The sequence below is a fragment of the Haemaphysalis longicornis genome, unplaced genomic scaffold, assembly GCF_048455015.1.
Source record: "Haemaphysalis longicornis isolate Haplotype H1 unplaced genomic scaffold, Haemaphysalis longicornis Haplotype H1 scaffold_10, whole genome shotgun sequence".
NCBI lineage: Eukaryota > Metazoa > Arthropoda > Arachnida > Ixodida > Ixodidae > Haemaphysalis > Haemaphysalis longicornis.
The window spans coordinates 49,194,829-49,339,007 of NW_027526204.1; the positions used below are offsets into that span (position 1 = coordinate 49,194,829).

The 144,179-nt window shown below is 46.4% G+C and overlaps 2 protein-coding genes and 1 pseudogene across 5 annotated transcripts; 2 read left to right on the forward strand and 1 right to left on the reverse strand.

The window, feature by feature from the left end:
- Positions 1-4,644: 4,644 nt before the first annotated feature.
- Positions 4,645-35,540, reverse strand: LOC144158479 (uncharacterized). Its single transcript, XM_077689378.1, has 5 exons — positions 35,330-35,540; positions 30,518-30,659; positions 30,395-30,457; positions 21,351-21,477; positions 4,645-7,925 (listed from the first exon to the last, which is right to left on the reverse strand). The coding sequence occupies exons 1-5, from the start codon at positions 35,417-35,419 to the stop codon at positions 6,719-6,721; spliced, it is 1,629 nt and encodes a 542-aa protein (XP_077545504.1). The 5' UTR covers positions 35,420-35,540; the 3' UTR covers positions 4,645-6,718.
- A 686-nt stretch (positions 35,541-36,226) lies between these two features.
- Positions 36,227-78,647, forward strand: LOC144158485 (uncharacterized). Of its 4 annotated transcripts, XM_077689390.1 has the most exons (6): positions 36,229-36,522; positions 41,517-41,666; positions 41,728-41,790; positions 46,402-46,537; positions 50,181-50,380; positions 53,020-53,733. In XM_077689390.1, exons 2-6 carry the CDS (start codon positions 41,543-41,545, stop codon positions 53,283-53,285), a joined length of 789 nt encoding a protein of 262 aa, XP_077545516.1. In that variant the 5' UTR covers positions 36,229-36,522; positions 41,517-41,542; the 3' UTR covers positions 53,286-53,733. The 4 variants fall into 4 exon arrangements, with proteins under 4 accessions (XP_077545515.1, XP_077545516.1, XP_077545517.1 ...); XM_077689389.1 differs by lacking the exons at positions 50,181-50,380; positions 53,020-53,733 and adding an exon at positions 74,064-78,647 and having other exon boundaries at positions 36,227-36,522; XM_077689391.1 differs by lacking the exon at positions 50,181-50,380 and having other exon boundaries at positions 36,233-36,522; positions 53,020-53,723.
- A 62,896-nt stretch (positions 78,648-141,543) lies between these two features.
- Positions 141,544-143,222, forward strand: LOC144158034 (uncharacterized; annotated as a pseudogene).
- Positions 143,223-144,179: the final 957 nt, after the last annotated feature.

Genomic DNA, 144,179 nt, shown 5'->3' on the forward strand with positions numbered 1-144,179 from the left:
TGTCGTTGCTGAGCATGTCTTCCACTTGCAACCAGATGGCTTGCCGCTCATGTGAAGACGTGGTATGGTGACTGTCGGTTAGGTCGGGCTCCATCTTCAGTTATAATTTGGTGCTTCGCTAGTTTCTGGTGTAATTTTGAGTTCGACGAAAAACACTCACTGTAGCGATTGAGCATAGCCAATAATTTGTACCATTCTTGCGGTAGCCCCGGATTCACGTCGAAGGGATGCAGAAGCGTGAAGGTATCTTCGGGTGCATGTTCAAAGTTGGCAACTGCGATCACGACACTTGCTTCTAGCGGTTCTTCGAAGAACGCAATAGCAGTGCCCTTGTTTAAATACTCGTGCTCCTCTGTGAAATGAGTGACCAAAATGTGAGACCAACAATTACAATGCGGGAGCATTAGACAAAATGACAAACATGGCAGAGTACGTGGTGCCGTCAATGGTGACGCATGATGTGTGCGTTCCACTTGGGGTTACGAGATGACCTCCTGCTATGTTCGGACCGTCCCATCCGGTCAATTTTCTTCACTTTAGACGCAAATGATCTGCTCACTACTGTGTAATTGGCTCCTATGTCTATGAGGGCGACTACATCAAAACCATTGATGGACAACTTGACGCCATTTGCCGCCTTCCTCGAGTTCCTGGTGCGTCAGGGCGTCGCATCTCTCATATCTCGGCTTGTTCGTGTTGTTTGGGAACCATGCATCATCATTCCACCAGCAGGCCTGGTCATGTCGGGTATGCGTCACACTGTGTGGTTATCGTCGTGTTCGGTAATCACGTCAGGGTTAGATCTTGTCGTCGGGTTGAGGGCATGTCGTCAATCAAGGTGTTCGGTGCGTCCTTGCATCGTTGAAGGGTTTCCGTTTTCCTGCCATTGCGCAACTTCCCCTGCACAAGTTACTGCTTTTAGTTTCCCCCGTGTGGGCTGGGGGACTTTCCACATGCGAAGTCAGCATTGCTATGGCGGTTCGGCAACTGGTGTCGGTAGGGCAACGGCGAAAGGTTGAAATGTGCTGCTTAATGCTGGCTGTTGGACAGGTATTCTTCGATCTCAGTAGAGCACAGGCGGGGTCGGGGGCGTGGTGTGTCAACGGAGAACCCTCGCAAACCGAGCTTTTTTTAGGGGCAGCGAAGGTAGATGCGGTCGGCCTCTCGGCAGTGGTAGAACAGTGGACAATTATTGGACATCCGCGACACGTCGGTATTTGTTGGGGCGGGGGTTGCACCGCAATGGTCGGGCTGGCGACGGGATGATGGTACAGAGCCTCATGACAACAGGGCGCAGGTGGGCGATGTCGACTGACAGCAGCCGTGTAGGCAATGGGATGTGGCTTGCAGGTTGCTTGTGGTATTGTAGAAGTTCCCAGCGCTTGCTGCATTTTTTCCCTAATCATGTCGCTAAGAGAAGTGCCTACATAGGGTTGCGGCAGTGTTGGGAGAAGTTTCCGCAGCTCCTACCTCAGTACTGCGTGGATTGTCTCGCGCGGGCTACCTGCAGGAATCGGCGTGCTGTCGACGCAGTTTTCATTGGCCATGCCAACAAAGTTGTGGTCATACTGCTTAGCATGCATTTCGAGGATATTTTCACTGGTGCTGGCTTCGGTCACAGATTCGCCGATAGTTTTGGGGGAATGTAGATAAGTCCAGCAAACAGTTCCTCCTTCACACTGACAATTCAGAAGCGTAGCTTCCTTCCGCCATGCAAGGGTCAGCACGCCTGAAAGGCCTCTTCATGTCTTTGACGAACAGAACGCTTTCGTTACGGTGTAGTGTGCACATCTGCAGCAAGACTTCGCCCCGCTCTTTTTGCACAGCCGTGGCAAACGTCGTTAAAAATTGCATTTTGAATTCGTTCCAAGACTCCAGGGAGCTGTCATGGTTTTTGAAGCAGATCTATGCTCAGTCTTCAAGGTAGAACACTTGCCTTAATGTCTCCGCATCATCCCATCGGTTAAACAGCCTGACCAATTCGACTTGCTCTAACCAGTCTTTGGTATCTCTAGAAGGTGACCCATGGAGTGATGGGGTCTCCCTGGGTTGCTGAAGCACGAGGGCAGAACTGGTAGTGATCATCACGGTGCCTGCGTTAATCATGGTGGTTTTCATGACGTCTTCTTTCTTCACTTTATTCGGGAGCAGTCAAAACTCTGGCTGAAGAACTTTCTTTTGGCGGCTGACACGAGTTGGGCTTGCTTGTCGGCTTGACGACGGCTTCGGGTGCATGTACCCCGCACCTTCACCAGATGTCATGTAGCCAAAGACGACGCAGCTGTTACGAAGTACAAACAAGTTTATAGCAGAGAACTTTTGCTCCCCTAACAGCTCAAAGAATACACAGGCGGGCACGCAGCAGTCAGCAAAAACATGCGCAGGTGAGTGTCAGGAATTAAAGGGACACTGAAGTGATTTGTAAACAATGCGGGATTATGAGGGCAAATTGTAGTCCGGAGTCCCTAGGCCTCGTTTCGACCACTCTGAGCGCGTTTACGCGAATATATTTAGTAGAAAAATCAATTCGAAAATGCTGTCCTCCTCTCTGCACTCTCGCCCATTTTCTGTGGCGTTTTCGTGTGACGCCAGCAGGAGAGGAGCTGGCAATTGGCTGCGCTACTGCACGGCTCGCCGACCTTCCGCGACCGAGTCAGTCCGTCAGTCAGCCCAATGTTTAGTCCGCCGACCGCCGACGGGTCGTCGCAATTCGCTCGATCAGCTAAGCCACAACACGTTTGTGAATGGAAGAGCGTGCCTTTCTTTACTTCGTTGTTTGTACACTGTATCTAGCTCCAAGTCAAGGTCGCTTCACACAAGCGCACATGTGACGCTTCGCAGTCTGTACGCCAGTAGGAAAATATAAGGCCTCTTGAAGGGGAAGAGTCAGCGAAGTCAATATATGTACTAAGGAAATAAAATCAACTGATATTTTTACTGTACAGCGTAAAACTAGGGTGCGGGAAGCACTTTTTTGTGCTGAGCGAACAAGCACAGCGGTCAGCAGCACGACTACGCATCTGCGAACGCTTTTCCGTCTAAGAAATGCAATTGCTAGACGTGAGCTATTGTGGAAACTCGGGGGACGCTTACTGCACGAGCGCAATACAACAAAAAGGCACCTAAGCTGCTTGAAATACTAAAACTAAATAAAAGTGTAAACTGGCTATACATTATACACCTTATATTTGCTAGGATAGTACGGCTCGCTTCGTGGCCGAGTGGTCTGGAGCGGCATGTATGCCATGCCACCGCAAATGTTTTGCCAGTCACAAGTTCGAATCCCCGCGGGTGCATGCTTTTTTTTTAGAAGTTAACTTTCTTGTTTTTCGCGATGTTTTTCATACTGAGTTCATCTTTTTTTTTTTGGCCCGCAACGTTCATTGCTGCACAAACTAGCCCACAGAACTCGCGCAGGCTGGCACTGGCACGCTAGCGAGTTCTCGTTGGTGTGCTGTTGCCATAAGCACCGACAGCTTGCGGGCAGTGGGCACAGGCCAGAATCAACAGATCCTTGGCCTGGTGCGAACACGCTTTTTACGATACAGGCATGAGTGAGGCAAGCTCCAAATATGGGGGAAAAGCGCATGTATTTGAGCGTCTGCGGGGACGTGGAGGGTGTTCATGCACATCGTAGGGCTCGGCTAGTGAATGCTACGATTCCAAGCCGTCCTGGGAGGCTTATGTTCGCAGTTTACAGCCGACAACATGGCAGAAGCGCGGTACTACTATTACTGGGATATTGAGAATGCCCATCCAACGACGCCATCGGATGGCTAACACATTGTTTTACAGAACCGAAATCGAAACTTGTTTGATTGCTAACCTTGGGCATCGTCCAATCACGGTGCCCCCTCCTCCCAATGACACAGCTTAGTTGATGCGGCCACTGCAAACCGCGCATGGTAGTTTTTCTTCTTTCGCGCTTTGTAAAATTACAGATTTGTCAACCGGATAAACGATGAAAAGTGTGCTAATTTGAGCCAGTCTATGCAGTGCAAGCAAAAACGGGACCTTGACAAATTCACTTCAGTGTCCCTTTAACTAATGCGGCGTCTGCTCTGGAGGTATTTATCTCTCGGCACGAGTGTTCATTCAACCTTGAAATTGCATCTAGAACTCTGTAGATCAAAGAACATTATTCTAGGCTGGTGACATTGTCCAAAACACTCTCCCTATCAAAGAGACAACTCGTGACGCATAGAAAATAAAGGATGATGAAACACAGGCTTCACTTGGCCCATGAATAACACAGGTAAGACAGTCCGGCGCAGCCGGTTGGCAAACAATACGTAAATAAATAAACCCAATGCATGGTTCGTGGCAATATTTCGGAGGCACTATCTAGTACCTTCTAGCATGGTTACAGTGTTTTGCACCTAATTTTGTCTTACCTCTGTCTGGCGCCAGCACACTTGCAGTTCAAATTTCAGCCTCGAGAGTGCCAAAGTAACTTGGAGCGTGATAAACAGCACAGCACCGGCATATGCAGGAGTGCTTTTACATCCTAATAAGTTACTGATGGGCATCCGCATAGCATGCACACCATTAGACACCTTTTACATGAATTTGTCTCATTGAAAGAAATGATGTGTTCATAACGCAGTAAGAAAAAATTCGAAATTTATAAACCAGTATAAATGTATTTATTAGGCGACCATGTGTGAATACACTTGTAGGCAAACAAATACTGTACAAGACAACATTGAGGTTGGGAATCCAGATTCAGCATACTTGGAACAAAAATAAATGGTGCGTGGAGGTGGCGGTAGGCCAAAATGTAGAGGATTATTTTACTGCACAAAACATAGGTGATTTTGAGAGCCACAGTGTTGCCTCTTATGATCAACCAGTTTATATTCTAGGTCGAGCTCTTCGGTACTAAACACATAAGAACACTCACCATTCTCCACCTCATAAACGGCCAAGCTATGATTTAAGTAAAGCTGTTACGACATGTACAGAAGTCTTTACGACAGCACAAAAGTGTCAAAAAACAACACAAAAGTTGCTTGAGTAGTCTGCATGCCAGTATGCAAACCCCCTACAACCTTCTTTAATAAGTGTACACATATCTAGTGTCTTTCTAGGCAATGCTTTTCTAACACACTCTGAACTGATCCTTTTGCCACAATGCAGTTTTGTTGTAAACTTACCATATCTAAGCAAACGTCTGTTGACGTTACTAGCAAATGGGCTTTTGTGACTGCAACCTGTTAACATTAACAATAGTCCTTTCAAAGGATGGGAATTCTGACCAATGTGATATGAAATTTTGCATCAGGACATTTTATATATATATATATATATATATGTGTACAGTTGAACCCTTTTATAAGAGACATGTACCGGGGAGCAGTTTCTGTCTCTTTTATGACATGTCTCTTATAAGCAGGGAACCATGTTTGCACTCACTAATCAGACCTAGTTCAATGTGGGCACCATATGACTAAAATAGGCTCAAAAGAACGCTACAGCTTGTTGCAAAAGATGTAAAGATTCATTCTAATTTATGTTTGGCTCCCCGAATTCATGAAACAGTTCTGAATCTTTGTTTGCTTCATGATTGTACTTACTGTTTTTACAACCGATTCTACAAGCTTTTTTTCCTTTACTGTTTGTGGAAGATGAATTATAGATGTTGAGTTCACAAGCATTAGTAATAGCCAGAGCGGGCAGCTTCTTGCGCTGTGTGCTCAGGCTATTTATTACACTTGCAGGACTCAACATCTGTGATGCTTCTTGATTGGGAGCTAGGTGAGTGGGAGAGCCTGCATGTGCGGTTGCTCGCGCACCAATGAATGGCAGTAAGCTTGAACCACTTCCGTAAGTTGCATTTTCATTGGCAGGGCTTCTCATCGTCATTTCATAGCTGACTGAACCACCATGTCTTTGCTGAAGTTATAATAGTGACTGCAGGCGCCTGTTGTCCACCTGTGTTTCCACACTGGAAGCAACTGCAATGAGTGACTGGTGGCACTGCATCTGAAGTTAAAATGTCTGTTACAAGCGAGATTATTGATTCAAGTTCAAGGATGACTTGTTCCTTATAACCAACTGTCTTCTACATCCGATGTCTGTTATAAAAGAGGTCAATTTAATGGAAAAGATATGGCAGCCAACCATGTGGGTCAATAGTGTCTCTTATACCCATTTGTCTTTTACATCCATGTCTCTTATAACGAGGTTCAACTGTATATACCAATGGGACTTTCCAGTAAAATTTTTGCTGCCATATGAGACTAAAGTAATCTTTCATAACATGTGCCATAGTTCATGAATATTCAAGTGACATTTTACCACAAAATTATTTCAGAAATGTTGCTAATATAGTTTTAATCAAAGTTATACAATGCTTGTATAGGTAGATGGTGTCATTTATGAAAACTACTGGCTTGCGAAACACTAGAGCTTGTTGCCGAAGTGCAATCTTTTATTCTTAACCGGGCATGCTCTTTCAGTAAAGCTCTTGTGACGGATGCTACACGAATAGATCCTCTCGCCATAGTGCAAACTTTCATGAATAACCAAGTGGCTTCTCTTTGTGAAGCACTGGTGACAAGTGCTACACACATAGGGCCTCTCACCAGAGTGACATCTTGTATGACAACCAAGTCACACCTTTTTCTGAAGCTCTTCTGACAGGTGCTACACAAGTAGGGCATCTAACCAGAGTGCCGTCTTTCATGTGCAGTAAGGTGGGCTTTTTGGATAAAGCTCAGCTGACATGTGCTACACTTGTAGGGCCAGAGTGCAATCTTTCATGCCCAACCATGTGGGCTTTTCGAGTAAAGCTTTGCTGACAAATGCTACACACATATGGCCTCTCCCCAGAGTGCGATCTTTCATGAACAACCAGGTGACACCTTTTAGTAAAACTCTTTAGACAGACACTACACTTATAACGCCTCACACCAGAGTGAACCCTTTTATGAGTAACAAGGTCGCATCTTTTAGTGAAGCTCTTGTGACAGATAAAACACAAGTAGGGCCTCTCCCCAGAGTGCAATCTTTCATGCCTAACCAGGTGGGCTTTTCGAGTAAAGCTTTGCTGACAAATGCTACAAACATATGGCCTCTCGCCAGAGTGTGATCTTTCATGAATAACCAGGTGACATCTTCTAGTAAAACTCTTCTGACAGACGCTACACGTATAAGGCCTCACACCAGAGTGAACCGTTTTATGAGTAACAAGGTCGCATCTTTTAGTAAAGCTCTTCTGACAGATAAAACACACGTAGGGCCTCCCGCCAGAGTGCAATTTTTCATGCCTAACCAGGTGGGCTTTTTGTGTAAAGCTTTGCTGACAAATGCTACACACATATGGCCTCTCGCCAGAGTGTGATCTTTCATGAATAACCAGGTGACATCTTCTAGTAAAACTCTTCTGACAGACGCTACACGTATAAGGCCTCACACCAGAGTGAACCCTTTTATGAATAACAAGGTCGCATCTTCTAGTAAAGCTCTCCTGACAGGTAAAACACAAGTATGGTCTCTCACCAGAGCGATCTCTTTCATGCCTAACTAGGTGGGCTTTTTGGGAAAAGCTTTGCTGGCAAATGCTACACACATATGGCCTCTCGCCAGAGTGCGATCTTTCATGAATAACCAGGTGACATCTACTAGTAAAACTCTTCTGACAGACAAAGCACAAGTAGGGCCTCTTGACAGAGTGCAATCTTTCATGGGTCACAAGGCTAACTCTTTCAGTGAAACTCTTCTGACAAGTTTTGCAAATGTGAGGCCCCTCCACAGTGTGCACTCTGATGTGGATGTCCAGGTGATGTTTATCACAAAAAGATTTCTTGCAAACAGTACAAACCCAGAGCATCTTACTGGAGCGAACTTCTGTATGAGTTCCCTGCTTGTTCCCCTGACATAACAGGCATGACTGCAGCTTCCCTCCAAACTGGATTGCTGGACTGCAATGAAAAAGGCCAAGCGGATAAAAATGAAACAAGGTTAAGCAAAACAGCCTGACAATACTGCAATAAATAAACAAAATGTGAAGTGCTTGGCCTGCCAAACCAGTTTTGCTGCCAATACATGTGTAGCAATTGTGAAACACTCCAAGCTTCACACAGCAGAGAAGGCCTGGAAATTACCCAAATTGCAGTTTTACAAGGTTCTTAGGCATTACCGTAACTTTATGACAAACTTATACTTGTAAATACAGCAGTAATTCGTACATGTGCTGTGCATGTAGGCCATATTTAAACCACGTCATCGCAAGACCAGTGTCACTTTTACCATCAAAAGGGTACTCTAATTGGGCCATCAGAAACCATAACTTAAAATTATGCATGTCTTATCTCAAGTGAATAACATTATACATATACATGGCTTGCAGATGACGTCACCGCCATTCGTTCTAGTGCACTGGTTTCATCTTTTTCAGCGCTGTTTTTGATAACAGCTACAGTACGTTCACAGCCTTCCACCCCACATGCAGAGCACCAACATGGCATTTAGTGACGTCAGTGCAAGCTCTCTATATGGTCAAATACAAATACATTATCACGATCGTAGTAGTGCCATCCAAGATTTCAGATATTTACCATTAAGTAAAAACTATTTAACTCGCATAACAATCGCAAAAACATCCAAGCTGTCGGTAACAATGACACATCAGCATCCGCATATTCTCAAATCTTTTGTGACACACAATGTATAAATATACATATACATTAAGATAAAAGTAACTCGCAGTGTATAGGCGCTTTTGCTGCAATGCATTTTTGCTATGCTTATATGCAAGAGAAGTCTGGTGTGCTCAACTTGAAGGCTAAAATGGAGCTGTTTGAGTACTCCTCTTAAGTCAGAGTGTTCATAAGAGAATTGTAGTCATGAAAAAAATTAAATGCGAACACGAAAATATGAAGCAGACACGCAAAATTGAAAACACTATTCATTGAGATCAATTGTGGTACGCTATTGGTATATTTGGAAAGACACTATTCCCAACTTTGTTTTTGTAACTAAGACACCTATCATTTTGATTTGTGTGGAAAGGAATTGCACTATGTGTGTGTTCCACTTCATGTTTTTGTGTTCACATTTCGTTTGTCTGTGACTGCACTTTTTAAAAGCAGTATGTTCACAATTCACAATGATACAAACCTGCGATAAGTGAAAGTGAAAATGTAGAACATTACTGCCCACCTAGACCATCAGGACGTCACTAAGAGGAACATCATTTCACTATGATCTGCAAGCCTGCTGATTGAAATTCAGATGTAATAGTACAAAGAACAAAGCTATAGAGGACTCGATTGGCAGTGACATCCAACAACCACTGAAAGTCTTCAGCCTGCACATGTTGTGGTCATAAAAATAAGCACAGCCCATTGAGTTCTGTTTTGGCTACCAACGACTGAAAGAGATGAGCACCCACCGTTGCCAATCACCAATTTCCTCTAGCACCCCTGCAGTGGGAATTTTCTTTATAGCACCAGAAAACTGAATAGTCTAACCCCGTGATAATGAATTCCTATGACTACAGAATTCCCATGGAAACAAAATATTTTCGTACCCCGAGCAAATGTCCATAGAAGCTCATGCAGTTCACATCTCTCGGCAATGAAATGTTGTTTAACAGTGATGCCGCATTAACGAAATTCGGTGCATGTCCAGTCAGCATGCTATCTACCCACCTAAAGCTAAGAGTTTCCAAAAAGTGTTCAAATGCAATTTTTGCAGACTGAAATTGCATAAACTTCTGCAACAGCCAACTTGCATGGCTGTCTCCTTATTTGTTTAGAAAAAGAGCGCGCAGAACATGGGCTTGGAAGCTGCCTCGTAGGGAACCCACCAGGGGCCACACAATTTATCACCTATGCCTCTGATTCGTTTGGTCATGGGTGGTGAGGATGGTGACTCATGACATGGCTTGGGCTAGACTAGCTGGCTACCACTAAACCAAAGCCAGTGCATTGGCTAAACAGCATGTGTGCGTTCATTGTGCATGTGACGATCGGCACATTGGCCATTGATAAGATGCCTCTGCCAGCCCCAAAGCTGAATTTTTTACTGAAACAAGATAAGGTAGCCGTCATTTGCCAATTCAGTGGCCCAAGTGGAGGGAGGGAGGATAGCACTGACAGACCACATGTTTGGAACTGCATGCAGCTCACTTTCCACCCTTTTTAGAAGCAAGGCAACAACTCTTTATTGGCGCACGTGTGCAAAACAAGACCGATGGCTACTGTCGTGTCGGACTTTGATAAAGCGGTGTTCACTGTTTCGTGAACAGCATTGGAACAACGAGACGCCACTGCCTGACAAAGTCCGTCAACAGAAGCAGGACATTGCTGACCATGTTCGGTGCAGAGGACCACAAAAAAAAAATGCGCAGAGGAAGCAAACACGCAGGGTGTTTTGGATGAGTTTGATACGATTCGGTCATTCTTAGGTGTATATGTCGATGACAAGCAATGAACCACTTTTTGTAGTGTGATAGCAGAGATTTGAAGCTGCTCCAAGGTAAGATTTGCAGAGAAATATAACCGACTTTAGCAAAAAAATATCCGGTTTGGAGGCGATTTTCCTGTCATTTCTGTTTCATTCTTCTGGCTTCAAATTTCTGGCTACACGATTTTTTTCTGGGGCAATTCCATTATTGTGGGGTTCCATTGATTTCAGGGCACAACACAGGTGATGAGGCGTGCAATATTGGAAAGCTCCGAAATAATTTTGACCACCTGGGGATGTTAAAGGGAGACGCGGGTCGAAAAATCGCGACTTTTTGAGAAAAAAGACTTGTTTTGTGTTGCATCTTCATTTTTGCTCAAAAAACTTTTATTTCTGAAAAAAGCAGGTCGAAATTCGCACGAGAAATTAGGTAAAAATGTGCGCAAGTGGACAGCAGCGGCGCGAGAAATAGCCAAAAGTCACGAAAAGTGCGCCCTGCTCACGGCAATCCTACGCGAAAGCACGGCGCCGCCCACCATGTGCGATCGGCCATGCGAGCGGTAGCGGCCATCTTCTCCATTTCCCACCAGCCCTAGTCTCATATTTCCACACAAAATAAAAGAAAAACAAGAAAAAGAACGCGTATGTCGCGCGTTTTGAGTCATGCGCCACGGAACGCACGGCCGCCATTGGACGGCACCTGACAGCGGTCCGATCCAATGGCCGCGCGTGTCCGCGAGTAGTACTGTTCGATGATTTTCTATTTCTCAGCATGTTTGCATGATGGCCAGCCTGAAAGCGCGATTTCAAGACCCGCAAGTATCGAACTATATGCAAGTACTGAGGAAGGCGGCAAAATGCGCTCCAGAAAGCGGTCGGCACGGCCGCCGACCTTGACGCTCGCCCGGCCGCTAAGCCTAATGCCGCCGCCGATCACCGCGACCGTGGTTGTGATATCAACTTTGATGTAAAATTCGTGCAGTGAACAGCCAAATTACAGTGATGGAAAGTTCTAACGACTTGCTATGCTTTGTACAAAAGGTTCTCTTCACTGTGACGTAGTTTTGTGCGGTGACAATCACATTTCCGTCAATACAAATGTCTCAAACTTTCAAACTCAATTTTCTCATTTTCGAATTTTTGGTCCCTCCTGTTTTGTGGAAAGTTTCTTGGAAACTGATAATTGATCTAGAATATGCAATTTGCACACGCATAGCTGAAGATATGTAGAGTGCAGTTATCTATTTGACATAAAGATATTTCACAAAATAAAATACGAAAGTGCCAGGTTATTTTCCAGTGTACGGCGAAAAAAAATTGGCTGCACTTTCGTAATTTTTTTGCGTTTCCAGTTCTTTCACGCAGTTCTTACCTAGATAACTGCACTCTGTGGTATCCAAAGGATTAAATGAGCTACAGGAAAATGCCTTTCGGGAATATTTGCTATATCTAAAAGTTTCCACAAAAATTAGCATAATTTGCTTGTCAATTATATAACTAAAAAACTATTACAGCTATACAAAAAACTAATGGCATATTTGAAATCTGCGTCAAAACATCTATTGCAGTCTGATTCTCAAACTTGTAGGGCCAATAAAAAAAAAGTTGTTTCGAGGTGCATCTCCCCTTAATGTGTGCTGAAATCTCGTACACACAGGCATTGCTGCTTTTCTCCTCCATCAGAAAAGCGACTGCCACGTGATGAATCGAAGCCGCGAGCTCGTGCTCAGCAGCACGCCTTAGCCACTGAGCCACCGCGGGGGGTATTCTGGGATGCCACTGTACTCGCAATGTAAAAAGGATGAGAGAGACGATGAGAAGAATGTTTACAAAAAAACACAGACTACAGCTTCAAAATGATGACCTCTGGGCTATGCACAGCACCAGCAAGGTTCCAAAAGGTCATGAATGCTTAGATAGTGGTTCTTAAGTCGCATTGTCCGCATTGATGACATCACTTGCTTGCTTGGAGCTTCTAAAACTCCTTGGAAGGGTGCTGCGAGTAGTCAAGACAAGTTAAAGATTGGGCTTTATGGTTAAAAGGCTCAAACCTGCTTCTTTGCATTTAAGTACTTTTTCAATAAGATCAGCAATCGTGAAGGAGCCAAGCCCAGCAAAGGGAGGACGTCAGCTGGAGCAAACTGGAAGCTGAAGACAAGTGCAGGCACAGATATCACTGTTTACCATTGCTATCAGTACTTTGTTATTAACATAGCAACTTGTTGTGATTGCTTGCACTCATGGTCTTGTGGCTAGTGCAAGCATTGTAACTGCGAGGTACGGTTGCCTTTCCCTCAATGATGTGCGATTGGAAGACTGCCTGATGCAACCTTTTCTAATCGCAACCTTTCAACAACAAGGGCTCAGGAATAAAAACCGGAATGTCCGGACTTGTGATGTACCCTTCCTGGCGTTGTTCAGTTCGAAATACACTGGTACCGTATTTTCCGGTCTATAAGTCACACCTTTGTATAAGTCGCACCCCCCTCAAAATGAGTTTTTCAAAAAAAAAACCGTATATAAGTCGCACCGTTGTATAAGACGCACCGGTATATAAGACGCACTTGTTAATTATTTAAACTCATAGTGAATCAGATCGTTAGAAAGTGCGGTGAAAGTACATGGTTGTGGCGGCCGCCGCCTAGTAATGCATCCCTCTGTAAGCAGGGCTAGACACGGGCATATAACATCCAAAGTCTGGACATAACTACTCCTCAAAAGTGGTTTATGGATACACACAGATGACATGTACTTACGGACTGCGTTTAGGCAAAAACATCGAAATCTTTTTCCTCAGACTCGCTAACAAATAATTCAGTATCTTCAGTGGGAGTTCCACCGGTGCATCACTGTTGTCCTCCGACTCTCTGATGTCATCTTCGCCAACATCGTTACCACTCGCGGACCGGATTACTCCATCCTTTGTCAACCCGGCTACAACTGTTTTTGCAGAAATGGAGTCCCAAGAGACCCATTTGGCCACCTCTCCAAACGTCGCGCGCCTCTTGTGTGCTGTCGTAAATCAGCACAATAAAGGTGTCATGGAGGACGGAAGTGACGCGACGGGAAGTGGCACGAAAATCAAAACTTATCTCCAAGCTGTCATTTTAAAAATTAGCAGCACGTTTACCTCCTTCAGAGTAACTGTCTGTAATAATTCATGAGCTGCATTTTGTTTTTGCAACCCAGTTTGATGTTACTTTGAATTTATTCTGAACTGTAGTTACTGCGCATGGCCTAAAGTGGCGCGTGGTTGTCGCAGGCCATTATCATTCTTTTGACTAGAAAAAGCTGAAAATTCTTTGGTGCAATGTCCCGAAGCGACATAGGGGCTATGAGAAATGCCGTACCGGTCAACTTGGGATTGATTTACACTGTAGAGCTGTGTCTCAACGTGCGCTGACCACGTGCGGCCGCCGCGAATCAGATTTATTCCATACATAAGTTGCACCGGTGGATAAGACGCACCAACGAAAATTTCAGAAAAAAACTGCGACTTACACACCGGAAAATACGGTACTTATATTCGAACCAGTTTCCAAAAGTACCACATAAGAGGTCTCGGACAGGAATATAAAGGAGGAAATTAAAGGAAAATAAGTGGCAGTGACTGCAGTGGTTTCCTTTACCGGTAAACTTTGGATGATGGCCACATTTCCGTAAGCCTTGATTTGCTTGATATTGAAAGGACTTCGTCCCTTGCTATCATGTGAAGTATACGTTTGATAGACATGCATGATCAGTTAGCATCACCCTTGCCCACTTTATGTGGCTATTTAAGGCAAAAGCTCTACTACCCTAAATCTTTCAAGGTCATTCATCACATCACAATGATGTTTAGCCACCGGCGTGCAAGTGGCGTCTTCTTTTTTACGCAAGCTGAATCTTTCATTGGCTTTGTTTCCTCGGACCAGCACAGCTTCGCTATTACACCACTAGGCGATGATGAAAACGCTACATCGCATGTGCCTTATCCACCAGCTGCGGCTGGCCTGACTGTGTGAGGTTCAGTGCAGGCGAACTACGTTACTCAGCGAGGGTTTGCTCACTGATATATGAAAACTTTGGGCTGACTGAGTTTAGAAGAAGCAAGACAAGTGGGCACAGAATGCACAGACATGAAAGCTCTGGTTTGCAAGCTCTTTTTCCAGCACTTGGTTGCCCAGTGTCACTACTGATGGTGTGCTGGTGGGTCTGTGGGTGCATGCCCTTTAGTACAAGCAAAAGGATAAACCCAGTCAACCAGCAGATTGAGCTAGACAGCAGGCTCTAAAATATCAAGCAAAGGCAAACTCATGAAGCGCTGCATCCATAGTCTGCTTTCACTTTTGATAAGTACATTTAGAAGTGTTAAACCTGAGCAAATTTTTTTCGCTAGTACTCTGCTGTTTTAGCTTAACGCCTTGTACCTCAAAAACGTCCGGAAGACTGATGGTATTCTATTGCTTGCAGTAGCCTGCAGGCATGCAACCAAGCAGTCGTGGCATGTAAAAAACAGCCAGAGATGTCACCGCTGGCAAGCACAATTATTTTACAATATACAGCAATTTTTAGTGTATTGTATGAAACACAGCCCGATTTATTATTGCATGGAAAGGGCTGTATTTTGCAGTAAGAAAAATTGCTTTCCACTTCTGTTTACTGCGAATATTATGTGCAAGGCCACCCTTTGGGCTATGTTTCCCAGGTAATAAGAAAGTATGACAACCATGTTAAAAACTGTTAAGTAGGTGCTACACATAACAGGATCTTGAGTATGTCACTCCAGTAATAAGCATAATAATGGCGTCCTTCAGATACTTTTGCAGTCTCGGCTAGACATTTCGATACAAAAAACTCAATGGGACCAACAATTGTGTGGTTAGCTGGGGCTTCACATAGCCACCAATGTGGGTGAAATTCCCCGAGCAGGATCTTGCGGCCAAAACTGCTAACAAAAACCATTAGCAACAGGTTTGCCATTTTTTGACTAAATATTATATCTGCTGTTTTATTAGGACTACATAGAAGCTCGAATGCACTCTAGCACACAGCGGAAAAAAGTAAAAACTAGTACAGCCCAATAAAATAGTGCCACCCTTTCCTCTTTCACCAGCATTATATTTCGTGCAGTTTGTATTCTCAGTGAGTTCTCATCCTTTTGACAGCAACAAAGTGCCATTTCAGCCTCTTTGTATTCCTAGTAGGCTCACAAACCACACAAACAACAACGTGATGGCCTCCCTCAAACGCTCTTTTTTACATGATGCTTACTGAAAAAAAAATCTCAATCAAAAAACCCAATGACCCCTCAGGAGCCCGCACATCTGCTCCTGCAAGACGAAGATATTGGCATAGTCATTGGTGTGGTCTTTGACACCATTTCGGATGATTGAGACTTTCACCAAGGTAGAATTATGTACAGCAATACTGCACTGTGCATCAGTATAGAATTTAACTTAAAATATTTATTTTGTGGGTTTAATGCCAAAGCTGTACAGTAGTCGATAGCTACGCAATTATTTTGATCAGCTCATAACAAATCACAGGCTGTCTCACTTTTTGCCACCATCTGGAAAGTGGCCACAACAGCTGCCATCAAACCCTTGTCCTTGGTCTTATCAACATAACGGCTTAAAGGGACGCTGAAGTGATTTGTAAGCTTTGCGGGATAACTAGTAAAAACTGTAGTCCGGATTTTTTAGGCCATGCTTCGACCACTCTGGGTGCGTTTACCGTATTTTCCGGTGTATAGGTCGCGGTTTTTTTCTGAAATTTTCGTTGGTGCGTCTTATCCACCGGTGCGACTTATGTATGGAAAAATTCCAGTTCGCGGCGGCCACGCGTGGGCAGCGCACGTTAGGAAACACAGCTCTATGGTCAAAATGAATCCGAATCCCACCGCTACTGTGTTTCTCATAGCCCATATGTCGCTTCAGGACATTAAATCAAAGAATTAGCAGTTTATTCCAGTCGAAAACAATGATAACGGCCTGCGACAACCGCGCGCCACTTTCTCCATGCGCAGTAACTACAGTTCAGAATAAATTCAAAGTAATATCAAACTGGGTAGCAAAAATAAAATGCAGCTTATAAATTATCACAGAGAGTTACTCTGAAGGAGGTAAACGTGCTGCTAATTTTCAAAATGACAGCTTGCTGATAAGTTTCGATTTTCAGGCCGCTTCCGGTCGCGTCACTTCCGTCTGCCATGACACCTTTATTGCGCTGATTTACGACAGCACGCAAGAGACGCGCGATGTTTTGAGAGGTGGCCAAATGGGTCTCCGTCTCTTGGGACTCCATTTCTACAAAAGTAGTTGTAGCCGGGTTCATAAAGGCCGGAATGATCCATTCCGCGAGTGGTGGCGATGTTGGCGAAGAAGATATCAGTGAGTCGGAGGGCGATAGCGATTTGCTGGTGGAACTCCCTCTTGAAGTTGCTGAATTGTTTGTAAGCAAGTCGGAGGAAGAAGACTACAATGGTTTTGCCTAACGCCGTTTGTAAGTACATGTCATCTGTGTGTATCAATAAACCATTTTTGAGAAGTTTGTTCTGTCAATACTTTGGACGGGAGATGCATGAGTCTAGTCCTCCTCACCGGGCGATGCGTTGATAGGCGGCGGCCGCCGCAACCATGTACTTTCGCCACTCTTTCTAACGATCTGATTCACTGTGAGTTTACCTAATTAACAAGTGCCTCTTGTACACCGGTGCGTCTTATACACCGGCGCGACTTATATACGTTTTTTTTGGAAAAACTCATTTTGAGGGGGGTGCGACTTATACAAAGGTGCGACTTATAGACCGGAAAATACGGTACGCAAATTCGTTTATTAGAAAAATCAATTAAAAAACGCTGTCCTCCTCTCTGCATCCTCATCTATTTTCTGAGGCATTTTCGTGTGGCGTCAGGAAAAAATGACTTGGCTTGACTGCGCTACTGCACGGCTCAGCGACCTTCGAACAGAGTCAGTTGGCCCAGCGTTTAGTCCACAGGCCGCCGACGGGTCGTCACAATTCGTTCACTCAGTTGATACTAAGCCCCGACATGTTTGTGAATGGAATAATGTGCCTTTCTTTATTTTGTATACTGTATCAAGCTCCAAGTCCAAGTCGCTCCCCAAGCGCACATGTGACACTTCGCTGACTGGTACGCGAGTAGGAAAATGTGAGGCCAGTTTAAGGTAGGAGAAGAGTAAGCGAAGTTAATATAGGTACTAAGAAAATAAAATCAACTGAAACTTTCACCTTACAGCATAAAACTAGCGTGCAGGACGCACACTTTTTGCACTGGGTGAACCACAGCGGTCAGCAGCACGACCACACAACTGGGAACGCTTTTCTGTCTAAGAAATGCAACTGCTAGATGTGAGATATTGTGAAAATTTGGGGGACGCTTACTGCACGAGTGCTATACAAGAAATAGTCATCTAAGCTGCTTGAAATGGTAAAAATAAATAAAAGTCTAAAGTGGTTAAACATTAAATACCTTATATTTTCACCACCAGCAGCACTGGCTTGTGGCCGAGGGGTCTGGAGGACTAGGTAAAGTATTTTGCAATCCGAAAGATTGAATCCCCGAGGGTGCATTCTTTTATTTTTTGTAGGTTGATTTCTTCGTTTTTGGCCAATGTTTTCTATACTGAATTCACCATTTTTGGGGCGTAACGTTCATTGCTCCATGAGCGAGTTCACAGAATGCGCGCAGGCTGACACTGACGCACTAGCGAGTTCTTGTTGGCGTGCTGTGGCCATAAGCACGGCACTGCTTGTGGGCAGTGGGCCCAGGCCAGCCTGGTGCGAACATGCTTTTTATGATACAGGCATGAGTGAGGCAAGCTCGAAAGGTCGGGGAAAAGGGCATGACATGGCTGTTCTCCGAGCAGTGCCAGCGAACAGGCCGCAGCCGCGAATCGAAGCTAAGCAGCTCAGGTGCACAGGGGCTTCCAGGCAGGGCTTCGTGTCGTCTGCTACAGTGTGGGAGCGCGCCGTGCTTGCTTCGCAGTGAAGAACACCTAACTCTCGACATGCTTGTAGCGTCCTAGCGTGCCGCGACACCATAGCGGGAAAGTGAACTTTACTCACTGCAGCGCATTGTTTAGTTCATGCGTACTACAAGTGAGCGCTTCCTCTTTTCAGCACCACGATCCCAGTTAAATGCGTGTATTGTTGCAACATTTCCGGACTGGTTTGATTCATGTTGTGGGACTAAATGCCAGAAAATGACTGGCTATGAAGACGCTGTAGAGGAGGGCTCTGGATAACCACTCGAGGCACTTTGACGTGCACTGATATCGTGCAGCAAAACGCATATCCTTGCATTTTGCCTCTATTAAAATGCGCCACCTGCTACCGTGATCAAACATGGCTCCCCCGGCTCAGTATAGCCAAGACCCCTAACCACTGAGCCAACATGCCGTGGTATTCTCATGACTTAACTGCACTCTCGAGTAAAGACCGTTGTGGAGTAAAGCTGTATTTTCTGCATCTGCTCCCTTAAGCAGATGGTCATATGCCCGGATATGGGGTCTGGCCCACCTTTTTTTATTTCGTCATGTTAACATGCTCAGCCTAGTTCAAAGGTGTTTGTGGATTGCTCGATGCGACTTCGAATTTGATCAATGAAATTATGTGAACAAAGAACGAAAGAAGAATACGTAGCAGGTGCCAACAAATGGTAGTGCCGCCGTCTCCCAATACTTAGCCAGGTAGGCAGCGCAACCAATAATATTTGCATTATAATGCAGCAGACCAGATTAGGGCCAGTCCAGGACTCTGATGGAGAATAGGACGATTGGGCAGGATGTGTGAGACTCGCTTGCCGGGTGACTGCTTGAACCGTCTCGACTACAATAATCATATTCAAGAAAAAAAGCCAACAAACCGACCAAAGTCGCGGGATCGAAACCTACCCTCTGTGGCCGAAATTCAGTGGAGATGAAATGCACCGACACTCATGTTCTGCATAATGCGGAATAAATCCTGGAGATCGAAATTGTATAGAGGTGTCCTCTACAGCGTCTCTCATTAAACAAAATCAAACCAGCCCTAAAATGTTTGCAACATACATTTAGCAGGGATCGTGGCACTGAAAAGAAGCACTCAGTTGTGGTATGCACAAACTGCACAATGCGCCGTAGTGAATGAAGTGCGCTTTCTCGCAGCAGTGTCGCGATGTGCTAAGATGCTACAATCATGCCGAGAGTTAGCAAAGGAAGCACAGCACTCTCCCGCACTGTAGCAGACTACACTAAGCTCTGCCTCCAAGCCCCCCGTGTGGCTGTGCTGCTTAGCTTAGATGCGCGGCTGCGGCTTGGCGCTGGCACTGAGCGAAGCACGGCCATGCTGCGCCGTATTCCCACCAAGAGTGGATGACACTGTACATCGACGTTGAACATAAGACGTGGAATGAAGTACTTCCATATGTCCCGTTTCCATACAACACAGCTACCAGAAAACCACGCAGATGAATCTGAACTTGTCCACAAAGGCTGTCAACTACCATGCTCTATGCCATGCTGCCAGATGTAGACGACGACCTCAACAATGACGTACAAGGGTACCATAAGCGTGCAGAGGAGGCAGGAGGCCTGCCAGCTTGTGAAGGGCATGTAACGGATCTGCAGTTCTAATGCCAGATGCTACAAAGATACTACAACCTTTAATGCGGAGACACCTAGTATCACCCAGAAGATTGTATGGGGGTTGGGAGTCTACTCGCCTCCCTTATGTTAATTTACTTAAGTTTGGGACACATGCGCTTCTCACACCTATCGCACGCATCTGATCCCACACTGCTGCTACGGCAGTATGCGGGGAACAAACCTTTTGTCAATTGCTAAAAAGGCTTTTTAACCTGTGCCTTCAACTTAGCCCCGCTTTGTGTAAATACATTGATTTGGATTTAGACATTTATTTCCTATGTGAGTGATTATCTTCAGCACTTGCGTGGCATTGTCTTTCACTTGTATGGCTTGAGAACTTGTATTCGGTGTTTTTACCTTTCTCTCGGCTTCTCTCCTTCCTTAGAGAGCATGTGGAATGAACTCAGTTTTGGGTCAGCACAGTTGGTTCTTGTTTCGTTACCACTTTCAAATTTTCACAAATGTGAACAAGCTGAAATCATCACCCTTGTCTCCACTTTGTTAAAGGGAGAGACAGCCGATTTTTGTCTAGTACATTTTCTCTGAAGCAAATAAAAAGGGCATCCTTTAAAACACCTTAACCCAAAACGGCTTTGTTGACAGTGCCATAGAACGTTTGAGAAATGGGAATTTTTAGATATACTGGCCATACGTATACGTGCCTTGCCAAAAGGAATGCTGCCAACCATGACAGTGCACCATGCAGAAACACATTTAACTACTACACCTGACAAAAAAGAGGTATATAAAAACTTGTCCCCAGCTAAAACAACAATAATGTGACCCCTATCTTATTCTGTTATGCAGTTTTTTTAATCCTGCGTTGAAAAAGACTGAATTGTTTGGCCACGTAATGGAGTAAAACGAGTACATTTAATGGTGCCATTTTTCAGACTCCAAAGAATTTAGTGCAAATTCAAAATTATTTCCGCCTGTTTACTTTTAAATTCCTTGTGGTTACCCTAGTGTATAAAACGTTGGTTGTTATGTGAGCTAGAAGACAAGCACTGCACAAAAATCAGTTGTACGTCCCTTTAAGAGACCGTTGAACCGTATGTGCAGATACAACCTCGTGTGAATTTTTACGTGTAAAACCCTGACTGTGATAATATCGCCATCCAGATTACTGTAGGTTTCATTATTGCATCGAAAGTTTCACAAGCTATTCCTATCTTAATTTGCAGAAGAAAACACCCTTAAAGATTTGCTGCAACACCTGTATCATTTTAAACTAAATTCCCATTCTAAATGTGACGTCCACACGGTGCTTATGTTCTACAAGCAGCAACACTGCATGCATTGCAACCTACTTTGGGTTGCCAGAATCTGGGGGGCAGGAGCAGCTGTGAGGACCAGCTTCTGCCACAATGTCAGCATCATCTCCCAAAGCAGGGAAGTTCTGCGAGGCACCATCTTCAGTTTTGTCCACATCGCGAACTGAAAAAATCAATGGTCCGTGCAGCTAAAGGCAATGACCATTGTACAATCATCACACATACAATTTATCGCAATGCTTGAAGGTAGGGTTACAGGAATCATCAAAGTGAGCAAATACAGTAACGTGTTAAAGGGCCCCTGAGATAAGGTTTTTGGAGGTTGATGGTATCAGAGCACGAGTATTTCTTAATCTAATCAGCGACGTGCCAGTCCAACGTAAATTTAAGCAAATTTTTGTGACATGGAAACTCTACAAAGCTACAAAAAACACCGTTCCCGTCCATTTGCGTTTATACAGTGCCAGATATTTGTGCTATATCGAAGTGTAAGGCAATTACACACCCGGCTCGACGCCCACCTCTTCTTGCTGTAAGGATACAATGAGCGCAGGAGCGACGACGTGCGCGGTTGAAGCACTCAGTTTCTAGTATAAGAGTTTCATCAATTTCAATTGTTTTTGTGGCTGCTGTGGCCGAAAAGATTCTTTGTACCCTCCTCTGTGTTTTGAGCGTAACCTCAACGTTGTTTCAGTCATGAGGTTGTAGCGAACTGCATGCCAAGGGCCAGCCACGCTGAGACGATGAAGGTGGGAGCTCCTCACATAGCGCTGGACGACGCCGGGCACTGCTCGTGATCACGAGGCGCACGCTCACATTCAAGTCCAGTTCAAGCCCAAACGCTGTTGTGGCTGATTGTCTCTGCGCTGCTCGCGACAAGGTGAAGAGCATGCGCATCCCCTAACGACAATTTCTTCCAAAAAGTTTAATTTCCAAACTGGACCAAACCGCATTTTCCAGCGATCATGACTTGATAGGAACATGAAGTCATGATCGCAGAAAATGCGGTTTGGTGTGCTCGGCTTTCCGAGTGAACCCTGTTGCCGAGTGTCCTTAGTGCGCTTACCGTTTACCGTGTTAACAGAAACAACAGTGGCTGTTTGCCGCTGAATGCGAAAGGATGGCACTCAGCGGTTTCTGCATTCTGGCTGCCAGCTGCCAAGTAGCGCCATTGCCAAATTTGTCTTAAAGCAAATGACACAAATGTTTGTCCCCAGAACTGTTCACTTACACTTGAAAGCTTGAATCTTGGATGTTTTGGATTAAACTCTCGCAATACAATAATTTTCTTTTAACAAAGTCGTGGAATTCTGCTATAAAGAGTTAAAAAAAACGAAACTATACTACCGATGCCACCATACAGTGGGAACAATTAACATCAAGTAATGCATTAACCAAAATTCCCCCTCTTGATAAATATTTCAACATAAAATGTAGATATACAGTTAAACCTCGTTATAACGAAATTGAAGGGGCGCCGAGATTTGCTCGTTATAGTCAATATTTCGTTATAGCCGTAGCCGACATTTACTGCAAATATTATGCATTGTAGTTACCCAAAACAAAAAGCGGGCGAAATAGCATCTTGCTGCACGGCGGTAGTCAGTAAAATAAACACATTCCGGAGGTAAAAAGGAAAAGTCACGAACCTACTTTATTGCAGTTCAAAACTCGTATTTAAAACAGACTTGGCTACGAAGAAGTCCGTAATTGGACATTAATGATCCTGATGCGAGCGATGGCTCCGTCAGCTGCGGCCGCTACGTTCACGCCATCTTCGCCGCCCTCGTGCGCGCCGAAGTAGCGACGCAGCACGTCCACCGCATCTAGTCCCTCCGACGCCGTCCTTAGCGCCTCTTTTCAAGCCATGTGCAACAGCGCTGACCATGGACTCTCGGTTGCTCTCGATGGTGGACAGCGTACTCGTCCACACGTCAGTCTCTTGCCACCTTACCACCTTCCTTCGCACCCGATGCGACGGCTTTTATCATAGCCGTCTTCTGTTCAAGCGTGATAGTCTTTCGCTTTCGCTTCTCGCCTGTCGCACTCACGTTGTTGGAATCACGCCGGCAGTACGATAAAAGATAAGGCTGAAGACTGCCAAAACCCACGCACACACAACTACGCAGCGACGTTGGCGATACGAACAGGGGAGGAGGGGGGGGGGAGAGGAAGGCGATGCAACCTGACGCAACCGCGAGCGCCGTGTACATTGGGGTTCTTCTCAGGCTAACCGCGGATAGTCCGCGGATTCCCCGAAGCCATAGGGATATGGACTGCTTCTCGGGGAGCCCGCTGCGAGTCCGACACTGTAAATCGAAGGCTCCCATTGTCTGCATCCCGTGTGCAGCGAGAGGAGGGTGGGGGCTTCGCGGGCGCAGCACCCGCATGGCGGGAGTTTTGAACTGCTAATACAGTTGCTGCGTCACGCACTGTCTCAAATCCGCGTTGCGCACTGTTGTAAAATTATCTCAAAATTTGATTTCTCAACGAAATTTGTTCGTTATATACCGTAACAGGGAAATTTTACCTCGTTAAAACGAGGTTTTAATTACATTGGTTCCTATGGGGACTTTCAAGGGGAATTACGATTTGCTCGTTATATCCATTATTTCGTTATAGCCCGTCTCGTTATAATGAGGTTTAACTGTACTGTAATAATTCCAGAGTTACCCATATTACCTCGCCAAAAATGATTTTAAAAGCGTAAAAGAGCATTGCGAGTTCATAAACGCAGCTGACCCATTTAATGTGGGAGGCTAGAGTAGGGGCGGAGATTTTGCTCGCCCATATGAAAAAAAATTGTAATTTGTCGTACTCCTGAGCATGATTTAGTATAAAGTAATAAACAATATCAACTAAGATTACTACATAACTTGTATGAAGCACCGAGAGCAGTGCATTTGCTGTAATCTAATCACAGGGGTGGAACAGGGTCCATGGGTTTGGGAGCAGTCCTGGGAGCAGGCAAAAGTGCCTTTTGTAGCAGGCTTGGAGCAGCCAGAAAGGCATTTTTTGAGCAGGTTTATAGCAGCCAGAATTGCCAGTTGGAGGAGATGTAACACAATTTCACAGCATTATGGTGCCTCCCTAATCTCTGTGCAGGCCACTGTGCAAGTCCCCTGCCAAGTACCTAATCTCTCTACTATTCTCAGGTACCCGCCGCGGTGGCTCAGTGGCTAAGGCGTTGCGCTGCTGAGCACGAGGTCGCGGGTTCGATTCCCGGCCGCGGCGGCCGCTTTTCTGATGGAGGCGAAAAGCAAAAACGCCCGTGTGTACGAGATTTCGGCGCACGATAAAGATCCCCAGGTGGTCAAAACTAATCCGGAGCCCTCCACTACGGCGCGCCTCATCGCCTGCGTTGCGTCGGCGCGTTAAACCCCACAATCAATCAATACTATTCTCAGGTGTTCTACCATTACCTAGAACCTACTCTAAACCAGGAATGCAGCCCTTGTACTATATCTAGAGGTTTACAAAATGCGGAGTCATCTACCTTCGATCGCCCCAGCGAGTGTGTTGCATTATTACCGTTCGAAGGCTAAGCCTCACGCGGAGAGTCAAAAGAGAACAGATAACACGCCTTGCTTCGTGTCCATCAAACGGCAGTGTTTATGCGACCCCACGGCGGCATTCCATAAAACAAGGTGTTTGCTAGCATTTTTTATATCGAACAGCGGTATCAGTGCGTGCAAAACTGAACCTAGCTATTTCTTCATCCGTCACAGGGATGCAAGACTCTACGAACTTTTGCTACAGACAACGACCTAATTAGAGGATGTCAAAAGGCACTATATTATTAGACCATCCTCCACTAAGCAATGCTAACCCCGAAGTTCGAGTGAATTGAATTTAATTGAAGTTTATTTGTTCTTTTCTGAATACAGAAAAAAGGGGGGGAGGCAATAGCCACCAGCATTCCTCCGTTTAGCAGGAAGTTCACAGCAAGTTTGAAATTAATTGCCGTTTCAAGTTCACGGGTGAAAATGAGAAGATATCTCAAAGCAAAAGTGCACTGAATTAACAAGCGAGGGCAAACGTCCAAGACCCTGTTAGTTCAATACATGCAGCAACACAAAGTTACGGGAAGCAGAGCTAGGATCGCCAAAAATGGGTGACTAAATTGATGTTAACCTCTAATGAACTATAACCTTTCATGCGGATATTATTCTATTTGTGATGAGACACAAAAACATTTTACTTTTGGCCATTTTTCATTGATTGTGGCTCAACAGCCGACACCGGCCAACACAACCATGCAAATGCAACACACAAAATTTCAAACAGGTGGCGCGTAGTGTCTGCTGCCTTATGGCTAAGCAAAAGCCAGGTTTGATAGCTGCTCATAGTCTTAATGAAACCGAAACAATAAACACATTATGAAACCAAAAACACAATGTTTCAGCCAAGTTTTCGAGCACTGGGTATCATGGCAGCCGTATCACGCAGAGGTGGGTCTCTAGACACTTTTTTTTTAATTTTCACTACTAGATAGATGCAAATTAGCAGCCTTGATGAGCTTCTACACCGATTTTAAATTTGTAATTGGATTTAATATAGGTTTATTTGTTCATGAAATATAATGTTTTCAAATTTATTTACTGAGCCATCCTTACGGGGGTTTAGAGCAATTTTGATAGATCAAACTCAATAATGATTTCTATGAATACAATGCCAAGGGTCCGCGGTGCCAGACTATGCCATTTTTGCTCGTTTTGATGACCTTTGAAATGCATGAAGGAGGTGAACATTTAGGATCAACGATTCGTATAAAATTGTCTAATCTTTACTCCTTTTTGCAAATAAGTGCGCAGAGACAGGGTAATAAAAATAGCATCACCTGCTAGATCAATTCAGTACAAATCCAATGGTACCAGTCTTATCATCCTAGCCCAAGAGCAACATTACAAAACCCCCATAATGCAGAACATGGTCTTGCAAAAAAAAAGAAACAGAAAAATGCATTTGAAGTCTCAGATCATGGTAACTTTTGCTACGGCATAGCTCCAACAATATAATTAGCATCATTTTGTAGCACTGTTCTTCACGAAAAAAAGCACACTAAGTATGTGACTAACACTAGGAAAAATCTGGAAAGGCTGACGTAAATTTACACGAATACTGTACAAAATTGTGAAGGTAAACTAAATTTTCTACGGTTAAACTTCAGAAACAGTATATCATCTTTCACTTTTTCTGTCAGTGTCTTTTCAGAATACACAAAGGGTGAAATACTATGTGTCGTTATTTTTGTGCTATCAATGAGACTAAAGCACAGCAGCCACCCAGAACTAGAGATTGTCCTGCAATGCATCTCAAACTTACAGCAAGGCTGTAGGTGATATGCACTTTGGTGAGCAACGCTTGTGATACAAATAGCATCACCTGCTAGATCAATTAAATACAAATAATATTATACCAATCTTGTTATCCTAGCTCAAGAGTAAGATAAGAAAACATCTCGTAAGGAAGAACGTGATCTCACAAAATAAGAAACTGCAGAGCTGCAGGTGGACTTTAATTTGGCGATCAACGCCAGAGTGATATAAACAGCCTCACCTGCTAGATCTATTTATTGCAAATGAAATGATACCTGTACCGTCATCCTAGGCCAAAAGCCAGATAATGAAACACTCCATAAGGCAGAGCATGATGTCGGAAAATAAGATAGAGAAAAATATATCTGTAGATTTCTAACTCTTGCTACAGCATAGCCACAATATAAAAATCCCCGTTCCTCAAGGAAGGAAAAAACAATATGACTGTACCCCAAAAATGTCCGGAAAAGCTTTATGCAAGTACTGAAAATCTTGGCAACCAGGTGGAAAACAACACTTTTTTCTGAACTTCACAAACGGTACTTGTTACTTTGCACTTCCTTCAATGCTATGCAAACTAAACAAAACACGAACATATTGTTCTGCCAACTTTTTCACAAATACATCCAAAGCGCAACAGCTAACTAAATCTGGACGTTTCCACACAGCTAGGGTGGCTAAAATGGGCATTTTACCCACCCTAACACGGCACTTCTTGAACCATATTCGTACGTAACAGGCGGTCCCAGCACCGCCGTTTAGGCGTTTTGTCGTTTTTTTCGTGGGCTTGCAGCGAGCCATTCGTTAAGGTAAAAGTCTTCAAACCTTGCGGCACGAGACAAAAAGACGTTGCGACAGAACCGCATTCACTAACGGCAGAGAAAACGCGCCCTAATTAAAAATACTGCGGCGGCGAACGCGCGTCTACAAAAACAAAACTCAGAGACGTGGAACGGGGGCTTGTCTTGAGCGCGCGCGCTCCTGCCTATCAGCGGCTCATAAAAAATCTTCGCGAAATCGGCGCCAACGCTCGTTCTCCCGATGGTTCTCCTGAAGTGACGCCATTTCGAGATAGCACAAAATACCCACAAAGAAAGCAGCTACAAGGCTAGCTCAAGATGGCCGCCGCCGGCAGTCTGGTTCTAGTGTGGCGGCCGCGCGAAGTTCGAGCTTTTTTAGCCTGAATCTCGGCGTTTTGCAGCTCCCGGTGCGTTTACAAAGTCGATTTTAAGATTTTTTCCGACCGAATTCAGCGGCGAAACTTTTAGAGAAAATGGTTGAAGGTACGAAGACTTCAAAAATATGTTTTGCTTAAAATGCATTTTTTGCGATTTTCGACCATTCTAAGACCCGCATCCCCCTTAATTCAGGCGGGTTTGGCGCAACATGGGCGGTTCGGCGCAGGTAAACACGTTTGGCGCTGAATGGCGCAAAAGGCGCAGCTGTTCCACCCCTGTATCAACATGAGCGTACACTTCGCTGGCGCAGGGAGCTATGTAGCGACAATAAAAGTAAAGAGTTACCGTTCACAGTAACTCTCCCGCACGCAAATTCGACTCCTGCAATCACGGTATGTGCAGTACGCCCTGCTCAAAATCTGTAAGGACTGAGAAGCTAGCTCAAAAAAAAAAAAAGCGCTGTCATCTCAAATGCGACCCACTTACTGAAGTAACCCTGGCCATGGTAACGACAATGCTGCAAAGAAACGCGGGTAGAACCGCCGCCATCAAAACTAGCGAACATAGAAGTGAATTCCGGCAGCCAACCATAAAATGAGTGCTTTGCTTTGGACGAGGTCGGACTTCGACGTCACCGGAAGCCGCCGAGCCAACAAATAGTTCCGTCTCGCCGGGGTAAAAGCTTCCGTTAGCGTGAGTGAATATGCTTACTATTTTTGGACAAGAATTAGAGAGTAGAACAAAACCACTTGTAAATCCATCTCAGGGCCCCTTTAAGCAGCCATGAATGGAACGTGAAGGCTAGTGCATGTCTTTCACGTGACTCTTTTTGGGTTTGCCAGATGCCTAGAATCCAGTGCTGGCATTGTAGAATTTTGCAGGTGAATATACTGCGCTCCTGTCTTGTGCACACTGTTTCCGACTACATGCGATCTGCAAGATAGCTTTCAGTGATTAGGTGCTGAATGTCTTGGCTTCACAATGTTCAGTCATGTGCCTATTGATCCAACATTCACACGCAGCATTGGCCAGTTGTGGTGCATTGTGTGATTACCAATTACTTCACAATTGTTTAAACACGGTTTTTGTGTGCGTGTTTGTGCGTATAATGCACCGAAAGGGTGCCCTGTGTTGAGATTTCCCGATTTTGGTTTCATTAAAACTCTATTAACAAGCACTCATCATGTGCAGTTCCTTTCTTTGTCCTGTGTTTTTCTGTGCTTTTAGTCACTATGTCGCCATACCAACTTGCCCACTTGTCGGTGCTCCTAAGATGCTATCAACAGCTTGCTTGGTGCAATGTGCACTCGGCGCACGAAAAAATCATGGCTCAAAGGAGCCATGAGGACAAATAAAAATCATGGCTTAAAGGAGCCATGAGGACAAATACAAGTTTGTTTTATTCGACAGATATCGTGTTTTATAGTGCCCCCAGCGCTTGTTCAGAAACAAACGATGCTTTATTCACTGAGAAATTATTCAATTTAAGTTAAATTTTCATTTTCCCGCCAAATCGTGTGTTTTCGTGTCTGCAATGACATCACAGGAACCGACCGCTCTGTAGCCTGGGGTACCTTTATTCACGCGTGTGCTGTACGGGGTGGAGACACGTAAACGCTGGCGCCACCATTTTGGATCACTCGATCACTGCCAAAGCAAGCCTTTTGTATCAAAACCGCGCTAAAATTATCGCTGCAAAGCAGTTTACTAGCGAAGTTTGAATCATCTAATCTGTTTCGCGTTGGTGGGTCCCGCTGGAAACGAAAAGTACAACGCGTTGAGCTCGTTGACCCAACTGCAGCGGCACGTGACCATTCGAAGGATGTCTCCACCCTGTAGAGCGGTGCTGGCATGGAGGGGCCCTACGGAGGCGTTACTGAACCTAGATGGCGCTACCATACTGTGGCAAGCCGTATTTATACCTGGCTTGTTTTTGTTCTGGGAGAAAATAATCGTCTCAAAAAACATAGTGCTCGCTCGACAAATGTGGTCACGTAAGATGCCGTTAAATGCTTGCATCAATCGGCCAATGTCGCCCGAGACCCCAAAGCCCCGCAGTGCTGTGCAGCTAAACCAAGCATAGCGCGTGCAGTACCAATAGCAGTACACATCAGTACTTCTATGTTTACTGTGCTTTCGTAACTTCCAATGTTTGTCCCACCATTATTATTACTCTATAAAGAATGTGCCCTAAATTTAAGCAAAAATAGGTCGTTCTGCATGCTTATAAGCTCAGCGTAATTTGCGTTTTCTCTTGCCGGCCTCCGCCAATCGCAGAGCAGGCTGGTATGACATCATAGGTTCTGTTGCAGGAAATGAGCGAGTGGGTCGCATGGCCATTCTCTTTTTTTTTCTATTATACAGCTTATGTGAGCGAAGTTTACGTTAAAACTTGTGTCGATATGATAGTAACGAGGCCGTCTTTTGAATGAACCAAACTGGTGTTTTGTCTTCATGGCTCCTTTGAGGATATCACGATGCAGACAGCCAAAAAAAAGGGTGAAAAAAATAAGACAGAACTTTGTTTTTTCAACATGGTTGACCACTACATACTTACTCACAGCACACAAAACCTGAACTCTACCTGGAAACTCCTCTTCTGTTTGGGAGCTCGTGCTGACGAGGAATGTAAGGGTGCACTGCGTACCTGCGAAAAAATAGTTTGCCGTTCATACACACTAGCAGTCACAGCAAATAACCCACGTACCTATTGCACTGGTAGTGAGGGCAGCTTGCGTGTTTTGGCTGCAGGATACATCCTGGCTGAAGGCTGCATCCGCGAACATTGCTACTGCACAACCCTCAGCACTGCTGTTGCACGTGGTATGTTTGCTGTCAGTGGGTGTATTCTGGAAGTGGAAAACACAGCCACCAGTAAACATTTAGACACACAAGCACCGAGACATCTGGCTACTACTAATCATCTGACTACTACGTCTGACCGACTATTAGGCTCACTTCTGGAAAATGGCTGGCACATTTTACATTCTCTGTAAAGGAGTACTGACACGAAACTTCAAAGCTTAGATACCTATGTAAAAAGTCTTCCTTTGTGTATGCAGATATTTCGAAGCAAGTTTCAGCAGTATAACGTTTTCAATACATTTTAAAGGGGCACTGACACAAAAATTTAGCATCTTGTTTTTTTCGTTGCGATAAGTAGCTAGTGACCTACTTATAACCTGTAGAAACCTCATTTGCTTCAGCGTGCGACGGTTGTTTAATTAGAGGGATTTTAAATGCGGCCAGTCGCAGTTTCGGTTTCAGCGAGTGCCGCGAAACGATGGATTTTGTGGATTTTGTGTGAACAAAGCTGACCACGTGACCGTCGGAGGGATATCACAGAGCAGAGCCGCCGTAGCACTGTCGAATCCGCATCGACGGCAGTTTCTGCGAATGCCCCCACGTACTGATCTCGTGAGGCGCTTAATTAAAAAGCGACCGTGGATGTGACGCAGGCGCTGCGAGTGCAAATGCTACCGCGGCTAAAGAACGACGCGCGACGCTCGAGACGGTGGGTGGCAAGACGCGCGCTGGGAGCAGCCGGCCGGTCTGCCTACAGGTCCGCCTACAGATGTGTTCGGCTCAGCACTGCGGCGGATATTCGAGTGCCGCTCTCGTAAGCGGTGCAGATGACAATTTTTAATGCAACCCGCCACCGCATCATTAACTCCTTTCTCATTTAAGCCACTATGGTCGGGACTTGGGGACAATTTCGTGCAGCGGTAACAAGCTATCACTCGAGCTACCTGCGCCGGCCTGGGCCACTTCGCGGCCGTGGCCGCCGCCTGCACAGCGACCGTGCGGCTAGCTCAGTGGGCTTTTCGTGCCTCCGGCGCGTTTTCGCATCCAATGGTAATAAACAGTAATAGAAACAGAGTGCCTGGAATCGCTGTAGAACTTTGGTCGCGGCCAGCTGCCCGATTAGCTGACGAAATCACGGCGCCTCCGCCGCCAACGATCGGGTCGTTCGTTCTCGAGAGCAGAAGCTCCGCCCTCCGGCCCTCCGATTGGAGCGGCGAGCCGGGCGAGCCCGCGTAAAACGCCGGTAGTGCGGAAGCGGCAAATACAAACTCGTGACGTGTTTGGATGTTGTTTATTTACAATTGCGCGTAGTCTTCTGTTGGCTGCTCGGTTGCGTTTTGCACACTTCAAAATTGATTTTAAATATGTTCTAGGCTGTATTCGCCGCTGATATTTTGCAGATGATGTATATGTGTTCCCACCAATCTATCTCCGACATTATCTCGCCTTCAAAATTTTGTGTCAGTGCCCCTTTAAATTTTGCACGCATGAGAAACCTGAGAATGCATACCCTTTTACAATCGGTATGAGCATGACGGACATGCATCTGTCCCTCCGGGGCCCCTAACTACAATGTAAGGCCCCCATAAGATGGGCAACATTGCTTACTGCAGTTGGCACATGCTGCTCTGGCAGGTGTATCACAACACAGTTCTGGGACTGACGTCATGCTGCCCGAGCACATGGAAATGGTGGAGATGCATGCGCTCGTGTGCGCTTCCAGACTGGCAGAGGTACAGCAAGAACGGTGACGTCACGAGCAATGCCCTGTCATGGTGGCTGCTTCGGTGTTTGTTTTTCAGGGGCCACAGTTGACACAAATAAACTAGGCTGTAATTACTTACACCACAACTGACCGTCTATGTGCCAATTTATGATTAGTGGGCCGGTAGGCACCCATAGCAGCAAAAAAAACACAAGAAAATTTCGTGTCAGTACTTTCTTTAAAGGAGCCATGAGGACAAAACACAAGTTTGGTTCATTCAAAAGATGGCCTCGTGAGAATCATACTGACCAGTTTTAATGAAAACTTCACTCAAATAAGCTACATAATTAGGAAAAAAAGGAATGGCCATGCGCCCCACTCGCTCATTTACCGCAACAGAACCTATGATGGCATACCAGACTCCTTTGCGATTGGCAGAGACTAGCAAAAGCAAACGCAAATAAGGCTGATCTAATAAGCTTGCAGAACAAACTATTTTTTGCTTAAATTTAGGGCACTTTCTTTATAGAGCAATACGAATGGTAGTAAAAACAGTGGAAGTTACGAAAGCACATGTAAACATTGAAGTACTGATGCGAACTGCTGTTGGTACTGCGCGCACTACGCTTGGTTTAGCTGCACAGCACTGCGGGGCTTTGGGGTTGTCTCAGACGACACGGGCCAACTGACGCAGGCAACACGGCACTATGTTTCACGAAACGATTATTTTCTCCCAGGACAAAAACAACCCAGGAAATACGGTCAAAAACAAACCAAAGGCAGGAAACAACTTGCCACGGTATGGTGGCGTCATATAGGTTCGGCAACATGAACACACCTTCGAACGGCCGTGCGCAATCGGCTGCAGTAGAGTACCTTGATACCAGCACCGCTGCAGAGGGTGGAGACACACTTTGAACGATCCTGTTCCACCATAATTGGGTCAACATGCTCAACGCATTGCTCTTTTCGTTTTCTATGAGACCCAGCAACGTGAAACAGGTGATTCAAACTTTGCCAGTAAACCACGTTGCGGATAAAATTTTACCGAGGTTTTGATACAATGACTTGCTTCAGCGGCAAGCAAGAGACCCTGAAGGGTGGCGTCAGCGTATTCATGTCACTATCCTGCACGGCGGACGCGTGAATCAAGGTACCTGAGGCTGCACAGCAGTCGGTTCCTGTAATGTCATTGCAGACCACGAAAAGACGCAATTTAGCGGGAAAATAAATATTTTAACTTAAATTGATTAATTTCTCAGTGAATAAAGCATCGTTTGTATCACAGCAAGTGCTGGGAGCACTATAAAACACGAAATCTTTCGAATAAAACAAACTTCTATTTTGTCTTCAAGGCTCCTTTAAACATCTCTGGTCAATGCAGTGATGCTTCACCCCAACATCCTCTGTCGTGGCTGGTTGTTGCAAGCATTACTGCCAAGGATGGCTCTAGACCGTGGAAACCTAGGGTTTGTTGTCGTAGGGAAGACTTAAGGCAGTGCTCATTTCAACTAAGCATGCATGAACAAGATTCTAGGATCCTTCACAGGCCCCTGAACAAGTACACCTTCATTTCTCGGCCAGTGTCAGAGCTAAAGGGGCCAGGAAACAAAATACAAGCTTGGTTTATTAGAAAGGCTGCGTTCTCCCGATAACAAGGCTAAAATGGTATCGCGAACTTGACACAACTAATGGAAATACTAAGGAAAACATGTTAGCCAGGGGTGACTCCCCAGCTGCTTTCTGGCGACTTGTCTACGACGTCGCATGGTCTTGTTCGTGCAATCAGAGAAAATGGGCCCAAGCCAACACCATGAAAGTTGAGTGGGCGACTGCAGTGGATACTCCAAGTCCTTCTGATTGCCTCACTCAAACGCTAACATGCAGTCAACTGTGTTTTAGTGCTCGCCCATATTGCATAGCTTGTTCAAATAAAACGTCACTGCAGCATGAAACTCGAAACTGTTTCACAATGCTTCCGTTTTTTAGTAGAATCGAGCTGAGCAAATTCCCAAGGCCTAGTCCATTGAAACTGAGCAAAGCTGTACGTTTGTCTTCATGGCACATTCAAAGGGCAACTGCTCGATGACCCTGCATCGTCCACAGCACTCCAAGCACAACATGACCCAGTGGAGAAGAGGCCTCCGACGCATGCTGCGCCATCTGGCAGGAAAGTCAGTAAACTGCGCGCATGCGCACTTCTTCGAGAGCGTTTGAGACTGTGGCCTACATTTACGGGGAATGCTTGACAAGAAGCGACGCCGGTCGTTCATTTTGAGTGGCCTTTTCACGCTGCGTCGCCACTGAGCAGGATGACCGTTGAAAAGCATGATGCTAGTTGCAAGCTGCCTGGTGCGGCCTTGGTTCCCGAATGTTGTAGATAACAGGATGCTCAGTGGCGACAGAGCGTAGGAAGACGCCTCAAAATAAATGACTGGCGTCGCTTCTTTATCAAGCATTTCCTCTAGCAGTAGGCCACACTCCCAAATGCTCTGAAAGAACTACGCATGCACGCACTTTCCTGACAGTGCAGCCAGACGGTGCGGCATGCGTCGGAGGCTGTGTGCTCCGTTCGTATTTCTTTTAAACCCCCCTGTACGGTAGACTTTTCGTGGCCACTGCTGTTGAACAGGCAGGCGTCGCCACATGATGACGACTTCATATTAGGTCGTTCTATTTGCAGCGTATTTCGGGTACGTTGGTCTGCACGAGTAAGCACATTGCTACGGTTATGGTTTTATTCTAGCGGAGCTTAATTTTGGGGTGGTATTTCCCACACGTCGATGAGTGGTTAGGGATACTTGAGAATCGGGAGTCCACTTGCAATAACTGCATTCATGAGCACTGCGCGCATAAAATTGCTTCCTGCGTCTGTTGCATGCTGCTGATACATGCCACTCCGCTCTACTCCAAAGACGCCTGAAGAAGCAGTGCACACCAGACGCCCGATACAGGAACACAGCGCGAGGTAGGAAGCATGACAAACGCGATGAACAAAGACAGACAGACCTTCTCAGAGGCGAGGCCCGCACAGATGTTTTGGCTGTAGCTCGGGAGCTCCTTCGCGTCGCGGCAAACACGCACACAACGGTAGCACATGCGCTGTCAGGAATGTTTGTAAGTGCACGTTCAACGCAGACGACTTTCACTCAAACACGGCACGCGGAGCAGCGCAACGGAACCTGCGCCCCTGCGCTTTTAGTCGAACGAAAAGGAGCCACTGGTTTAGTAAACACCATAGTGTGGAGTGTCGCCGTACCAGCCGTACTGCTTGCGGTGGACGGCTGGAGGTTTCGGCGGCGCTGCAAGCGTATCTTATACTGACGTCTTTTGAGTATTTGAGTACAGTATGTATATATACTAACGCCTTTCGGAGTTTTGAGTTCTTGCCGCTCTGCACATGTTCTGGATCTGCTGCAGCTGTATCTATGTCGCCTGCTCATGTTGTGGCTAACGTGCGAAGTTGATATGGTTAAAAAAACAGTTCCACACAGTTTAGCGCAGGTACTTGCAGTGTTGCCTGGTTGCGTTGTTTCTCCACTGTACCTATGCGCGAGGTAAGAAGCTCGGCGCTTCTTCCGGCCGGTTCACACCATGGTTCATCCAGTTCAACCCCTTTACCACTTGTGCGGCACACCGCACACCGTGTTCTGTAGCACGGGCGTATCAACGCTTTCCGCTGCATACGTTCCCGCGCAAGTATCTGAAATCAGTGCCCCTTTGTTAGCTGCTGTACTTGCAAACATATAGTTTGTCAGTAAGTATTGAGTAACAAATGCCGTGCGTCGAAAGCGCCTGGGCGTCGCTCTCACGGGTCAAATGACCGTCGGAGTGGCGGCACTGTAGCATACGCTTGCAGCGCCGCCGATCCCGACGGCCGTCCAAGGCAGGTAGAATTGATAACGGGACAGTTCACTATGTTAGGGCACAACTGCAAGGATCGGTGCTACCCTATGCTGGGTTTGAAAAGATCGTACTTCTATTGTGCATCGCGCACAACTTTAATGCTGGCGATCAGCCGTGTGTAAAAGTAGTCTTCGCGGGAAGGCGCAGATGAGAAAAGTAGCTCACGCCTTACGCACGGCGGTCTTTGTAGCAGGTCGCTGCCTGACCGCGCGCGGACAAAGCGTCGTGTGTTCCTTTCAAGACGGTCGGGGATCTGCGGAAGCATCTCTCTGGGCACCACAGCTGCTCCTGAAAAGGTCTGTCTGCCTTCGCTCGTGGCGTTTGTCGCTTCTGCAGACCCGCAACCTGTCCCGAACCTCTGTTGCCGTATCGGCTGGCCCGTGTTGCTCTGCTTGGAGCCGCGCGGGCGTGTGTGGCCTCTTGAGCTTTCCATTGTACGCCACTCGTGGTCACGAAACCTGCTACACTCATTTGGAGGTTATTTTCCAAGCTGAAATATCATTCAGCGTTCATGAAACCGGCAGCGTATACCGCTGCTAAAGCTGCGGTGTAATGAAGCAAGAACAGGTGTATTCATACTAATTAATGTGTGGCACAATGCGCGAAGTACGCGGGAAACATTATATACTGCATGACCCTTCCAGTTTTCAAAATGTGGAGATGGTTTCAGTCTGTCATAAAGCAGCAAGGGTGCAAAGTTTGCTCTTTTCCCAACAGTTCAACCCACATCTCCACAAATCAACTTTTCTAAATCGGAGAAAGTGTAGCACTATTCTGTTCCTCATAAAGGGGTTAACAGCGCTCAAAGACGACGACACACACGGTAGAGATGACAAGACAAGCGCTTAACTACGGCTGATTTTTTATTTCGTCATGAAAGACATGTTACCCAAGACAACGTTACTAGAATAAGCTAACAGCATCCTCGATTAACCGCACCGGGGCACACCGGTGCGCCTTTTCATCCTCGATAAACCACACCGGTGTGCACCGTCCGTCCTCGATAAACCGGGGCGCACCGTCCCGGGGCAATTTTTGGTTGCACTGCCGCGCACCGAGAGAGTCGACGGTGCGCCGGGGTGCAGTCCCGAGATGCATCGCGGACGACGCCGGCGAAGGGGCTTCCTCCGCCGTCTGCTGCAGCGACGGCGCATCGCCGCACTCGTGTCAAGGCGGAAGGAGCTGTGTATTGTTGCTGAAAAGGATGGCGTGCTTGGGAATTCATCGGGCAACGATGCGACAGGCTCCTAACGGGCGGTAACAACGGCCAGAGATTGTAAATGAACTTCGTGTACTTCAAAGACGGCTGCATGCATTGCCAGTAACAGTAATTGCCAGACAGTTGGGGATCGACATTTGTTTCGTTCGATCGAATTATCATGAACTGTCACCGGAGTGCCTAGACGATGAAGACCTACTTATTTTGCTGTAACGGAAAGGCGGAACAAAACAGACACTCGCATTATGGCTCAAACGAAGATGAGAAGCAGCTGCTTGTATGTAGCTGTTTAGTGGAAGCGGTGGCGGTACGTTGTTCCGCATGTGTGACGGATTTAAGTTGTGCGTACATCATGGCCCTTCAATAAATACCACTTTCTAATAGCGCTGGATCTCATTACAGTGCTGTATTGCTACTTGTGAACGTTTTTATGAGTTAATTTCTTAGATTAAGAGATGGCGCCTGGGTAGAACCGCCCCGTTTGTCCTCGATCAACGCTCCGTGCCAGTACGCACCGTCGTGGGGCACTGTGCACCGCGCCGGTTTTGGGGGCAACACCGGTGCGTGTTTATCGAGGACGCTATAAGTTTCGGAGCTCCGCATCCCCGCCAGCGGAGGAGGGCGGGCCAAACGGCGGTCGCGAGAACTAGCGGCGCTGCAGTCAAGTCTTGCACTACTCCCGGCGCGTCGTCTGCTTCGGTGGTGGGCGGTCGCTGCAGCCGACCGCGGCGGGCCGCCGCGCAGACGTACCGCGGCAGCTTTCTAGTACTGCTATTGCTAAACTTAAACATCTATCGTCTTTACAGTCGACCACCTTAAATGCCTTCGTCCTTCTAGTCGACGTTACCGCATCACATTTGGGCGCTGTTTAAGTTAAAATGCGTTGGGTCGCCTGTATGCACTGACCTGCAAGCACAGCTCATTGGCTAGCTAAGAATCGACGGTCGGCCTATATTTTAACTGTCTACATTGCGTTTCACTTGATTGATTGTGGGGTTTAACGCGCCGACGCAACGCAGGCGATGAGGCGCGCCGTAGTGGAGGGCTCCGGATTAATTTTGACCACCTGGGGACCTTTAATGTGCACCGAAATGTCGTACACACGGGCGTTTTTGCTTTTCGCCTCCATCAGAAAAGCGGCCGTCGCGGCCTGCGTTTTACTTCATGTACGGTAGCTTCCAAGCCAATTGCCCTTCTCAGCGTAGTTTTCATAACTACTGCGCCGTGTTACCTCGACCAAAAACGACCCAACGAGTTTGTGAAAGCAGTGCCTTTATAAGTGCTTTTATCTCCACGCGGCAATAGGACAGTTTTTCTGAATCTCGTCGGTGTAAGGTCCCGTTAACCAGCTTCCGATGTAGAGTTCCTATGCTCAACTTTTATATTCTGCCGGGCTGGTCGCACCTCATCTCGCCTTGGTGCACTCCGTAGTGCATACGAGCATTAGATCACCAAAGATGAAAGTTCGGTTTACAGTTCTTATGCTGAGTTCATCTGTGACAAACGCACTCGAATTTTGTGAGTTGACATTAAAGCTTGAATCCGCAATTTAAAGGTGCTCATGGTACGCCTGAATTCACAAGGATTTTTGACCGCCATTTTGATGTCTGGAACTCAAGAAATCCATCCAGCTGGTCATACAAGACACCTCTCCGAAAGGCGAATCAGGCTTCAATGAAGAATTTTTTTTGAAAAGGCTGAATTGTGCATAACATGACGCAAGGATGCACAAAAAAATCACTGTTTGAGGGCCTCAAGAACACTGTATTTGCAGGGCTCCTTATAAACTGCCTGATTTATCACAACGTAGGCTATGAGGCGACGAATACAAAACGCAAGCACTTAAAACCCGCCAAAAATACGAAGGCATACTAGGTAGCCAGCTTCCTTCAATTCTGGTTCTTACCTGTCATTTGCAGATTTTACGAAATAATAGACTGTCTGCTGTGTTCATACACCGTTGTGCGTGCAAGTTTTTCCGGTTGATTTCAGTCGGAATGGGCTGGACCTGATTCTTGAATACACGTTGGTAACCTTCTTCGACAAAACTTAAATGAAATTGTCGAATGCATCACAGTTCAACAGATGAGGCTCCAACTCAGCAATTAATATTTGTTCAAACAATACTGTCAACACCTCCACTATTGGCGCTCACTCTCTGCATATAACGGCTGCATTAAACGTGTAGAACATTAGCCCTTGCAATAAACCTGTAAACACTAAAACCTTTTTCCACGTCGAGGCGCAATTTCAAGAAGTATTTCGATGGTGCCACGAGTCCACCATTTGTTTTCGCAGAAACGACTTCTGGAAGCTCAGTGGACATCAGTGTAGTGCAGTATTCATTGGGGGATGTGCCTCCTTATACTTTCCGTGCCCCAAATACTGCTGTATATTGCACTACTGCACAGAGAACAAGCGAAAGGCTTGTGTGGAAGTCGACCCGCTGGGTGTTATAGTTATCATCATTAAGTACCTGCAACAGCGATGATCTTCTTAACGAGGCGAAAGCTCTTGGCGTTTCAAAGAGGTTTTCATCACCTGAGTGGCAGAGATCAGTCACAATATCGCGAGAGGAGTTTCCAGTATCTGATGATGCAACTTCTGTTCTAATAAAAAGACGCTTGTAGGCAGCTGTAAATTGACAGGCAGTGGGGCTATTGTTTTAGCCACCCTTTCCTTTTTACGCAACCAAAAAATGTTTCGATGTGGTATTGAGACGTCTTGAGCGTGAGCGAATTCGGCAGCTTCCTGTCGCCACAAACCCATCAAAAGGTGCTGACACCGTGCATACATATAAGGAATCCTGCAAATACAGTGTTCTTGAGGCCCTCAAACAGTGATTTTTTTGTGCATCCTTGCGTCATGTTATGCACAATTCAGACTTTTCAAAAAAATTCTTCATTGAAGCCTGATTCGTCTTTCGGAGAGGTGTCTTGTATTACCAGCTGAATGGATTTCTTGGGTTCAAGTCATCAAAATGGCGGTCAAAGATCCTTGTTAATTCAGGCGTACCATGAGCACCTTTAAATTGCGGATTCAAGCTTTAATGTCAACTCACAAAATTCGAGTGCGTTTGTCACAGATGAACTGAGCATAACAACTGTAAATCGAACTTTCATCTTTGGTGATCTAATGCTCGTATGCACTACGGAGTGCACCAAGGCGAGATGAGGTGGGACCAGCCCGGCAGAATATAAAAGTTGAGCATAGGAACTCTACATTGGAAGCTGGTTAACGGGACCTCACACCGACGAGATTCAGAAAAACTGTCCTATTGCCGCGTGGAGATAAAAGCACTTATAAAGGCACTGCTTTCACAAACTCGGGTCGTTTTTGGTCGAGGTACGACAGCGCAGTAGTTATGAAAAATACGCTGAGAAGGGTAATTGGCTTACCTGAGGAGGGTAATTGGCCTTCGTTCTGCGGTCAACCATTTTGGGTGTTTTAAATTGGCCTTTAACGTGGTGCCTGGGACAGGTACACTGGGTTTTCATCCTATGAAGTTATCGTGCTCTCACATAGACTCTATGAGTAATTTAATTGGGATATCAAGTGCACCGGCATCCCTTTGCCACAATATGAAAACTCATTTTAGTGTGTAAATTTTTCTCCTCTGACAAACACGAAAAGTATTTGCTTTTACAATCATTGCTTCCAAGTAATGAGTCATACACGGACCACTCTACTCAGATAGATTCAATTGTCTCATTCATTATGACTAATCGAGTGTATAAAAAAATTCAATTATGAGGGACTGTATTTCTTAATACAGGAGCAACTATAGGCAGCTAAGTAGCACTTCTGGGTGGCACTCCTGCATTATTACCCTGTAAACAACAGTTTGGCTGAAGGATAAGAAAAATGCATAATTAGTTGGTAAATTTGGCATAGCAGGCAAGCTGATCTGTTTGCTATTTGTCTGTTTGAAAAGGCCTATCTAGTGGGCTCAACTGTGTGCATGTTGTTTTCTTTAGCAATGGGAAACTAGCTATTGGGCTGTTGCTGGTTCTCTTGCAGTGTAGTTGGATTATGGGAATTTTCTTTTGTGGTTGTGTTTTTTGCTTCCAGGAGACACTGCAAGAACAACTGCAAGCATGCCGCATACAACATCGTTGATGCCAATAAGCTGTGTTGCGGCACTGTCTCTCAATGCAGCCTGCAGCCAGGGTGTCTCCTGCAGCCATTACACCCAGACGGCCATTACCACAAGTACAATAGGTACTGAGCCTATTCTCTGCAACTGCTAGGTGGTATGCATTACTAATATTTTTCTTTTCAGGTACGCAGTGTTCTCTGACATCACTCATCAGTGCTGGCTCCCAAACAAAGGCAGGATTTGCAGGTCTGATTTTTCGTTATTGTTTCTATTCTGAGTATCTCACAGAGTAGGCAAGGCAGTTAAGGAAACTTAATCGTACAAAGTCAAGGGAAGCTTGCACTCGCGCTCGACTAGAGTGGCGAAGCTGTTGTAGGTGAGCACTGCTGGGCACATAGTAAAGTTTTGAAATCATTGCTTATTTTCATAGTTGCTGTGCTAGTAATCGTCATCATATGCATCGGAGAGGTCGTCATCTTCTTTGCAGCGATTGGTGTATGTGAAGTCATCCTTAGCATGGTAGACTTCCACCAGCTCTTTCTCATTGACTTGAGGCTGGGATGTGGCAGGATGTGAAAGTCATGTCGGGAAGGATCGGCACACTCGTAGCCATGTCTCCAATTATACATACTGGCTTCTAAAAAAGTGCAAAGCAGTGATTCGCCATAATAGGCTGTACCGCCGTTATCCACTTACTGCTACCACCCAATGCAATTTAGATTTCCCGCGTTCGCAGTACTCGCGCGCCCCCCCTGCCCGAAACTGCGCGAGCGGGAGTTTTGTTCTCTTTGTGCTTTTCTTTTTGCACGTGCCAGCGTTGCAGTGCCTCATTTTGCGTTTAATCGTAAAAACCAACTCATGGGCATCCTTAACTAAAGGAATGCGGGCGGTGCGGGTAATTACGTATATTTTTTCTAAAATGTACCAATAGTTTTCTTGGCGCTTAGGAACTGGAAGATGTATGACAAGCACCAGCGTTTCACGAGCTTTTGAACATTTATGACTATATAAACTGCTTGGCTTTCGAAGCCTCTAGGGTACCCTGCGAAGAACAGGGTTACTCAGGACGCCGTCTTGGTGCTCTATATAACTGGGCTGAGCGAGCGAGCTAAGACGACAAGGCGACTGCTAAAGTGCTCTGCACCTAAAATGCGGCGGCTGCGGTGACGTCTCCCAAGCCGGGTGTCCTTTCATGTTGAAGATTTGCCCTGGAGTTTTTTTTACATGTGCGGTAGCCGAAGTTTTGCTGCAGGAGATTGTCGAAATTCTCCACCCATTATGCGCTTTCAGTCGGGCTTGAACTGTGGAGAGGTCTGGTGCACGTTTTTCCCATGCTCTCGGTGCCATCGGATCACCTCGATTTTCTTTGCAACTGTGTAGGAATGCATGACCTACCACCGCCAAAACAAATAAACAAATAGCGCGTAGCGTTCGGTTGAAGCAGGATTGGATTGGATTAGATTCTTTAACTGGCTCCGGCAAGCCAGTGTTGCCTACACGCAGTGCATGATAACTGCGCGGAAGCAGCGCGCCACAAGGACCTGCTGCCGCGACGGCTTCTTAAAGTTGCCTTTTGAGATCATTTCGCCATCGCAGGAAGTTTGCGGAAGTCCGGAAGGCGCTTAATGCCTCCGCAGATTTCTCGGGCGTCCTCTGGCTCTCGTTCATGGCGTGGCACATTGCAACGCCGAACCGCTGCTTCCAAACCTGCTTATGTAGTGGATGGAACCTACAAAGTTACCTAACTGCATGCTGTTTGCTATTTTCACAGCCTCTTCAGACAGCAGCCGGTTGCTAACGAAACGGCGCGTGCCGCGCTCCTTTCGCGCTCTAAAAACTCGAACAGCGTATCGTACACGTTCTCGCTGAACACTGGGGCGCCGTTGCTTAGCTTCCGTCGAAGTTTTGCTTTTCCGAAGTTTTGCTGCAGGAGATTGTCAAAATTCTTCACCTATTCACGTATGCGCCTTCGGTCGAGCTTGAACTGTGGAGAGGTCTGGTGCACGTTTTTCCCATGCTCTCGGTGCCATCGGATCACCTCGATTTTCTTTGCAACTGTGTAGGAATGCATGACCTACCACTGCCAAAACAAATAAACAAATGGCGCGTAGCGTTCGGTTGAAGCAGGATTGGATTGGATTAGATTCTTTAACTGGCTCCGGCAAGCCAGTGTTGCCTACACGCAGTGCATGATAACTGCGCGGAGGGAGGGGGGGGGTGCTTTCCCGGAACGGCGCCGAAATTTGAAATTAGCGCTCAAGTGGTGGGGGGGGGGGGGGTGCGCTGGCATGGGTGGGGGCGCTTGCTCGGAATTTTACGGTAGTTGAAACTGAACTCACTGTTATGGGAAAGCATTTTCCGTCCTGTACCTTGGAAAAACTTTGTTAGGATGTTTTCCTCCAAAGGATGTTTCTATGATGTGTGTACTGCAAAAAGTGTAATGTTCCCCCACTTATTAAAAATTAATTTTTTAGGCTCCTAGGACAACATGAAATGTGGTTAAATGCTACATATTGAGGTCCTTCTGCTCCAAAATTTAGATGTTGCTGCTCCAGAAACTGCCCCCAGATATGTTTCAGCTGTCTCACCCCTGCATACGTTACTCTGCCTTTTGCATGCAAGGCTTGTGGGTTGCATTCTATTTAATTAAAGCAAAGTTGGGTAATGTAAATTAAAATGTTCTTTTATATTGTTACGTGACACTCCAAATACACCGGCAAACATTTAAGACGTAGCAGCGTCGAGACACTGGTCGGTGCTTAGTTCAAAGAAGAAGGGAAGGTTGATCGGCCAACTTGTGAACCGTTTGCCTATGCGCTGCTGCATTAGCAACCATTGTGAATAATGTAAATATCGTAAATATGCCTTATTCTTCATCCTGAAATTGTGGTTGAGGTGCAACTTCATCCCCGTCCAGGCCATTGCACTTCGCCACCTCCTCCGTTGGTTGAGTGGGTGACTGTGGCCCCTCACTATCACCCCAGCTTAGCTCTGTGGGGGCTCACTTTATGCGCCATGAAGCTTCGAAGTGGACGTCACTTTTACTACAGCGAGATGACTGACCATGCCAGAAACACATCTATACCCACCAATTGTCGTTATGTTGCAGCTCATGAACCCGGCCTCTTTTCGTGGCACGCATGATGTCCATGTAGAAGATTGAATCAAGACTTACGGGCAGGTGAGCGCACATAAACAATGGGATCCCACAGTCACGTTTGCAAATGTCGAATATTGCCTCGATGGAACAGCTAAGAAATAATTCCTCACAAACGAACACGACTTCACTAGCTGGAATGCCTGCAAACCCATTGGTAGCAAGCTCGCTTGTCAAAACAAACTGGCATCTCACGCACAGACGTCCACTGAAGCACAAGCATGTCACCACAGGGAAGATCCGAACATGGCTTAAACAGAAGGTTTCTCACGTTATGAAAGGCATTGCTGACTACAGCTTCCACCTGCTCATTTGTAAAGATTGCGTCACCGTCGACTGTTTTGAAAGAGTGCCAGCACTTCGAACAGGCGAAAGCCTGTCGAATTGCTCAGTAGTTCACCAGGCTTCCAAAGATGGCTGCCACCTCATCGTGCAAGGATATTCTGCAATGGCCACTTCTGTCCACAACGCCAGAAAAGCTCACCAAGAGATCAAGTCAATGACTCCAATTTCACCACCCCTCTACGCACCCGAAACCAGCCTACCTACCATATTGCTTTTACAAGCTGTTGTTCGTTAGGAAAGTCGTGCGCCATCATTTCCCATTCCGCTGCCAATTGCCCCCCCGCCCCCCCGGAACGAATTTATGCCTCCTATTTACCAACCTCGCCATCCCTCAGAATAGAGAACCCCCAATGACCGCCTGATCTGCTTCAACTGCTGCCATCCGGGCAACATTGCTCGATACTGTCGGAGTCGCTGGATGCTGTCTCCCCGCCCTGCCTCGCTGAACCACCGTTCCACCGACATTTCCACACCTGACAATGACCACCGCCCTCGCTTTGCCCCTCGCCTTTAGATGGATGAGCGCGATGCCCGTACGCCCCGATTTTCTGCCCCCTCGTCGTCGCTGCAAAGACTCCAATCCCGCTCACCCCACCCAACCCTATCACCCCTTCCTTCCGACCCACCCTCAGAAAACTAACAAATGCAGCTCCCGGAGGTGACACTGTATGAACGACCACACCCGAAAATCCTCTCTTGACCTCGGCTACCCGGAACAATTTATTGGATTTTGAAGTTAACAGCATTCCCACCAGTGCCCTCATCGATACAGGAGCGCATTGATCTGTTATGAGTGCTCATCTTCGCCACCGTTTAAGCAGTTATTACGCCACCAACATCACACGTCAGGGTCGCTGATGGAGGGACGACTGTTGTGATTGGAATGTGCTCTCCTCATGTGACTGCAGCTGGTCATCTAACGACTGTTTTGTTCACTGTGCTTGAACGTTGGTCGCATGACCTTATCCTTGGCCTTGACTTTTTATCTGAGCACGCAACCCTCATTGACTGTTCTACCAATGTCCTTCGCCTCGAGATGCTGATTTTGCTTGCTCCCGACGACGCGCCCGACGAGAGGCTTTCCTCCAAACAGCACATTCGCTTGGCACCGAGAGCAATGACATGTTCCCCTATCCTGTAGCTCCCAAGTTCTCAATGGTGATTACGTAGTGTCACCAATCGTTGACAAGCTGCTTATGCACAGCTTGACTCAAGCTTACCTCATACCATAGCGATTGTTACCAACAACAAAGTCACCTTGCCCTGTGCTGTGCTGTGCATTCCAGTATATAGGCTGCTTGAGGATTTGTGTAACACTTATTGACTTCAGCTGCTCAAACCTTTGACTTTTGCAGCTCTGGAAGTGAACAACACCCAAGTTGGCGATTCGGGTGCATCGGACAACAGCACAACTTCACAAGATGGTGCAGACATTTTGGCAGAACTCAGTCCTCACACCTCCTCGTCCAGCCGACACTCTGGCAAAACAGGGTAGGTTATGGCGCTTGCAGCGCCGTTTGCAGAAGACATCGTGTGGGAAGTGCACGCTTAAAGCAGTGGTTCATTTGTTTCAGTATCTGGTGGCGCAAATATAATGGATGGTGCACTGTTAAGAATAGCAATAATAGGAGTACCAGTAGCTCGCAGAGCATTACTGGGTGTAATGTATACACCCATATGTAGTATGAACAGGATTGTAATCTGCGCTGCGTTGTAAACAGTAAAATTAAATATTGTTTCTGCAATAGTTTTATATAATTTGGAATATTTAAGGACACAATAAGGCTTCGAGAATTTTAAAAAGTGCGTTTTTTTTGTATTTGTTTCATACTTATTATGAAACACAGTGGAACTATGGAAGTTGTCTGCAGCAAGAAACACGCAAATTGTTTTGCTCCACTTCAGGGCATGCCCAGTGGCTGCAACCTATGTGCCGGGGAACAGAACACACTCAAAAGTTCCAGTTTCGAAAAACAGTGTGTGGCATCATTGGAAGTAATTTTGAAAACAGTGATGAGAAGAACAAAATATGCATACAAATTATTCTTGCCTACATGGCTTAAGAGAAATGTAAAATTGGTAAAACTGCATTCATCGGCTGCTTAAAGGAGTACTGACACGAAATTTTCCTGTTATGTTTTTTTGCTGGTATTGGTACCTACAAGCCCACTAATCATTGAATTTCACATTGGGCGGTCGATTGCTGCATAAATAATTCCAGCCTGGTTTATTTGTGTTGGTTTCGGTTTCGACTAAACGAGCACCGAGGCGGCCGCCAGGACAGGAGAGTGCTCATGACGTCACCGTTTTTGTCACACCACTGCTTATTGGACGCGTGCACGAGCTCGTGCACATCTTCACCGTCTTATCATGCCTCGGGTAGCATGATGTCAGTCCCGAAGCCGTGACGTGATACATTTGCCAAAGCAGCGTGCGCCAACTGCAGTAAGTGCGCTGGCCACATTACGGGTACCTAACGTCGACAGTTGGGGCTGGGAGGAGTAGGTGGCATCATGCTGATGCCAATTGTGAGAGGGCATTTGGTTTGAGCTTTCTCTTGTGTGCAAAGAATAAAACGGATTTTAAATATGTTATAATAAACGGTTACTGTGGAAACTTGCTGGGAGATATCTCAACTCGCCAAAGGAACCTTTTACATAGTTATCTCAGGTTTGAAATTTTGCATCAGTACTCCTTGAAAGATTTGGCGTGGTTGCCTCTACACTCCATTTGGACATACGGTGCCATCTCCAGGTTTATCTTGTAACAAATAATGCAAGCGAAGTAATATAGAATATTGTAGCAGTAAATAGCAGTAAATCCTGTTGAGATACACCAATGAAGTAATAGTTATAATAATTGAGTTAACCATATTCGCAATATAATTGCTTTGGGCAGCCTTGCATCGTACTTTTCTCGTCAAGGAACTCTTTTATGATATCCAGCATCGGCAGCATGGCATGCTACCCCTGGGGGCACCTTATGTACTCAAGGTGTTTTGGTAACGCCATTATGTCCCGAGCTGCGCAGGGGTGCTTACTACCGTAGGCACCTGGTGTCTTGCAACACCACGGACCCGAGCACATGTGGGTTGGACCCACCCACGTCACGGCTGTGCGTGGCTTTGCCGTGTCCGGGGAAAAGGGGAACCTGGTGGCTGAGCCAAAGTTGGGGTTGTTTTGGACCTTTACGGCCCCCGAGCAGCGGCAACACGCCATTTCAGCCTCCGCTTCTCGCAGACAGTACCCCCGGTCTGGCCCGCCCGGGGGGAATCAGCCAGTCGCCTTTTCCTCTCTTCCCCTCCATTCTTTCACCTTCCTATCTCCTCTCCTACCCCTGTCGTGTCATCTCTTTCCTTCCTCATTTCTACATTTTTCCTGGCGGCAAGAGTTAACCCTGTGCAACGATATCAACCTTGGTACTAAGTATAGGGTTATAGTGGTAGGGTAACGGTTAGCGTTTACTTTAAAGGAGCCATGAAGAGAAAATACAACTTCGTTTAATTTGAAAGAACTAGGATTCAGTATCTCACTCAGCTCCATTACAGCCACAAAAGATGTTTTTTTAACGAAAAAAAGCAAGAAGTATTTAAAAACTTCTAAATTTTGTACCACAGTGACGTGTTATGAGCAAGAATGACGTCATACGTGCCAATAATAAAACAATTTTCAGTGCGGTAACTGCACGGTAGCATTCAAGTGATGCAGTTGAATGGAACTAGAGGCCCCATTACAGACGTCTAGTCGTGTGTTCACGACAGGTTAGTTAGGCAGCCGCAATCGCACAATGTTCCGGGATGTTATAGAAAAATTGCGGGGCTAGGGGGTCGCGACTGCTTCACACGTTATCTTTAATATCTCCGTCAGTTGTTCGAAGATGGTGATGATATTGGTATCATTGTTATCTGGACTAAGCAGTCTTTCTAATAAACCCAACTTGTATTTTGTCTTTATGGCTCCTTTAACATCACGTTCCCTTGTTGGGCTCAGTGGTGGGCGACCGGCTCTGCCGCCGAATTGTTCCATATTCATATGGCTTTTTCCATCCCCCCCAAAAAAACTGATCAGCCTTCTAAAAGGGGCTGCATGCACTGAGGTACCTCAACTGAAACCAGTCTCCCAAGCGGAAACTTTCACACAATACCTTGTAAACCACTCCGAAGAAGAAAATGCACTGCCTGCTGAAAAATCTGTCCTCCTCATTGCAAAGTGCCTTGAAAGCATTGCGGGCGAAATTACCAAGCAAAGAAAGTAGCCTCTGGTGATCTGCTGGTAGAAGTGCAAAGGTTGAACCAAAGTCAGAAGCTACTAAAACAGGACACCCTGGCTGAACTCAAAGTAACGGTCACACCGCATCGTAGCCTGAATACAACACAAGGCATGATCTCTGAGAGGGAACTGCTTCACGAGGCAGATGAGAATTTGCTTGAAGGACTGAGGTACCAGGGTGTCACGGCTGTGTGGCGGATCACCGTGCGTCGCGCAGGGGAGGAAATTCGAACTAAGCATATTGTTCTGACCTTCAACCGTCCAACGCTTCCTGAATCCATCCATGTTGCCTTCATATCCTGTCCAGTACGGCCTTACATACCTGGTCCTCGAAGGTGCTTCAAGTGCCAGAAGTATGGCCATGGAACTCAGTCTTGTCGTGGCCAACCCACCTGTGCTCACTGCGCACGTCCTGACCACACCAGTGATGACTGCAAAAAAGAACAAGTGAAATGTCCAAACTGTGGTGAACCACACTCTGCGTACTCACGTGCATGTCCCGCATTCAAAAAGGAAAAAGAAATAATTCAACTCAAAGTCATTGAAAACCTAACCTTTGCGCAAGCACGCCTTAAGCATGCCCTGTTTTCAGGCAGAAGTTATGCAGATGCTGCTTGCTGGGGGGTGGAGTGTCATCTGGTGGATACGGGCACCCAGTGGGACCTGGTCCCGCCACAGCCCCCCTCTCAGCAGCAGAAAGTTGCTCCCGTGGCTTCTGCTGCTTCACCCTCTTCCAGTTCTGTGCCTAAGGCCTTCATCGCGAGCTCCGGCACTGCGCTTAAGGCCTTCGGCACGAGCTCTGGTGCTGTGCCTAAGGTATCAAGCACGAGCTCAGTCCAGATAAGTCATGATTTCGTTCCATCCAGGGCATCTGCAAAACAGAAGAAGGCTGCTCCTGCGGTCACCGCTGTTGCAGCAATGTCCAGTGCTGTGGCTGCGGCCTCTAGCACAAACAGTGTCTCCACTGACACTTCTCCTTCAGAAGCCTTGGATGTGGCCATGGATGTCTCTCCGAGTACATCTGCTCCTGAAACACAACAGGAGCGCCGCAGTTCCGCTGGCCGTGGTAAATCAAACAAATCGAAGTCACCCAAGATCACTAGAGCGGGAAATAACTCGGGGAACAAGTTTAACTATTCGAAGGGCCCCAGAAACACTTCTTCACTAATGACTCATTTAATGGAAAAAGAACATCTCATGATGTGTGCATATTTCTTTTCTCTTGGTATATATGGCTGCTGAAAGTATTATCCAGTGGAATTGTAGGGGGCTGTTAAACAACCTTGACGATATATATGATATACTTTCAAATCACAAACCAAAAATACTGTGCGTCCAACAAACACACCTACGCCCATCTCGGGCAAAGTTTTAACACAATATACTACATTCTGTAAAGACAGACTCAACTAGTGAGCCATCTGGTGGCGTGGCAGTAATAGTACCAAAATCTTTTGCTTGTAAACACCTGCAGCTACAAACCTCACTTGAAGTAGTCACTGTTCGAGGGATAATTTTTGATAGACTAATAACAGTGTGTTCTCTTTACATTCCACCGGACTATCGCCTATCCCACGTCAAATTCAAAGGCTACATCCATGAGCTACCTGAACCCTACCTAATAACTCGAGATTTCAATGCCCACAACCCTATCTGGAGATCTGCGCAAGCTGACGTGTGCGGGTGGCTTATTGAAAAGTTTATCACATCATCCGGAAGTTGCATCTTTAATAAGAAACATCCAACATACTGCAACACGCCCCACAAAACATTCTGCAATAGACCTGGCAATTGGCTCCGCAGTTTTACTGCCAATCTGTGAGTGGAAAGTAATTCACAAAGTAATTAACAACCCCTATGGCAGCGACCATTTCCCCGTGAAACTACTAGCTCTAAGCAATAACTCCCAAGACACAGGCTCACTTCAAAATTTTAAACAACATGTGGTTGACTGGAAAACATTCAGAGAACTTTCCAGACTAACCCTTTGCTAAAAAGTCATCTAGATGTAGAAGATGCAAGTTCACTTATTACGGCCCATATTCTTGACTGCTCAAAAAAGCATTCCAGAGACTACTTCTAAAGCCTTCCCCAAACCTAGACCATGGTGGAATGAGGAGTGCAAGTGTGCACGTTCCAAACAGAATAAAGTATGGGCACTCTGACGCCGCTATCCTACGGCAGACAACCTGCTTAAGTTTAAAGGGGCAAAAGCCAAAGGAAAGCGGACACGGCGCTTAGCAAAAAACAAAAGTTGGACAAGGTTTATGTCGTCTATCAACTCTTATACAGACTCTCGCAAAGTATGGACTAAGATAGAGAAACTAGAAGGCTACAAGACCAACCCTACCCCCTTTTAAGTAGTGTGGGGAACACAACAAAAGACAAAGCAGAAGCTCTCGGCAAACATTTTGAGCAGGTATTCTATTCCACCCATTACTCAAACATTTTTACAGCACCAGAAACCAGCTGAGCGCCAGCCCCTTTGTGTGAACCAATGCTCAAATGAGGGATACAATGCCCCATTTACTATGCTCGAACTTGTTGCTGCACTGTCCACATGTGGTAGGTCAGCCATGAGACGATCAGTCACTTACACAATGACACACTTTACACAATACTTTCTCTCTTTAACAAAATATGGCAGAAAGGCCGCTTGCCGAGAGCATGGAAAGAGGGAATCGTTGTACCTCTTCTAAAAGAAGGGAAAGAACCCTGTTTTGCTGCTAGTTACAGGCCTATTGCCCTGACCAGTTGTTTATGTAAGCGCTTTGAAAAAATGATAAACCGGAGACTTTTTCACTTTCTGGAGTTTTATGGTGTTCTAGACAAAAATGAGACAGGGTTTAGGTCTGGGAGACCAACTACTGATAATCTGGTTGCGTTTGAATTGTGTGCTAAAGATGGTTTTGTCCATAAACAGCACTGCTTCTCTGTGTTTTTTGATATGGAGAAAGCCTACGATAGAAGAAAGCCTACGATAGAACTTGGCGATGTGGTATTCTATTGGACTTGCAGTCGTTTGGCCTTAGTGGCAATATCCTCTGTTATTAAAGACTATTTGTCTCATCGCACATTTTGTGTCCGTGAGGGAACTGCCTTGTCTAAAACCAGGAGTGAGACAGCTGCGCTTATTGTGCAGTTTTGATACAAATTGGTTTTCCTGCGCCGGGCTGCTCCAAAAGCTTGAAAATTGCAAAATTGCGCCAAACTCCTCCAAAACAGTCCGAGAGCCGAGGCTTTTAACTCTTCTTCAGTTTTAGTGGAGAAAAATGCCTACTGACGACATAATTTTCCTGAAATGGTGCTGTTTGTAAAGGTTTATTGATTGATCATTCAATAAAAAAACCCACATTGCCCCCAAGATAGGTCTTTTGAAAGTCACAATGTCGGTTTGCACATGTTATATTCTGTGAGTTTTCAAAGTTTTCCCATCGAAAAACACTGCAAAGTCCTGTAGAAAAAACATGTACTGAGGCGACAAACTACTTGTGCAAATTGATGAAAAAACGGCAATTTTTGGAGCTCCGTATCTCCGGAACGACGTTAGTGGGCGCCGCCATCTTTGTGTGGTGAAGATTCGAAAATATGGCCGCCTGGCGAAGCAGTTGCTCGTGATTGAGGCAGAGTGCTGTTTGTTGATTTCTACCGTGGTTGTGGTATGGGGGTGGGTGGGTCTACATTCAATCGTCTGATCTGTTGCAGAAAGTTGCGTGACTCGAAAGACGGAGTTCGTCCAAAACAACGTGGTGCCCACGAATTCACGGTGTTTCGGCCGTGAGTGTGAGGGGCAATGCGTGTTTGAAGTGAAATTTCGGACTCATTGGGGTATTATAAAACGCTCAGTTATTGCTGCCTTGCGAGCGGCGGGAATGGGACAATCAACAATGCAGAAGTGGCGGGGCAGGCTACATCGCCACAAAATGTTCAAGCAGTGTCCGATTGCGGGACGGGCTATTATTGCAAGCTAGTAATATTGCAATGGTTCATCTATCTGAAATAAAATTTAGTGCCGAAAGGGAGGTAGCTATACATAGCAACATTACTCAAATTACGATTGTAGTGAATGTGCACTGTGGGAATTGAAATGGGAGGGCTTTGGATGTGGTGGGGGGGGTGCGCGGACTGTCACGTCGCTTTGCGCACGCTTTGCCTTGGCTCTATACTTGGGCTTAAAGCCGAGTCTGGGATTACAAAAATAATAATTTTGGCATTCACATGATAATAAAAATGGCCTTAGGATTGCTTAGTTTTTCAATTCGATATTTTCAATGAAGCTCCACACTATCTATGCATAGAGCCTAAGATTTTAAAAATGGTTTGTTAAAAGGTATTGCAGTTTGTACCTTGTGATACTCTGGTAGAAAAAACTTTATTGAAGGGCTGTTTCAGTGTTACGTACATTCAAAGCTTATTAAAACGTGCCCCCCCCCCACCCCGAGTTGCCAAAAATTTGATTTTTGAGGCTTCTAAGGTCACAAAATAAATGTCGTTCTTCTGCTCCAAATCAAGGTTCTTCTGCTCCAAAATCGAGATTTCGCTGCTCCAAAAGCTGCTCCCAAATCTGATTCAGCTGTCGCACCCCTGTAAAACACTTGTTCAAGAAAATGGCATACCCCAGGGAGGAGTGCTATTCATGCTATTCATTGTTATATTTATTCATTGTTTATTTTATTCATTGTTAAAATGAGTTCTCTTAAAACTTTGGTGCCTCGAACTGTTTCATACTCTGCCTACGTTGACGATATCCAAGCTAGCTTTAAATCCTGTAACCTATCGATATGTGAACGTCAAATCCAATTAAGTGTCAACAGGCTAGCTACATTTGCTGAACAAAATGGGTTTCAGTTTAATGCTGATAAAAGTGCTGTTGTTGTCTTCTCTAGGATACGCGGTGTTCAACCTCTTCCTTGTATCACATCAGAAGCTCAGCCCATACCAGTAAAAAAGAAACACAGGTTTTTTGGTATTTTGCTCGATCACAGGCTCACATTCATACCTCATATTAACTCTTTCAGTACGGCGCCATAGGCCATCGGACGCCGGTGTCCGATGATTTCAAACGTCCCGTGAAAGCTAAAAACGGCACCTGGTGGACAACTAACGCCATCTGGCGTATTTATTGATGACTCATTTTTTTATTTTGTTATGTTTTGTTGATATTTTGCGTGCAGAGACCGCACCAAGAGTGAAATTTGAACACGCGATAGTGGCAAGTTGTGTGAAAATAGCGTCCATCGGACACGGCGTTCCGATGATTTTAAACATCCCGCAAAAGCTAAAAACGGTGCCTGATGGACAACTAACGCCATCTGGTGTTTTTAGTGACAACTCATTTTTCGATTTTATTATGTTTTGTTGATATTTTGCGTGTAGAGACCTCCCCAAAAGTGAAATTTGAACCCGCGTTAATGGCGAGTTGTGTGAAAACGGCGTCCGCTGTATTTGGGCTGTATTTATAAACAAGACGGGCTTCCTATCTGACTGCGGCTTTACACATTGAGTTGTAGGGTCTGGACTACATACGGCAGGGATATTTTGCCAAATGCGCCGTGTCATATCGCGTTATCACCTTCATGATAGCCTGGCACTCGTGTTAGATTACCGCTACGGAGCGATGCGCGACACTTCTCAAGAGCGCTGGATTTTTTTCTGGTTTTTTACCACTAAAGTGGAAAGAATTTTTTGTCAGAACACAAAAATGTCTGCTTGGATACATGACCGACTCACACTCGAGTGGCTTCGAGGAGTGGCACAGCCGTCAGTTCCGCTAGATTGATGGGCCCACAAAAATACAAAACTTGCTGTACAGTGTTGATATATATATATATTGAATCATAACCAAGAAGTCTAGGAACAATTTGTATATCTTAGAATTCCTAAAATAATTTTTAGGATCATTACAATTGCCTATATATGTTGCGTGTATACTTTTTTGGCATTTTTTTCTGATTATTTCACTAGTAAAATGTAAGTAATGGTACCTTTCACAAAACTTCTGGTATACGTTTGTAAGAGCAATCTATAAGCTACAATTACATGCATAGCAATGCTAAATGTGTCCACTAGCTCAAGAGAAAAAAATAGTTTTGTGGAAGCACTCAAAATCGGTTGTTTTTCGGCTGTAATCAAAGAGTTAAATCACTAAAAGTAAAATGCCTGAAAACAATGAGCGTTTTGAAGGTACTATCTCATCAGTCCTGGGGAACGAAGACAAAATTTCTGATGGCACTTAATAGTGTTGTTAGGTAAAGAATAATCTACGCCTGCATTTTACACCAGTCTGCAACCAAAACAGCACTCAAAATGTTCGACCCACTATACAACTTGGGGCTTTGCTTGGCCACAGGTGCATATCAAACAAGTCCTATTCCATCCCTTCGAGCGAGCCTACACTGCTCTGATGTATGCCGCAAAGATCACTTCTCTGAAGGAACACCCTCTGAATACCATAATGAAAAATAACACAACTGATTATCTCTGAAAACCGACCATCCATAGCTCCACCTTTTCCACTGGCAGTGTCACACCTCGTCAGCGAGTTCCAAGTTCCTCTTACTGATGTCTACTGTACCTCAATTTATGATTTGGTCGCTCCGTGGGACACTTTCCCAATTCACTGTGACATCCTTCAGAGAAATACAAAATAAAAATGTACCAAACTTTGTCATCGCTCGGCATTTTCTGTTCCTGCGTGACAAATACAAGGCGGCTGAATTTTACACAGACGCTTCAAAAACAACCGCAGCTGTATCCTGTGCTGCAAATGGCCCCTTACTTAATATGTCCAAAACAATGAACAGGAATGCACGTATATTCACTGCAGAGGTGTACAGTATTTACTGGCTTTGAAACGCATTCTTCAGAACAAAATTAAGAACTCCGTTATATACACGGACTCTCTGAGTGTCGTCTCAAATCTTTTATCTCGGATGGTCTGTAGAAACCCTACTTTTAATTGAGTTTTAAGAGCTCTCTACTCGTCTTATGGCCTGAAACTCGTCACAGTCAACTGGGTTCCTGGCCACTGCGGCATTGCTGGAACTGATGCTGCTGACTAGTGCTGCAGCTGCTGCCCTTCGAAGCAGCATAGACATAAACGAGGTCCCATATCAAGATATGAAACCTTTCGTAAAAAGGAAGCTGCGGGACCACTGGCAGCAACAATGGGACAGAGAAGTAGACAAACTACATATCGTTAAACCCAAAATAGTAAAGCCTCCTGCTGAAAAACATGACAGATTTGTAGAGGTAGCATTATGCAGATTAAGAATTGGCCACACACACATCACACACTTATGCCTTTTAACAGACAAACAAGCCACAATGCCATCGGTGTGGGAGTCAGCTTTCTGTCCTTCATATGCTTATTGAGTGACATGTGCAACATTAAAAGGAAATGTCATTTTAACAGGGGTGAGACAGCTGCGCATATTGCGCACTTTTTATACAAATCTGCTTTCCTGCGCCAGGCTGCTCCAAAAGCTTGAAAATTGCTAAAATTGCGCCAAACTGCCCCAAAACAGTCTGAGAGCCAAGGATTTTAACGCTCCCGCCAGTTTCAGTGGGGAAAAATGCTTACTGACGGCATAATTTTCCAGCACCCCCAAGGTGATCCTGTTTGTAAAGATAAAAAACCCGCATAAAATTGTCCCCAAGATAGTTTTTTCGAAGGTCACCATGTCGGGTTGCACATGTTATATTCTGTGTTTTTTTTAAGTTTTCCCATGGAAAACAATTGTAAAGTTCTGTAGAAAAAATACGTATGTGTACTCAGGCAACAAACTACTGGTGAAAATTGATGAAAAGATGGCAATTTTCGGAGCGCCGTATCTCCAAAACGGCAATACTGGGCGCTGCCATCTTGATGTGGTGAATATTGGAAAACATGGCCGTCGGGCGAAGCAGTTGCTCGTGGTTCAGGCAGAGTGCTCTTCACCGATTTCTACCGTGGTTTTGGTAATGGGGGTGGCGGGGTTTTCATTTAGTCGTTTGATCTGGTGAGGAAAGTTGCGTGACTCGCAGGACGGGAGTTCATCAAAAACAACGTGGGGCCCGTGATTTCACCGTGTTTCGGCATCGAGTGAGAGGCGCGGTGCGTGAAGTGAAATTTCAGACTCATTGCGGTGTTATAATAAAACGCTAAGTTATTGCTGCCCTGGACGGCAAGCTTGCGAGTGGCGGAAATGAGACGATCGACACTGCAGAATTGGCGGCGCAGGCTACATAGCCGCAAAATGTTTAAGCAGTGGCCGATAGCGGGACGGGCTATTATTGCACGCTAGGAATAATTGTTTATCTATCTGAAGTGAAATTTAATGCCAAGAGGGAGGTGGCTAAACATACCAACGTTATTCAAATTGTGATCGTAGTCAATGCGCACCTTGGGGATTCAAATGGGAGGGCTGGTGGGGTGCGAAGATTGTCACCTCGCTTTGCACAACTTTTGCCATTCCTCTACAATTGTGTGTAAAGCCGAGTCTGGGATAACAAAAATAATAATTTCAGCATTCACATGATCATAAAAATGCCTTACGATTGCTTAGTTTTTCGATTCAATGTTCTCAACGGCACTCCATGCTATCTATGCATAGAGCCTAAGAATTTATAAATGGCTTGTAAAAAGGTAGCGCAGTTCGTGCCTTGTGATACTGTAGTAGAAAATACTTCATTGAAAGGCTGTTTCAGTGTTATGGACGTTCAAAACCCCATTAAAAAGTGCACCAACCCCCTTCCCCCACCCCCTGAGTTGCCAAAAATTTGATTTTAAGGCTCCTAAGGTGACGTAATAATGCTCCAAATCAAGGTTCTTCTGCTCCAAAATCGAGATTTCGCTGCTCCAAAAACTGCTCCCAAATCTGAATCAGCTGTCTCACCCCTGTTTTAATGAAGCTTACACATAACACCTTACACCTCTGAAACCGAACTTACACCTCTGAAACCGAACTACCCTTGCTTCATCGTGATGTAATCAGTTGACCAATCGAAACCTCTTGCTTCACAGTCGCTATTTCTTGTTTCAAAGTTTCTTGAGGGTATTGTTAGAGGGTCGTAAAAGGCCAAAAAACATCAAACTAGTGAAATTCGTGTTGAGGTCAGTACCCAGGATCAGGCCGTTAAACTTCTTGCTCAAATCCGCATCGCTGATCTGGCCATCTGAGTCACGCCCCACTGGAGCTAAACAGCTCCCAGGGCATGGTCTCTGAACATGACTGTCTAAATGAAACTGAAGCTGACCTGCTGGAGGGCCTTTGTGGTCAGGGCGTAACAGCAGTCAGGCGAATAACCATACGAAGAGACGACAAACAAATACCCACAAAGCACCTCATTTTAACCGTCGACAGGTGAGCCTTCTAGAATACATCAATGCAGGTTTCGTGCTATGTCCAGTCCAGCCTTACATCCCTAACCTGCGGCGCTGTTTAAAGTGCCAACGGTTTGGGCACGGTACAAACACCTGTCGCGGCCAACTTACCTATGCAAAATGCGCCCAGCACGACCACCCATACGAAAACTGTAACGTGCAACAGTTTCTTTGTGTAAACTGCCAGGGTCCACATGCGGCCTATTCCAGGAAATGTGAAAAGTTTCAGCTAGAAAAGAAAATCATCAACATCAAAGTCACAGAAAATATCGCCTTCCCAGAGGCGTAAAAGCGGTTCGCCTCTTTTCTTCTGGGCAGGTACGCCGACGCCAGTTCGCCAGGGTCCGGAGCGGTGTCGGGCTTCGGCGAAGACACAGTACAACCACTCAGACTTTGTCCCGCCCCCACCCCGCCTGGGCTGCCTCTGGCGGCCCATCCCGTCTCCACACCGCTCGCTGAGTCAGAAGCGGTTGTGCAGACAACCACGTCTGGTGGGCATGATGCTGCATCCTCCACTTCCTCTACACCGTCCCAAACCACGTGCGAGGGCACGGAGAAGATGGAGACGGGGAAACCAGCGGCCGCTCCCACCCCCACCGCACTGCCTGTGCCATCCGAGGCGCTCCTGAAGCCCTCTGCGGCTGCGGGCAAGGAAAAGCGTGCCCAAAAGGGTCCGCAGTTTAAAGTGCGTCATCACACAGGCATTTCGAGGACATCCGAGGATGAAATGGACGTCGAGCCGTTCTTGTCTGCGTTGCACCGCCAGGAACGCGTTCAGACGCCAAAGCCTCCGGACAAGCCAAAAAAGACAAGAGTTACAGCCCTGAAAGACAACAGAAAAACATACATACCGTAATTACCCAATTCTAACGCGCACTTTTTTTCCGGAAAAATAGGTGGAAAAATCACATGCGCGTTAGAATCGGATACGAAACCGAAACTGCCGAAACAACAGAAATTTCGTATGGCCCATCGCCATCTCAACGCGGCGCCAAAGCTTTTAGCAACAATTTTTTGGACGCAGGAAGCATAGGCGTGGCTTTTCTATCGGCGTTCACACAAATCGTCAAATTGTTCCACTTGCACACTTGATAACAGCAATTGCAGCAGCGGCTCTCGCGCGTTCAAAACAAGTGGTCGGCTGAAGCGTGCGCCTCCGGAGAAGTTCGCAGGATGGGCATGCGAGGCGTGGGCCACGATCCCATCGGTCATGGTTGAACGTTCGTTATGAAGTGTGGCATCGCGAACGCGCTTGACGGCACCAAGGACGAGATGTGGTCAGCGGAGAGCTACGAGGAGGGAGATGGGTGAGATTACTTCGAGAAATAAATCGCCCGTTTATCTCGCATTCGTTTTTCTTGCTCACAAAGTTCCGTGCCCGTTACAATCGGAAGTGAAAGTTTTTTCAGTCTTTTTGCCAGGAAAATAGTGTGCGCGTTAGAATCGGGGGCGCGTTAGAATTGGGTAATTGCGGTACTCCACTAGCTCTCACACTAAATAATGGGAAGAGAAAACAATTCAATGGAACTGCAGAGGCCTTCTTAAAAACCTTGACGATGTTTCGAGATACTGCACTCCAATCAGCCACGTGTATGTGTCTTCAAGAAACACATTTAAACTCAGAACACACAAATTTCTTGAATAGGTACATGGTATTTAGGAAGGACAGGGATGGTGGTGGTACATCTTCAGGTGGTGTGGCCATCTTTGCCAGAAAATCGTTAACTTGTCACACCATCCAGTTGCAGACTGTCCTTGAGGGTGTCGCCGTTACAACCATAATCTTCGATAGGCTTGTAACAGTATGCTCTATCTACATCCCTCCTGATTTCCAGCTTTCAAGCTCTGATTTCAAGGGCCTTGTAGATCAGCTACCCGAACCTTTTATGCTTATTGGCGACCTGAATGTACACAACTCTCTGTGGTGCTTCTCCCGCACGGATCAAGGTCACCTAATCGAGAAATTCGTTACATCTTCAGGAGCATGCTGGTTGAACAAAAGCAAGCCCACATTCTACAATATAAGACACAACACATTCCTTGACTTGCCTATTGGTTCTGCAGTTTTCTTTCCTCTTGAGTGGGGTGCCCATATGGCAGTGACCACTTCCCCAACTCACTAACATATATAGGTAAAGGCCCATGCAGTCCATCTTCCCAGAACAGGTTCAATAAAACAAGAGGTAACTGCAATACATTTACAGAGACACCCAAACTACACTGCACAACCATAACATACCTAATGCAGATGAATCCGCTCAACTGCTCACGGCGCACATTCTCGATGCCGCCAAAAAGTCCATTCCCCATGCCTCTGGTGCCCCGCGCAACCAGAGGAGGCCGTGGTGGACTGAGGACTGTAGGCGGGCGTGAGAGGCCCAGAACAAGGCGTGGGTATCCTTCGTCAGTACCCCATGTCGGGTAACCTCCTGTTGTTCAAACAGGCGAAGGCGTTTGGAAAACGTGTGCACCGTGAGGCAAAAAGAGATAGTTGGTGCTCATTCATAACATCTATAAACTCATACACAGACACACGCAAGGTATAGACAAACTCAAAGGACAACCGACATACATCCTGCCCTTGGTCAGTACAACAGGGGATACACTAGAAGACCAGGCTAACACTCGCACAACACTTTTAACACGTGTCCAGTTCAGCACACTACACGAACACTTTCCTGAAGCATAAAGCCTCTTGTGAAAAGAAGTACCTACGTGACAGTAACTAATCACAGACTTCTTACAACTCCTTGTTTATACTACATGAGCTGAAGTCTGCTCTGAGCACATGTAAACCCTCCGCTCCAGGCCCAGACAACATTACATACACAATGATACAACACCTACACACAGACACACTTGAAACACATCTGCATCTATATAATAACGTATGGCTTTCGGGGCACATTCCACACCCTCACAGGACCCGCCGCGGTGGCTCAGTGGCTAAGGCGTTGCGCTGCTGAGCACAAGGTCGCGGGTTTGATTCCCGGCCGCGGCGGCCGCTTTTCTGATGGAGGCGAAAAGCGAAAACGGCCGTGTGTACGAGATTTCGACGCACGTTAAAGATCCCCAGGTGGTCAAAATTAATCCGGAGCCCTCAACTACGGCGCGCCTCATCGCCTGCGTTGCGTCGGCGCGTTAAACCCCCACAATCAATCAAATCACACCCTCAGAGGGAGGCCATAGTAGTTGCTTTCTTGAAGGAGGGAAAGGACCCGTCTTCTCCCTGAAGTTACCGTCCCATAGCCCTAACGAGCTGCCTGTGCAAGCTTCTCGAGAAAATGATAAATCGCAGGCTCGTGTACTTCCTTGAGTACAATGGTCTTCTCGAGAGCTGCCAGGCAGGCTTCAGGGCAGGGAGCTCCACCAAAGATCAACTTGTTGCGTTGGAATCCTACATACAAGATGCCTTCATCCACAATCAGTTCTGCATTACAATCTTCTTTGATATGGAAAAGGCCTACGACACGATGTGGTGGTACGGCATCTTGAGTGACAAAGTCATTTGGTGTTTCGGGCAACATGTTTAACACTCTTTCTAGTTACATGTATGAACGAACTTGCTGTGTAAGAATTGGTAGTGCACTTTCTAATCTACATGTTCAGGAAGATGGCCTGCCTCAAGGCGGTGTTTTGAGCTGCACACTCTTCATAGTGAAGATTAACTCGCTTCGTAAGGCATTGTCACCAACCATTTCTTGTTCTGTTTATGTAGATGATGTCCAAATATTTTTTAAATCATGTAATATGCCAATATGTAAACATCAAGTCCAGCTGGGCGTGAACAAACTTGCTGGCTGGTCTGACAAAAACGGTTTTAAACTGAACCCCCAAAAAAGTACTTGCATTGTGTTCACCCGTGCCTGCGGGATCTATGTGGACCTTGACATTACTATAAATGGTGAGTCTGTTCCTGTTAAAAAGCAGCACAAGTTTTTAGGCCTAATATTCGACAACAAACTAACGTTTTTTTGCATCTGAAAATGCTTAAGCAAAAATGCCTGAAAACTGTGTATATCGTTAAAGTCGTCTCTCACCAATCGTTTGGTGCAGACAAGCAGCTTCTCATCTTTATACTGCACTGGTAGGATCTTGCTTGGACTACGGCAAGGTCGTGTATGGGTCGGCAATGAAAACGGCACTTAAAATGCTTGACCCAGTTCTGCATTTGGGGCTTCGCCTTGCTTATGGCGCCTTTTGCACCAGCCCTGTCGAAAGCCTCGATGCAGAGTGCCACAAATGGTCCCTGTATCACCAGATGATATACAATGACTTGTTGTATGCCTCTAAAGTAATGTCTGACAAATCATCCTTTTAACTCGACCATTCATGATGCATGCTCACAGCAGCTCTTTTTAAACCGTCCATCTAGTCCCAAGCTGTTCCCTCTCAGAGTGAGAGCAGAAGCTTCTGCAGTGTCATTTTCATACATCCACAAGACACCCATCATTGATTTTATTGCACCATAGCAACTCAGGGCTGTTTCTTGTGACCTGTCCTTTGTGCAATTCGACAAAAACAGGTCACCATGGGCAGCTAATAGAGAGTTTTAGCTGACCGTTTCTGGCGCTCCACTACGCTCCCAACGTCGTTCTGCTCAGCACAACCCTTTTAGTTACCCTACTTACCCGATTCTAACGCGCCCCCAATTCTAATGCGCACCCGATTTTTCTGGCAAAAAAGCCTAAAAAACTTGTACCTCTTATTGTAATGCGCACGGAACTTTGTGACCCAGACAAACGAATGCAGGAGAAATGGACGATTTATTTCCCGAAGTAATCTCACTCATTTCACTCCTCGTTGCTTTCCGCTGACCACAACATTTCATCCTCGGTGCCGTTAAGAGCGTTTGCGATGCCACACTTCTGAACGAACGTTCAACCATGGTCGATGGGATCGTGGCCCACGCGTCGCAGGTCCATCCCGCGAGCTTCTCCAGAGGCACACGCTTCAGCCGACCGCACGTTTTGAACGCGTGAGAGCCGCTGCTGCCATTGCTGTTACCAAGTGCGCAAGTGGAACGATTTGATGATTTGTGTGAACACCGATAGAAAAGCCTAGGCGCCTATGCTTCCTGCATTCGAAAAATTGTTGCTAAAGGCTTTGGCGCCTTCTTGAGATTGCGATGGCGATTGGTGGTACAAAATTTCCGTGTTTTTGGCAGTTTCGGTTTCGTATCCGATTCTAACGCGCATGCGATTTTTCAGCCTATTTTTCCGGAAAGAAGGTGCGCGTTAGAATCGGGTAATTACGGTAAGCGATAACCGTATCTCCCTCTTTGGGAAATGATTCGCGTGACTGGTCGTTTCGCGTGCGCATGTAAACCAAAACTTCATCCTGAAGGAAACATAAGAGTTTGTATTTGGGTGCCCAAACAAAGCAAAATACCGTGTTTCTTGGCCTCATTTAACTTTCTTTTGTATTAGTAGTCGCTGACGTGGTATAATTTTTCTAGATAACAATAGAGAAGCCGATAAACTTTAGAATAGCCAAGCCAAGGCTGTCTTTCTCGTCGCTGCATAGAAGCAGCCCCGCGCTTCGGTCGACGTTTTTCGCTTCTGTTCTAAAGATCTTTCAGGTGTGTGGCACCATTGCCTATTCGGGAGCGCTTTCGCGACTTCGTCGCTCGTGTTTCAACTGAAGAAATGGAGTTTACCATAGCGCGCTCGCATCGCGGGGGCAGCCATGTTAAAATTCCACACGGTAGCATAAGCTGCCGCGGCGGTCCGCTAAGAGGCCCCGGTTAGCGGAGCGGGGCCCCGCTCTGGTATCGCCGGTAGCGCGCCACGCATGCGCAATGGCGCTTCCGCTTGCTATCGGGGCAGAGCGGACCGTCAGAAACGGTAAGCTAAAACTCACTATTATGTAGCATTTCCTCTTCCTGCAGGATAAGCACCAGTGTGCAGTTTTATTGCGACGCATCCAAGACAGCTGATGCTGTGGCTTGTGCTGCGCACGGACCGAACTTTAACGCGGCAAAAAGAATGAACTCCCACAACAGCATTTTTACGGCTGAAGCACACGGCATTTTACTTGTTTTACATCACATTGTCCAACATCAAATTTTAAAGTTCATAGTTTACATGGATTCTCTTAGCATTGTACGTGCACTTTTGTTTAGAAAATGCTCAAAAATTATGTAATCATCTTGTTTTAAAGCCCTTATGTCGGCATACGCCTCAAGTCTTGAAATAACAATATGTTGGTTTCCTGGCCGCTGTGGAATAGCTGGGAATGAAACCGCACATTAAATTGCCACGGCTGCTACAGTCTTGAATACAGTGGACATAGCAACAGCGCCGTACGCAGACATGAAGCCACACATTAGACACCAACTCCGCAACACATGGCAAAGACACTGGAGGGAACAGACAGATAACAAGTTACACGTAGTAAAACCACACTTAGGACCATACACTACTGATTCACGCAATAGACACATTGAAGTTACCTTAGCTAAGTTGCGGATAGGCCATACACATGTAACACACTCACACCTTCTCACTAGCTCTTCAAGACCCGTGTGTAGCAGGTGTGGGCAGGGCCTCTCCCTAGTTCACATCCTAGTCACATGCAAGGCACTCGATAAGAGACAGACATTTCAAGGGACTATACAGACAACACACTCCGCTACACCCTTCCTTGTTTTTTGGTGATAATGCCATCGTTTCTGTGCAACACATTTTAAATATTTGTCTGATGTCAACTTTTTAAACCTCATTTCCTATCATGCGTAATCAAAACTGGCCCTATACAGCAGCCATCACCATTGCTTCTGATTGATTTTACTGTTATTCTGTGTTACACATTTTAGTAGCCATTGTTTTCTGCATTATACTTTTGTTTGGCACTCTTTGCCCAAGCTGGCCTTGCGCCTAAAAATGCAACCATCAGCATCATCAACAACTCTAATGTAAACTTATGGCAAGCCAATGAAAGATGGCTTGCTGATAGAGTCATCTTAGCCACCAATGCGAGTGGGAGTTTTTTGCATCATAGAGTTAGATGAAGAGCTGTAGTGGATTTGCAAAAAAGAACTTTGCCGGAAGGTGTACTTTTATTTTTGTAGAATGACACCGGTCACGATTCAGGCATTTGTGAGCATTGCTATAGATCACAGCTGTAGCATGTTGACAGCAGTAGTGCATCGAGATAACTGCGGTGAAAATCGGCTAGGGCCCCATCTAACTGACTGGAATCAGCCTTTACTGCGTGATCAGCCCAAACCTAGGATGCCAAAAAATGCAGGCCATATAAACATGATGAAACCCTCATTAAAGGGACACTGAAGTGAATTTGTCGGTAGCATTTCGGCTGGAGTACCCGCAAATTTTCCCGCCATTTTTTCGCGGGGCTACCAAGGTTGCTAGACCAGGACTGCCCTCTGTTGATTAGCTCGCATCATCCGTAAAGGCCGGGGATCTGTCAGCCCGCTCTGGCTATACAAACCCCTGCGCGCTCGCGCCGCGGGCTGGGGCTCTGGCCCGGGTTTTTTTTTTTCGCTTCGTCCCCATGGTGGCCAGACCAGGACTGCCCTCCCCTTTACGGACTGCCTTTATGGGCCCCATACGTTTGTAGTACCTCCCGTGGGGACGAAACGAAAAAAAAAACGGGCTAGAGCCCGAGCCCGCGGCGCAAGCGCACAGGGGTTTGTATACCCAGAGCGGGCTGACAGATCCGCGACCTTTACGGATGATGCGAGCTAATCAACAGAGGGCAGTCCTGGTCTGGCAACCTTGGTAGCCCCGCGGGAAAATTTGCGGGTACGCCAGCCGAAATGCTACCAATTTGTCAAGCTCCCAGCTTTGCTTGCACTGTGTAGACTGGCTCAAACTGCCACACTTTTCCTCGTTTATCCGGTTGATAAGTCAGTAATTATTTTATAAAGTGGGAAAGAAGAAAAAGTACCATGCACGTTCTGTGGCGGCCGCACCAACTAAAGGCTGTTACGTCTTGAGGAGGGGGCGCCGTGATTGGACGATGTCCAAGGTTAGCATTCGAACAAATTTCGGTTTCGGTTCTGTAAGGTAACATGCTTGACATCCGGCGGCATCGTTGGATGGGCATTCTCGATATCTCAGTAATCGTCGTGCCGTGCTTATGCCATGTTGTCGGCTGTAATATGTCTAAGATAAGCCTCGCAGGACTGCTTCGCATTGTGGAAATCACTAGCCGAGGCCTACGCAGTGCATGAACGCCCTCCGCATCACCGCAGACGCTGAAATGCCATGCGCTTTTCCCGCATATTCGGAGCTTGCCTCACTCATGCCCGTATCGTAAAAAGCGTGTTCGCACCAGGCCAAGGGTCTGCCGATAATTGCCTGCGCCCACTGCCCGCAAGCCGACGGTGCTTGTAGCAACAGCAAGCCAACGAGAACTGGCTAGCGCGCCATTGTCAGTCTGCACGCGTTCTGCGAACTCGCTCGCGGAGCAGTGAACGTTACGGCAAAAAAATGGTGAACTCACGTTAGAAAACATCGGCCGCAAACGAAAAAATCAACTTACAAAAAAAAGCATGCACCCTCGGGGATTCGAACTTGCGACTTGCAAAACAAAAATTCTAGCGCTTTAGACCACTCGGGCACGAGCCAGCCTTGCCGAAGTGGGATATATAAGGTATATAATGTACAACCAGTTTACACTTTTATTTAGTTTTAGCATTTCAAGTACTTTAGGTGAATATTTGTTGTATAGCACTCCTGCAGTAAGCGTCCCCCAAACTTCCACAATATCTCACGTCTAGCAATTGCATTTCTCTGACGGAAAAGCGTTCGCAGTTGTGCAATCATGCTGGTGACCGCTGTGCTTGTTCACCCAGCGCAAAAAAGTGCTTCCTGCACCCTAGTTTTGTGCTGTACGGTAAAAGTTTCAGTTGATTTGATTTCCTTAGTACCTATATTGACTTCGCTGACTCTTCTCCCTCCTTGAAGTGGCATTAGATTTTTCAGTGCTGCCACTCCTGCACCAAATGCGCCAATGTGCGCCAAATGAGGTATCCTGCGCCATCCTGATAAAAAACCACGATTTTGCAAGCAAGTGCGCCAAAATTTGTGTCGCGCAAATCGCGTGCAGCCTGTTACAAGCACTACTTCACAGTGGTGTCTAGACATGTGTAACTAATTCGGCTTGATAACTTGAACTCCCTAGCACCCGTCATCGTGTTTGCCGCGGTGAGTTTGGTTGGCTCCGTCACTGTACCACCGATACAGTGTTTTCGTCTAGCAACTGCAGCGCTGGCGTACCGCGGTTCAAACTTTCCTTCTTGCTGTAGTTTCCAATGGTTCCTGCTATGAACAATAGGTAGCTTTAGGTGGCGTTTATTGCCGGCTCTCTCCGCCCCGAGAGCCTGCGGGAGCGCCGTTTCGCGGCATGCATGACGCGCTCGGCTGCAAGCTCCTGGTTCGATTGTTGGGCTCGCGGAGTGGACCATCGCAAGTGAAGCGGGCCGTGAGAAATGGCCAGTCTCTCTAAAGCATGAACCTCGTGGAGCGTTTTCTGCTTGCGAAAACGCGCCGCGCACGCCACAGGCGCGCTGCCGCTGCCGCGTAACCATCCGCACGCTGCGAGCGGTGCGGCAACATGGCGGCGGCTTCGGCCGCGAAGTGGTGTGGGGAGCTCGAACGACCACTTTTAAGCGCTCTCTAAAATACCGCTCAATGCACACACGAAGTTTCTTGTGTGGTAAATGAGCATATAATGTGGGCGAAATCGTCATTTTAAAACATTATCCGCGTCGCCAGTGAAAGCGTCCATGCAATACCTGCCAGGGTGGTGAGCCTAAACCCCTCGGACGGAGCCAACCGGCCGTGACCAGGCTGTCTCGAGCGCTTCAAAACCGCCGCCATGAGGCGCGCGCCTCCCCATTGGCGCAAGTCGCCAGGCTCCTCCCCCTTCCGCGCGCGACGCGCGTCATTTTCTGAGCGAGGCAGAAACTGTAGCGTGCGTGGAATCGTCGACGCGGGCGTGAAAAAATCGGACGCGCAACGCCGACGCGCACGAATCGCATGCAAAAATGCTCCATGCGCATTTCTCGTGCCCATTTCCAGCTTGCCTTTTTGCCTTTTATTCGCACCAGAAAGGAGCAAAATACCTTGAAAATTATTTTTTGAGGCATTTTTTGGTATTGCGTGGATACTTAGGGGATTTAATTGCATCTAACTTCTGGCGACTTCTAGCTACTGTTTCGAAATAAGTGGGAAAAAAATCCCATTCTTTTTTTAGAAAATAAGTTTTTATTAAACAAACATGATATGGGTACACAGTATATACAGGAGGAGGCCCCAGGGATGCCAGGTTGGGGCTATAAATAGCCAAAAATGGCTACTTTTTTGTGGTTGGTGGAATTTTTATTGGCTATTTGGCTATTCTTGGGCTATTGGGTGAGCTGACTGTGAAAGCTATTTTTAATGCATGTTCGAGCCTGCGAGCTATGGAGCGTTTTCAGTGACTACTTGAAAAAGTCTTCCCTAGTAAGGAGAAGGCCATTATTCTTCAGCTGTGTGCCGTCCATTTTTGATCGCACGTGTGAAAAGCATCTTGAAGCCCATTCCATGGCGACCTCTACATCCATTACTGGACGGTACTGGTAAATGTTTAGTGTTGAGAGTTGCTTTGGACATATCTAGCAGTTGATGTTTAGTTGCTCCAAGGTGCTCCAAAACTGGCATTTAGGTGCTCCAAATTGATCCAAAATTAATAATTTGGTGATACGAAAATTGCTCCAAATCACCGTTCATCAGTGGCACCACTGGATTTTCCTACTATAGCGTAAAGTCAGCGAAGCGTCGCATGTGCACTTGTGCAGCGCTTGTGTAGAGCGGCCCAGACTCGGAGCTCGATACAGCGTACAAACTAACAAAGTAAAGAAAGGTGCATTCTTCCATTCACAAATGTGTTGTGGCTTATTTTTAACTGATTGAGCGAATTGCGACGACCCGTCTGTGGCCTGTGGACTAAACGTTGGGCCGACTGACTCGGTCGCGGAAGGTCGGTGAGCCGTGCAGTAGCGCAGCCAATTGTCAGCTCATCTCCTGCTGACGTCACACGAAAAAAAATGGGCGAGAGTGCAGAGAGGACAGCATTTCCGAATTGATTTTTCTACTAAATAAATTCGCGTAAACGCACTCAGACTGGTCGAAACATGGCCTATGGACTCCGGACTACAATTTGCGCTAGTAATCCCGCAATGTTTACAAATCACTTCAGTGTCCCTTTAATGAATGAAGCTTTTTTCAAAAAATGGTAATGAGTTTTGTACAGGGAACCACGAATTAGTGTCATTCGAAAGGCGGTTGTTTCTGGAGGCTTACGCGTATGCTTCATCCTAATTTTCACGAAGCATACTTCCTCCATGCACTTCCAAGCTGAGTTATTGCCACAAAACCGCTTAGTGTAGCCAGCAGTAACTTACAACTGTGGGCAATCTGAGAGATATGCATCAGCACCTCTTCAACCTGCACTCAAAGCACTCTTCAGGACACAATTTGGGAACACCACAAGCAACTTTACCTCCAGTGATACATTTCCAAAATTACTTCATATTGGGCTCAGACCCACGCATTCAAATCACTGCCATATGTCAACAGTGATCACAATGGCCCTTGTTGATGCCCTCCCTTCAGTTGAGCACGTTCCTGGAAACCGGATTTGTGAAGCTTCCAAGCAGCAGTTATATAGCACATGAAAATGAGGAACTTCTGTACCGTTCAGAGACCATCTCGATGTTTTGTTTGTAGGCACTAAGGTGAGCTTGAAGCTTCCGGTATAAGAAAAGGAGGAGTCAGAAACAGCCACTGGCAGCTGCATTAAGAAATGAGTGCAGTATTAGCCAGAGCTGTGCATGATGAGGTATACGGAAACTTTCCTGCAGGACGATATGGGAGTGATGCCTACGGCTATGGTAGTGACCCAACTATCCACTTGTGACATTTGAGGGTGGCCAAATACTTCTCAGCGATTATGTGATCTTGATGAATGACCTCAAAAACGTTTTCCCAGGAAGAAAAGTGAGAAAACATGATTATCTTACTGTGGAGCCCCATTCTTGGTCTCGTGAAGAACAGTGGAATTCTTCGGAGCAACCTGACAACAAGTTCGAAAGGCAATGAAAATCTAGGCTGCCAATGGCACTCTAGGCACCCAGGAACGAAAATGTGGTCGCCCAGTTAGTGGTCGCCCAGTTTTGCCCAGTAAGGCAAAAGAGACAATTGGGTAAAAATGTTATGTTTGCTGTAAAAGGTATCCTGCCGTGATGTCTGTGGGCCAGGTTAAGTGTGGTGCAGAGGGGAAAACGAGTCTGTGATTCTTCTTCCTCCACATCAGACAGTCAGATCAGGCTCGCTGCTAACTGCTGCTGCAAAATGCTCACTTCTCTTAAAGGAGCCATGAAGAGAAAACAAAAGTTTGTTTTATTCGAAAGATTAGGTGTTTCGTAGTAGCCTAAGTGCTTTCCCGGAAGCAAATGATGCTTTATTCACTGAGAAATAAGGCAATTTAAGCCAAAATTTTACATCTCCCGCTAAATTGCACATTTTCTGACGTGAACAATGGCGTCATACGAGCCGGTCCATGAAACAGATACTCAGTATGTCGACTCCATATAACACCCACACGTGGGAATCAAACAGGAACCGGAACTCGTGCCGAAACCGAGACGGCGGCCATTCTAAAAATACTAGTAAAACCTAGTGCAGCCGCAGCTCTAGTCATGGAATCGCCTGATCCGGAGAACAAAACTCTCGCCGAGATGATTGGGCTTGCATTTAACAACCTCACACCACTTGAACGCTCAATGCTTCTAAGTGCACGAGCGGTAGGAGTTGTGGGATACGCGTCCATTCCGCGATAGCCACAACAGACGAACGCCCAGCCATCGGCACCGCTGCCTCGTCAGCCCCGTCGCGACGGACGAATACAGACTGGTACGTATGTGCCGTATTTTTATTATGGTTAATAATAGTTCAACTTTAGTAGCAGTATCACTTATGCCAGTTGGCCGGTGTCGTGTATGGAAAGCCGTTAGCGCGAGCTCTCTGCTTCGACCCGAAAGATACGAGGGTGAATGCGCGGTGTGTACGGCATTTTTTTCCCCTAAGGTCAGAGCGCTTTGGCGGCGATTTGACGAAGTCGGCGACGAGCGCCAGCATATCCCAGGAGTGAGCTAACGTAAGGGTCCCTGCTGTAATCACTTCCTCGGAAATGAAGCGAGCACACTCGTACTTCCTTTAGCTCTCTTTCTGTTCCGTTTGCAAAGTTCACAAAACGTAGCCACTTGCCTCGCTGAGGTTCATCGTTGGGCAGCACATGAAAGGAGATCTCCTCACCGGCGGGGATGTCGCACTCCCTCGACGATTTGCCCGTACTACATGGGCATTTCAAACCGTAGCAATGAAATTTCATTGTAAAGTACTCGAACAAACTGAAGTTTTCAGTGGTTGTAAACTGGAAACGAGCTCCTAACAATAGCAGCAAGCCAACACCATTCCGAAACTGCGACGACTGTCACTATCTCGTCGCTGCTTGCTGTTCCTTACTCCCCTCGTTTCTATTTTTACCTTTGCTGGTTGGCGATATGACGGCCAACTTCCTGTGAAGGGATTACGATACCAAGCAAGGTCGCGGCTGTGCGTGCTGGGACGGTTCGTTGGCCCTGAAGAGCCTCGAACCCGAAAATTCGTCTGCGCGACGGTGGCGACGTCGAGATGTCGAGTTCGGCTGGCGGTAGTTTCGTACGCATTGGCGTACACGCTTGCGTGTTTATTCGGAACTTCAACTGTTTACTCCACCGTTCTTAGTGTCATAAAAGGAATGTGGAGTATGCTTAACGGGCATATAGCTCACTATGCAAAGTGGTAAGCCCTGCCTAACTTGCATTTGCTTTTGCCGGCCTGCGCCAATCGCAGAGCGTTCTCGTGTCACATCGTAGGTTCTGTTGCGGGAAATGAGCTGATGGGTCGCACTGTCATTCCCTTTTTTCCTAATTATGTAGCTTACTTGAGCGAAGTTTGCGTTAAAAGTGGTGTCAGTATGGTTCAACGAGGCAATCTTTCGGATGAACCAAACTTGTGTTTTCTCTTCATGGCTCCTTTAATTGACTGTGCGTAGACCCATTAATAAAAAAGTGGGAAATTTGCCGAATTATGCTGTTTATGGTGTATTTTTTGTGGTGTCAAGTGACACAATTAATGATCATTTAGCAGCGAGCCAGATGTGCTCATTCCTGCCGCATAAAAGTTCGTAGGCACGTAGGCGTCCCGAGTTGGGGACACAGTTCTATAGTGGACATAAGTACGGCTAATTGCAAACTTAAAAAAAATTTCGCCTCCAACGAAATTTATTCGACTGCAATTTTCTAAACGAAAAGCTAGAGTGGGTACGTATAGTGAGCTCTCTCAAGTAATTTACCTCTTATGATTTGGTGCTTTATGTAAGTCTTAACTTTAGCTAAAACCTATTTTTTGACATTTTTGTAAGCAGTTAACCTAAAAAGTAGTCTGTAATCAACCTAAATTATATTTAGTACGCACTCAAGGAATAAATCAATGCATGATGAATATATTAGGTCTGAAGCTTTATGACGCCTTTGCAAAAAATTGTGAAAATGCATCATTTCTTGCGTTTTTACTTAAAAAATACAACACTAAAAATTCTTGGTTTCACTCATGGTGCGACATCAAACAGCAAGACAAGTGGAAGGTTCTACAATATTTGCATTCTACATAGTTTCTTTATTTAAAATTTTTTATGTTTAACCACATTTTTTATGTTTGCAGAAACTTCAAGGAGTTCTCACATGACCGAAATTTTTTGATGAAAATTGGCAATGGTCGATTTCGGGGCTGGGACATTTCGTGTGGATTGACCCTGCTATATTTTCTGTATAACTAAGCCGCACAGTTTTGGAGGTTTTAATTAACTTTTATACTGCACCAGAAAATGAACTAATCAAACTTAAAAGGACCTGTATCAAGCCCTTTTTTTAATGTATTTGTGTACATAAAATGAATAAAGTTAACATATAATTTCCACTACCAGAAAAGAATTAGTATGGTCTAATTAAAGTTTATTCAGAGAAAATTTAAAGCACTAGACTTGCAATGTGATTTGTTGATATATAACCTGCTGCTACACCTTCGGTTAAACAATGCTTGACAGAAGTTGTTGACAAGTGTGAAGAAAATTTGCAGAAACCTTGAATTTTCTGTTTTTTACATTGTGAATAGTTTGTATAAATGCATTTATTGGGTTGACACTTATTGCGGTTGGTCTCAAAGATTGCATTAACTTGATTCTTGCAATATCCTCATTCCATATTTACTTTTCTTGTATCTTATTCTGCCAACTTAGAAATCTTTGAAGTGACTGTGAAAAAACTTCATTTCAGAGGGAAATTTGGTTCCTGTCAGCCCTGTCAGCAATGCAACCATCCCCCTCATCAGGTGAAGTTGCGCACCACAAAAAGGGGCTCCACCTACACGGTTTGCAAAAAAATGTTTGTCGAAAAATGCAACCTGGGCAGCCATCAGAGAGTGCAATATGAGTGCACCACCTGTGAAAAGAGTTTTACTCGAAGACGCTACCTGCTTGATCATGAGAAATCGCACTCTGGCGAGAGGCCGTATGTGTGCAGCACCTGTCAGAAGAGCTTCACTTGGAGAAGCCACCTGGTTAGGCATGAGAAATTGCACTCTGGCGAGAGGCCGTATGTGTGCAGCACCTGTCAGAAGAGCTTTACTCAAAGAAGCCACCTGGTTGTTCATGAGAAATTGCACTCTGGAGAGAGGCCGTATGTGTGCAGCACCTGTCAGAAGAGCTTTACTCAAAGAGGCCACCTGGTTGTTCATGAGAAATTGCACTCTGGCGAGAGGCCGTATGTGTGCAGCACCTGTCAGAAGAGCTTTACTCAAAGAAGGTGCCTGGTTGTTCATGAGAAATTGCACTCTGGCGATAGGCCGTATGTGTGCAGCACCTGTCAGAAGATCTTTACTCAAAGAGGCCACCTGGTTGTTCATGAGAGATTGCACTCTGGCGAGAGGCCGTATGTGTGCAGCACCTGTCAGAAGAGCTTCACTCGCAGAAGCCAACTGGTTGTTCATGAGAAATTGCACTCTGGCGAGAAGCCGTATGTGTGCAGCACCTGTCAGAAAAGCTTTACTCAAAGAGGCCACCTGGTTGTTCATGAAAAATTGCACTCTGGCGAGAGGCCGTATGTGTGCAGCACCTGTCAGAAGAGCTTTACTCAAAGAAGGCACCTGGTTGTTCATGAGAGATTGCACTCTTGTTAGAAGGTATGTTGGTAGCACCTGTCAGAAGAGCTGTACACACAGTTCCAGTTTGGTGGATCATAAAAGATTTCACTCTGGCGAGAGGCTGTATGTGCATAGCACCTGTTAGAAGTGCTTTGCTCAAAGACCCAACCTGATTAACCATAAAAAATTTCACAGTTGAGAGGCCTTTGGTATACAGCAGCTGTCAGAAGAGCTTTACTCCAAAAACCCACTTGGTCACCCATGAAACACTGCATTCTCATCAAGGGCTCTGTGTGTCATCTCTCAGAAAAGCTTTACTCACAAAGTTCACCTGGTGTCATGAAAGACGGCACTCTCTTGAAAAACAGTCCGTAGAACCCGTCAAGAGACTTTTTTCATGGTCCAGTTTGGTCACTCATGAAGGAGTGCACTCAAAAAAGGCCACAATTTTGCATCTCCTATCAGATTTACACATAAAAAGGGGAGTTGATTGCTCATAAAGAATTACACTTCAGTGGGAACCCATACGTGTGTATTGATTGAGAGAATCAGCTTACTAAAAGACACTTCTTTGTCTTACATAAACTACTGCACTTGCCAGGCATTCTGTCGATAGTAACCGTCCGACTAGTTTCACTCGTGGAAATCACTTGCATAATTGCGTTAATAATTTCATCCTTTGCAGGGCGTGGTCGCCACATTGGGAGCGCTTTTTCTCAAAGCTTTTTATTAGTCGTAAATGATTGCACTTTAGTGACACCTAGCATTTGGCAACAACTGTTCTGCACAAGGAATTGCACTCTCGTGAAAAACTGTTTGCTATTTATGTCAAAACGGATGTTTATATATCATGCAAGATTCCGTCATGGAGAAAAATCTAATGCCTGTACCATTTGTCAAAAACTGATTGTTGTAAATGTAAATTTATTGAAGGATGAAATATTGTATACACACTATAATCGATGGGTGTCAGAAAAGTATTGTCCAGAAAGAGTCAAAAGGGGTTCTGAAACACCGGCGACCGATACATGGATGCACATATGTTAAATACAGCAATTTCCTGGTAATCACCTCCTTGAACTTGGTTGAACAGATTGTATTACTGGAGTTATTGTCAATGGAAACAGCAATTTATTTCAGAGGTGCATTTCCTCCTCGGTTCATTTGTCTTCAACAGCTGGAGCGTTCCCCTCCATATTGCTCATGATGCTTAGCTGCTCGGTGATGCCTCCCACCAATTTGAGCTATGCTACACCAGTGTGTCTGCTAGTGTATTGTATGCATCGGTTTTGGGCAGAGTCCTCGACTTTCAGAATTTTGTACGCCTAAGAGAGTATGCATTTTGCTCACTACTGGAAGAACATAAAAAAGTGGTAGGTTTTTTATTCTTCCACACTCCGACGAAAAGTTGCAGTAAACGGGATGACCGTCAATCATCAGCCACCAGAACAAAGTGACGACAACAAGAATTAGTGCATATCAAAAAATTGAATTGTCGTTCTAAGCCTGCCTAAGCTCACTGCAGGGCCTTCATCTCTCCTATATACCTCCAATTATCCGACTCCGCTAACTGCGACCAATTTATCCCCGCGAACTTCCTAATCTCATCTGCCCATCTCAATTTCTGCCACCCATTACCACGCTTGCCTTGTATGGGATCCGCAGTGTCACTTTTAATGACCAACGGTTATCTTGCCTTCACATTACATGCCCTGCCCACGTCCATTTCTCAATTTCTACTAATACGTCCTTAACACACATTTGTCCCCTGACCCACTCTGCTCTCTTCTCTACCAAGTTACACCCATCATCTGTTCCATTGCTCGCTGAGTCATCCTCAATTTAAGTTGAACCATTTTTGTGAGCCTCCAAGTTTTTGACCCGGAGCCTCAGATATGGGAAAGCAAAACAGGCGATCCTCAATCGTCAGCCACCAGGGGAAAGTGGCAAGGACATGAATTAATATGTATAGGATCCTCAAACTTAAGAGAATTGATAATGACTTGGGTCTGAATTTGTTAGAGCGAGCATGTACATGTGTTCCCAAAGTGAAGTCAATTTATTGTTCGTTGGGTGCCAATGTTGAGCTTGTTAGTGTTGTGGTTGTAGCTATGCTGTGCACCGGTTTCCACTTTCATTATTCCATTCGGTCTTCCGTACATTTCTATGAAATATATGCATTTATTACCCCAACAAGAGTGACTGGTTTACACTTTACCTAGTTATCACCAGTGAAAGCAGACTATGCGCACATGTAGTGTGTTGTGAAAATTTGCCTTTGCTTGAGAATTGTCAGTCTGCAGTCCGGCTGTTTGTACTGACGATTCATCCTGTAAGCAAAATAGCCTGGGACTCAAATTCACGATTGAAACATTGAAACAGAATGGCATTCTATCTGGATCTGTATCTTCGTTTTGATAAGGAGCAGGTCTTCTGGATGTATGCGCCACGATCGGTCAAGCTTTTGATGAACTACTCATTGGGCCTACCAAGCTTGTTAAAAATGCTATTGCCTTGTCATGTTTTCATTCAGCAATTTCGAAATTATACCAACACTTGATGACAGACAGTTTCAATGAGCAAGTTAAAAAGTTAAGGGAGGCAGAATTTCCACAGGACCTCTTGTCATGGTCATGTGAAAAACTTCTAAAAATCCTAAAAACAGAGTCCGGCTGCCGGGATGTTGCAGAGGACACCCAAGAGCCCAAAAAAGTTGCAGTCATCCCATACATTCATAGAATCGTGCACAACTTAAAAAAAATGGGCCATCGCAATGGAGTGCAAGTGGCTATCATGGCTCACAAGTTGCGTTCTATATGTGGCAGGCTTGATAGAAAGATAGAGCGGGGAAGTGATAAGAAAGGGATCGGTTGTGGTGTTAAACACAAGAACCGGTATGTTGCCTGCGGAACAGGAGTTGTGTACAGCATTTCTTTACCCTGTGGTCGAACTTATGTTGGGCAAACTGGCCGATGTATCAACGTGCATTTGAGAGAACATGAATTGTCATTGAAGGGCCCTCTATCATCTCATCTTTCTTCGCATTGTGGTAAGTGCAGCGAATGCAAACCTAATTTTCCTGCCACTAGCATTTTATTTAGGCACCGTGATCAAACAACCCGCGAAATCATGGAGGCATTCCACATAGAAGAAGAGGTAATAAGTGTATGAGCCAAGCAAGCATGTCTCCACCCTAAAGAGATTGCATATCTGCTTGCGCCTTGACGGTAACGTGTCTATCTTGTTGTGTCATCACCGTGACCTTTGTAAACTTGTTTCGATCATGCGCAGTGCCTTTCTATTAATTTTATTGTTTGTCTTGAGTGTTGATATTCACCCTTCTTGATATTAAAATTTAGTTGTTAGACCAGCAGCTGTCCTTGTGTTCTACTTCCTTCGTCTTTGTTTGAGTTCAAGCTGGTTGTATCCAAGAAGATTCATCCTTTACCTCACGGCAGTGTTACCAACTACAATTTTTGGCATACTTGTAGGGTGTTCTATCGATTTTTCTTTTATCATTGGGCCGTAGTGCCATTCAGCCAGTTTTCCGTCAGCGTAGGGCTATTTTGAGTTTCACCAAATGAACCTGCTTAAACGGGCACTGACGCAAAAATTTTGCATCTTGTTTTTTTTCTTGCGATAAGTAGCTAGTGACCTACTTATATTTCCTTTCCTGGTCAATTTTTATGCAGTCGGGTAGCTTGATATTTTAAAGATAGTAGCAACACTTCCTTTTTATATCAAGATCAAATATACATGGTTTCTATATAGGTATTATTATTGATAATTACTCCTTGTAACTGGAGATGTAGTTGCATTTAAGCTTGTGATATAAACACGTACTGCATCATGTTAGGTGACCATTATAAAACGTGACCATATTGCCGCGAACCATGCATTGGGTTTGTTTATTTGTGTTTTGCTTTTGCCTCCCGGCTGCGCTGGCTTGTGTTATCGCTGTTGTCTCTGTGCCAAGGGAGGCGCGTGTTCCGTTCTTTCTTTCTGTGGCGCATGTGTTCTCTCTTCTGATAGGGAGAGCGTTCCGAACGAATGTGAACAGCCTAGAATAAGCTTCGTTGATCTACAGTGTCCTGGATACAATTCAACTATTCCAGAAACCCTCGCGCCGAGTGATAAATTCCCGCTGAGCAGATGCCGCGGCATTGTAATTGCTGACACCATTCTACACACGTCACTTTGTTGACTGCTGTTTCGCCGCCTGTATGTTCTTTGAGTTGTTAGGGGAGCACAAGTTCGCCCCAATAAACTTTTTTTCTTCAAGACAGCTGCGTCGTCTTTGGCTACGTGACATTTGGTGGAGGTGCGGGGTACGCACCCTTTATGCTACCAACAACCTCTGGAAGCCACCAAGCTAGTCCAACTACAACTAGAGCCAGCCGCCGACTGCAAGGCCTCCCGTCCGAGTTTGTACTGGAAGATAAATTTAATGCGGAAGACATCACGACCGGTGCCATGAACAACGCATCCCCGATGACCAACGCATCGAGCACCCCCGTAGTTCTGCAGCAACCGCGGGAGCTACCATCATTACATGGGTCACCTATGGAAGATCGTGACGAATGGCTGGAGCATCTTGAGAGGGTCCAAACGTTTAACCGATTGGACGACGACGAAACACTCAGGCAAGTGTTTTTCTACCTTGAAGACTCCGCACGGATTTGGTTCGAGAACCACAAATGTACGCTGACAACCTGGGAGTTATTCAAGAGCGAGCTCTCGAAAACTTTTACGACTCTGGTACGCAAGGGACAGGCCGAGGAGCTGCTGCAGACACGCACGCAGCATCCTAATGAAAGCGTGCTCGTGTTCGTTGAGGAGATGAAGAAATTATTTTGCCCTGCGGACACAGAAATGACTGAAGAAAAAAAACTAAGGTTGCTGAGTCGAAGGGTTAAGCAAGAGCTCTTCGCATGCCTTGTCCGCAACCCCCCGAAGACCGTGTCCAAATTTCCGTCTGAGGCGGCCGCGTTGAACAAGCCGCTTGAAATACGAACGAGGCAGTACGACCGCCCAATCAATGCACTGGTTTCGGATACGATTGGTGCCGGCGCTATTAACTCCGACTCACTACGCGAGACTATCTTTGCAGTGGTGAGAGAAGAGCCGCGGAAACTTTTCCCGACGACGATGCCACAAACTCAAGTCGCTTCCCCGACTGACGTGATTCGAGAAGTACAGCAGGCTTTGGGAACTTCTATGCCGTCCGAAGCATACCGTGAGCCAGAGGCTATGACCTACTCTACGGCTGTTCGTCGACCCCGCCATGTTCCAACACGTCGTCAAGACGCATCGCAAAGTTCGTGGGCTGCGCCAGTCGTACTCGTCAAGAAAAAAGACGGCACTTTAAGGTTCTGCGTTGACTACCGGAGACTGAACAAAATCACCAAAAAAGACGTGTACCCCCTGCCACGAATCGACGACGCCCTTGACCACCTCCACCACGCGAAGTACTTCTCATCGATGGATCTGAAGACAGGCTACGGTAGTCAACACCACCTTAATGTGCCATCTTTTTTCTTCACCAGTACAACCGGCGCAGCCCAGGGGCTTTTCGATGGCTGTATAATGTCGTCGCTGAGCATGTCATCAACTTGAGTCTGGATGGCTTCACGCTCGTGGGACAAGACGCGGTACGGTGACTGTCGGGTAGGTTGGGCTTCATCTTCGGTTATTATTCGGTGCTTCGCTAGAGGTGTCTGATGTAGTTTTGAGTTCGACGAAAAACACTCCCTGTAGCGACGCAGCAAAGCCAGTAATTTGTTTCGTTCTGCTTGCTGTAACGTCGGATTCACGTCGAAGGGATTCGGAAGCTTAAAGGTATCTTCGGGTGCGCGTTCAAATTCGGCAACCGCGATCACATCACTTGCTTGTTGCGTTTCTTCAAGGAACGCAATTGAAGCGCCCTTGTTGAAATACTGGTACTCCTCAGTGAAATTGGTGACCAAAACCTGGGATTTGCGCTGCTTAATCCGCGCAATGCCTCTTGCGACAGACACACCGCGGTCGAGAAGCAACCTTTGGTCACTCTCCACGATAGCGTCACCGTCAGGAGCAGCACCTTTACAGTAGACTGTGATCATCAAACTTTGCACGGGGTGGTAGGGTGACATGATCATCGGCGATCCTTACAGCAGCACGGGGTTTGGTTGTGGCCTCATGGAGTGATCGGAGGAAAAAGTTATCGACTTGGTGAAGCTTCCAAGTGGCAGTTTAGCACACGAAAATAAGGAACTTCCGTACCATTCAGAGACCGTCTCAATGTTTTGTGTGTAGGCACTCAAGATGAGCTTGAAGCTTTGGGTAACTAAACAGAAAAGGAGGAGTCAGAAGCAGCCACTGGTAGCTGCATTAAAAAATGAATGCAGTATGAGCCAGAGCTCTGCATGGCGAGGTCTAAGGAAACTTTCCAAGAGGACGCTATGGGAGTGATGCCTGCAGCCAGGGTACTGACCCAACTATCCATTTGTGACACACGACGGTGGCCAATTGTAAGCGATTATGTGATATTTATGAACGACCTCAAAAACGTTTTCCCCTGAAAAAAAGTGAAAAAACATGATTATCTTACTTCGACGTCCCATTCTTGGTCTCGTGAAGAATAAAATTCTTCGGAGCAACCCAAGAACAAGTTCGAGAGGCAGTGAAAATCTAGGCTGCCAGTGGCATTCTAGGCACCCAGGAATGAAAATGTGGTCACCCAGTTAGTGAAGTAATGAAGGCATTAATCAGAGCATTAGCCTATCAGTTCAAAACGACACACTTCAAGGCCTCCAAAAGCGACTGTTGTTTATGAAACAAAAGAGTTGCATAATCAGTGGAAGCGAGTGCTTGGTTTAAAGTGTGGCTTCTCAATATTCGCAGTTTTGCGCCCTCGACACTGTGCTTAGGCAGGTGGAAGTGGTACACGCACCCTATATGTCTGCATGTGTCACCGGTATTTTAAATTAATGCTCCACCCTAGTAACCTCAAGGAGACGACTGCAGAACTTTTCGCTACGACATCATACCAACTTGATAATGAAGACTGCATTTTCGGCAATTGCCCAGCCTGCTCAGGTAGGGCTTGCACAGAAGCACTACTGTAGCAAAGTCTGTCCTACGTCTTCAGGATTAAGGATGACACACATCCACAAATGGATCAGTGGAAAACATTGTAATGCTGAGACCATTCTTTTGATGCCTGAAGAATTTTTGGCAAAGTTCATGGACATGTTGAACCATCTTAATGTCCACCATTCCATCAGTGAGCAGCAAGCCAGCTACTTCCGATACCTTAGAGCCAACTGAAGTCTGCATGAGACCGCCATAGTGATGAAGTATGCAGAATATATAGCTTTATAGTTCTGTACGCGCCACAGTAATACCACTGCGTCAACTCACAGGTTCAACTACACCCCGTAGCTACATATTTTGGCAAGCAGGAAACTGCACCTGCAGAGGTTTCTGTACACTCGTGCAGTTATTTCTGACTGTTTGTAGCATGGCACAGTTGCAGTACACACATATCCGAGCACAGTGCTTGCGAAACAAACAAGGTCTGTGTCAGCTACAAAATTTAATATTTCTCTGACAGAAGAGAACTTCGTGAATCTCTGTTACCATGAAGTGGACTATGAACTGTCGCCAGAATGGAATTTCTTTGCCACACCACACGGCAAAAGTGCATGTGATGACATCAGAGGCGCAATCAAAGGTCTTGCACTGAGAGCAAGTATCCAGAGATCGGGACCTTTTCAGGATCAGAAAACTTCAAAGGACCCGTATGTCGGGGTAAAGACAATGTCAAAAATAACTAATCTGGCTCCCATGTTTTAAAACAAGATACAAGAACGAAGCTTTGTTCATGATTAGCCGTGGCAATTCCAGTCAAAGAAACGCAACAGTTACATCACTTCAGACCAGCTACGCGTTCAACACTTCACATTGCCATTAAATCCTACGCAAGCTCCAAAAACATTCAGGTAAACAACCAAAAGTGAACAACTAGGCTGGTTTCTATGATGCTAACTATTCAACTGGGGAAGAGTTGAACCACTGTGGATAAAAAAACAGAAGGCAAAAGAGACAAGTGGCTAAAAATTTCATGCTTGCTGTAAGAGGTATCCTATCGTGATGTCATGGGCGTCCAGAAGGCAGGGCAACTGCCCCCCCTTGGAAATTCGGATATTTTTATGCACTACAAAAAAGCTGCACAGCTTGGTTGGCCCGTAATTAAAAAAACTTTGCCCTGAAGGACGGAAGAGACGAGAGAACGACACCGATGTTCTCTCTTTTTTCCCGTCCTTTAGCGCAAAGTTTTTAAAATTATGTACGTGAACCAACTAGCGCAACAATCCACGCTACTGAAATGATTAGCTCACTCAGGTCCTGCATATCCGTATGGAACACCTTTCAGGACTGCGGTCAACATTGCATTTTAAATACTGACTAACATTGCCGATCATGTGACGGCAGTGAAACGTACTGCCTGTGCTGGCTATTGAAGATAGAGAACAATTCTGAAAGGTTTGGCGTTTTTTTTTTATAATCTCTAGATTTTTGCAGTCTGCAAGAACTTCAGTTTTCGGACAAAGTTGGAGCTACATCTAGCAAAAAATCTTCACCGCTACACCTAGTAGGGAGAGTCTAACATCCTCCCGTTCCGTCCCATCACCTTGTACACCCTTCCCTTCGAAATTGCAAAATGGCGACATCACCCAAGCCCCGAAACAAAACGGATAAATCAGCCCCTCAAAACGCTTGTACGCCTGTAGTGCATTGAAAAATGAGGGAGGCGAGTATTATCGTGAGCCATTTCAAGAGACTTCATCACACATGTCATCTCGCAATTTGCCAAGAAAAACCTGAGGTGTCTGCAGCTGCTATTCAAGGAACATTGACGGAATGCAGTTCTATGTATGCGAATGTATTGTACTGTGTGATGGTGATCAGTTGGCGTGAGTCGAGAACCCTCACGGAGTGAGACTGGTCACTCTTTACAAAGTGACAGTAACTTTTTGCATGGTCTTTATTAACTTTATTTCTTTGGTCGGTAATAAAATCCAATATATATCCTCCAAGTCTGGTTCTAATTCGCTGTTTGTACTTTTTGTAACCACAAATAGCGCCCTTTTGGTGCTATCCAACCGTATCCCCCCCCACCCCCCCCCCCGCTATGGATGCCCCCCCTTGCAAAAAAATTCCCGCGCCTTCCCACGAGGGGAACACCAGTAAATGCAGAGCATTGGGGCCTCAGTACTGATTGAAGGCAGTGTTGCTTCCATCGCTTCATCCGTGATGCTGGAGTATCAGACACGAGTAAACGTGGGCACGAGCGTCGACCAAGGAAGGAAGGAGCAACGCAGTGACAAACACCAGCGACCGCTAGCCACTATATTTGCAGCGCGCGCAGTAGAGGGAGAGCAGTACGGGGGGGGGGGGAGAGAGCGCGCATGCGCAAGCAGCACGCGTCCTTCCACGCCCCACCACGCTGCTATCACGCACCTGTTACGCCGAGACCGCGACGGAGCGAACGGGCTGATACGACGCATGCGCGCGCCAGCTGCTGTTGAGAGAGAGGAGGGAAGGAGAGGCGCACCTGCTGCGGACGCGGAACTGTTGACACCGTCCGACGCAGGAACAGGCGAGGCTAAGAAATGCTCTGCATTTAAAAGTTCTGCGGACGCCCTTGCGTGATGTCGGTGGGCCAGGTTGAGTGTGGTGCAGAGGGAAAAACGACTCTGTTATTCTTCTTCCTCCACATCAGACAGTGAGATCAGGCTTGCTTCACCTCCTGTAATTGACTGTGCATAGACCCATGAATGAAAAAGTGGCAAATTAGCCGAATTATGCTGTTTATGGTGTATTTTTTGGTGTCAAGTGGCAAACAATGTTCATTTAGCAGAGAGCTAGGTGTTTGCATTCCTGCCGCATAAAAGTTCGTAGGCAGGTAGGCATTCCGAGCTGGGGGCACACTTCAGTAGTGGACAGAAGTGTGGCTAATTGCATACTTTAAAAAGAAATTCTTGCCTCGAAGGAAATTTGCTCGACTGCGATTTCCTGAACGAAACGCTAAATGTTGGGTGCGTATAATGAGCTGTCTCAAGTAATTTTACCTGTTACGATTTGGTGCTTCATGTAGGTCTGAAGGTTGGAGAAAAACTCATTTTTTAACATTCTTGTAATCAACTGGCCTAAAAAGTAGTCTGTAATCAACCTTAAATATTTTGAGTAGACACTCAAGGAATATATCCATCATCATCATCATCATCACCAGCCTATCTACGCCCACTGCAGGGCAAAGGCCTCTCCCATGATTCTCCAATTATCTCGGTCCTGTGCCAACTGTGACCAATTTATCCCCGCAAACTTCTTGATCTCCTCTGCCCATCTAACTTTCTGCCGCCCCCTGCAACGCTTGCCTTCTCTAGGGATCCACTCTGTTACCCTTAATGACCAGCGGTTATCTTGCCTTCGCATTACATGCCCTGCCCACGTCCATTTCTTCTTCTTAATTTCTACTAATATGTCTTTAACACCAGTCTGCTCCCTGACCCACTCCGCTCTCTTCTTGTCATATCACGGTGAAAATATCAGGGCTGAAGCTTTATGATGCCTTTGCAAAAAATTCTGAAAACGCACCATTTCTTGCATTTTTAACAAATACAACACTAAAAATTCTTGGCTTCAAGGCAAGATGAAGGCAAGGCAAGATGAACGTTCTTGGCAAGGCAAGATAAACGTTCTACAATATTTTTCATTCTACATGGTTTATTTTATATTCATTATGTTCAACCACATTTTTCTTGTTTGCAGAAACTTCAAGGAGTGCTCACATGAATGCAAAATTTTTTTGACGAAAATGCTTGGTGTGTGGGAGTCCAATACGTAATTGGTAACTAGCAGAAATTATTTCGACAAAATTGGCAATGGCTGATTTTGGCGCTGGGGTGTTTCGTGTGGAATGACCGTGGTATGTTTTCTGTATAAGTAAGCCACACTGTTTTGGAGGTTTTAATTAACTTTCATGTTGCCCCAGAAAATGAACTAATCAAACTTAGAATCACCTATATCAACCCTTATTGTTTATGTATTTGTACATAGAATTAGTAAAGTATAAATATCTCTTTAATAACATACATAATTCCCACTACCGGAGAAGAATTAGTATGGCCTAATTAAAATTTTCTTTTATGGAGAGAAAATTTGAAGTACTGGACTTGTAATGTGATCTGTGGATATATAACCTGCTGCCATATTTTTTGTTAAACAATGGTTGACAGAAGTTGTTCACTACTCTGAAAAAAAATTGCAGAAACCTTGAATTTACTGTGGTGTGTACATTGTAAAAAGTTTGTATAAATGCATTTTTTGGGTTGACATATTTCGTGGTGGGTATCAAAGATTGTGTTTGCTTGATTCTTGCAATATTTTCATTCCATATTTCATTTTTTTGTATGTTATTCTGCCAACTTAGAAGTTTTTTAAGTGACCGTGAAAAAATTTCATTTCAGAGGGAAGCTTCATTCTTGCCAGTACTGTCAGCAATGCAACCGTCCCCCTCGTGAGGTGAAATTGTGTGCCAGGAAAATGTGCTGCACCTACACTGTTTGCAAAAAAAGGTTTCACTCTGGGGAGAAGCCATATGTGTGCACCACCTGTCAGAAGACCTTTACTCGGAGATGTAGCCTGGTTCTTCATGAAAGATTGCACTCTGGCGTGAGGCCGTATGTGTGCAGCACTTGTCAGAAGACCTTTACTCAAAGACGCCACCTGGTTATTCATGAGAAATTGCATTCTGGCGAGAGGCCGTATCTGTGCACCACCTGTCAGAAGAGCTTTACTCAAAGACACAATCTGGTTCTTCATGAAAGATTGCACTCTGGCGAGAGGCCGTATGTGTGCAGCACTTGTCAGAAGACCTTTACTCGAAGACGCCACCTGGTTAATCATGAGAAATTGCACTCTGGCGAGAGGCCGTATCTGTGCACCACCTGTCAGAAGACCTTTACTCAAAGACGCCGCCTGGTTGTTCATGAAAGATTGCACTCTGGCGAGAGGCCGCATGTGTGCAGCACCTGTCAGAAAAGCTTCACTAGCAGAAGCAACCTGGTTCTTCATAAAAAATTGCACTCTGGCGAGAGGCCGTATGTGTGCACCACCTGTCAGAAGAGCTTTACTCGAAGAAGCAACCTGGTTGAACATGAGAAATTGCACTCTGCCGAGAGGCCGTATGTGTGCACCGCTTGTCAGAAGAGCTTTACTCGACGAAGGTACCTGGTTGATCATGAGAAATTGCACTCTGGCGAGAGGCCGTATGTCTGCACCACCTGTCAGAAGAGCTTTAATCAAAGACGCAACCTGGTTGATCATGAGAAATTGCACTCTGCCGACAGGCAGTATGTGTGCACCACCTGTCAGAAGAGCTTTACTCAAAGGCGCCACCTGGTTTATCATGAGAAATTGCACTCTGGCGAGAGGCCGCATGTGTGCACCACTTGTCAGAAGAGGTTTACTCAAAAAAGATTCCTCGTTGTTCATGAGAAATCGCACTCTGGCAGGAGGCCGCATGTGTGCAGCATTTGTCAGAAGAGCTTTGCTCAAAGAAGGCGCCTGGTTGTTCATGAGAAATTGCACTCTGGCGGTAGGCCATAAGTGTACACCATCTGTTCGAGGAGCTTTACTCAAAGCACTCACCTGGTTGATCATCAGAGGTTGCACTCTTGTGAGAAGCTATGTTGGTAGCACCTGTAAGAAGAGCTGTACACAGTTCCAGCTTCCTGGATCATAAAATATTTCACACTGGCGAGCGAGAGGCTGTATGTGATAGCTCCTGTCAGAAGTGCTTTGCTCGAAGACCCAACCTGATTAAACATGAAAAATTTCACTTGGTTAAGAGGCCTTTTGTGTGCAGCAGCTGTAAGAAGAGGTTTACAAAAAAAAACCCCACGTGGTCACACATGAAACAGTGTATTCTCATCAAGGGCTCTGTGTGTGTCATCTCTCAGAAAGGCTTTACTCACAAAGTTTACCTGGTCTCATGAAAGACTGCACTCTTGAAAAACAGTATGTAGAACCTGTCAAAAGCTTTACTCATAGTCCAGCTTGGTCACTCATGAAGGAGTGCACTCTCAGAAAAGGCCATAATTCTACATCTGTCAGATTTACACATAGAAAAGGGAGTTGATTGCTCATGAAGAATTACACTTCAGTGGGAACCCGTACATGTGTATCGATTGAGAGAATCAGCTTACTAAAAGACACTTTTTTTTGTACTGCACTGACGCCAGGCATTAGGTCGATAGTAACCGTCGGACTAGTTTCACCCGTGGAGGTCACTTGGGTAATTGCGTTAGATTTTATTCTTTGCAGGTTGTGTTCACCACATTGGGAGAGCTTTTTCTCAAAGCTTTTTGTTAGTCTTAAGTGATTGCACTTTGGTGACAATTACCAGTTGGCAACAACTGTTCTGCACAAGCAGTTGCACTCTTGTGAAAAGCTGTTTGCTATCTATGTCAAAAAGAATGTTTGACATATCATGCAAGATTCCATGATAGAGAAAAATCTAATGCCTGTACCATTTTCAAAAACTAATTGTTTTAAATGTATATTTAATAAAGGATGACCTATTGTAAATATGCTCTAATCTTTGGGTGTCAGAAAAGTTTTGCCCAGAAACAGTCAAAAGGGGTTCTGAAACACCAGCCACCGATACCTGGATGTAAATATGTTAAATAAAGCAACTTTTGTTAAATAAATATGTTAAATAAAGCAAAATAGTTCAACTTTGTTGAACTATTTGGATTACTGGTCTTATTGTAAATCAAAACAGCAATTTAATACGAAGGTTCATTTCCTTCTTGAAAACCTAAATGTTCCCCTCAGTATTGCTCCTGACGCTCAGCTGCTCCGTGATGTCTCCCACCAGTTTCAGCTATGCTTCACTAATCTGTCCACTATATTGTATGCATCGCTTTTGGGATGAATCGTCTGACTTGCAGCATTTTGTACAGCTAACAGAATCTGCATTTTGATCACGCCTGGAGAAGAACATGAGAAAGGGGTGGGATTTTTATTCTTCCACACTCCGATGAAAGTTGCATTAAACGGGACTACCCTCAATCATCAGCCACAGGGCCGAAGTGAGAAGAATTGGTGCATATCAGAGCCTCAAATCATCATCGTCGTAAGCATGCCCACTGCAGGGCCTTCATCTCTCCTATAACCTCAAATTATCCCCTTCCTGGGCTAACTGCGACCAATTTATCCCCGCGAACTTCTTGATCTCATCTGCCCATCCAAATTTCTGCCACCCCCTGCCGCGCTTGCCATCTGTAGGATCCACTGTTACTTTTAATGACCAACGCTTATCTTGCCTTTGCATTACATGCCCTGCCCATGTCCATTTCTACCTAATTTCTACTAATATGTCCTTAACAAGCGTTTGTTCTCTGACCCACTCCGCTCTCTTCTCTACCAAGTTACACCGATCGTCTTACGTTCCATTGCTCGCTGAGTCATCTTCACTTTAGGTTGAACCCTTTTAGTGAGCCTGCAAGTTTCTGACCCTGAGCCGCAAATATGTGAAAGCAAAACAGGCGGTCCTCAATCATCAGCCACCAGGCGAAAGTGGAAAGGACAAATTAATGTGTATAGGAGCTTCAAACTTGAGAGAATTGATAAAGATTTGGATCTGAATTTGTCAGAGCGAGCACGTGCATGTGTTCCCAAGGTGGTGTCTGTGTATTGTTTGTTGGGACGCTTGTATGCGTTAATGTCGAGCTTGTTAGTGTTGTGGTTGTAGCTATGCTGTGCACTGTCATTATTCCACTCTGTCTTCCATACATTTCTAGGAAATATATGCGTTTATAACCCAGCAAAAGTGATTGGTTTAACACTTAACTTAGTCATCACCAGTGAAAGCAGACTATGCACACATGTAGTGTGTTGTGGAAATTTGCCATAGCTTGAGAATGGTCCGTCAGCCGTCCGGCGGTATGTACTGACGTTTAATCCTTTAAGCAAAGTGGCCTGGGGCTCAATTTCACGATTGAAACAAAACAGAATGGCATGTTGTATCTGGATTTGCATCTTTGGTTGGTTTGATAAGGAGCATCTCTGCTGGATGTATGCACCACGATCGGTCAAGCCTTTGATGAACTACTCATCGGGCCGTTCCAAGCTTGTTAAAAAAGCTATTGCCTGGTCATGTTTTCACTCAGCAGTTTCGAAACGTGCCAACACTTGGTGACAAACAGTTTCAATGAGAAAGTTAAAATGTTAATGGAGGCAGGATTTCCACAGGGCCCCTTGTCATGGCCATGTGAAAAACTTATCAAAATCCTAAAAACACAGTATGGCTGCTGGGATTGGCAGAGGACACCCAAAAGCCCAAACTTGCCATCATCCCACAGATTCATACAATCACGCATGTCCTAAAAACGTAGGCCATCGCTATCGAGTGCTAGTGGCTATCACGACTCGCAACAAGTTGCGTTATGGCAGGCTTGACAGAAAGATAGAGTGGGGAAGTGATAAGAAAGGGTTCAGTTATGGTGTTAAACACAAGAACCGGTATGTTGCCTGCGCAACAGGAGTTGTGTACAGCATTCCTTTACCCTGTGGCCGAACTTATGTTGGACAAACTAGCCGCTGTATCAACGTGCGTTTGAAAGAACATGAATTGTCATTGAAGGGCCCTCTATCATCTCATCTTTCTTCGCATTGTGCTAAGTGCAGTGTATGCAAAGCTAATTTTCCTACCACTAACATTGTATTTAGGCACCGTGATCAAGCAACCCACGAAATCATGGAGGCATTCCACATAGAAGAACAAGGTGATAAGTGTGTGAGCCAAAGAGCGTGTGTCTCTATCCTAAGGAGATTGCATATCTGCATGTGCCTCGACGGTAACTTGTGTATATCTAGTTGTGTCAGCACCATGACATTTGTAAACTTGTTTCGGTCATGCATAGTGTCTTTTTATTACTTTTATTGTGTGTTGAGTGTTTATATTCACCCTTACTGACATTAAAATTTAGTTAGACCAGCAGCTGTCCTTGTGTTGCACTTCCTTCCTCTTTCTTTGAGTTCAAGCTGGTTGTATCCAAGAAGATTCCTCCCTCACCTGACGCCAGTGTTGCCAACTGTACAATTTTGCCATCTTGTAGGGTGTTCTATCGATTTTTCTCTTATCTTTGGGCCGTAGTGCCGTTCAGCCAGTTTTCCGCCAGCGTAGGGCGATTTTGAGTTTTGCCAAATGAACCTGCTGAAGTACGAAATTATTCTTTTATCGAAGGGGTTTCAACATCCGCATGCATAGAGCGTATAGGTCAGTCTCATCAGAAAATGACAGCGCAAGTGGAATGTATGCAGAGATGAAAGACATCATAAAGAATCAAATGTTCACTATCTGCAACAGAGCTTTTCTCCATGATCTACATGGAAGAAAGAGTGAATGTCTGCAGTAAGTGTATAATAATATCAAACTATATAACTGCCACTTGCATGGTGCTATCGATGACTTCACACCATTAGTATTCGCGTCGTCATTTACATGAAATAGAAATAATTTGAATCAGGAGCTGATCAAGAAAGAATAAAAAATTCAGTGTCCTACTTTCTGAAGAAGAATGACCAGCGAAGCTCGGTGGAGTCCAAGGAGTCGACGATACAAACCACATTTATTTGTAACTTGCGAATGAGCATACTTCTTAGCCATTTATCTGAATGAAAGTTGGAAAGACTATAACTTTACTAAGCAGACAAACGTGGATGTCCGTTTCCCAATATTGAGGACTTCACTGTGAAGTACTAATCATGAAAATTAAATGAAACAAAGTGCAGTTGGAATCGTCTTCACAGCTACTTGCCACATGTTGTGTTTGTATATTGTTTTAAATACACGAAGGTTACACTTTTTTGTTGTAGCCATTTTATTAGAATGGTTCTCAACTGATGAGTGCATGAAGCCTGGCTCTGCTCGCAGGCATCCCGCCATCACCCCCCGTGCATGTGTGAATGTGTAACCGGTGATGTGAGCTCTTAGAAGGTAAAAGCACCGGTCAAAACGTTGCTCTGGAAGCTCTTCAAGGTGCACATATCACCACGGCACAAGCACCGACCAAAACATAATTCCGGGAAGCCTTCAAGAAGGCAGCACGATGTATCTCTGCAGCCCGAAAATTTCCATTATATGCCAATTTGTCTGCGCATGATGAATTGTAAAACGGAAGCATATGTATCTTCGCTGTAAAAGTGCTAAAAGAAGCAAATATAAATACACAAATAACCGAAAACAAAGACATTCAAATAGCCTCTAAATTGACCTATGCTACGAAATAGTAATTCTTTAGCGTAGCGAAAAATGTAGCACCACCTACAATGTTGTGTAGGGCAATGTAGGGTTTCTTCAGGCGCAATGTGGCGTGTTGTGGCCAAAATTGGTTAGCGACGCTGGCTCACACTGAATTGTGCACTCAGGCAGGCCAGCTGATATGCCGTCAATACCGAAACAAGACCCAAGTGCCGGAAAAGCAGTTTTCTGTGCGCTTCTTTAGTCTTCATTCCTGTAAAATCTCTTAATGGAGTGCTTTCATATATTAGTCATTAAACTCTGGCCAAGTCATGTGGTTCGTTTTCACTGAACCGCTCTCAGACAGCACAGCTGCCGTTGTGTGATAAGGTGCTACCAAAGCAGCCGTATCACCTTTGTAAATTCACGAGGCATTGCAGTTTTGAACAAAGAGGGGACGAGAAAGGAACAGCTTGAGGGTCAGTGGCTGAGAGTCATTGCGTTACAAGGAATGACCTTGAAAGATGTGAATCTGGTCTGAAATCAGGCGAAAGTGCAGGGTGTTTGCTTACATGTATCGCGTGCTCAACCTTTGCCTTGTACTGTTTTTTCAAAGTCTACATTATTACGCCCTTGATCTCAAAAGACTAGTGAGGTTAGGGCTGGATCTGCCCCTCCTGTTCAACCTTTAAAGTATTTTGCAGCTTTTTTGTTTCAAGTACATTTCAGGTCCTTGGTATGACCTTCTTGTTCAGTTATGCACACAAAAATAATTTTCAGGATTGGTGTGAAAATAAGAAACTCATTGAATTTTTTCATTACAAATTAAAGCAAATTCTGCACTGCCTCTGTCGCAGCTGCAGCACACAGATATGACAATGCAACCTGGAAGCCTACAATTGGCTGAGCTTCCAATATTTTGTATATGTCACTGTATTGATCAAATGGACCTAAATGAGGCTTTATGTCAGATATGTTACTTTAAAGGAAGCATATAAACTTTAATAGTTACAGGGGGTCTCAGAATCTCGAAATTTCTCCAAAAATTGAGTTTAAAATCACCATTTTTGGAAAGTAGAGCTATTTTTATGGCCAGCCAAATATCCGGACCAATCCAATTTGTGGCGCTGACAACCTTTAAAATAGACCAAGAAGCGAAGCGAAAATTGCATTTTTTCGATGACATGCACCTCGTGTTCTGCATGTGCTATCCCAATGGACCACAGACGTCCATAAAACATCTGTTGGACATCCGGTGTCGGACATTTGGACGTCCTTTAGACATCCGCTGAAAGCCAGCAGACGTTTTAGGGACGTCCGTGGGATAGTCCAATGCAAAGGAATTGCTCATCCTACGAACGTCCACCAGACGCCCTAGCCGGATTTCCCGACATCCAGCGGATGTTCAAAATCGGACATTTCCTAACCGAGATGTACAGGGCACGTCCAGGGCATAACAAAATGCGGATATTGGATGTCCGCGGACGTCCGCTTCTAGTCCTAAATTTTTCGAATCAGGGAGAACCTGTACTCGCTGTAAACTTCAGTGCTTTGTTGATAAACATGCCTTGAAGCACTACTCCAGCTTTAAGAATACTTGGTACAAAAGCCTCTTCTGAAGCTTGTTTTGGCACAACCCTAATTATAAATGCTTGCCCCATGCACTCTGTGGAGAGAACTCCACAGCCTATTCATATTTCTCTTGCCAAGAGTACGAACAGTGATGTTACAGAAGCATAATACAGTGGAACGTTGCAAGCTTATCGTCATGACCTTCCAATAAGGACTATACATACACTGCGGGCTGTTGTGTCAACATAAATATGAATAAGTTGTAGTAGGCAGTTACCTCGGTGAACAGGATGCTTAAACATGGCAGCCCACAGTGTACACATGGTTCTGTATTGAAAAGGGGTTACAATAAGCTCGCAACTTTCCACTGTATTATGATACTGCAAGCATCACTGCTCCCACTCTTCTGAGGGCCCCACACCACATTACGATGCTGCTGTCGGGTACCGCGGGGTCGCAGCGCAAGAGAAAGTACCAGCGTGGCAGGCTTTCAGAATCGAACTGCCCGTGCCGTGCTGGCGCACCAAGCGCGCGCTGCTCGTCTCTTTATTCTCGTCTTTCATAGCCGGCGCCGGATAAGAGCGCCAACCATAGGGCGCTACAGGGGCCCCCGCCTAGACGGAATGTCGAACGTGACGTGACAGCGAGGCAGGCGGGCGTTGGTTTTGGGGGCGAGCAGTGGAGTGTTTAGGCCTGCGATGTCTGCGCGAAGTTCGTTAAGTGGAGTCTCGAGGTAGGCCGGTTTGAGGTGGTCCAACGAGACGACGTCTTCGCGGCCATTCAAGAGGATGGTGGCGAACTTCTGGGTCTTGTTAAGGACATGGTACGGCCCATCGTAGGAAGGGGTAAGAGGCGCCTTTACAGCGTCCCGCCTGAGGAAAACGTGTGTGGAACACGCCAGGTCGGGATGCACAAAGATGCGGTGGTCTGAAGACTGAGGTGGGACCGGTCGCAGGTGCTCCATGCAGTCCTGCAGGCATTGTAGGTACTCAAGCGGCTGGGGCGAGGAGGTCGTAGGGACGAAAAAATCGCCAGGAAGCCGCAGGGGTGCGCCGTAGACAAGTTCAGCAGGTGAACAGCCGAGGTCGCGACGAAGGACGGCACGCAGGCCAAGAAGCACTACAGACAGGTGATCAACCCAGTGCTCTCTATCCAAGCACGCAGTGAGAGCACTTTTTAGCTGGCGATGGAGCCGCTCAACGATGCCGTTGGCCCAAGGATGGTATGCCGTGGTGCGGCAGTGTTTAGTGCCAAGCAAGCGGCTGAGGGAAGTGAACAGGGTACATTCAAACTGCCTGCCTCGATCCGTGGTAACAGTGCCGGGGCAGCCGAAACGGCAAACCCATGTCGAAACAAAGGCTTTTGCGACCGTTTCTGCCGTGATGTCCGGAATTGGTACGGCTTCGGGGCAACGGGTGAAGCGGTCAATCATTGTGAGAATGTACCGGCAGTCACGGGAGGGAGGAAATGGTCTGACCAAATCGAGATGCACGTGGTCAAAGCGACAGCTAGGTGGCAAAAAAGGCTGCATTGGGGTCTTTATGTGGCGGGTCACCTTGGCTGTCGGACATGCGAGGCACGAACGGGCCCACTGGCGGACATCAGCGTTCATGCTCGGCCAGATGTACCGCTGTGTGATGAGGCGCTGCGTGGCTCGGATGCTGGGGTGGCAGATGTCGTGGAGCGAGTGAAACACAGCACGACGAAAGGCAGCCGGAACGAAGGGTCGAGGCACCGCCGCTGACATGTCACACCACAGTGAGCCAGGCACGAACGGATGAGGCACAAGTTGTAGACGAAGGGAACCCGGGTAGTCCCGCAGTGCTTGCAGCTCAGGGTCTTCAATCTGCGCCTTAGCTAGGTGTTCCCAGTCCACAGCAGACGCAGCACTGCCGATGGAGGTAATGCGTGAAAGCGCGTCAGCAGCCTTGTTGTCGGTTTCTTGATGTGCCGAATGTCCGTCGTGAATTCCGAAATATAGGCGCCCAGCCGAAAAAAACCATTGGCCAACCAAATGGCCAACCAATTGGTCAGCCAAATGGTCTCCCAATTGGCCGGCCAATGATGTTTTAGGCACCCATTGGCCGACCAATTGGCCAACCCTTTGGACGACCAATTGGCCAACCCATTGGCCGACCAAATGGCCGACCCATTGGCCGACCTATTGGATCCCAATAGGTCACCCAATGGGTCCCCTAATGGGTCACCCAATGGGCCCCCAATGGGTCCTTCCTTTTCATGGCTTCAAATAGCCCTTCGTTACCTCCACTTGGCTGCCAACCAAATGTAGCATTCCAACCCTTTGGCTAGGTCTGTACGTGTGCAGTGCCTTTTTCGTTGAACCCTGAAAAATGACAGCAAATTTACTGCACAATGAACATTCTATTTTCTAGACTAGTACTCCTCCGATGAATAAGCCAATTGCCCGGCCTAATCATCCTCGCAATGAGTCGGCAGTCCTGTCCCGTCACCATCTTCATGGTCACGTGGCAGTGCTCCCCTGCTGCCAGCTTCCCTGTGCGATGTAAGAATAGTAAAAAAAAGTTTGTTAGAAGTTGTCAAACAACCAGCAAAAACCGTTTCCTGCTCCTTTAGAGAATATTGCTAGGTATGCTAAGCAAGGGGTAAACAGGCTACCCAAAGTGCATTTAAATGCTCACTGTGCCAAACCATTTCTCATTTCTTGACTGTTGGCACTTGCCATACATAAAAATTGTATTGCAGTCAATCGCGATGTTTTCTACAGATGTGGCGCGACTTTCCTACTTTGACAAAAATTTTCCACAGGGCCTCCCTAAAGAGACAGTAAAGGATGAATAAATCTTTGTTTTTACTGAAAGCTCAGACGTTTCGCAGCTCTCTTGGCTTTTGTTCGACGAGCAACAATGCATTAGTCACTGAGAAATAAGCAAACAAATCTGGCATTTCCCTCCCCCACTTCCCTTTCATTTTTTTGTGATGTAGTTGTTGCGTAACAAAGAGCAGCATATAAAAGCTGTAGTATGCATTTTTTAGATACGTTGAGCTCATTTAAGGTTTTGAGTGGCGCTTATTTCACGAGCTCAACAACTTCAGAACAGTTTATTCGAAGAAAAGCACATTTACAGATGCTTCTCCAATGAGCTCTTGCCGTTCTCAACTTATGTGACATCACAAGCCATAGTACCCGAAAATGTTGGGGCATTGTCGCCTGTTTTTCTGTTTCTGGCATTTTCTGCCTTATTCAACACCTGCAGGTTGCGAGAATGGCGTGTTTAGATTCTCAGCACTGTAATCTATTGATGCAAGTCAACTTGTTTTTACCCTTTAGTGTCTCTTTGAAAATACAGCTCAAGAGAAATGGCAGTCCACAAAGCTTGTGAAGGTTCCATAAAAACTAGCAATGTCCCACTTTTCATTGTGGTCTCTCTTTTGTGCTCATCATGAATTTTTCCACAAAATTAATCTCGATAGCCCATTCAGCATACCTTTTTGCCATCTTCTCGTTGTCGGCAAGCTTCTGAATGATGTATCCGTTGACGTTTTTCACCGCCAGGTCGAACAACTCACTCCCCGGGAGAGTTCCCTTTCTCTTGAGGCGCTCCATATAGCAGTCTGCATTTTACAGAGATAAAGTAAGTCACAATTAAATAGCAAACAAGGATGTTTCCTTTTAAACATATTCTTCGCAAAATGTGACTGCAGTAATGCAGCATTTCACAGTGCACACTGCTAGTATGGTTGTAACATTTGAGTATAGCATATACCTTTTGTTGCAACTTGCAATGATATTCATTTGCGCACAAAAGTTCACCCAAACAGACACAAGTCTCTTGTTTGGCTGTAAATTAGAATTGACAGTCAACTGCAAAAAAAACTTTGACCTCTGAAACCATTTTCATCTATACTGCGCCTAAAAAACTCAAAGATACAAAATATGAAAGCTGAATTATGTGCACGCATACCACAAGCCGCCCACAAATATCAATTTTGAAGCTGAAACTGAGAACAGTGGCCATAATGGCAAGACTGAAGCGACTTAGAAGCAGTCTTGGGCACTTCATCCTTTGTGGGGTTGAACGCGCTGCAGCAATGCAGGCGATGAGGCGCGCCGTAGTGGAGGGCTCCTGATTAATTTCGACCGCCTGGGGATCTTTAACGCGCACCTAAAACTCGAACACACACGCGTTTTTGCTTTCTGCCTCCATCAGAAAAGCGGCCGCCGCGGCCAGGAATCGAACCAGCCACCTTGTGCTCAGTAGTGCAATGCCATAGCCACTGAGCCACTGCGGTGGCAACCAGTTAATAGTAATGCATTATCGGTCACTAGTTACTCTTTTCTGCAACTTGCAACTGTAACACTGTCACGTTTTTACACGATCACTGTAACACGAAATACCGTTAAGTGACTTTCTTTTTTTATAAAAACCGATCCAACAGCAACGCTCGTTAAAGGCTGACAGCAGTTTACGCTTTCCTCTCTTTAGGACTTTCTTTTTTCCCATATCCTCTCTGCCTTTCACATTTTTGGCACACTTTAGTTTAGAAGTCACTAAGAGGGTTATCTTTCCTGCAGAATACCGAGATTGGTCCGGTCTTTGAGGTTATTTAATTTTCGTACTTTTATTTTTACAAACTTTGGAGCTATTTTAAACTATTTTAATTCGCACCAATTAAGTCATCTCACAGGCCTACCCCTCGTATGCCAGTTGACGTAGTGGTATCTACTGCACGTAAAAAAAGGCAAGATGTTCGTTTAGCTGACCTTTAACAAAAGCTTTATGAAGTGTAATAGCTGCAAGCATTGAAAATTTTAGCAAAGTTAAGTTCAATGGTCCTACAAAGTTAAACCTCAAACATTTGGTAACCTGTGCAAGAAAGAGCAAACCGGCTTTTTCTGAGAAACTTAGGCCCTGTGAAAATCACCATAATCTGCCTATTTAGGTTTACTGCTGGATGAAGGCCTGGCTACAAATGAAGCTTGTACCATGCGGGATGACTATACTATCGGGAGCAAGCAGTGTAGCATTTCACAAGCTGTCAGAGAAGTTATAATTCTTGTTAGTGCACTTACCGCGTAACACTTCCACCTTTTTTAGAGTGAGTGCGTCTTTCCTGGGGCGACCTGGGAAGCGAGGGCTGTGTTTGCCTAAAAAAGTGAAGTGATAATGTTCAGATCAAGGTGACAAAATGAACACCACAAACAGCCCCTTACCAAAAAGAGACCGGTTTAACAAAGTTGATGGCTCCCAGATCGCCACCAGAAGCTCCTTCACGTAGAGGGAGTCTTTTGGCTGCCTTTCGATTCGGGTCCACACTTCCCGCCGAATTTTGACACCCTGCCCTATGTCCACCTAAAAGGAGTATAACAAACCACAAGAACATGTCAGTCTGCACGAAAATCAAGAGAAGTTAAATTCACAAACAAATGCAAAAAACTTGCCGCTGAACACACACAACACGTGCACAGCATGCGTTCAAATGAAGGCCTCGCAAGCTACACTGATCATGAAAAAATTTATGGTGGTTGACACTACACAAGACAACCACGATTCACAAAGGTGACTGTGCTTCCCAAATTTTTACTAATATAAGCTCATCTTTATTTCACCTGTTCTATACCTACAGCATTACATAAAATCCTCTTAAGATGCTTTTGCCAGCTCCAACCCTTTGCAAGTTGAGCCCCATACATTTCGTTCCCCATCCCTCCACCTTGTTTCCTGGAACTAAACTTGTTAGTTGTGTGGCTTACATGGCTCCCCAGAAATTTTCGAAGCGTGGACATTTTTAGAACAAGGGGAAGGGGGGTCGGGAGATGTGAAATTTAATAATTTTTTTTCACACCAATTGAAAAACTTTGGTAGAATGCTGCATATTGCAGTGCTGCAAAAAAAATTTTTTTTTAATTAAAAAAAGCACTTATGTTGAGTGGGGAGGTCATTAAACACCAGGCCTTCGGACATATGTACAGCCTCAGTTTAAACCCTGCAAAGCATTGAGGGCCCTAAAACAGAAGGATGATATTAGGGTGACCTGAATGCCAGTGCACATAGGAGCCTAGGGAAACACCACTGCACCTCCTCGTATAAGCTATGCGAATTTTGACACTCCAGTTTGCAAAGCCAACATGCAGTATCCCTTTCTGCACTGCCAAACTCTTGATCTGCTAAGCTACAAAATAGTGTTTTTCCACATTCTGATATTGAAGCTGTGCGTAGGGGCACACTTGTGCACCCTCAGCACCCAGTCACACTAGCCCAGTTCAGTGTTGCCATCAGTCTGGCATGTGTGATTTAGTAACTGGTTGCCCATCCCCTCCCCTATCCGCCTCTTCCCACACCAGCAACCTATAGTCCTGTCACAAACCAAATTCATCAATCAATCAAACCACTCAAATTGTGATGACAACACGCAATTAAAAAGTTTAGCGATAACCAATACCAACTCTGAAATTCTAATCCCTCAATCTCCAACTCACCAGGTCTTCCATGGGCACACCAGGGTCATGTTGCACATTCCCACTGCTCCTTGATAGAACAGCAGGCTGTGGAGGAGCTTGTGACGGAAGGGCAGAGGGAGGCACAGGCCGAGGGAGGGAAGGGCAGCTGGAGGTGGAAGGAGGGTTGAATGGAGGGCAGGCTGAGGTGGATGGGTGGGCAGGGGGAGGGGAAGGCATGCGGAGGGGAGTGCAAGCCGAGGTAGAGGGACGGGCAGGCGGAGGAGAGGGCAGGTTGAGGACAGGGATTTAGAGGGACGGACAAGGGCAGGTGGAAATGGCCCTGTAGCTGCGCTGGCAGGCTGGCAGGGCTCAGTGGGGGACCGAGGGGGGCGCTCTTTCTCTTCTAGCCTTCCATCTGAAAAAAAATGATACCCCTGTCACACGGGCACTTTGAATCGCAATTGAGTCGATCCGACCGGGCTCAATCCGGATCGGGTGCTGCTACACGGCAGTTTCAATGGCAATAGATTTCGATCCGGCTCGAACTCAATCCCTGTTCCCAAAGCACGATTGAGATTCTCGAGCGCGATCAGAGGAAACTGGTGATACTCTCGTACCCAATAAGCAATGGCACAGAAGGTGACAACTTTAACGCCACAAATTGTATCAAATAACTTTACCCAAGTAAATGCGCGATCAGATTTATATAGTTACGCAAACCTACGACTGCGTAAAGTTACCAGGCGGCAGCCACTAAATACATTTTTGGCGGCCTTTGGCGTACGCGAGAGCAACTGAAGCAACTTCTCACTCAGGATTGAGACGTGCCAAGTAGCAGCGCCGATGCGTCAAGCGCGCTGGAAAATTCATCGCAATTCACTTCAATCGCGATTGAAAGTGCCCGTGTAACAGGGGTATAAAATAGAAATAAAAAGAAAATGAAGCCCTCAAGAACCAAAAATTATTTTTTCTGTATGCAGGAGTTGCTACAAATAAATTTTCCTGTTAGCCAATGCAGAAAAATGAATTTCCATGTCAGCCACAACATAATTTCAGGGGAAATTTCTCATATAAACTATCCATATAGAGGCTTTCCATATGAGCAATCATACTAGCACATATTCCAACTTCCACATGTAAACTTGGCCAGCGTTTTCTTCTGAAGTAAAAAAAAAGGTGATACCTGCACTCCTGCGGCTCCCAAACCTGGCAATCACAGCCCGTTGCAGGCCCTTGTTCAGAGCTGCAAGTTCGGCAATCTTTTCTTCTTTTTTTTCCAGCTTTCTTTCTAGCTCTGCAATAATGTCTTCTGCGGCTCGTAGTTTTTTCCGTACTGGCTCGTCCGCCTCGTTGGCCAGGGCGCTTTTTTTCCTTTTAATGATGTTCAGGATTTCCGCCTTCCGGGTGTCCCGCTTGCCTTTTGGCGGCTACAAAGCAAATGCACAGGTGTTAGTCAAACAGTTATGATATTGCTATTTTAAAGTTACTTACCTCCTCCACAACATCCTCGTCATCTGTGTCCTCATCATATGCATACCTTCTTTTTACGCGGAGGCGCTTCTCTCCTTGCAGTTTTTTTAGGTGTTCCTCAGACTCTAAAAGTGGCAGATGCAGGTGCATGTATTAGTGAATGCATGCACATAAGGTGAATCTACAGCAAAGAAAATTGTGCATACACACAAACCATTATAGGTTTCAGCAAGTGTTCTGATAAGAGATGTTGGAACGGGGCAGGTGCCGAAATGTTTCGGTATACATTGACAAGCATTAACACAAATCATGAACCATTCCACTCGATGCAGATGGGCAACAAGTGAAATAGCCACACCCATAAATTTGTTTTACAAGTGAGGGTACCAGTAAATTTTCGCACGTTAGCGTTCGCGGCGGTCATCTGGGAAAAACACAAACACATCGCAAAAAAAAATTTATTCTTATGCATAATTCCTAGAGACTTAATTTCTATTAAACAAGCGCGCGATCGACTGCACAGCGTTCGCGCGACAGCCTAGTGTTGATCCGTGATGCGGTGCAATTTTTTTTTTCATAAGCATGGGCAGGGGCCAAGACATGCTGTACAGCTGGCGGGGCAGAATTTTTCGCGTGATAAATAATGTAAAACACGCACAGCGACGTGCACGTGCTGCTAGTCGGCTACTTGCGCGCGTAACTGGGTGCCAGCCGCGCATGCATGCAGGCACGGAATGAACTTATACGTCACCAGCTTGTTCCATCGAAATAATGTCATTATACTTCAGCAGGCAGGTCTATGTGCAAGACGTACCTGCTAAAAGCAGCACTCTTGCACGGTAGAAGTCTGTCGCGCCGTTTTCATCTGTCCAGCTCACCAGGAGCGGAGTCACTGGAAAATCTTCTGTATCTTTGGGGGCAAAATCTTTTATGTCAGTAATACTGACTACGGCACACGTCCGATCGTCCACATATCGGACGTACGCGTGGGTTATCATTTCTGCACGTGAAGCTGCACACAACGACAATAACGGCCTCACGGCCTCGCAATCAAGCATCCGACCATGAGTTAAGGCCGACAAGGCATCAACGGCGTGACGGTAGTACACCACATATTTGTTTTAAACGTGTGTAAAGCAAAACAAAAATGCTTTATATATTTATATATAGAAGTATTTAATAAGTAGCTTTTATTAAATATGCGTCCTTTTTTCGTGGGTTGAAGTGAATACACGTCTACTGCGTCTACTTAGTAGCAGCGCCTCCAAGGAAAGGCAACGCAAGCAACGCCAGGATCACGCATGGGATCACGCCGCTACCGCTAGGCTAGCCCAGCCCTGTGCCCAGCCGGACGTGGAAAGAAAAAGTTCGGCTTATGAGTTGAGTCAAGCGTGGCATTAAAACCTTCGGTTGGCGAAGCTGTTCGTGCTAAGAAATGGGTAGCCCAAAAAAGCGCAGAAAGCGAGGCACGTACAAAAAGTACCTCAACCCTGGCGCGGAATTCAAAATTCCGAGGTCGACTCTTGATTCACAGGCCCACCGCGAACGCCGTGAGGATGCGAGCGACGTGGTAAGTCCTGTTCATTTTCTAGCACAGTTTCATTCGTGAATGGCCGTGTAGTTTCAGCTACATTGACTTAATTCGCACGTATACATGTGCAGGAACAATACGAATGCGACTCGGACGACACGGACCAACTAAATGTGGGCTCGGACGGTGCCCTGGCAGGCCGCGAACACCGTGAGGATGCGAGCGACGTGGTAAGTCTTGGTCATTTTCTTGCACAGTTTCATTCGTGAATGGCCGTGTAGTTTCAGCTACATTGACTTAATTCGCACGTATACATGTGCAGAAACAGTACGAATGCGACTCGGATGACACGGACCAACTAAACGTGGGCTCGGACGGTGCCCTGGCAGGCCGCGAACACCGTGAGGATGCGAGCGACGTGGTAAGTCCTGTTCATTTTCTTGCACAGTTTCATTCGTGAATGGCCGTGTAGTTTCAGCTACATTGACTTAATTCGCACGTATACATGTGCAGGAACAATACGAATGCGACTCGGACGACACGGACCAACTAAACGTGGGCTCGGACGGTGCCCTGGCAGGCCGCGAACACCGTGAGGATGCGAGCGACGTGGTAAGTCCTGTTCATTTTCTTGCACAGTTTCATTCGTGAATGGCCGTGTAGTTTCAGCTACATTGACTTAATTCGCACGTATACATGTGTAGGAACAATACGAATGCGACTCGGACGACATGGACCAACTAAACGTGGACTCGGATGGTGCCGTGGCAGGCCGCGAACACCGTGAGGATGCGAGCGACGTGGTAAGTCCTGTTCATTTTCTTGCACAGTTTCATTCGTGAATGGCCGTGTAGTTTCAGCTACATTGACTTAATTCGCACGTATACATGTGCAGGAACAATACGAATGCGACTCGGACGACATGGACCAACTAAACGTGGGCTCGGATGGTGCCGTGGCAGGCCGCGAACACCGTGAGTATGCGAGCGACGTGGTAAGTCGTGTTCATTTCCTTTCACAGTTTCATTCGTGAATGGCCGTGTAGTTTTTGCTGCATGACTTAATTCGCTTGTATACATGTGCAGGAACAATACGAATGCGACTCGGACGACTCGGACCAACGAAACGTGGGCTCGGACGGTGCCCTAGCAGACAATCTTGCGGCGGAGATTGAGACAAGCGTAAGCTTTATATGCATTTAATGATTTACCTACCTGAACTAAAAAGTGCAGCAAAATGGTATGGTGTGTGATGGTTCTTGCCGTTCGTAGGACGCCGAGAGTTCATGCCAACCCAACTGCGAGCCGCCTACATCAGCGGACTTGCCGACCGTGGCCGGTGGTACGTCGGATGCAGAACCGAATGTACGTACTCAGTTTGGGTGATTTTTAATTTTTTTCCTATTCTGCAAGCGGGGTACTGAGGTCGACGTGTACGTATGAGAGGCAGCTGTGCATAAATTATAGCGGCTACCTCAAGTAGTATAAATAATGCTTTAAAGTTCGAAAAGCCATCTTCATGAATAGCCCTTAAAATAAACCTATTTTTAGAAGATTCGTTTGTAAAATCAGTTCTGTATAAAAACAATGTAGAATGTGTATTCCCGTAGGAGAATTTTTATGCCCTTTATTTGCGCCATATCTGAAGGGTTTTTGGGCTTCACACACGTGCGTTCTTATATATGTCATAGGACTTTGAAGGGGATTACGAGTACTCGGACTACAGCTTCTCATGCAGTGCCTGCAGCAGCTCCAGTGATGATGAGAGAAGTGACACCTCGGTAAGCCCTTCTATGCTGTGAACCCGTCGTGGTGGCTCAGTGGCTATGGCATTGCTCTGCTAAGCACAAGTTCATGGGATCGAAACCCAGCTGCGGTAGCCACTTTTATGATGGAGGCGAAAAGCAAAAATGCTTGTGTGTGCGACATTTCGTTGCACGTTAAAGATCCCCAGGTGATGAGCCCTCCACTACGGCATGCCTCATCACCTTCGTTGCGTCGGCGCGTTAAACCCCACAATCAATCAACCTTCCATGCTGTGAATATTAAATCTTAATTAGCTACAGTTGCACACTGGCTGGAGTATCACTCTCCGGTGTACAAGCTTAGTTGAAAGGTGGAAGTATTAATTTATAATGCTAAGAGCTGGTGCAGTCAATATAGCGTCATAAATAGCCACATTTCTGGCAGCAGCAGTTCTGCCATCTTTTTGTATGCCCCGTTCAACTATTTCCACCTGTCTGTACACCAATAAACTGGTATTTACACTTGGGATTTTTTTTTCCTACATGGTCGTACAGTTTGTTGTTTGTCATCATAGCCTTGAAAATAATGCCTCATCACTGTTGTCTTTGTGCAGGAGCCTGATCCCAACCAGCCGGGCAGTGGTACAACACATCACCCTGAGATTGCTGGTCTGTTTAAAGAGGTCCTGTCTCGGGAGCTGGTGGTTTTGAAAAGAGACATCCTACTCATGGTTCTGAAGTACGCTCTGCTGATGAATTTGTCATTCACAGGCCTAGCAAGCCTTGTGGACATGATCAACTCATTTTTCGATAGTCCTGTTCTTCCCCGTTCTAAATATTTTGTTAATAAGTTGTTAGGTTGCCAAGGGACCTAGATGACATTTCATTTCTTTTGCCCTGAGTGCATGATTTACGTTGGTGAGGGTGGACCAGGAGTATAACTGCAGTGTCCTGAATGTAAGAGGGTGTGTGGATCGTCTCCACTTTGCGATGCACCTTTTTTTGTGCTTTTTGATATTCCCTCACCACGTAAGAAGCTCCTCAAGGGCTGTGAGTTTCTGGATTTGACAGAGCCCCTCGAGTTCAATGGCACTTTGAGCGACATGAAGGATGGGAGCATGTACCGAGACTTCGTGACTGCAACAAGAAAAGCCGGCCACAGGATAAGCTTTTCGTGGAACACAGATGGCACCCCCGTTTTCAGATCGAGTCGCACATCTATTTGGCCAATCCAGCTTGTCGTGAATGAACTTCCCGTACCCGAAAGAATGATGAAGATTGTTTTGGCTGGTCTTTGGTTCGGTAAGGAAAAGCCCCATATGGGAATCTTTCAAGCACCACTTGTCGAGACGATGCATTCTCTGGCAGACGAGGGATTTCTGCTTCACCACTAGGGGAAAGAGAAACTTTTCTGGGGATTTTGCATTTGCTGTGCCGTAGACTCAATTGCAAGAGCACCCATGCAGGGCATGAAACAGTTTAACGCGTATTATGGGTGTAACTGGTGCTTGCACCCAGGTGACACACTAGGGGGTAAGGTGGTAAAGTACCCCGTTGAACAAAATGCTGTTGAGAGGAGCGAGGAGCAGATGGTAGAAGACATGGAGAAGGCAGCCATGCAAGATAAGCCTAAGCCGTTTAATGGTGTAATTACCGTCTCTCCACTGATCAACATGCCACAATTTCATATAGTGTGGAGCTTTGTTCCGCACTATATGCATTGTGTGCTGTTGGGAGTGGTGCGCCAGTTTTTAGAGTTGTGGCTTGAATCAGCCGGAAAGACGTTCTATGTCGGGCGTAGCCAGCAGGCCATTGATAGCAGGTTAATGGCTGTTTCACCACCAAAAGATGTAAGGAGAGCCCCAAGGCCCACCAAGAAGAAGCGCTTTTGGAAAGCAAAAGAGTGTGAAAATTGGCTGCTTTTTTACAGCTTGCCAGTACTGGATGGCATTTTGGATCGGCAGTATTTGCAGCACTGGGCCTGTCTGGTGGAGGCTCTGCATATTATGCTGGAGCCCAGGGTGTCATTCACTGACCTTGCTGTTGCAGAGGGCCTCCTTTTGGACTTCCATGGCAATGCTGAAGTGCTGTATGGACCTGAGTGCATGACGTACAACATGCACCAGCTGCTCCATCTCGGCAAAAGCGTGCGCCATTGGGGTCCACTGTGGGTGCACTCGGCATTTCCTTTCGAGGCGGGTAATGGCACCCTGAAGGCAGCCGTGAAAGCTTCCAATGGCATTGCTAGTCAGATAGGCCGGATGCTGCAAATAGACACTGTTGTGGAACAGTGTGCTGAGCTTAGCACGAACCAAAATGCCCTCGAGTACTGTGCATCACTAACTAAGACGTTAACCAAAAAGGCCATTTCCACTTCTGAGGGGGTGCATTTCTTGGGCAGGGGCAGCCCGTTCATGGCTCCTGACTGTACTGTCAGAAATGTGGAGCTTGTGTCGGCAAGTTGTACTGAATTCAACCGTATCTGCTTTAATGGTAGCATAATCACCAAGAGAGTCTATGCCCAGGGCAAGAGAAACAACAGCTCTGTTGTGCAGCTTGTTGATGGCACATTTGCTGTTGTCGAAAATATTGTCCTAAACAATGGCTGCGGTTTTTTGCTTGTACATCGACTGAAATGTAGAAAGCTGAGGTTTCCTTCTGTTGAAATGAAGCACGTGCTGCAAGTAGTTTACATTTGTAATTACATGGAGGTAGTGCTGTTGTCTTCTGTTCACACTCTTGGCATTTTCATGGAATTGAACAGCAAGTTCGTGTGTCCAATTCCTAGTTCTTACACCCTTTAACTGGCACAGTTCAAATAAAATTTTGGTGTTGAACATGCCAAAGCTACACATGGGCTAAGAGGCACACCGTAGTGGAGGGCTCCGGATTAATTTTAACCACCTGGGGATCTTTAACGTGCGCAGAAATCTTGTAGCACGAGAGTGTTTTTGCTCTTCGCCTTCATCAGAAAAGTGGCCGCCGCGGCCGGGAATCGATCTTGTGACCTTGTGCTCAGCAGCGCAACGCCATAGCCACTGAGCCACCGCGGTGGGTAGTGGTGCGACTCATAATTTTGATTTACATGCTGCCATCCTTCTATAAAAGTAGTGTGCTAAGGTGTCATTGAACTAAAGCAGTAGGCAATCGAGGGGTCTTCTGCTGTTATCATGCCTGTGGTTGTGTCCACTTCAGGATGAAACCCTCTCCCAAAAGTCTTCAGCCACATCTCTGAAGTGCTGGCCGAATCCATTTTTTGTAGAATTTCCGTAGTGCATCCCTCCATTGAATCCTTGGCAGGTTTCTCTTGCATTTACAATCTATTGGGAGCCACTACTCTGTCAAACGGGTTGTCCATGCGCATGACATGACCTGCCCATGTCCATTTTCCTTACTTAATTTCAGCTAGAACGTCTTCCACATAAGTGTGTTTGAAGGGACACTAAAGGCTAAATGAAGTTTTGTTTTTACTGAAAGATCATACGTTACGTAGCTCTCTTGGCTTTTGTTCGATGAGCAACGATGTGTTACTTGCTGAGAAATAAGCCAACAAATCTGGCATTTTCCCTCCCCCGCTTTCCTTTCATGTTTTCGTGACGTATCTGTTGCGTTGCAAAGAGCAGCATATAAAAGCTGTAGTATGCATTTTTTAGATACGTTGAGCTCATTTAAGGTGCGTTTATTTCACGTGCTCAAAAACTTCACAACAGTTTATTCGAAGAAAAACACTTTTATAGATGCTTCTCCAGCATGCTCTCGCCGTTCTCAACTTTTGTGACGTCACGAACCGTAGTACCCAAAAGTGTGCGGGGCTTCGTCGCCTGTGTTCACGTTTTTGGCATTTTCAGCCTTATTTAACATCTGCCGGTTGTGACAATGGTATTTTTAGATTCTCTGCACGGTAATTTATCGAAGCAGGCAAACTTGCGTTTACCCTTTAATGTCCCTTTTATCCACACAGCAGTTTCCTTGTCCCTCAGCGTGACTCCTAGCATTCTTTTTTCCATAGTCCATTGGGCTATGTTTTCTTTCTAGTCATTTAGTGAACCCCCACAGTGTGTTGCTGTAATTTCATACTATGTAGAAAACATTTGTTTTTTCACTATGTTGCTGTAATTTCATACAATGCACATTGCATTACACAGGTCATTAGTTTACTACAAAATGTTGTGGTTCTCTTCCACCACTTATATTTGCTGTGGTTATTGTAGAGAGCTTGTGAAATGGTTTCTTTTTTCATATGTAATTTCAAATTGTGTTTTAATCAAGGAATCTATAGATGGTTTATATACTCTGTTCCATTGTGGGTATGTGCAATTCTTACACCAACTTATCCTGTTTGTTTTGCATTGACTATGTAGAAAGTGTACCCTGGGTCTATAGTGATATGGTTTACATGAGGTTGTATCATTTAAAGTGTATGTACTGTGCCCTAGAGCTTTTCCTTCTTTCTGAATTTTGTTGCAGGAGTAGTTCAAACATATTTGTGCACTAATTGCAATGTTGTGTGTGGTTCATTGGGAACATTTGTAAATAATCATGCATTTGTAAATAGTTGTGTATTGTAATCATATGTAAATAATTGATGTAAAAATGAATAAACTGATTATTAATAGGCTTTTTTGCTTTTATAAATTTCTTGCACACATCCCTGACAGTAACCGAGAGGTTATCACAAAATATCCTAGGAAATAAGCTTTAGTTTTGATAGTTGAGTGTCTTCAATTCAAGAAGCTCACCACTGAATGGCTCAATACAAGATATGGTTCCAATGGGTTCGCAATACTAGAACTGATATTTAATGGGTTTTGATCAGGGAGCACATGTGTGCAGTGCAGTCACCGATATTTATTTTCCAGATGAGGTCACAGTGCATTTCTTTGGTCTTTTAATTGGTATTTCCCAATTGCAGCTCTAGCTTTCATTTGCCCATACAATTTATGTAGTGAAAGCAGTTACAGACTGCTACCACCGCAGAACTTTTCGGGGCCGGTAAACTAACATACACATATCAGATAAAATGAGTTAAATAATTAGATACAACCTGACTGAACTTTCCCATTGGGTCATCTTTTTGCAGCCAATGGGTCCAATTGGGCCAACAGGAAGCAGCCACCCATTTGGTTTGCCAACTGGCCAACCTATTGGAGCATGGGCCCAATGTGATTCACTCCAATAGGTCAAGCCAATGGGTCCAATTGGGCCAACAGGAAGCAGCCACCGAATTGGTTTGCCAATAGGTTTGCCAATTGGCCAACCTATTGGCAGGGACATCGCGTTGTTGTCTCCTGCGTGCGTTTCCTGGACCATGATGATGTCGGGGAGGTCCGATTCACCAAGGCCCCGCAGGTGTTGTTGTAATACTGCTCTTCGGCACTGGAAGCCGTTGGCGTTCCAGTGCCAAATCCTCAAGCTTGTATCGGTGCGGTTGTTACTTGGCATGTTGGTGGTATTGGCTGTATGGTTCCGGTGTTGAAGTGCCTACCGACGACCCCCAGGATGAAGGCCTTCATGTTCTCAGAGTTCATACTTTGCTCGATTTGTCTGCTTAGGTCGGCGAACTGTTTGTCCAGCCTGTCGGCGAACTGCCTGGTTAGCCTGTCCCCGAGCCTTTTCTCGAGCTCCTCCCAGCGTTTCTCCCACCTGTTTAGTCTGTTTGTAATTTGCCGGAGGCGGATATTCAAGCCCGCGTAGCCGGGGGCCCTGGCTTCACTCGCCTCTTGCGTGGAGATGGACGAGATGGTAGACTCGTCGCCATCTTCCTCGTCCGTGTCCGGCACTTCTTCTGCTTCTTCTTCTTGTGGTTCCGCGCTTCCTTCGCTCTTCGCTTCGAGGGAGTCGGAGAGCCCTGCTTGCCCGGTTTTTGTTAGGGTTGTGGTTGCCGTTGCTACCGTTGTTGTTGGTTGCTCTCTTTTGGCTTCACTTGATTGGCTTGGGTTAGCCGTTGCTGTTGCTGCTGCTGTTGTGATTGCTGCGGCGTCCGGAATTGTGGCCGCGACATTTTGCCCAGCTCGGGGGAGGGTGGGCCGGTCATGGTCTTTGCTGCTGCTGTCTTCTTTTCTCTTGGTCCCGAGATCAGGAGCTCCTCCAGTTGCTTCGATAGCTTGGCGATCACTTCTTGTTGTTCACGCACCATCTTTCGTAGTTGTTGTATCTCGCTCGTGGCTGAGGTGGCGGTGGGATTTCTGTTGCCGTGCCGCGAGCGGGATCGGCTCTTGCTTCTTGTAGTCGACTTTGACCTTTGTCGCGCGCCGGCAACGGCAGCGAAAATTAACCCGGAGCCCTCCACTACGGCGCGCCTCATCACCCATGTAGCCTCGGGGCGTTAAACATCATAATGAATCAATCAATCAACCAACCAATCAATCAATGCTGTATTGTAAAGGATAAAGTTGTTTCTAACATTTCAGGGGGTTCCGTTCCCTGTCGCAGCTCTGCGTGTGATAAATGGATTTTGCTCCGTCTGCATGCCGTCCAAGTGCACCCAACAAACCCTAGAGTTGGTCGTTGCGATTTATCAACGGCATCCACCGATATCTCAACTCGGTGTGCGTTGGGAAGCGGTGCAGCAAAACACGCCGCAACCGCACTGCATTTTCTCCAGGCAGTGTCGTGCACATGCGTGCTGTCAGCGAATGTTTCTCCCTTTCTCTGGTTGTTCAATAGCCCACTACCAAGCCTCGCCGCAAACTGCCTTCCCGTCTCGCCGTCTTCAGCTCCGGCTTTCTGAAACTTCTCCTGGTACCCTGTTGTCGTGAATCTGAACCGCTGCAGCAGCGCTTTTTGACCTTGCTGTACTCAAGCGACTCCTCTGCAGTCATGCGGCCAATCACGGTCAGCGCTTCCCCTGACAAGCACATACTGAGGCCGACAGCCCATTTTTCCTGTGGCCACCCCTGTCCAGTCGCCACGCGCTCGAAGCGCTGCAAATACGCGTGCAGGTCGTCGCGTCTTTCATCAAACAGGGGCAGGAGCTTCTGTGGATTCACTACGGGCACATTTGGGTTGCCTGCGTTCCCGGGAGTAACAGCGTTGGTACTTTGCGACCCTTCTTGAAGACGAATCTTCAACTCCAGGATTCGCATTTCCCTCTCGGCAGCTTCCTTTGCTATCTCGGCAGCTTCTCGTCGTCCCTCTTTTTCTCGTTCTGCAGCTTCCCGGAGTGCCTATCTTTCAGCTGCCCTCTCTGCACGCTGCTCTGCCCGCTGGGTGTCGATCCACTGGCGAAGTTCCAGTCCTGAGAGACCCAGCTGCGTCCCGATCGCCATTAGCTTCGCCACATCCATGGTGGAGTCTTCAATCACGTGCTTCCACAGCACTCAAACTTCTCCCTGCAGAAGTTATGGGTGGGATCCTGGCAGGCTCGCCACTTTTGTTATGAATGGGCCAAGGACCACGCAGGCGGAGACGAACGCTGTTTAACACGTTGACGCTATATTTCACGAGATGAAGAACAAGCACACGACGGGAACATAAGATGCGATGGGGAAAGCACAACACAGTCTGCAGGTACACAATATACTCTGGCAGTTCGAGAGGTCTGAGGACAATGCCCGGTAGCGATTAGGCTCACATTCCGTCGCGATGCGTTTCTGGCGGCTCAACAGCAGGAACGGCAGCGCCCGACAGCCGGAACGGAGGGTCAGCAATTGGTGCATCAGTACCACGATGACGGTGCGTGGACAGACGCGCTCTCGAGCCTTGACAACGGGTGGAAACGGTCTTGTTTCAGGTGGCCCTTGGACCAGGCGTCCCACGGTGTTGTTTCTCAAGAACCGCGCCCTGTTCCGCCGCTTGCCTTAGAGCTGTCGTCGTTCGAGCCCTCCCGATCCCGACACCGCGCGGCTGCTTTTCCTCGTCGTCGTTGCGGCATATCCTGCTGGTTCAATGGCGCGGTCAACTGCTCGCGCGGCCATTCATCAGACCGACTTTAGCAAAAAAATATTCGGTTTGGAGGCGATTTTCCTGTCATTTCTGTTTCATTCTTCTGGCTTCGAATTTCTGGCTACATGATTTTTTTCTGGGGCAATTCCATTATTGTGGGGTTCCATTGATTGCAGGGCACAACACAGGCGATGAGGCGTGCCGTATTGGAAAGCTCCGAAATAATTTTGACCACCTGGGGATCTTAAAGGGAGACGCGGGTCGAAAAATCGCGATTTTTTCAGAAAAAAGACTTTTGTTTTGTGTTGCATCTTCATTTTTGCTCAACAAACTTTTATTTCTGAAAAAAGGAGGTCAAAATTTTCACGAGAAATTAGGTAAAAATGTGCGCAAGTGGACAGCGGCGGCGCGAGAAATAGCCAAAAGTCACGAAAAGTGCGCCCTGCTCACGGCCATCCTGCGCGGGAGCGCGGCGCCGCCCAGCATGTGCGATCGGCCACGCAAGCGGTAGCGGCCGTCTTCTCCATTTCCCACCAGCCCTAGTCTCATATTTCCACACAAAATAAAAGAAAAACAAGAAAAAGAACGCGTATGTCGCGCGTTTTGAGTCATGCGCCACGGAACGCACGGCCGCCATTGGACGGCACCTGACAGCGCTCCGATCCAATGGCCGCGCGTGTCCCCGAGTAGTACTGTTCGATGATTTTCTGAAGATTTCTCAGCATTTTCGCATGATGGCCAGCCTGAAAAAGCGCGATTTCAAGACCCGCAAGTATCGAACTATATGCAAGTACGGAGGAAGGCGACAAAATGCGCTCCAGAAAGCGTTCGGGTCGGCCGCCGACTTTGACGCTCGCCCGGCCGCTAAGCCTAACGCCGCCGCCGATCACCGCGACCGTGGTTGTGATATCAACTTTGATGTGAAATTCGTGCCGTGAACAGCCAAATTACAGTGATTGAAAGTTCTAACGACTTGCTATGCTTTGTACAAAAGGTTCTCTTCACTGTGACGTAGTTTCGTGTGGTGACAATCGCATTTCCGTCAATACAAATGTCTCAACCTTTCAAACTCAATTTTCTCATTTTCGAATTTTTGGTCCCTCCTGTTTTGTGGAAAGTTTCTTGGAAACTGATAATTGATCTACGAATATGGAATTTGGCACACGAATAGCTGAAGATATGTAGAGTGCAGTTATCTATTTGAAATAAAGATATTTCACAAAATAAAATATGAAAGCGCCAGGTTATTTTTCCCGTGTACGGCGAAAAAAAAAATGGCTGCACTTTCGTAATTTTTTTGCGTTTCCAGTTCTTTCACGCAGTTCTTACCTAGATACTGCACTCTGTGGTATCCAAAGGATTAAATGAGCTACAGGAAAATGCCTTTCGGGAATATTTGCTATATCTAAAAGTTCCCACAAAAATTACCATAATTTGCTTGTCAATTATATAACTCAAAAACTATTACAGCTACACAAAAACTATTGACACAAGGCATTACCCCCGCACGGGGCACCTTGAGCAATCTTGGTGACGGTACTGGCGATACCGCGGACCCCGAGCCCCCAAGCATAAGCTGGATCCAACCGTGGCGATGTGTTTATAGGTGGAGGGTTAGAAACCACGAACGGTGGCCGTCGGAGTACAGGTCAAGATCCGGCGGATGGGCTCCCTGTCTGTTCACCAGGCAGGGAGCTCCGGGACCTCTTTGGCTACCAGGGTAAGTTCAAAGAAGAAAGTACCCCCGTCTCCCTGCTTTTATACTATGCTACATGGCATTTTCAAACCTCCCCCCAAACGTGATCGGTCCCTGAAAAGGGGCCGCACCGACGTTTCATTCCCACCCCTTCCAACAACTGTCTTTTCAACAACCGTGAATAACTATGCTCGTTTCCTTGTGATGGAGTCAGCTGACTCAGCAAGACCTGTCGCTTCCCTGTCTGTATTCCTGGTTTCAAAATTCCTGCAAAACACAATAGGTGGAAAGTATCAAGCTAAAAAGCTTAGGACGGGAGAAATCCTTGTAGAACTCCAAGCCGAACAACAAGCTAGCACTTTTCTTGAACAAACCCGCATCTATGATCAGGACATCAGGGTCACACCCCACCGGAGCCTCAACAGCTCCCAGGGTGTGATTTCTGAGGCAGATCTTCTTACGGAAACAGATGCCGACTTGCTTGAAGGTTTAAAGGATCAGGGCGTCACAGCTGTGCGCCGCATCACGCTGCGCAGGGATGATCACATAATCCCCACGAAACATATTATCCTGACCTTTAACCATTCCTCACTTCCTGAACATATCAACGCAGGCTTCATTCGATGCTCCATTCGTCCTTACATTCCGAACCCGCGCCGCTGCTTCAAGTGCCAGCGGTTCGGGCACAGTACAACCTCTTGCCGCGGCAAAACAACGTGTGCGAAATGCGCCGCGCAGGACCACCCCACCGACAACTGTAATTCTGACATCCTCACTTGTGCAAACTGCAAAGGCGCACATGCGGCCTACTCCAGGAAATGCGAAAAGTTCCAAATAGAAAAGAAAATAACCAATCTCAAGGTAACAGAAAACATCACTTTCCCAGAGGCGCGGAAGAGGTTCGGCTCTTTCCCTCTGGGGAGGTACGCCGACGCAGCTCGCCGGGGGGCGGACCGGCGTCTGGTTTCCACAGGGACCCAGTTCAGCGAGTCTGACCTGGTCCCTCCTCCGCCCCCCCCCCCTGGGTTGCCTCTTGTAGCCCAACCCGCCACCACGCCGCTTGCTGAGGCAGCAGCGGTTGTGGTGGCAACGTCTTCCGTCGGGAACGGTGCCGCTCCCGCCTCTGTCTCCCCATCCTCCAGTGCTTTGGAGGGTACCGAGGTGATGGACACCACGGGCCCCGCACCGGCTCCCACCGCCACCGCACCGCCCGTGCCACCTCTGGCACCCCGGTCGCCCTCGGCTGTGGCTGCTCAAACGGAGGGCTCCCGAGGGGGGGTTAAGTCCGGGGGGCCCGGTCCGTCGGGCACCCCTCGGACATCTGACGACGAGATGGATGTCGGGCCGTTCCTGCCTGCAACGCAGGGCAAGGAGCGGCCACCGGCTTCCAAGCCTACAGACAGGCCCAAAAAGCCCAATCCCAGAGTAACAGCCCCGAAAGACGACACATGAACACACACACACACACTCCAGTCATTCTTAAATGTATATAATGGGAACAGACAACGTCATTCAATGGAACTGTAGAGGCCTTATCAACAATCTAAATGATGTGTACGAGATACTTCATTCACATCAGCCAAGTCTCTTGTGTCTTCAGGAAACACACCTAAATAGTAAACATACTAACTTCTTGAATAGCTACTTGGTTTTTCGAAAAGACAGGCACACTTGCACTTATTCTTCAGGTGGTGTGGCCATAGTAGCGCGAAAATCCATAGTCTGTCACACCATCCACCTAAACACCATGCTTGAAGCTGTCGCGATTCGAACAAATATTTATGATAGGTTAATAACGGTATGCTCCCTCTACATCCCTCCGGATTACCAACTATCGAACACTGATTTTGAGGCCCTGATTGATCAACTACCTGAACCATACTTAGTCTTAAGCGACCTCAATGCACATAATTCAATCTCGGGCTCTTCCCGCACAGATGCCCGAGGTCGCCTAATTGAAAAATTTCTAACATCATCGGGAGCATGCCTTTTAACAAAAACTAAGCTACATACTATAACATAGGACAAAACAGTTATTCACATCTTGACTTGGCTCTTTGCTCTGCAGTTCTTTTCCCATTTCTTGAGTGGCATGTGGACACAAACCCATAGTCGAACACGGATATATCGAACACGGGTATATCGAATTATTGTCTATATCGAACTCATGAATTATCCCCTTGAAAATTCTGTGTAAAAGTATAGGAATTCCTACGTTTATATCGAACGGTATTTTTCCCGACATTGGGTATATCGAACACCGCACGAGCTGGAAGGTGCTCTTCGGCAGTCGCTGCACCCCCGATTTCCGCGGTCGCTTAGTGCCTTCGCCGAAACCCGACAAGGACAGAAGCCGGGGCGTCGCAGCGTCATGCTTGCCTTCTCATGGATAACTGCTCGGCCAACCAAACCACCTGCGAGCTCGACAACATCGAGCTCAAGTTTCTGCCTCCGAACACAACAGCCAGGCTGCAGCCGCTCGACCGCTCGACTAAGTCGTTCAAGGTTGGGTACAGGAGGCGACTCCTCGATAGGCTTTTGATGAACCTCCACGTGGGCACCGAGCTTAAAGTTGACCAGCTGGGGGCCATACACATGATGACGGGTTCCTGGACAAGCGTAAAGCAGAGCGTGGCCAACTCCTTCCGGAAGGCAGGCTTCGTGACGGCCGAACTTTCGGAAGCTTGCGAAGACGGCGACGACGACGAATAGGGCATGGACGACACGTTTCGCGAGCTGTCGTCCCTTTTTCCGGCTGCTGTTCCAGCCGGACTGTCTGCCGGCGACTTCGTGAACGCTTACAGCAATGTTTAGGCTGTTTCGAGCGTCGCTGACGAGGATATCGTAGCTGTGGTTGCAGGAACCCAGGCTGATAGCTCGAGTGGCGAAGATCGTCCGGACGAGGGTGCGGCTTCACGATCGTACTTCGCCGGTGAACTGGCGGCTGCGTTCAGCTTGATTCTACGTAGTTCCGGCGACATGGGAGGAACTGGGCTGTTACACCTGGATAGCCTCGAAAAGATCGAGACCAGCGTCTTTAATTCCATGTACAGGACGAAGAAGCAGGCCAAGATCAGCGATCTCTTTTCACGCAAATAAAGCATCATGTTGCGTCGTTAGTGCGGAATAAGTTGTCATTCTTGAATGCGCCGATCGGTAAGTGGTCGTACGCCACAGGTGAGGTCTCACAGCCCATATTTTTTATATCGAATTTTTCATATATCGAACTATTTCGCGATTCCTTTGGAGTTCGATATATCCGTGTTCGACTGTAGTAGTTACCACTTCCCCACCAAATTGACATACATAGGCATAGGCACAAACACTTCCCCCTCTCATAAGAGGTTCAATGAGGGAAGAGCAAACTGGAGTACATTCACAGAAACATCTAAACTGCACTACACATCCATAAAACACCTACACGTAGAAGAGCCGACCCAACTGCTCACGGCGCACATCCTCGACACCGCCGCAACGTCCATTCCCCAGGCCTCCGGTGCCCCACGCAACCCAAGGAGGCCCTGGTGGAACGAGGACTGCAGGCGAACGCGAGTGGCCCAGAATAAGGCGTGGGGTGTTCTTCGCCGGTACCCCACGTCGGCTAACTTAATTTCTTTTAACAGAGCAAAGGCCTTGGGAAAGCGCGTGCGCCGTGAGGCAAAACGGGATAGTTGGCGCTCCTTCATAACATCGGTAAATTCATACACAGACACACGCAAGGTATGGACACGAATACGTAAACTTAAAGAACAACATACACATAGCCTGCCCTTGGTCAGCACGACTGGGGACACACTAGAAGATCATGCTAACACACTTGCACAACACTTTCAACACGTGTCAAGCTCTGCACACTACACAAACACTTTCCTGAAACATAAAGCCTCTTGTGAAAGGAAGTCCCTACGTGACAACAACAAATCACAGACTTCTTACAACTCCCTGTTATCACTACATGAGCTGAGGGCTGCTCTAAGCACGTCTAAACCCTCAGCTCGAGGCCCAGACAACATTACATATACAATGATACAGCACTTACACACAGACACTCTTGTAACACTCCTTCACCTTTACAACGAGATATTTCTTTCGGGACACATTCCAAAATCTTGGAGGGAGGCCATAGTTGAGCATTCTTGAAAGAAGGGAAGGACCCTTCCTCTCCTGCTAACTATCGACCCATTGCCCTGACCAGCTGCCTGTGCAAGCTTCTCGAGAAGATGATAAATCGCAGGCTCGTGTACTTCCTTGAGTACAACGGTCTTCTCGAGAGCTGCCAGGCAGGCTTCAGGGCGGGGCGATCAACGAACGATCAGCTCGTAGCTGTTGAAACATATATAAAGGATGCCTTTGTGCATAAGCAATTTTGTCTTACGGTGTTCTTCGACATAGAGAAAGCCTATGACACCGCTTGGTGGTACGGTATCCTCAGTGACCTAAAGTCAATCGGTGTTGCGGGCAACATGTTGCACATCCTTTGTAGTTATATGTCGGAGAGAATGTTTCGCGTCAGAGTTGGTTGTGCACTGTCAAATGCTCACGTGCAAGAAAATGGCGTGCCGCAAGGTGGAGTGTTGAGCTGCACCCTCTTCATAGTAAAAATGAAGTCTATTGGAAAGGCACCGCCACCTACAATCTCTTATTCTATGTATGTAGATGACGTGCAGATATCCTTTAAATCGTGTAACCTGTCCATCTGCGAACGTCAAGTCCAGCTCGGTGTCGAGAAACTTGCCGGCTGGGCTGACAAGAATTGCTTTAATCTTAATCCCGCGAAGAGCTCTTGTGTTCTGTTCTCCAGGAGGCGTGGCGTCCACTCGGACCCAGACATCACTCTTGCGAATGTGCCAATTCCTGTGAACAAGGAGCACAAGTTTTTAGGTATTTCATTCGACGAAAAACTTACATTCATCCCACATATCAGACAGCTCAAATGCAAATGCTTAAAAACAGTGAATATTCGTAAGGTCCTCTCACATCAATCTTATGGGGCCGACAAACAACTCCTGCTGCGCCTGTACACAGCGTTGGTGGGGTCTCGGCTCGACTACGGCAGTGTCGTGTATTGGTCGGCTACAAAAACAGCACTGAAAATGCTCGACCCAGTGCTGCATCTTGGCCTTCGCCTCTCATGTGGCGCATTCCGCACTAGCCCTGTTGAAAGTCTTTATGTCGAGTGCGACAAATGGTGCCTAGGGCATCAGCGGGAGTATGTTGACCTGTTGTATGCATCCAAGATCGTGTCTCTGACCAACCATCCTTTTATTCCCATCATGAACGATACATCAAATTTACAACTCTTTTTAAACAGGCCATCTATTCCCTTACCGTTCTCTCTCAGAGTTAGGGAGGAGGCTTCTGCACTCAATGTCCCCCTTTCAGACACGCACAAGACACCCATTCACAATTTCATCGCACCATGGCATCTTCGTCCTGTAACATGCGACCTGTCATTCACTCTTGTAGAAAAAATAGGGTACCAGGAATGCAATTCTGCAGCACTTCCTGTTCCTGCAGGACAAGTACAGGTGCGCAGAATTCTATAGCGACGCGTCCAAAACTGGTTCTACTGTCTCTTGTGCAGCGCACGGACCAAATTTTAGAGTTATCAAAACAATGAATTTTCACAGCTGTATTTACATGGCAGAAGCGTATGGCATTTTACTCGTGCCAAATCACATCCTCGAACATAAGATTCCAAAGTCCATCATCTACACAGATTCTCTAAGCGTTGTGCAGGCATTGTCATCAGGAAGGTCGTTAAAAAACTATGTAATCAATGTTCTTTTAAAGGTCATAATGACTGCATATGCTTCAGATTTAGAAATAACCATATGCTGGGTACCAGGCCACTGTGGGATCCCTGGCAATGAGACCGCTGATCAAATGGCTAGTGCTGCTGCTCTCATGACCACAGTTGACATAACAACAGTACCTTACGCCGACCTAAAGACACACATCAGACGACAGCTTCGTAACACATGGCAACTACACTGGAGTCAACAAACAGACAACAAACTACACGTAATAAAACCACAACTGGGACGCTACATAACTGACTCACACAACAGATACACTGAAGTCGCCCTTGCTAGGCTGCGGATAAGCCACACACATGCGACGCACTCCCACCTGCTCACTGGAACTTCGGGACCCACGTGTAGCAGGTGTGGAAAGGGCCTATCCGTGGTCCACATACTAATCGCATGCAGAGCACTTGACACAACACGACACAAACATTTCCCTGAATTATACAGACGACACATTCCTTTGCACCCATCATATTTTTTAGCCGACAAACCAATGTTTTCTAGTCAGCGTGTTTTTAAGTTTTTAGCTGAGGTGAACTTTCTGCAGCTCTTGTCATATCACGTGTAATCATCCTGGCCCTATACACCAGCCATCTCAATTTTCTTTTGTTTTGTATTACTTTTACTTTTAATCACATTTTCTAGTATTTACGGTCTCATCACAATTCAGTAACTTCTTTTTGGCACTCTTTGCCCATAGTCGGCCTTGCGCCAATAAAACCGAACTATCATCATCACAAGGCATTACACGGTGGAGATCGCCGCGCGCACGGAACACGCAGACGATATTAAGTGCGGCATGGAGACCAAATCACCAACGCAGTGGAAATTCGACCTCCTTGAAGTGGATCTGGCGCATTCGGAGGTAGAATTTGGTACAGGTTTTGTCTTAGTGGATCAGGCAATGCTGAAAGACCTTTTCGCGCACGTCGAGTGCGGCAAGTGCGGGCTGGCGGCGCCGGATTTGAGACGGCTGACAGGCAGTACAGACTTGCTGTGAGGCTCCAGGTGACATGCTCGGTTTACGAACATCGTGCGGAGTGTTTTTAGTCTCCAAGAACCGAAGGATCTGGCAACATCACTCTTTTCGAGGTGAACATAACGGCTTTGAGAAGTATTCAATGCATCAGAAAGGGGGTGTTTGCTTTGTTGGATTTTTGTGCTGGGATGAACTTCTCCTCAGAGGCTAGCCTACACCACAGGACGTTCAAAGCACACTTGAAAAAAGTGGCCCAGGTTTGCAGCAGCCTCTCAAGCAGATAGTGTGTGTGTCGTCAAAGGCTTGTACAGGGAGCTTGCTCAGCCGCCAAACAACATTGATGTCATGTTTGATGGCACGTGGATGACCAGGGGATGGTCGTCACACATTGGAGTGGTACAGCAAGCCTTCTGCAACTTGTGAAAGCGCCCCCATCCCACCTAAAACTTCAGTGTTGCGAAGTCAAAGCTCAGCTTTTTGTCACAGGATCGCCCAACCGTTTCCTTCCATACTGCCATAGGCCAACAAAGCTTGCCTTTCGGCTACTTTTTTTTGCCAAAAGGCTCTTTTCAGGGCCAACGACGTGATGCATTTGCAGATAACGCACTACGCAGTGTCCCACCCCTGTATCCTCTCAAACTTCCTGCGCAAAAACCCCGACTAAAATAGCCTCACCAAAGAACAAAAAAGGGGGGCATCTGAAGCAAGTTTCACCCCTCACTCCTCCGCCATACCCAATATTCTGGGTACCAAAGTGCACTGTAATGAATGATGCCAGCTTACGAAGGACTGTTGCAGTTTTCACAATGCCAGCGAGACGACTTCAGGTTTCACAACACCAGCAAGACGCCAACCGATTTGAAGTCGATAAATTTTAATGAATTCCTGATTGTATGTTTCTTGGCCTCAGATATCTCCAGTTGTAGTTGACATTTTTGGAATCCAACGACAGATTTGGGAATGGGAAGAACATGTCTTTGTTGCAGGGAAATACTGCAGTTACACTACTGACCGTTCATTTCATAACACATGGCCAAACTTCAAATGCAGTTTTCTCAGTTTCATATTTTTGGCCGTTTACCTCAGCCTTACGCAGCTTCTTGGAAACTTCTCTTTGCTTCATAAGGTCAATCTTGGTACCGTTTTTGAGCTACCCGATGACATTCTTAGTTTTTTCTATTTAGGCCGTGCATAAATAATTACTTGCAGTTATTTTGATGAGCCAAAATATCGAATACTGCCATCTTTTATACTTGACATCTTTTTTGGGATCCCATGACTTTACAGAACAACGAAGAATGTCATCGGGTATGGGAACTCTCTGGCTATCAATTCATGTAATAAAAAGCTACAAAATTCAATGTGAAAGTTCTTTAAAACTGCGTAAGAAATTACCTAATTGCGGTTTAGACTTTGCATGATAACTTTCAAACTAACAACAGCAGCTCAAATATAATTGCATATTTGAAGTATACAGATAAGAATACATTTGTGTGAAAATTTTAATAAGTGTCCACCCATAAATAAAAAAGTTAGTTTTAAGACCCTCGTCCCCCCTTAAATGAATGAACAAGCTGACCAATTCTTCAAACTTTCTAGGGAACGGGAGAGCAGTTGAAAAAACAAATGTACACAGAGAACAAAATCTCACTGGCAATAATCGTGTGTAGAAACCAGGGTCGGAGCAAAAAAAGAAATGCCAAAAGCAGATGTCTAACGCACCCGCCGCGGTGGCTCAGTGGCTAAGGCGTTGCGCTGCTGAGCACAAGGTCGCGGGTTCAATTTCCGGCCGCGGCGGCCACTTTTCTGATGGAGGTGAAAAGCAAACACGCCCGTGTGTACGAGATTTCGGCGCACGTTGAAGATCCCCAGGTGGTCAAAATTCATCCGGAGCCGTTCACTACGGCACGCCTCATCGCCTGCACTGCGTCGGCGCGTTAAAACGCTACAATCAATCAATCATGTCTAACGCACAGTAAATGCCCACAACGAAGTAACTTGTGATGCTTCCATGTGAAGGAAGAGAAAGAGCAGGCTCAGAGGAGGTTGGCAGTGGACAACTTCTTCTGAGCCTGCTCTTTCTCCTCCTTCACATGGAAGCATCACAAGTTTCTTCGCTGTGGGTATCAATTTCCTGACTAGGTGTGATTTTGTACCCCTTCTCTCTCTTCTACCGTCTTATCTTTTCTTCATATGCTGCATGGCAAAAATATGAAGTAAAAAAAGAGGTTAGCAGAAGGTGGTACATGGAAATTCTAGTTGAAGGCTTTAGGATAAAGTCAACAGCAATAGGGCTGCTGCGGTTATTGCCATTTTAACCTCTCGTCACGGCAAACGAAAAGTCAGAAAAATCAGATGGTGAATGGCTTCAGCATATTAAGTTTCAGACGTCGTTATACACTGGCACAATAGGGTGGACGGCAGCGCCACTGATGAGTCTGAATGATTGGGCAATCTAAAAAATCAGCCGGTGACTGTGTACGTAAACATCGAAGTCAAACATTGCTGTCAGGATTAATTTTTCATCAAAGAATTTGGCATCACCTACTCGTTCAAAAGCACCTTTTGTCGCATGAAAGCTTTCTCGCACCTATGACAATGCCACCAAGGAATGAGAAGCCTGAAGAACACAACACTCGGTGGAGGGGTGTCAGAAGAAAACCCGGGGGCAACAAATGGACATGAACAAAGCAAGATAGCAGCAATCGGAATTGCAGCAGGCAGGCCTTTGTTCTTTAGTGTACACAAATAGGCTCAGGATGATAACTACAGCATGAGCGATGTGAGAAAAATTCTCGTCGAGTGATTTAAGACCGGCCAAGAAGTTCCCCGCGTTAGCGAAAAGTAGCAATTGCTACCTATTCTTTGATTACCTACGAGATTCCTGGAATTTCGAAACCCATTTGCATTGCTTGAGAAAGTTTCTGCTGAAGTGCAGTTACGTTAGTAAATTGCAATCTTTAGCAATTTAATAACCTATAAAACGACCATGCTCAGCAACCCTTGTAGTGTGGTTACAGCCATTGAAAAAGAGAAACAGCAGCATTACGTACACTTAACACCAACTGTCGGGAATCAAACGGGAGTGCGTTAAGTGGGCCCACCACATGCTACACAGTATTTGTTCATTGAAAGTATCAAGTATCTCCATTGCACTTTCCCTCCAACAGAATAAGTCATGACATGCATTCAGTGAAATCAATTCCATCTTCCAACTCCTGCATACAAACGCTGAAAATTCTCCATTCTGTTTTCTAAAAAAATTAGAACAGAAATTTTGAGGACAGGTGCAAATTGTATCGACACACACACGCGCGCCACATATATATATGGCTCCTCAAGAGAAATATACTTGTACTGCACTGTCTCTACGAAAAACAGGATCGGGAGCGCGGATTCGGCAAAACACTTACATCCGCAATCAGAACAGTGGCACCCTGTATGCCAAGGCATGGACAAGCAGTCTCTTCAGGTAGGTCTGCCTCTTACAAACAGAGCAGGTCACCCATCAGCCACTCGTACACATGCTCGGACTGTGGTGGACATTTTTAAGTGCGAATGCACTTCTTAAGCGACCCTGAATCACGCGTCCACCGCCGTCCGTCCGTCCGCACCACATACCCACTTAGGGCGATTGGCCAAGAAGAGTTCCTAATTTCTTTAGCACATACCCACTTAGGGCGATTGGCCAAGAAGAATTCTTTCGCATCACCCGTGCATTCCCACTTCCCCATCGACGACTGCTGCTTCGCCAGGAGCGGAAGTCGGGGCGAGTACTGCGGCGTCTACCTCGTCGGTCACGTCTACGCGAACCTCGTGTCGCACGCCGTGTCCACCTTGCCGGTCAGGGACGAGTCGCCGTACAGTGCCGTCTACACCGACGCGTACTCGGGCGACGGAATCGTAATCGTCACCCTCTACCTCGCGCCAAATATCTCGCGCGACGACGTCGTCGAATACGTGGACGCGGCGATGGAGAGTGTGGCCAGGCGCGTAAAGCCCTCGGACCCGGTCGTGGTTGTTGGGGACTTTAACGTGGACGTGCGAAAGGGCGGCGAGTGGTTGATGGAATACATGCTCGCCAACCACTCCATGACGTGCCTACCGCTACAGGCTCCCACCACCATCAACGGCAGCTACATCGACCTGGCCTTTGCGAGGAACTGTCTGATACGCGCGGTCTTGCAACAACTCTTGACCGTACATTTCAGTGACCACAAGGTGGTCATAATGACCGTCAACTACAATGACAACACCAACAAGTGCTGAATAAAGAATACTGTCGTTTCACTTTACTTGCGTGTGTGTGTGATCTCCTCGAACATACACTTTAATTCACCAAGATTTCCAGAGAACGACTAACGGGGTGTGTGAATCCCCACTTGATCACGCGGGGGTGTTAAATGCAACTAACGGGCGAATGCAAACACAGTTCAACATAACTCCCCCTCATAGCATCACCCGTGCATTCGCACTTCCCCATGCTCCCCTTCGGGGAAATGCGGGTGTTTTTTATCAGCCCCTGTAACGAAAGCGAAGTGAGCGGCGTCTCGATGACACATAATACGAAATAAATATTTCCAAAACATTGCTTGCTTGACATTTGTGCATGTAGTCGTAAATTCTGCTTACTACGGCTGTTAACGTTTACCTCCATGTAATAATGGTAAGCATAGTGACACCATAGTAGATTCTAGCCAAGAGTTACGCATATGAGGCTGTAAGTTAAAAAAAGAAAAAAACATCACGACACTAGCGCGTGTTTCGGGTGTTCTTTCGCAAGAAATGGCACGTAGCTTATCCACTTTGAAATTAGCCTACACTTCTACCGAACACTAAAAGCAACATCACCTTGTGTGTTTTCTTCTCCGTATGAAAAGGGCGATGTGACAAGTCTAAACACTTACCTCATCACGAGCTTGTCGCTAGCACCGACGTTGACGACCACGAAACCGAGCTAGCGAAGTCTCCGACTTTGCGCCGTTGAAGCTGAATGTTAGAAGCTGAGGCGCAGACTGACGTGAGGCTGGGTAGGACCCTCGGAACTTCAGTTGGAATGAAAGCTGCGATTCCAAACCACGAAGGCGCACAGGCCGTCCGGCCGTTCAGTCGAAACGGTGCCGGAGAAGCAGGGAGAAGCACGGACGGACAAGAAACAAGGTACAAGAAATGCGCAAAACAATGTCAGCATGGCCAAAGGCCCTCGATTTTTCACACCAAATTTGGAGACGTTTTGAGGCAAAAACCACATCGTTGCCAGCATAGTTTGGTACGTTTAGGCCGATTTGGCGGCGGTCGCGGGCGGGTTTTAGTCGGATGCGTGCCGAAGCGCCTCACTTGGAACAAGCCATTTTGCTTTGTCTTGCATACGAAACCTCCACTAGGTTCATATTGTCAGTGAAGCATTATTGAGCAGTTTTAATTAATGTATTTCACCTTAAAATTATGATGCAATTTTATAATGCGGGCTTAATTATTTTGGTGTTAATTTTGATTTTGTAGGCTCTACTTTCTGCAAACATATGAAATTCGCCTTCGGACAGAGGGCCAGGACCCAGCTCATGCCGTCTCCGCCGCGTGAAGGTAATACGCTCCACGTTAAGAGAACAAGGTTACGGTATGTGCCCCTGGGCAATGTTTTATGTTTCTCTCTCTTAGTAGGCCACTGGCCCCTCAGCGAAATAATTCTAATCCCGAAACTTCTCGAGTGCGCTAATCCCCTGACGTGTATTTAAAGCCAACTCAGAAGGCACGCGCGCATTCGCCTTCGGACAGAGCGCCAGGACCCAGCTCATGCCGTCTCCGTCGCGTGAAGATAATACGCTGCGCGTTCAGAGAACAAGGTTATGGTATGTGCCGCTGGGCAACGTTTTATTTTTCCCTCTCTTAGTAGGCCACTGGCCCCTCAGCGAAAGAATTTTAATCCCGAAACTTCTCGAGCGCGCTAATCTCCTGATGTGTATTTAAAGCCAACTCAGAAGGCACGCGCGCATTCGCGTTCGGACAGAGGGCCAGGACCCAGCGCATGCCGTCTCCGCCGCATGAAGATAATACGCTGCGCGTTCAGAGAACAAGGTTACGGTATGAGCCCTTGGACAACGTTTTATTTTTCTCTTTCTTAGTAGGCCACTTGCCCCTAGGCGAAGGAATTCTAATCCCGAAACTTCTCGAGCGCGATAATCCCCTGACGTGTGTTTACCCGGGCAACTTTCGATTTTCCGCCTCGCGTGTAGAAAGACCGTGGTGCGAATGGCGATGCCGAACAATCCCCCCCAAAAGAACACATTGCAATTCCGGAATTGCAGTTGGGGCTTGGGGTGCGGCCTGACCCCGGCGACCATTGCCAGTAATGCACTCCCTCACCAGAGCAGGATTGGCCACCCTGGTGTAGTAACGGCCACAGCCTCCCATGAATACGCCAATTAACCCACGGCTCCCAGTCTCCAGTGGCTGCGAAGCAACTGACCACGGCGGCGGTCAGACCTGTGGCGCAGCAGGGGGTGCTAAGAATCCCTGGACCCGGACAGGCCGCCATTGGAATCTGAACCTGGCAACGTTTAACACGAGAACCTTATCTAGTGAAGCGAGTCTAGAGGTGTTGTTCAAGGAATTAAAGGGCATCAAATGGGATGTCATAGGGCTTAGTGAGGTTAGAACAGGTGAAGCCTTTACGGTGCTGAAAAATGGACACGTTCTATGTTACCATGGTCTAGAGGACAGAAGAGAACTGGGCGTAGGATTTCTAGTCAATAAAAGCATAGCTGGCAACATAGAAGAATACTATTCGCCTCTTCGCTGTTTACAAACAAGCGCACCTGGCGCTGATTGGCTGCTCTCGCAGAACTTCCGGCGAAGGACTTCCGGCAATGTGTCACGCACTGCAATCCGGCGGGACGGAGGCATCGTTCGTGCTGGGTACGCGCAAAGTCCACGTTTTCATTTGTTGCGTTCCGCGATGGCACACTTGTAGAACTAAATTATGTAGAGCAGTTACTTCATCAGCTCGATACCGAGGCACGAAGCCGATACCGAGCGAAACTTTTTTCAAACGAGGAGCTGCCCGATCCGCTGGACGACGACGTTGTGCGGTTCGCTTTCACGTCGGGCCCAAAGAATCTATCCCCGCTGACAGCCGGAGATATTTACATCTACCTTGTTGAAGGTGTGTGTTTTTACACAAGGGAACAATTCAAGTGTCACAAAAGTGGAGACGCCTACAACATGTTTATGAGCGGCAAGGTGAAAGAACTGAAGTCGTTCAAGGCGGGCAAGTGCGGCGAGGGCGTTGTTCTCGTTGCGGCGATAGTGGAGGCGAGCCCAGCACTCTCGAAGGAGTCCCTATCGAAAAATACACCAGACCGGGTCTGATGTGTTCTGGCGTATCCTGGTGTAAACATCAGGTTTCTTTGGTGTGTCCTGGCGTACACGCCAGACCGGTCTAATGGGTTCTGATGTGTACGCCAGGATTTCCTGGCGTACACATCAGGCCGGTCTGGTGGGTTCTTGGTGCACGTCAGGATGTTCTCACGGGTTCTGATGTGTACACCAGGATGGCCTGGCGTACACATCAGGCCGGTCTGGTGGGTTCTTAGTGCACGTCAGGGCGGTCTGGTGGGTTGTGGTGGTCACACCAGACCGGTCTAGTGGGTTCGGGCGGGCAGATCAGGAAAGCACGGTGTGTTTTGGTGTGTACATCAGGCCAGTCTGGTGGGTTCATTGTGCACGTCGGGCCAGCTTAGTGTGTTCTGGTGGGAACATCAGGCATGGTTATGTGGTCTGAACTTGCACCAATCAGATCAGCATTGTTTGCCTTGACGAGGTAATCTCGGGATTTATAGCCTCTTAGCCATGCACAACAGTGTATACTTTGCATTTCTTCGAATGGATATTTATACCCACTTTCAAGACAAATTTTAAGCTTTCTCATTTTTGGTATTCTATTTAGCGAAGGTGCATCTACAGTTGTGTGGCTTTCAATTCAATAAAACCTACAGAAACACCAGCATTACATTTGAATCTAAGCATTTATTTAGAACCATATCATAAACATGCTTATTCACATCATAAGGCAGATGCGTGCACAAAGATACATTTATATACATATGATAGATCATAACGTGCACTTTCGGCAACACTACTAAGCTTAGATTGAACTAAATACACTGTACACTGAGGTGTTAAGGAAAGAACCTGGTTTTAAGTACGTATACCCAAACAAGACAAAGGCAGGAACAAAGAAACATCAGAGTGCAAGTATTGTATCAGACGTAATGCATAATGTAGCAGCAATATGTGCAATCAGAATGAATATGCTAAACACAGTAAGATACACAATAGAACTCATAAAATTTGGATGATCAGTGAAAATTGATAACAGAATGACCTCACCATCACTAGTCACACAGGTTTTGGACTTCTGAAGGAGATGCAATACAAAGATCCCCATCAATAATAGAAGATCTTAAAAAGCCACATGTGGTGTTAACTAATTTGTGACCCTTTACTACAGTAGTTCTCATGCCTCAATGTTTAGAACAAGCGACTTCAACTGAAACATAAAAAAATGGCTATATCTCACTTCACAACCACTTCCATTCAAGCAACTTCCACGTAAGGCTCTTATTCCAATAACGACATATTGTACATACCGTATTTATTCGAATCTAAACCGATAGTTTTTTGAAATACTCATATATCAAACTCCAGGGTGGGCTTGGATTCGAGGATTTTGAAACACGCGCCAATTTCCAAGTGAAATTGAGGGAAGTGGCGCGCAGCTAGCGGCACCCAGAAAAGTACTGTAGCCATTACTAGACGAGCCAGTAGCAACTTAAGGGGCCATAGCGATGCCGCCATTTTGAACTGTGCGGATAGTGGCCTGCGTGCAGTGTGGCATTTGGTTTTGACCAGCGTTACTCTAGTAACGTTGTTTTTGACAGCGCAATGGCACCAAACAAGCGGTGCCATTATATTGCCGCTTTTACAAGAAAAGTTGTTTTAGCCGCGGAGTTGTCGTCGAACGTTCAAGCCGGGCGGGACTTTGGCATGGATGAAAAAAAATGACCGCCATTGGAGGACGCAACGGGATAGGATAGCTGCGTGCACCGCAACAAGGATGGCCTTCACCGGACCACGAGAAGGCCGTCACCACGAAATGGAGATGGCATTGGCTGACTTCGTTCGGACGCGAGCAGCTGCCCTTCCAGTAACGACAGAAGTGCTCCAGGCAAAAGCAAGGGAGCTTTCAAGAGAACGAGGCTTATCGCGGGCACACTTCAAAGCCAGTCGGGGCTGGCTTAAAAAATTCATGAAGCACTTCGGCTTTAGCCTCCGTCATCGAACCTCAATCGCCCAGAAGTTGCCCGGTGATTTTGAAGAGAAACTGATTGAGTTCCAGCACCGCATCTTCATGTTCAATAAATGTGTTTTCTTCTTGTGAACGCTTACCTCGCCTTTTTGTTCAGCCTACATTCGAGGTAAGTTTTTTTTTTCGTGGCTTCGGACTTTCGGGGGTCGGCTTAGAATCAGGGCCGGCCTAGATTCGAATAAATACGGTAGGTTTACACTGCATAAGTTGCTTCCTCAACCTGACATGAAAGGAACTGACAAAATTGTGAGCCATTCATGTGAATGTGAATCACCAGTGAGGCTGAGAAGGAATAAAGGTTTCAACTCTTGACAGAAGTTGCGCTACAACTTGCCGTTCCTCAGGATTATTCAATCTCAGTAGATGGCCTAGTATCGGGGAATACACTTATCCGTTACTGGTGGAAGATTGGGGCACAGCACCTTTAGGCAGAGTCTTCGCAAGTCCCATGCACTTTTTGGCAACAAAAGAGGTTAAATTAAGTGCAGAGCCAAATAAAAACACGCAAGCATCTAAACCAACAAACAGACAAACAAACAAAACAGATAAACAAATGCACATACACTACAAAGTGCTAAGGATCACCTCATACTTTCGCACAAAATTTCAGTGCAAGAATTTGTGCCACCACAGATTTACTGACAGACATGGAAAATTCATGAAACACTAGATGTAAACAGCTTCACTGCAAAGCATCCAGCATAAAAGCCCACATAATGTTATCTTATATCGGCACCGTGTCTGTCAACAACACTCCCATCTGCTCAAGTCAGTCATCCGATCTAATAGAACTTTTGTAAAAAGGCAAAATGCCCACGCTTTACAAAAACAGCCCTGCAAGAGACCTAGAACCTTTCAATTATTTTAACTGTTTTTGCCACGCAAGCTTGCTTCGCAGCGGATGTGCTAGTGAGCAGTACAGACTTTATGCTAGCCTCATGAACAAAGTTCAGCACTGTATGGTTTATCTTGAGGTCACATCGCGCGCTATCTGCAAAATTATTTCTTCTGATGGTGGCACGACAACTTAAAACATCTAGTTCCATGAGTATCAAACATTTCCTTAGACACACCAAATGGGAGCTTGGCTGTTGTTTATGGCACACTCTTATTGCTTCTCTTTTTAATGTTGTGGTGGACTCCCGAACTCCAGCACTCCTTTCGAAGCATTGACACAGCAAAAAACACCAAAGAATACCATAAATTGCAGTTAAACAAGGAACGAAAAATGGGGCTGAAGATAATCCAGTCAGCATGCAGGTGTGGCCAGTAACAAGAGCAATAGTAACATGCTAGCCCTCTCATGGTTGAGCGGCAAACTGACATTCTGACAGTGACCTGCCGGGGTGGCTCAGTGGCTAAGGCGTTGTGCTGCTGAGCACTAGGTCGCGGGTTCAATTCCCGGCCGCGGCGGACGCTTTTCTGATGGAGGCCAAAAGCAAAAACGCCCGTGTGCATACGAGATTTCAGCGCACATTAAAAATCCCCAGTTGGTCGAAATTAATCCGGAGCCCTCCACTACAGCGCGCCGCATCGCCTGCATTGCGTTGGCACGTTAAACCTTACCATCAAACAAATATTCCGACCATGACTGCTATATAAGAAAAAAAGAAACTGTTTTTCGCATTTTTAGAGCTAAAAATTTACCTAGTTTAGGTTTACACAGCGATTACTCAGCCACGGCTAATCCCGCTCATAAAGATTTGGTATTCTGGCCAGAAATGCTTTGCTCTTTACATCTATGTACAGTGCTCAGCGATTGAAACGCGATACTCGGAGCGCGTGGCTGCCGGTGATTGTTGCGCCACAGGTGAGCGCTTGTGAAAGCGAGCTGACGCATTGTGGTATACGGTGAGGGTGAGAGCGTTCGTGACGCATGCTGACTGCATCCGGCAGACAGCCCTTGAGTGTGTGGTTCGTGGCGGCGTCATTGGGGTGCTACATGCCATGGCTTCAAAACGCTGCGCCTGCGTGCCGCGCCGCGCCGCGCGAAGCTGGGTGAGCTGGCATCGCGCGCATTATGAAGAATTTGAATGCGCATTTATCGCGATGTGTTATCGTGGCGTGCACGGCATGCAGGCGCAGCGTTTTGAAGCCATGGCATGTAGCATGCCTATGGCGCCGCCAAGAACCACACACTGAAGGGCTGTCTCCCGGATGCACTAAGCATGCGTTACGAATGCTCTCACCCTCATCGTATACCACAATGCGCCAGCTCGCTTTCACAAGCGCTCACCTGTGGCGCAACAGGCAACGGCAGCCACGCGCTCCGAGTATCGCGTTTCAATCGCTGAGCACTGTACACACACGGTGAGAGAAAGTTTTCTTGCAAGAGCACACAAAGACCTACATTCCTAGGTGGGTGTTCTACTTGAAAAATAAAAGGTGTGAAGCTCCGTTCTGAAATAAGCTCTTGGCAAAGAAGCAACACTTCACCATTGACTCTGAAAATTCCTAAAACTCTACACAGTTTCCCATCAGTTGACTCAAAATACTCTGAACAAGTGCGCTCCGGCCTTTCATATTTGGCACTGTGCATGACGACTCCATTTATGCGGACCCTCAAGAACTCGCAAACTGCTGTGACAAGACCAACCACTGCAGTTATAAGCTGCTCAACACGGTCTTCTAAAGGAAATGGTGGCAAGGGTGCACCCAGCACACCGGACTGCTCTTGCCCAGTTTTTTTCCCTGCAATCGCTCGTTGCCGGCCTCTTAAAAATGGTGAAAGGGGCACCAGTCGTTTTAGCGATTGCAGTGACTCTCTCATAACACAGCGTTCAGCTATCTGCTGAGGCACTCCCTTAGCTGCTGACACCAGCTTTAAGAGATCACCATTACCCCCTTCAAAAGGAAACGTGGATGTCACCCACATCGGTCCAGCCATCCTCACAGACTTGGCAAGGTGAACCAACTGGTGCACATTAAATGTGAGTGCAGCATCATTGTACAAAGTAGGCACACCTTCAACAAACTTCTTGAGCATTTCACCCGCAAGAAAAACTTCAGACTCTTCAATTTTACTCTTCAACAACATAAATACACTTTGTGAAAGAAGGGAGAAATGCTCAACGTATTTTGATGGTAAAATACCTTCAAGACAAGGCATACCATAATATAGAAACCAAAATTTCCACTCAGTGGCTTTCCAGAATGTTTTCTCCGAAAGTGATCTAGGCAACCTTGTAAAAAATATTGGGGGGCGAATGTTCACCAGACGGTCGTCAATTTCATCAACTTTGCGCTTATTTTTATTGGGTAATTCCTCTAAAGACAGCCAAAGGTCCATAATTGTGACACAACTCCCTCAATAACACAATGTAAATAGTCAGGGGGCAAGCCCCATACCAGGTCAAGTGCGGGTAGTCCAACAATTGCTGATGGGCCTTTGACACCATCCACGAAACAGCCTCGTTGAACAGCAAGCTTCATTGCAGTGACGACCATTTCATGGGACCGCTCCAACATCTCATCCCCTTCGAAAATATCCTTCACTGTTCCTGAAAAGAACAAAAAAAGACAATCGTTAGAAATAATGCCTAATTTTTATTTTATCAAAGACCTTTCAACATTATTTGGTCAGGAAAAGACACAATTTAAACATGCCATCTGTGCAAGTAGTACTGCAAGTGTTCCACAGATTTTTAGTAGCAGCTTAATTTTTTGGTTATTAACCCGCTGACGTACGCTGAAATGCAGTAATTCGTGCCTACAAAAAAGAATGATTTTTAGCTGTGGCCAAAAAAATTGCTGACAAACTTTGAAAAAGTAGTCGGCCATTTCGCAATTTCATCATTCCACATCGTGTGAAACACTGCAGACCCAAGGTAAAATTTAGAAGCACCTAATGACATGGGGCCTGAAATCTTGTGATAAAATGCTATCACTTCGATATTTGTTACTCCAAGTGGCTTGAATGATCGCAATGGCTCAATATGTTTAATCAAAATATAAATGTATTGCACAAATATCAAGATTAAGGAAAACAGAAAGCTGTGTCTTGGAAGCAAAATTTACCAAAGTGAGCATGGCAAGCCTACATACGTAAACTGTTGGTTCATGCACTTTGCAGGTATTTTGTCTCCTTTTCAGTAGCTGCAACTTCTACAATATGTTTTGTTCGTTATGGGGCCACACTACTCCCCATGCTTGGTTTGTTGAAATGAATGGCAAATTATGAGCCTTTAAAACGTAATAAAAACAAAAATTGCATGAGTGCTATAAGGTTTCAAAAGAGCCTCACTCTCAACAGGCTTTCTTTGCTGGTAGCACCAAGAGCACCCATAATATCCGTTGTACTGCTTCGCATTCAATAGAGCAGCTCGTGCCGGTGAGTCGACACAACAGCACACAACGTTGACTGCAGATCGCAATGTTTGTTCAGAAAAAGACCACGTAAGTGTGCCAATCTTCTGGAATCGGTCAGCAAAGGTTATCAAGAAGAGATGAGGAGGTGGATGTTCTTTTTGGAACCAGATTGCTCCAACAATGAGGTTTCTCCAGCAATGTGGTGGGGGAAGTTCATTCAGGGAAACTTGAATAGGCCAAAGTGAGTGTTTGCTTGACTTGAACACCGGTGACCCATCACTATTGATTGTGACAGTCAAATCACTCCACCTCATCTTCTGTTCAGTGCGAGCTTTTCTATAGACCAAGCCATCTGTTACATCAGCATAAAAGCCACCCCAAGGTGAAGCAGCAAGCTCTTTTAATTTCTTGCCAACTAGCTCCTTAGTTCTGTTTAGCAAGCAAAGCAGCTTGTGCTTCACATCCATCGTTAAAAAAAAGCTTCCTTGTTTCAAAAGCCACGCAAGGGTATTTGTTTTCCACAAATGTCGCAACGTTGATTTTTACCACAGCTTGTAGTCAAGAAGTGGCAAGTTGAGCAGTAAGGGTGAACTTCCACAGTTTTCGAGCGTTGGAGGTCCCATAATTTCCTGAAGCCATATTTGACGGTGGAAAAACTTGCTTCCCCATCAGCGTATTAAGCAGCTTGAGCAAGGAATCGACCTGTGTCCAGTTAAGGCTAGCTGCTACAACAAATGTAAGAATTAGCAGCATGGCCTGCAGACGGGTGGTGGTTTGGTGCGGAAGTTTGATCTTAGAATTAATCCTGACGTACTCCAAAAAGTCATCGTCGGGATTGTCAGCTTCACTGTCAGCTTCATCAAACTCTTCGCATGTCTCTCTGCCCGCAGTCGTACAGCCGACAAAGTCAGCATCAGGGTTTTCGGCCTCCAAAGAATGGTCAGTCGCTTCCACTTCATTGCACTCCATGTGCGTCCCGCTGCCAGCGGTGGTACTGTTAGCATGCTGACTTGCGTCGGCTTCAGAAGCACCACTGTCACCAAGAACGTCGTCCTCAGGCTCACCCACAGCACTCGGCTGAAAAGACAAAAAAAAAAGAGAGAAAGAGAGGGACTCGCTTAAACACAGGTTTGTGCTCAAGGCAAACTACCATGCATGCAGACAATGCTTATACAATATTTCAACCCCACAATTACTCTTATTTTTAATGAAACAATCTGACAAATACAATTACAGCGATATCTGCAAGTGGTTCAAATTGTTTCTACATCTGAGCAGACACGGTTAAGTGAGAAGGTGGAATGATTACCTTGTGTTTCCAGCACATGTGTTTACATCCGCTTCTTGGTTACACCAATTACCCTGACATCAGATTAATTTTCTTCAATAAGCCTTAGTAAAATGGCATATTTTTAAATGTTTCACTGCATCAAGTGAAATGAAATAATTTTTGCTGTCCTACAGTTTGACTGCTCTGATGTAAAACAAAAAAACCTTACAGCCAGAAATAAATTCCGCAGTTGGCTAGAACACACTTTTATAGTACTGCATTCAGATACCGGCTTCTCCATGCAAGAATAAATAAAATACAGAAAAAGGGAAGGGACTGCTCTTTAAGTCCATTGCATGTTCCATTTTTACTTAAAATACAGTAAAATTTTTTTTATTTAGACCACAAAGTGAAACAAGCTTCAAACAAAAATTCTGTGTGCATGCGTGCTCGTGTGACTCAACCAAATCAATTCTCGCGTGAGCTACTAGGCTGTTTCTTTTACCGGCGTACCCTCTCCCCTTCCCCTGCCCGCCACCTTACCATTCAGTCCAGACGAAAAAAAAATACTCGCATAGTGCCCGCGCCATTAAGCTGCCATTTAAGCAGTGTTATTTTTAACAGCCCGTTTTATTTTTTTTCGCAATGTTTCTAAAACACAAGCACTGTCAGCTAAAAGATATTTTCCCCCTTTCCGGGAGAACGCGGGCCTTCTCATTGTTATGCGGATTAGAGCACTGCGCATATTAAAATAAAATTTAAAATATTTATTTAATTTAAAATAAAAAATAAGTCGCTGTAAAGACACTTCTTGCTCTGGTTTACTGTGCGGATAAAGTGTGTGGGGAGGTTGTAGTGACGCAAAGGAACAGCCTAGCAGACGATACCCAGACAACACTCGATGTCCTCAGGACGTACTAAAAACGCACAAATGTCCTCAAGGGTTCAAGAACGTCCCCAAAAAGTGCTGAAAACGTCTAAGGCTGGACGATCCCCAAAACGTCCTCTTAGTGACACGTTCAGGACATGACGTTGCTGGTATAGTCCTCAAAATGTTTTTTTGAGGACGTATATATATATGCTGGAAAACTGCTCAATAATTTTTAGAGCTAGATTACATTATTTTCAGAAATTGAACCTTGCCATGTGCCGAGACATGGGCATCTGCTATTTTTTTGTGTGGGGGGTATCGAGTGGTTGGTGAACAAAGTTAAGTTATTTGCAGTCTTAAAAACAATTTTTACTTCACTGCACTCGTTAAACCACAATAATCAAAGGCGCTCTACCGCACTACCCAGCATTGCCACCGTAACAAATAGCGTGGCATGGTACGCCGGTTTTATCATTTTGGATTGCTCAGAACTGCTCCAGAGAAGCTCTAATTTATTATACAGACGAGTCTTTTTTGGGCTACTTAAACCCAGAAATTTTGGTCTGTCTGTATGTCTGTGACTCGATTCAGCCTCCCGGCCAAAGCAAAGTACATATTGCGCAATAGTCTTATGTACTCACAGCCACAGGTAAACGTCTAAGCCCGGTTTATATGTTCATACTTGTCAACTTTGTTGAACAAGAACAAGACATAATGCAAATGTAAGACAAGAAATTAGTACACAAGGGATATTTACAGTGTCCCTTTATTTAAAATTCATGGATGCTTGGTTTTTTGATAGCAAATGATATTCTACATCTACTACAGAATATGAAAAATCATGCGACAACAGCAATGAAGATGATGATGATGTACTCAAAGATAGGCACCCACAATGGGGGATTGGCCAGGGCTAAATCGGTTGTTCCACTAGCTAGGCTCACGTTCTGCTTCGAATGCTCGTGGAGCACGGCCACACGGTTCTATAAACCTTGAAGTCGGCCGCCTTGATTCACGTGCGTCACCGCCGTACTGCAGCGCTGGCATCCAGGAACCCGGCCTATAGCAGTGGAACGCGGTACATTCAAATCGCCTTGAGCAAACCCTTGGTGTGTTTACCTTATGATGAGCACGACAGTACAGGAACAGCATGAGAGGTAAGCGCGAAAGCAAAAGGGGGCATTTCCTTGGCAAATGTCTAAAAAGACTATCGTCTTTTGACGACATTTGCAACGAAAGGAGCAGATGTGACCGATTTTTTATCTCGTAAACTTTCTATTGCAAGATCAGATTCGGAACCAGGAACTGCCCGAAACTGCTCTGAAAAGGGACCAAAATAACGCTTGCCCGCACCCGTGTGCCAAAGATGCCAACTGCGGAAAAAACCGTTAGTGTTTGCGCAAAACGCGTAAGAGCAGAGACACGTACAGGCGTCGTCACTAGTTCAGTTTACCACGGAAGACGCCGCCCTCAATTCCCGCACGACTCTGCCACTCAAAAGAAAATATGTTACACTGGCGCGACAAGCACATCAGTTGAGTGAGTGAGAACAACTTTATTGAGATCGCCTCTCATATCGGTTTAGACGTCCCTCAGCTTGGACGGCTTGTCTTCGCCGCGACGCGGCCTGGACGTTGTCCTGGCTGACCCCCGAGGTTTGCTCCCGAGTTCCACCTAACGAGTGTGGAAGGGACACCGCCCTCCTCACCCTCGGCGTCGCTCGGTCCCTGCCTCTCTAGGGCCACCGAGACCTGCTGGACGGCCTGGAGTTGAATGTCGTAGTTCTAGGTCCACGTCGCTTCTTTTGGCTGCGGCAGGATTGTCGTCATCCTGGCTGCCTTTTTCGCGTTAACGCTACAGTCCCACAGCATGTGAGCCAGCATGGCTCGCTCCTTCGCGCACAGTCTACACACGTCACTTTCGTACACCATTGGGCCTATGTGTTTCGCAAGCACCGTGGTGATCACGGAGTCCGTCTGCAACTGTATATAGCACTGCCTCTTCCCGAGTGAGCCTCAGGTGAGGGGGCGGCATCGTCCTTCTATTGAGTCTGTACCACTTCACAACGTTGTTGTAACTGGTCATGGTGTTCTTGGTACCGTTGTCGTCGTTGCCTGCGACCACGCCGCCGGAGTCGGCCTGGCTAGTCGTCGTAGCGCGGCTGGCAAGTCCTCGTGCGACGGCGTTGGCCGTCTTGTGGTTCGTGTTCTCTCCCTGGCCCGACACGGTTTTACCCATGTGGGCCGGAAACCACTTGATCACCCCACCACCACTGCTGCCGTTGCCTTTGGCCTTGCGCAAGATGCGCGCGGCGTCACTGTACACACTGTTCTTGGCAAAGTTCCGCACCGCCGTCCTGGAGTCGCACAGCACCGTCGTGCAGCCGGGATCGGCGATGGCCAGGGCCACGGCCACCTCCTCCGCCTGGTGCGGCTTCCCGACGCGGATGCTCGCTGCCGTCTTCGTGTTGCCCGTCGTCGCCTCTATCACCACCGCCGTGTAGGCTTCTTTCTGGTCTTGGTGCTTCGCCCCGTCCACGTACGCGGCACCGCTGTCGTTGGCCTGCAGGTCCACCAGGGCCTTGGCTCTTGCCAGTCGCCGTTCTCTGTTGTGTTCGGGGTTCATGTTCCGAGGTATCGGGCACACGGTGATCCGTCGTCCCGCCCCTTCGGGCAACGGTTCCCCGCTCGTCGTCTTGCTCTCCTTGGGCACCAGACCCAGCTGCCGTAGTATGTGTCGTCCCGTTCTAGTTCCTGATAGTCTCTCGCGCTGCGCCACTCGCTGGGCTTCTGGTATTTCGTCCAGGGTGTTGTGCACGCCCAGGGCCGCGAACTTGTCCGTACTCGTGCTCCTCAGGAGCCCGAGCGCCGTCTTGTACGCCTTGCGTATGACTGCGTCGATCTTTGCGCGGTCGCTCGGCCGCCAGTTGTGAAAGGTGGCCACGTACGTTATGTGGCTGATGACGAAGGACTGGACGAGCCTCGTGAGGTTCTCTTCCTTCATCCCTCCTTTTCTGCTGGAGACACTTCTGACGAGGCGCATCGCCGCGTCTGCTTTCGTCGCTAGCTTGGTGGATTCTTCCCGACGAGCATTCACAGCGCACTGATCTTGTCGACCTCCGAAATGACTTGCCCTCCTTCCGTGCGCACGGTGATCTTGGAGCTAGCGCGGTCGTTGTCTTCGCCGTACTTTCTCTTTCTGCCCGCGTTCTTCGGCGGGAGCACCACTAGTTCCGAATTGGACGGGGAACAGACTAGCCCCGACCCTCAAAACATGCTACCAACCTGGGACAGTGCAGTAAACGCTGCTGGACCACTGCGGGTTGCGACAGAACACCACGATAACACCAGGCAGACTCACTGCAAAGTATTATTACAGTAGGAAATACACATGTTTGCATTCACGCCACAACACTCGTATTACGGCGCGCAAAGGCCGCTTCTTTTCAAAGGCGCAAACAATCCCGCTATCCATCTATCCGTCCAAGAAGAATAATCCACACGCGTTTCTGCGCACTTATTGGTCACTTCCACACATGTACGCTGTTCGCTGATTCGTACATGTGCACGCCAAAGCCGCTGGCCAGAGAACAGAAGAGCACTGTACTGTAGGACTACACATTCTAGCCACTGTATGTAGGACGCTTATGACGCTTACCTACGGCGGGTCGACGCCATTTGCAATGCCGGATGTAAACAAACCCTTGAGTTCCGGTTTCCGTTAAAGTTTCGGTTTTGCTATGTAGTTTTGCGATTGCGCCGTCGCAATTTTTTTACTTTCTCGTATTCTATGTAGCATATTTTAACTTCTTTCTATACTGGTAAAATAAAGCAGTTTTGCAGATTTTGTTTTGAAGTGATTCCGTGCTGGGAATAAAACTCTGCTGGGAATCACTGGAAACCGTGAAATAGAAACCGCCAAGGAGACAAGTTGTTTCTAAGCCAAGACCATCCGACGTCTCTACGCTTGCGCGCCGTTTACGTTTTGGCGCGCTGGAGCCTGGAATTCGTTTTTGGCGCCATGGCAACTTCGCAAAGCGGTGAGTGCTTCGCATTTATTACTTATTGTAAACATGGCTGAAATCGGTGAGCGCCAATTTCGCCGCGTAAGGAAACGGCGCCTTGAGGCATGTCTAGAGCTCGCTGCACCCTTAGAAGCGGATGTGTTGGCAGTGAGTTGTGTGCCGCATGCAAAAAGACAGCGTGTGTGTGAAAATTCTGTGCCGCGCACGACACTAACCGTGGACGTAAGCGCTCCTGTTCCGTCACCAAGCTTCGCATATGGAGATGATCGGTGTGCACAAAGAAGTGACAACGAAGAGAGCGCCTGCGTAAGCGTGCAGTGTTCTCGAGGTGACCGCGAATCTGGTCATGGTCGAGGGGATGGCCGTTTAGAACAGATGTGCGCATCGGCTGATGTTACAAATGATGAAGCACAGCACGACGTTGATGCTGTCGACTTCCAACGTAGCCTGCAGTTATGGGCATTGGAATCCAAGTCCTCGTACAAAGCAGTCACATCGTTGCTCGGAGTGCTCCGCAAGCACAAATGCCTTGCATCGCTTCCATCCACCGCCAGAACTTTACTGAAAACTCCAAAGTCTACGCATGGTTTGACCATGGCAGGAGGGAAGTTCCATCACTTTGGCTTGGAGGCAGGTCTACGGCAAGCGCTGCGCTGCAAAGCTGCAAAGAGCTGCCTACAGAACTTGTCATCAACGTCAATGTTGATGGCCTCCCCATCTCGAAGAGCTCGAAGGGACATTTTTGGCTTATTCTTGGTCTTGTGAAGAACTTGAAAGGTGCTGCCCCATTTGTCATTAGTGCATTTTTCAGCGACAGCAAGCCCACTGATGCGAACAAGTTCATGCGTAAGTTTGTTGAAGAACTGAACGCTCTTGGTACTTCTGGTATTGTTGTTGGAACGGCGAGGATTCCCGTACGGCTGAATGCCCTAGTTTGTGATGCGCCGGCGAAAGCTTTCGTGCTATGTATTAAGCATCACACAGGCTATTACAGCTGCTCGAAGTGCACCATCAAAGGCCGTTACAGAAAGAAAAGGGTCTGCTTTCCTGGCACAAAATCTGCATTGAGGACAGACCGCTCCGTTCGGCGCAAAACACAGTGGCAGCACCACACTGGGCGTAGTATTCTAGCAACACTTCCTATAGATCTCGTGAAAGATGTGCCTTTGGATTACATGCACCTTATCTGCTTGGGTGTCGTGCACAAGTTGATCGTGCTGTGGTTTCATGGGCCAAAGAAAGTGAGGCTTGGCAGGAAAGTGCGCTTAGCACTTTCAAAGCGCAATGTTGCGCTTGCACAGTTCGTCCCATTCGAGTTCAACCGAAAACCACGCAGCCTAGCCGAACTAGACAGGTGGAAGGCCACAGAATTTCGGTTTTTCCTGTTGTATGGGGGACCAGTGTTGTTATCGTCCCTTCTTCCTGATCACATGTTTCAACATTTTCTTATGTTGCATGTGGCAATCACCCTGCTTTCGATGCCTAGTGTCACACCAAGTGAGGTTCAGTATGCTGGACAGCTTCTTGACATTTTTGTACTACGCTTTGCTGCTATCTATGGCCAGCATCATGTGTCGCATAATGTGCATGGGCTCAGTCATCTTGCAGCCGACGTTGAGCACCTTGGACCATTAGATTCATGGAGTGCTTTTCCATTCGAAAACTACATGAGTACACTGAAGAAGATGGTCCGAAAGCCAGAGTTACCACTTGAACAGCTCTGCAACAGACTGGCAGAACAAGCACCATTGTTCGAGAAGGCTGTAAAAGTGGACGACAGGCCACTTTTTAGTGGACCACATAACCGTGGGCCACTTATAGGCCCTTGTCAAGGGCAGCAGTTTCAGAGAGTTAAGCTACCAGGCAATGTTGTTTTTGATGCTGGAAAGAAGAACAGCTGTTGCGTGCTAGCTGATGGGTCCATGGTAGTCATTGAGAACATTGCACATCTGCCATCAAAGGCGCCTTGTATCATAGGGAGGAAGTTCCTACAGCGCAAAGACCTATATTCCTCCCCTTGTCCATCATCAATGCTTGGGATTCATGTTGTTTCACAACTTGAGATTTTGGCCACTCGAAAGTGTTGAGCAAAAATGTGTGAAGCTTGCTTTTAAGCGCGAAACTGTTGTTTTTCCTCTTTTACATACAAGATAGCTACTTTGTTTTCAACTGTGTTTCTTTGTCACTGCCAGTCATATTGTCCTTTGTAAATAATAAACCTACTTGTTTTTCTCTTTTTCCCGGGGAAAACAATGACATTGCAATCGTGCATAAGAAGTGGATTACTGGAGACGACTGCTTGTGGCCGCCCCGGATGAAAGACATTAGAAGTCTTCTGAAAGGAGGGGCCACACCGGGGCCTGACTGGAGCAGGGTGCGCTGCTGCATACTACAGGCGTATGGTAATACTGTGCTTGCTTTTTACCCTTGTTATTTAAAATGGCAGACATCTTTTGATGGTGAATTTACTATAAGTTTTGCTGTTGCCCTGCAAAAGCAATGTGCTGTTCAAGGTAGTTGCTAAACGATCTTGCTGTTCTGGGTCGTACATGTTTTAATAATTGTAGCAGAACAAATGGTCCTCTTTTATTGTCTCATTTAACTAGTCATACAAAGCTTTACTCTTAGCTATCCCTATGCATAATTTGGGGTGTAGGTAAAAATTGTCCCGGAAAAATTGGTAGCACAAAACACGTTTGGGGAAAGGACAGGGGTACACCTCTTCACTGTTCCAAAAGGATTGTTTTAAGCAGGAAACATGGCATGAACAACTAACCTACAACCAACTTTGTGTTGTCTCTTTATGTTATATATTTTTAAAACTCTGGTAGCTCGAGTCTCGGTTGTTTGTTGTTCAGGCTTACTATCTATGCAACCTTGCTTTAGGGGTAGGCGATTGATCGATTAACCTACCGAATGATCGATTAATGCATTGTTCGGAAATAAATTCTTTAACCTGTTAATCGGTTGAACTCACACGAGGCGAGTAGACCAGATATTAAGCTCCCCAA

Coding starts and splice junctions, on each gene's coding strand:
- LOC144158479 (XM_077689378.1), bottom strand. CDS start 35,419: ATGTGCTACCGTTGTGTGCGTGTTTGCCGCGACGCGAAGGAGCTCCCG. Junction 30,458..30,517: donor CCTCACTACCAGTGCAATAG/GTACGTGGGTTA, acceptor ATTTTTTCGCAG/GTACGCAGTGCACCCTTACA. Junction 21,478..30,394: donor AACAGAAGAGGAGTTTCCAG/GTAGAGTTCAGG, acceptor TGATTTTTTCAG/TTCGCGATGTGGACAAAACT.
- LOC144158485 (XM_077689389.1), top strand. CDS start 41,543: ATGCCGCATACAACATCGTTGATGCCAATAAGCTGTGTTGCGGCACTG. Junction 41,791..46,401: donor AACAAAGGCAGGATTTGCAG/GTCTGATTTTTC, acceptor TGACTTTTGCAG/CTCTGGAAGTGAACAACACC. Junction 46,538..74,063: donor CGACACTCTGGCAAAACAGG/GTAGGTTATGGC, acceptor ACTTCATTTCAG/AGGGAAATTTGGTTCCTGTC.